General features: G+C 40.3%; 43 non-coding genes across 43 annotated transcripts; all 43 read right to left on the bottom strand.

The window, feature by feature from the left end:
• Positions 1–59,341: 59,341 nt before the first annotated feature.
• LOC149089400 (U4 spliceosomal RNA) lies at positions 59,342–59,485 on the bottom strand. The gene has a single exon (XR_016193701.1). It is a non-coding gene; the product is annotated as a U4 spliceosomal RNA (small nuclear RNA).
• Positions 59,486–60,313: 828 nt separating this feature from the next.
• LOC149089399 (U4 spliceosomal RNA) lies at positions 60,314–60,455 on the bottom strand. Its single transcript, XR_016193823.1, has one exon. It is a non-coding gene; the product is annotated as a U4 spliceosomal RNA (small nuclear RNA).
• Positions 60,456–61,738: 1,283 nt separating this feature from the next.
• LOC149089398 (U4 spliceosomal RNA) lies at positions 61,739–61,880 on the bottom strand. Its single transcript, XR_016193825.1, has one exon. It is a non-coding gene; the product is annotated as a U4 spliceosomal RNA (small nuclear RNA).
• Positions 61,881–63,163: 1,283 nt separating this feature from the next.
• On the bottom strand, positions 63,164–63,305 carry LOC149089397 (U4 spliceosomal RNA). Its single transcript, XR_016193822.1, has one exon. It is a non-coding gene; the product is annotated as a U4 spliceosomal RNA (small nuclear RNA).
• Positions 63,306–64,588: 1,283 nt separating this feature from the next.
• On the bottom strand, positions 64,589–64,730 carry LOC149089396 (U4 spliceosomal RNA). The gene has a single exon (XR_016193821.1). It is a non-coding gene; the product is annotated as a U4 spliceosomal RNA (small nuclear RNA).
• A 1,283-nt stretch (positions 64,731–66,013) lies between these two features.
• On the bottom strand, positions 66,014–66,155 carry LOC149089395 (U4 spliceosomal RNA). Its single transcript, XR_016193820.1, has one exon. It is a non-coding gene; the product is annotated as a U4 spliceosomal RNA (small nuclear RNA).
• A 1,283-nt stretch (positions 66,156–67,438) lies between these two features.
• Positions 67,439–67,580, bottom strand: LOC149089394 (U4 spliceosomal RNA). Its single transcript, XR_016193819.1, has one exon. It is a non-coding gene; the product is annotated as a U4 spliceosomal RNA (small nuclear RNA).
• A 1,283-nt stretch (positions 67,581–68,863) lies between these two features.
• Positions 68,864–69,005, bottom strand: LOC149089393 (U4 spliceosomal RNA). Its single transcript, XR_016193818.1, has one exon. It is a non-coding gene; the product is annotated as a U4 spliceosomal RNA (small nuclear RNA).
• A 1,283-nt stretch (positions 69,006–70,288) lies between these two features.
• Positions 70,289–70,430, bottom strand: LOC149089392 (U4 spliceosomal RNA). Its single transcript, XR_016193824.1, has one exon. It is a non-coding gene; the product is annotated as a U4 spliceosomal RNA (small nuclear RNA).
• A 1,283-nt stretch (positions 70,431–71,713) lies between these two features.
• Positions 71,714–71,855, bottom strand: LOC149089391 (U4 spliceosomal RNA). Its single transcript, XR_016193817.1, has one exon. It is a non-coding gene; the product is annotated as a U4 spliceosomal RNA (small nuclear RNA).
• A 1,283-nt stretch (positions 71,856–73,138) lies between these two features.
• LOC149089390 (U4 spliceosomal RNA) lies at positions 73,139–73,280 on the bottom strand. The gene has a single exon (XR_016193816.1). It is a non-coding gene; the product is annotated as a U4 spliceosomal RNA (small nuclear RNA).
• A 1,283-nt stretch (positions 73,281–74,563) lies between these two features.
• Positions 74,564–74,705, bottom strand: LOC149089389 (U4 spliceosomal RNA). The gene has a single exon (XR_016193815.1). It is a non-coding gene; the product is annotated as a U4 spliceosomal RNA (small nuclear RNA).
• A 1,283-nt stretch (positions 74,706–75,988) lies between these two features.
• On the bottom strand, positions 75,989–76,130 carry LOC149089388 (U4 spliceosomal RNA). The gene has a single exon (XR_016193814.1). It is a non-coding gene; the product is annotated as a U4 spliceosomal RNA (small nuclear RNA).
• A 1,283-nt stretch (positions 76,131–77,413) lies between these two features.
• On the bottom strand, positions 77,414–77,555 carry LOC149089387 (U4 spliceosomal RNA). The gene has a single exon (XR_016193813.1). It is a non-coding gene; the product is annotated as a U4 spliceosomal RNA (small nuclear RNA).
• Positions 77,556–78,838: 1,283 nt separating this feature from the next.
• On the bottom strand, positions 78,839–78,980 carry LOC149089386 (U4 spliceosomal RNA). The gene has a single exon (XR_016193812.1). It is a non-coding gene; the product is annotated as a U4 spliceosomal RNA (small nuclear RNA).
• A 1,283-nt stretch (positions 78,981–80,263) lies between these two features.
• Positions 80,264–80,405, bottom strand: LOC149089385 (U4 spliceosomal RNA). The gene has a single exon (XR_016193811.1). It is a non-coding gene; the product is annotated as a U4 spliceosomal RNA (small nuclear RNA).
• Positions 80,406–81,678: 1,273 nt separating this feature from the next.
• LOC149089384 (U4 spliceosomal RNA) lies at positions 81,679–81,819 on the bottom strand. The gene has a single exon (XR_016193806.1). It is a non-coding gene; the product is annotated as a U4 spliceosomal RNA (small nuclear RNA).
• A 1,282-nt stretch (positions 81,820–83,101) lies between these two features.
• LOC149089383 (U4 spliceosomal RNA) lies at positions 83,102–83,242 on the bottom strand. The gene has a single exon (XR_016193805.1). It is a non-coding gene; the product is annotated as a U4 spliceosomal RNA (small nuclear RNA).
• Positions 83,243–84,515: 1,273 nt separating this feature from the next.
• Positions 84,516–84,656, bottom strand: LOC149089382 (U4 spliceosomal RNA). Its single transcript, XR_016193804.1, has one exon. It is a non-coding gene; the product is annotated as a U4 spliceosomal RNA (small nuclear RNA).
• A 1,273-nt stretch (positions 84,657–85,929) lies between these two features.
• Positions 85,930–86,070, bottom strand: LOC149089381 (U4 spliceosomal RNA). The gene has a single exon (XR_016193803.1). It is a non-coding gene; the product is annotated as a U4 spliceosomal RNA (small nuclear RNA).
• A 1,282-nt stretch (positions 86,071–87,352) lies between these two features.
• On the bottom strand, positions 87,353–87,493 carry LOC149089380 (U4 spliceosomal RNA). Its single transcript, XR_016193802.1, has one exon. It is a non-coding gene; the product is annotated as a U4 spliceosomal RNA (small nuclear RNA).
• Positions 87,494–88,767: 1,274 nt separating this feature from the next.
• Positions 88,768–88,908, bottom strand: LOC149089379 (U4 spliceosomal RNA). Its single transcript, XR_016193801.1, has one exon. It is a non-coding gene; the product is annotated as a U4 spliceosomal RNA (small nuclear RNA).
• A 1,282-nt stretch (positions 88,909–90,190) lies between these two features.
• On the bottom strand, positions 90,191–90,331 carry LOC149089378 (U4 spliceosomal RNA). The gene has a single exon (XR_016193799.1). It is a non-coding gene; the product is annotated as a U4 spliceosomal RNA (small nuclear RNA).
• Positions 90,332–91,604: 1,273 nt separating this feature from the next.
• Positions 91,605–91,745, bottom strand: LOC149089377 (U4 spliceosomal RNA). The gene has a single exon (XR_016193791.1). It is a non-coding gene; the product is annotated as a U4 spliceosomal RNA (small nuclear RNA).
• Positions 91,746–93,018: 1,273 nt separating this feature from the next.
• Positions 93,019–93,159, bottom strand: LOC149089376 (U4 spliceosomal RNA). Its single transcript, XR_016193781.1, has one exon. It is a non-coding gene; the product is annotated as a U4 spliceosomal RNA (small nuclear RNA).
• A 1,282-nt stretch (positions 93,160–94,441) lies between these two features.
• On the bottom strand, positions 94,442–94,582 carry LOC149089375 (U4 spliceosomal RNA). The gene has a single exon (XR_016193771.1). It is a non-coding gene; the product is annotated as a U4 spliceosomal RNA (small nuclear RNA).
• Positions 94,583–95,855: 1,273 nt separating this feature from the next.
• On the bottom strand, positions 95,856–95,996 carry LOC149089374 (U4 spliceosomal RNA). The gene has a single exon (XR_016193760.1). It is a non-coding gene; the product is annotated as a U4 spliceosomal RNA (small nuclear RNA).
• A 1,282-nt stretch (positions 95,997–97,278) lies between these two features.
• LOC149089373 (U4 spliceosomal RNA) lies at positions 97,279–97,419 on the bottom strand. Its single transcript, XR_016193752.1, has one exon. It is a non-coding gene; the product is annotated as a U4 spliceosomal RNA (small nuclear RNA).
• A 1,283-nt stretch (positions 97,420–98,702) lies between these two features.
• On the bottom strand, positions 98,703–98,843 carry LOC149089372 (U4 spliceosomal RNA). Its single transcript, XR_016193742.1, has one exon. It is a non-coding gene; the product is annotated as a U4 spliceosomal RNA (small nuclear RNA).
• Positions 98,844–100,125: 1,282 nt separating this feature from the next.
• LOC149089371 (U4 spliceosomal RNA) lies at positions 100,126–100,266 on the bottom strand. Its single transcript, XR_016193731.1, has one exon. It is a non-coding gene; the product is annotated as a U4 spliceosomal RNA (small nuclear RNA).
• Positions 100,267–101,539: 1,273 nt separating this feature from the next.
• LOC149089370 (U4 spliceosomal RNA) lies at positions 101,540–101,680 on the bottom strand. The gene has a single exon (XR_016193720.1). It is a non-coding gene; the product is annotated as a U4 spliceosomal RNA (small nuclear RNA).
• Positions 101,681–102,962: 1,282 nt separating this feature from the next.
• On the bottom strand, positions 102,963–103,103 carry LOC149089369 (U4 spliceosomal RNA). The gene has a single exon (XR_016193714.1). It is a non-coding gene; the product is annotated as a U4 spliceosomal RNA (small nuclear RNA).
• A 1,273-nt stretch (positions 103,104–104,376) lies between these two features.
• LOC149089368 (U4 spliceosomal RNA) lies at positions 104,377–104,517 on the bottom strand. Its single transcript, XR_016193712.1, has one exon. It is a non-coding gene; the product is annotated as a U4 spliceosomal RNA (small nuclear RNA).
• A 1,274-nt stretch (positions 104,518–105,791) lies between these two features.
• Positions 105,792–105,932, bottom strand: LOC149089367 (U4 spliceosomal RNA). Its single transcript, XR_016193711.1, has one exon. It is a non-coding gene; the product is annotated as a U4 spliceosomal RNA (small nuclear RNA).
• A 1,282-nt stretch (positions 105,933–107,214) lies between these two features.
• Positions 107,215–107,355, bottom strand: LOC149089366 (U4 spliceosomal RNA). The gene has a single exon (XR_016193810.1). It is a non-coding gene; the product is annotated as a U4 spliceosomal RNA (small nuclear RNA).
• A 1,282-nt stretch (positions 107,356–108,637) lies between these two features.
• LOC149089365 (U4 spliceosomal RNA) lies at positions 108,638–108,778 on the bottom strand. Its single transcript, XR_016193809.1, has one exon. It is a non-coding gene; the product is annotated as a U4 spliceosomal RNA (small nuclear RNA).
• A 1,282-nt stretch (positions 108,779–110,060) lies between these two features.
• LOC149089364 (U4 spliceosomal RNA) lies at positions 110,061–110,201 on the bottom strand. The gene has a single exon (XR_016193808.1). It is a non-coding gene; the product is annotated as a U4 spliceosomal RNA (small nuclear RNA).
• A 1,274-nt stretch (positions 110,202–111,475) lies between these two features.
• On the bottom strand, positions 111,476–111,616 carry LOC149089363 (U4 spliceosomal RNA). The gene has a single exon (XR_016193807.1). It is a non-coding gene; the product is annotated as a U4 spliceosomal RNA (small nuclear RNA).
• Positions 111,617–112,890: 1,274 nt separating this feature from the next.
• Positions 112,891–113,031, bottom strand: LOC149089362 (U4 spliceosomal RNA). Its single transcript, XR_016193710.1, has one exon. It is a non-coding gene; the product is annotated as a U4 spliceosomal RNA (small nuclear RNA).
• A 1,282-nt stretch (positions 113,032–114,313) lies between these two features.
• LOC149089361 (U4 spliceosomal RNA) lies at positions 114,314–114,454 on the bottom strand. Its single transcript, XR_016193709.1, has one exon. It is a non-coding gene; the product is annotated as a U4 spliceosomal RNA (small nuclear RNA).
• A 1,273-nt stretch (positions 114,455–115,727) lies between these two features.
• LOC149089360 (U4 spliceosomal RNA) lies at positions 115,728–115,868 on the bottom strand. The gene has a single exon (XR_016193708.1). It is a non-coding gene; the product is annotated as a U4 spliceosomal RNA (small nuclear RNA).
• Positions 115,869–117,141: 1,273 nt separating this feature from the next.
• Positions 117,142–117,282, bottom strand: LOC149089359 (U4 spliceosomal RNA). The gene has a single exon (XR_016193707.1). It is a non-coding gene; the product is annotated as a U4 spliceosomal RNA (small nuclear RNA).
• Positions 117,283–118,563: 1,281 nt separating this feature from the next.
• Positions 118,564–118,704, bottom strand: LOC149089358 (U4 spliceosomal RNA). The gene has a single exon (XR_016193706.1). It is a non-coding gene; the product is annotated as a U4 spliceosomal RNA (small nuclear RNA).
• Positions 118,705–143,389: the final 24,685 nt, after the last annotated feature.

Raw genomic sequence — 143,389 nt, 5'->3', positions numbered from 1 at the left:
CCGGCGACGACGTATCAATTCACCTTGATAAGGTTTCCAAGGTATAAGTATATACTTATATTATATCGTTATTGGTTCCTTATACGCGGTGATTCAGAATTAACCGTTCAAATTTGGTGGCGAGGTAGGGATTAGCATAAGGAACACGATTTAGCATATACAAGTACGGTTTCAAACGTTAGGTAGAGGGTGAAAAATATGCCCAGAACGTGTAGGAGTGGATACAGTGCATACAAGTGGTAAGTCAAATAAAAAAATTCATTAATTCAGCATTAATTACAGATTTACAGCAGGTAGTCTGATCATTTGCAACAATGCTGAACTGATTGCAGGACCGTTGCTTTGACTCCTTCTGCTATAGTCCCCCTGCCACGAGAAGCAGATTACCTACGTCACGTCATCCATTTTTTTTTAACTTTAAGTAAAGCGACTGCGCATCGAGAAAAGCGACACTGCTTTCTATCGTTTGGCGTCGTTGGCGCTATTTACGCCTTCTAAAAGTGTCATCACTGTGTACTCATTTGCATCGACAGCGGAGAGTTTGTTATGCAAACCACTGCGCCCAACAAAGGTTAGGCAGACCAGCTCCTCTTAGAGATAGGGCTCCGCATGGGTTGCCAAGTTCATCTGTAACGTAATTAGGACTGTCTAGCAAGTTTACCACATTTTAAACCACAGCATCCTATTTCGTTTCTTTTATTTGTTGTGGCGTAGATTCTTCCTTGTACATTCTTCCAGCTCACAAATACCGCATGATGATTGGATGTGGGGACATAGAAATCGCCAATTCTGAGCCCGATCCTATCTTTTGCGTACAACGATTATACTGTCACGTGCATCGGGATTTTTTCCTCTGAATGAGGAAAATTCCGTGCTAGCACGTACAGGGGACACTGTGTAGTAACAGTTTTTGGAGGGTATGAGCCACTGCCGTCTTAACGCATGGGCCCACATGGGCACGGCCTGGGGGCCTCAAGAGAAGAGGGGTCCCACAAAAATTATATCTAGTTGAAATTTTCTAGAACTAACCAGGTGGGGCCTCAGAAAATCACATGTCCCGGGGGCCCATGATGCGCTACAGATGTCCTGGTATGAGCTGCTAAAGTATCATCTACGGCAACCTGATATGTGAATGAAGTCTTAAGGAAAAAGTTTTTGAAATTATTAAAAAAAAAGGGAAAAATTAATGAAGTATATAAAATTATCTAAAAGAAAATGATAGATTTGCTGCCTATAAAACCCCATGTAAATAGCAGCAACATGTTTGTGTGCTTGGGAAAGAGGAATCAAAAATTCACCGCTTCCACTACTTTTTCACTAACCTTCGTAATATATTATCTGTGGTCTTTTTCTTAAGGATGAAGATTTCGTCTTCTTCGGAACATCGTGAAGTGTCATAAAAATAAACAAAGGATTTTTTTTTTGTACAATGAACTCGAAGTTGAAAGCGCAAGTTTGCTAAGCCAGGTTTACCCAAGAGCAGGTTTCTACAGCGCGTGCAGCGTGAAAACGCTAATTAGTGAAAAAAAAAAAAGTAACTGAATTTCGAGTTTTTAATCAATCAGCATTTTCACGCTGCACACGGTGCGGAAATTCTACTCCCAGGGAAAACCCGGATTTACTGACGAAACAGCAGAAACCACTGTGCGACGAACACCGATTTGCACCAAGACAGCGTACTGGCAACTCTTTAGAATTTTCTTCTTTAGCCAGGTTTTCCTAGAAGCACGTTTCTACAGCGCGTGTAGCGTGAAAACTCTGATTGGTCAAAAAAAAACCCTGAATCTCAGGTTTTTAACCAATCAGCGTTTTCACGCTGCACATGGCGCAGAAATTCTACTCCTAGGTAAACCCGGCTTTTCCCCTCACCTCCCTCTCCCGCATCGAAATGGACTCTCTTTACAGAGTACTGTTCCGAAAACGCTTCTTGTGGCTGTATCACTATGCTTGACCGTGCTGCGCGGTTAAAGAAATTGATCGAAAACAACACCCTAAAAAAGAATCGATTTCGTGGACAGAAGTTGTGGATACCCAGCACCATCTAATACGTTATGTGTACGGTTGCAATCGTACTTTCCTATGCGAAATCATGTTCTTATGCTATTCATTTTACCTATCTACCAATTTGTACATTGAATTCTGAATCATTCTTTACTTTTGAATGATTTCATACTTTGCGTGGAGCTAATAATAATATAGTATTCATATAAAGTTCCCGAAATATTATATGAAAGAAAAAAACGTGTTCTCTCCTAACTAAAGGTTCTATTATCCCTATGAACCTTTAACGCCAAGTGCATCTAATAAGCCAGGTCTCTCGACCAATCGCCTTGGATTCGTGCATGCCCCCCACTCCATTTGCAGCTGAAGATGCATTTCTCGTCTCAATTTAAACCTGAAGGTATCTTTCTAAGCATGTAAGCTGAAGATGCTTTTACCACTTAATTTGAAGCTGAAGATGTGCGACCCTGCTCCATTTTCAGCTTATAAGTCTGCCAGCCCTTCAGTCTCAGCTGCAGATGCCTGCTTCCGCTTGTCTCAGCTGGAGATGACTGCTTCCGCTTGTCTCAGCTGGAGATGACTGCTTCCGCTTGTATCAGCTGGAGATGTCTGCTTCTGCTTCAATCATAGTTGTGTGTGAAGTCTGGTTTTACTCAATTCGAAGCTGAATATGTCTGCCTTCGGTAAGACGCGTATTAATAAATTAGCGATGACAGCGTTCACCTGAATAGCCGAATAATGGGGAAATATGTCTGTCTTTAAAATACGGTGCTATTCAATGAACCTGCACAATAAGTACCCCTTTCCGATACATTGCTTTAAATACGCGCCTTCCCAGTGGATGGCTGGACCTACTCTCACGGCGATAGATGGGCGTACTACCGTCTGGTGAAACGAATCAAAAATTAATGCATGGGAACAAAATTATAGAAATACTACTAAATGGAACACAACATGACGTAAAAAATTCAATCACATGCTCACTCTATAGCATTTTCGATTTGGGTAAATCTGTGACGAGTGCCGGCAGTGCTCCTGGCTCAGGCGATCCAACCATTACTGTTGTTAGTATGAAGTAGAGATAGTAATAATTGATTCTACTTTGAAATTATGTGGAAATAGTTTTTTGAGTGTATTACATACCTGTACATATTCTGGTTTTACAGATCATGGATTGTATTGAAAAGGAGGCCATACCAGTAAGTATTTTACATGTATTCATGTATAAAGTGCCCATTTTGTGATTTACTGATAATACAGGGCAGGCGAAAAGTTCTGGACATATTTTACAAAATAGTAGAAAATCAATGAATTGACATAAAAAGCTGCGGTTTACACTAAAATACTTAACGGTTACACTAAAATAAATCATGTCGTAGATTTTTTTTTGTAGAATGAAAAATTATCCAGAATTCCACTCTCAGATGGCACAGTATTATTCTGATCTCGTCGTAACAAAAGCTTCTACCGGCGCAGAATCATTTGCCAGAATACGCATAGCTCAAAAAAATTGGTTACTTCCAATGGGTGATACTATTCGCTTTGGCGCCATTTGTTGTGGCGATTAGTAAATGTGTAAAAATTGGTATGCAATATTTGGAGCCCGGAAGTTTAAGTATTAAAAATATCCAAAGTAGGCACTAATAAACGGCATTTGTCATTAATGGGGAGAAAAAAGAAAAAAAAAACAGAATTTTATTATATCAAGTCAAAATTTGCGAAAAATCTGACTGCACTCACCGTTTTAATAACAGATTATAATAACTGCATTATTAGCTAATTTATGGAAAAAGAAGTGTTTGTGATCCCCATGATAAAGTATTCGATCAAACTGAAAAGTTAATATGTAATTAGCTAACATGCGCAAGTAAAATAGTGCTAGCTGAAATTAAAGAATGTATCAAAACCGTAACGGTTTCCTTATGGACATGACATAACATAGACATTGCATATTTCCGTTGCAATACAGCCAGCCTTGATTTGCTCGAATTTTATGAATTTGAAAAAAAAAATGTAAAAATATACAAATTAAAAAAAAAAATCTGATTCAACCTTTTTTAAAGAATATTGTTTTTTATTCAATTGCTAAATCGGAGGTACATTTTACTAACACGTATCGTATAAATATTTCTGCGAAATTTCAGAATTTTCGGTTTAGTTGTGTGTGTGTGTGTATTTCTAAATCTTACGGATAAGCTCAATAAACTGCGATCTGAGGAAATCGTGTTCAGTGTTTTCTCATACATGGTGGATACTATCGACCGCCCAATAATTACTCGCGTAATTTTTTGGTTTGCCTATAAATTATGGAGTTATAAAGCATTAAAACTTGATGTCTCGTCACTTTCGAATCCTGCCGAATTCACTGCACGTACACCAAACGTATAACTTAGCGTTTTTAAGCTGATGGCAATGATATAACCCTGAGCGTAATCAAGGAAGCCAGAGCAGTGCAAAACAGTTTTTCTCTCTCTCTTTTGTTCTTTCCCTCAAAAAATTTCTCTTAACAGTGAAGGAAAAAATATAACGTACCACGTTTTGGCAAAGAAGTGTTGATTTCGGGAAAACAATTTTCCCAATAGATCTCGTTTGGCTAACGTTTTACAAATATGGTGGTAAATTTGCCAAAATATATAGTACGGCAAAAGTAACACGTAATAACAAGTTTAGCATCATTCTACACGAAGAGGAAAAAGCGCCAATCGTGAAAGAAAATAACTGAACTTAGCTTCTAACGGGGGTGAATATTTCAGTTCAGTTTAAGTTAGTGACAACCCACAGCAAGAATTGTTTTTTCGTTGGTGTTTGGCGCGTAACTAACCGTTAGAAAGCTGACACGTCACAAAGTTTGAAAACGTTATAGCTCCCTTAAATATTTGTCTGATCCTAAAACGGAAAAAAAAGCTTTTCTGTATTCAACTTTTCACAAGGAATCACGTGTGTAGTTATTGGGCGGTCAATAGCATCCACCCTGTATGCGTTTACACTATAATTCACTATTTATTTCTTTTATTATGAGAGGATAAGTTAACAGATCGACATGAAATTTTTTGCAATTGATTTTCAATTGAATGGAATATGTTTCAGTCATGTTTGAAAAATCGAATTCAGGGGGTCATGACAAACCTTAAAAAATAATAATTTCTTTCAGGAAATGATAAGTATTTTAAGAAAAATCACACATTTTTTATGTGAATTTGTTGCATTTTTGTTAATTTTTAATGTCTAACACTTTTTTCCAAGCTGTATATTCTGCTCTGATCACCATGTATTTAATAATATTTTCTCTTCATCATATCACTGAAAACTGACGTCTAATTTTGTCATATTATCGTCAAAAACAAGATATATTTCCATGTTATTTGTTACTTTTAGGCGAAAGTTTTCCAATGGGTTGAGAAATTTAATGTAAGTTACACCATTTTATAAAAAAAACAAAAAAAACACAGTGATAGATCTTATAATATTTGACCACTTGGCATGCATAACTTGATGTTTAGTTAAAATTAACTTTTTTCCCTTTAGTTTGCATTATGCAATCAATATATTAATTTGGAGATTTTCCTTCATTATCTAGCCCTGCTTCCAGAAGATGGCGGAAATGTACCAATGCTAACCGCTATAATTGTGGACTTTTGTTCTAAGGTGGGCACGAAGTATGGATACATTACTCCAACATTGCCATTGATAGTATGAGAAGCTATAATAATTGGAAATAATGAATAAATGACCAATTGAAAAATAATTGTTTGCTATGTGTGTGTGTGGGTTTTTTTTATTATCGCAGTACTATGTATGATAGTTTATAATTCAAACTACCAAATGATCAATATCTCACCAGCACTAGCGAGATATTGATTAGAGATTAGATTTTCATAGTAATGTAAATTAATAGTTTAGTGGAAAATAAACTTTACTATTTTTGTATTTTTCTGTAATTTGAAAAAAAGGAGAAAATACCACTGAAAAGGAGTGATTTTATAAAGAGATGATTGATTCTTAGGGGGACAATCGTTTTGTTTAAATCTCTTTTGAACATTCTTCGTGAAATACCTGGTATATATTGGACATGCACTTATATTCAATCAATAAAGATAAACTATCAGTTACTCCTATTCTATCGTTACTCTTGAAAAGTGGCAAAGAAATAGAACTCCTGAAAACGATTTTAGTTTTCAACAAATACGAGAGAAAATGTACAGCAAGTGAGAAACATGAAAATTCATCTGTAACTATTCAGTAACTTACGGCTTCTCTCGCGTGAATTTGGTAATCTGAAAATTACTCGGCCCTATATAATATTTGAAAGCCTCATGACCCACTTTGGGGGCTGAACTCTCAGAAATCCCGCCTTAACGACACTATAAAATTAAATACTGAAAAAAAATTCATATTTATAACTTCAGCAGTTTCACCTCGGCCATGATTGATTCATTAACCTTTTAACCACCTTGGAACTCTCTCAGAGAGGTTGGAATTTCAAAATTTCCTTCTTAGTGAGTTTTTACATCATGAAATATAACTACAGAACAAATTTTATGTTCGTTGCTTTGTTGGTTTTGACTCGGTGTAATTTTTCTATTAACCTTTGAACCTCCCTTATGACTCCTTTAGGGGTCGAATTTCGAAAAAAAACCCTTGTTACTGAGTTTTTACGTCATGAACTAAAACTGCAGGACAAATTTCATTTGAACCCCCGTGATAACCACTTAGAGATCGATTATCGGAAAGCCCCTTCTTTGTTAATCTTTGCGTCATGAAAAGAAACTTCTGACTTCTGACCAAATTTCATGACTGTGGTTTGAAATCAGTGGTTTTGTGGAATGAAACCACTGATTTCATTCAGTTTAATCCTCTTGGCGTGATTTCTCTATGTAACATTTGAACCCATTTATGCCCCCCCCCCAGGTGTCGAGTTTCAAAAAATCCCTTCTTTGTTAGTCTTTACGTCATAAAAAGAAACTTCTGACCGAATTTCATATTTGTAGCTCGAGTGGTTTGGGCTTCCATGGATTCGAATCCAGGCAAAAGGAACATTAGAAACACCTTTTTACCGAGCCGGGTTATCGACCACCGATAGACGGTTCCTTCGTTTCCCACCCAACTCCAATGGTTTACTACTGAACCACACATGTACATCGTCCATATTCCTCTGCGGAACTTCTAACGAATTGGCACATGTTGGAATGCGCTTGTCCGTGTTGTGAACCTAACGGACAGCTTGTTTCTGTGTAATGCTTGTTATAGTGCTCCCATCTACCACATATTTTTTGAACTATGAGTGAAGGGTAATGTTTGAAGATTTTACCGTTGTAGGCCTGTTGCTCACTGCATGCGAGACGTTTTAATGGGGAGATCGGCTTGCATTCGCACTGGTTGGAAACTGCCGAATGGCGGTATATGACCGAAGTTGGTGTGGTTTCGGCTCAGTTGGATTTCTCTGTGTAACTTTGAACCCCCCTCACGGCCCTCCTAGCGATCGAATTTCAAAAAAACATTCTCAGTCTTTACGTCATAAAACAGAACTACTGGCCGAATTTCATAAATATAGCTTCAGGGGTTTTTTCTCGGCGGGATTTCTTTAGTAAACCTTTCAATCCTCTTATCCTACCCCCCGAGTGGTCGAATTTCGAAAAACCCTCTTCTCAGTAAGTCTTTACGTCAGGAAACAAAATTACTCGACAAATTTCATATTTATAGCTTCTGCGATTGTCTATATAACTTTTGAACCTCCTTATTGCCGCTCCTCCCCCTAGGAAGAAATTTTCGAAAACCCGTTCTGAATGAGTTTTTATGTCTTGAAATAAAACTACTGACCAAAACAAGGAAAATTGGAAGAAAACAGTATTAAATGCGGGAAAACCATTTTACCCGCTTTTACTGCTGTTTTTCTCCCAACTTTCCTCCGTTTTTCGAATTTAAATATATCAGTGAATATTGCACTTAGAAATGTGGATTTTTTTAGTTGACATCAGAGGAGACAGAACAACAACTTTCGAATTGGGTTTTGTGGCCAAGGGTGTAAGTATATAAAGTTATTTCTATTATAATAACTATACAACCCCTTGCAACATGAATGACATATCTCAGTACTACACATTTTTGGATACTTTTTTCTAAAATGAAGTATGGCTCTAGGATCAACGGTTTGCCATCGAAATGTCATACGTCCTGTTACCTATGCACCTTGCATATAGATTTTTATAGTTTTGCCTGTTTGTGATTTTTTTTTCTCTTTTTTTTAAATTCAATGATAAAGTGTTCCAAACTCTGCCACGATGATGGGTTGGAAGAGATCGATCAGGATAATGCAGAGTTCTGGAGTTTATTCATTCATTCGTGTGTTGGCATATTCGTCTTGGCTTGAGAAGCTCTAGTTTTTGAAGACTTTATATAAACGAAATTGCCTCTATTATTGGTTATTTTATTTCGATTATTTCATTGTAAATTTAAAAGATCAATGCTTTTTCACCGCTTACTGTGTCGGATACCTTTTACCCCTTTCGGAAAAAAATATAAAATGATGCGAAGTGAAAAATGAAAAACCCCTCACTATAATGGATTTTGAATTTCTCTTCGAAAGATGGAATCAAACGTTGGTGGTTGCTGTTTCGACTCACTGGTCACATGAGGAACGCGAAATCAGTGAAACAAATTGACCACAAAGGCTTTCTTATTAAAAATATTGAAGTGTGAAACTATTTTTTTATATGATGAAAATTACATTTCTTTACAGATTTTTACACTTTGATTCAATTTAAGTTCCCACAATTTATAAACTACACTCCAATGCCTTTTTGCCGGGGGGGCAAAGAACATGTACTCAATGTATTCATAATTTTATATATATATCTGTATATATATATAGTATATGTCATTTCTAGTGCATTTGCAAAAGCCGGAGGTCGGGGGGGGGGGGGGGCGTTGAATGACGGGTCTGCCACACCCTCAATCTATTGAGATAAATGCTGGAAAATTGAAAGTCAAATGTCCATACATATTGCATTCAAAAATATGGAGTTTTTTTTTTTTTTTTGCCCAAGCCAGTTCTGAGTTTCATTAATCGAAAGTTTTAGCACATTTGCAATACATGAAAGGTTATTTTCCATTTTTTTTTACGGCTGTTCAAAAAAACAATTAAATTCTCAGCGTCACAATGCACGAAAATCTTTCTAAAACGTTAGTGCCACGACGGATGACGTCCACGCCCATGAAATACGGTAACAAGTTTGATTCGTTACATGAGAAAATTCCCTGTATCATTCGAATAATTCTTTAATTGTAAAAAAAAACGAAACCGGTACTAGAGCATTCTAAAAAAATATGATTTAAAAAAAATTAAATAATTTTCATTCATATTTCTTAGATTTCGTAATTCCGTATTTTAGTGAAACTGAAGACGCCCGAAAGCTCTGTTTGAGAGTACATAAATATAGTATAACAGAGAAAGAAAAACCGAATTATTCTAGATTAGAAAAAAATAATAATCTAGAAGAAATAGAGAGAAGAAAGTCTATTTGGCAGTAAAGACAGAGCAGAAAAGAAAATAATAATAAAAAAAAAATAGAGAAGTAAGACTAAATTGTGAGAAGATAAACCATTTCAGGCTTGTGCTCAGGTGGTGCTGGAACTCTTGACGTGGAAAGCAAATAACACGTTCACGAAATACGGGAGGTACTTGGGGATTTCGAAATGGATCGACGCAAAATAATAAATAAAAATAAGAAGAAAAATAAAGAACTTATTTTTGCTTATCCCGAACGGGCTTAAAAAATAGATTCCTGACTATCGTTAGATTTCTCACCTGAATCTTGTCTTCGATATGATTATTATCACTTGTATTCGAAGCAGCAATTTCGCGAGTGATGTTAACTTCATCGTATCATCCAGCATTTGGATTCACATACAAATGTACTCGGTGGAAATTATTATATACATATTTTTTTTCAACCTAACTTTCACAATAAATAGATTGGATATTTACTTATTTTTTAAAGATAATTTATGATGTTCTCGAAATATATATTTCTATGGTTACCACTGTTTACGAAATGTTTTTGAATGTACGAAATGTAAACCTTTTAGCTATAAACAAGCAATAAATCAGTGCAAACATTTTTTTTATGAACAAATATATTTACAAATATTTTTAATAAAATATTTGAATTTCTTCAAATCTGAGCTGGGCAATTCCCGGGCATGTAACTTGAAATAATAGATGCCTGAATCCATATTTTACATGCCCAAAAAAGTATTATAACTGGAATTACTTACTTCTAAAAATTAAAAATTAATAAATACCAATTGATTTATTTGCAAAAAAAATATCAGTATATATTTTTCAATTAATTGAAATTTTGGAAGAAAATGTGTTCACCAATTGAAAAACTAGCATTTGTGAAATCGCTAATTATAATTTTTTTTAGCTGGGGCGTCAAAAAAGATGTCACCAAGTTATAATTCACCTCTCTTATAGAATCATAGCCGATACGTGACTGGGCGCGCGGCTAGAATAGGGTGGCCAGACCATGCGACTGAAAAACTGGGACAAATCCTAATAAAAACCGGGACCTAAGGCGAATTCACTGATAAAAACAGGAACATGTTGAAGAAAAATTTTCAAAGGGCAGTTACAGGGTGATCAGCGAATAAGCCCTTATTTCAAAATTAAATATCTCTACAACAAAGATCAATAGAATTATGTGGTAAACGGTACGTTTATGAAAAAAACTGTAAGAATGCTGTACAGAAATTTCGAAAATTTAGTTTTTTCTCTAATTTTTTAAAATTAAAAAAAAAAAAAACTGGAGATTTTGGGGTTCTGAAAAATTGTTCCAAAATTGTAACGTAACGTTCAGTAGTAATCGTTTCTCGCACGAAGAACGGGCCGATAATGCCTCTGGCGCATACCGCAGCCTATGCAGTAACTTTAGGCGAATGCAGTGGTTTCTCTTCACACAAATGATGATTTTCGGAACCCCAAAATCTCCAGTTTTGTTTTGTTTTTTTAATTTTAAGAAATTAAAAAAAAAAAACTAAATTTTCGAAATTTCTGTACAACATTCTTACAGTTTTGTTCATAAACGTGCCGTTTACCGCATAATTCTATTGATCTTTGTTGTAGAGATATTTAATTTTGAAATAAGGGCTTATTCGCTGATCACCCTGTATATAGGGTCGCATTGCACAGCAATGGATAAAATGAGCTATTGTCACAAAAAGCATGGGCCTTGTTTAGTTCAGTGTTCATCAACCTTTTCCCTCATTGCAGATCGCTGAAAGTAAGTGAAAAATTTCACGAACAGGCAAAAATAGAAGAAAAAGAGCGAGCAGGTGAAAATAATATATTGAGAGGGAAATTTTTTCACCATTTCTGTGATTATATTATATTATCTACCTATACTTCGCTATTATCTTATTATTATTTTTTTTTTCTACTGTTGTGCAGCATAAAAATGTGCAAAATGTAGATTAAATTATAATTTATGTATTTATATGCTGCATACTGAAATAAATTTTATGAGCCATTATATCGGTTACTATATTTTCAACTTTCCTGCAAAATCAATCTACAGCAAAACTGCAAACCACATAATAACACACAGCAAAAGATAACACATGCATAACATAATACAACATAATACAAACCAGATGTTGTTCATTTTCATGCTGCACATTGTTTTTCGCAACGAATAACTATTGTATTACAAAAATTACAAAATATAGTTTTGTTTTTTATCCAATATGTAGCAGTAGGCACCCCAGCGATCAAGCAATATCCATGTACATTTCGCTTCCATACAAAAGTTATCGGTAGGCTTATATGCATACCACACCCTGCCCCCCCCCCCGCTCCCAATATTCGCTCCATCTTTATTCTTTTTCTTAAAAATAATTTTATTTTATTTAACTATTAGCTGAGAAAAAAAAGCCGGGACAAACAGCTGTTTCGACAGTGCATTTATTAGTCAAAAACCGGGACGTCTGACCACCTTAGCCTAGGGTCCATCCCATCTTATTTTTTCCTCACAGGGTTAAATCATTTGACCCTTTTTGCCGCACCACGGTCATTTTCTGTACACGAGGGCTAATTAGACCGGGACCTACAATTTATTGCCGATTCGGGACGGTAGGCATGTTTTTTTATACTCATCGAGAGGTTGATGCGCTAACCCCTCGATGGGGGACTCCCTCCGGTAGCAATTTTTTCTGTGGTCATGTTACTGTTTTTGTTGTTCCTATGTGTCAGGAACGTTTTCTGACAAGGTCGAACCGGGTATCGAACTCGTGACACGTCTAAACATCCTTTGGTACTTGAGGAGAGATCGGCTACCGCGCCCCACATAGGGTTAAATATACTAAAATTTAAAACAACCGAAAAATTTTAGAGAAAGCTCTGTAAGAAATCCTGGCCAATTGCAGTATATGAGGGGCCCGATACTAAGAAAACATGAAAATTCAAGCATTTCCATCTTTACTTCAGAAAACGGAACCAGATGGCACCATGAAAACACGAAACAACAAACGCAACTGGACAGCATAAATGCATTAGGGCCAAACATACACTCGGAACACACATTCCGGCATGTGTCGATTCGCTAGAAATTCCATAGAGGAAATTGTACGAGGTGCATGTTCGGTTATACTCCTGTACGCATAGGAAAACAGTTCAATAAATTAGTTTTTATTGGGCATTTGAGATGACTATTTACTTATTAAAATTTATTAATAATACAACGATGAATTTTCAATTTTTTCTCATATATGTAGCTTCATTAAACATATTTACACTAACGATTCAATTTCAGTTCTGGTAATACATAAATTATGTGAAACATTAAGAAAAAGGCAAATAGTACAATTGCGAATCTTGTTATTTCTATAATAATACAGTATAGTTATTGTTTACTTATTTTTGTTATTGTTATCTTAACTGTTCGAAATGGTGATATTTACTTATATTCGACGGTAATTTATGATGGTCTTCTTTTAAACCAAAATATATATTTTTATGTATAGTAACATACGCATATAGTACAATATTATGTGTGTATATATCCCAAATATATATACATATATTTATTTATATATTTAACTGTAAACAATAAATCAATCTTGAACAAGTTTTCATACAAAAATATTTCCAACTTTCTCACAACTCAACTTACAAAAAAATTTAAATTTATTTCCTTACAAACAATAAATATTCAAAATTTTTAATTTACAGCTATTGTTTAATTTCTTCAAGTAATTTTCATCCAGAGATTATGTACTCATATGATAAGAGTAACGTTTAATAAATTATGCTTCAAATTACTCATTCAGCAACTACATATCTATTACAGTTTATGAATAGAGTAATAAAAAGAATTTCCCCATGGGTTTTCCTCGTATTTTGAAGCTTCATTATTCATATTTATATTAATACTAATATAAGTTCTAATAATCCCTAAAACATGTGCAATATTCAAAAATACGTTAGATAATAAGATTGTATACCTTGTTAAAATATAATATAAGTATTTTTCTATTCAGTTTTGTATCTATGAAATCGAAAATAGAAAATATCGCTGGCAACCAGAAATATTTTTATGTGCGTTTTGAATAAACGTATGTTTTCTCACTATAGAATCACGATTTTAAGGTTATGCATATGAATTCAAATTCAGTTTCGTTATTATAAAGTGATGTTCTGAATTTAATAAACTTCCCGGATTATTGTTTCTATAATTGTCACGATGTCAAATTAGATGTTTCTCATACGGATACATGGAAGAATTATGTTCGCTATCTGTTTGTCATCATACATTTTTATTTTACCTCTTAATAATGTATTTCCCTTTCAGTATATTTCGTAGTTATTCGATTACTTTCACGGCTGGTTCATAAGTAACAACAGCCATGCTATTAAGTATTAAGCCCTGGTGAACTTCTCATATTTTGTTTGCCGTAAGTTTAATAGAAAGACTATGCCGTGTATTGTGTGTATGTGCCTGGGATTCGTCTTACTCGGCGAAAAGCGTCTAACGAGGTTGTCAACCGCATTTACTTGATCTCTGTTTACGAGGGAACCGTGGAAATAATAGACAGTGTTGAGCAAAGTATTAAGTTATGTCTTTCCATGGGAAAAATATGTTGCTAATAAAATATTAGAAGACGTGACACGTATTTTACGTGGCAGGTACACTGCGATTTAACAAGACGTTCATTTCTGTCGGGCACTGAGTTCTCTATAGTTTATTGTATAATCGAATTACTCCTTTTATCTAGATAACGTATTCTCCTGCGTATAATCTATGGATTTTTATATATCGAAAAGACATTGTGTGAATTATACAGCGTGCTCAGAAAGTTCTTACCCAGTCTTATTTCTTCTCAAACTTTAGTTACAGAAAAATACTTCTACTTAGAATAAGTAACCGAATTACGGCCCATTTCAGATACGTCATTTCTTTACCATGGGCCGTATACGTACTAAGATACAAAATTTCCCGTTCCTTTTCCACACTACAATTTGCCTTGTTCCTATGTATACATATCTGGGGTGATGAGAAATGTGTTCGTTAAAACGAGATTATTTTCACTATGACGATATTCGTTAAAACAGGATTCGACGGAACTTGAAAGTTAGTGGATAGGAGAGACCGTATAAATATTAAAATTTGTATCTCAGAACATATATGGTCTAGTAAAATAAATAAATAAAAGTGTCAGGGTAAGTGCATTAATTGCCTTCTAGGGTTGCATGTAAATAAAATAATAAATGTCATATCTAAGGCAGCGTACACACTTGGCCGATACGATAAGCTTTAAAACCTTCAACTCGACACGGATTGGTTAACAATCCCGCAACCAATCCGTGCCAAGTTGTAGGTTCCATCGCTTAACGTATCGGTCCAAACATGTGCACGTTATTTAGATATTTTTACTAATTGGAAGTATGTTTCTACAAACAACGGTTGGGATGAAAAAGTACTGTGTAAGGACTATCTGCGCACGCTATGTACTTCTGCGTCTGCAGATTTTTTTCCTGAAAGATTTATGTAGAAATAAGAAATTTTGGAGATTAAGAAATGTTTAATAGGTGAAAATATAAAAAAATCTACTTTTTTTGTTAAACAATAGATGTTACAAAAAATATATATCTTCTATTTTTTATATAAGATTCCATTTACTTTTGAATTTTAATTTCAATCTTTAGATTATACACAGTAAGACACGGTACTCTGGTTAATGATGAGTAGAATATTAATTTATGCATGTCCAACGACTAATATTTTTCCCTCCACCTATTGATAATTCATTTCTCTTACTATCACGCAATGCATTGAAATGTAGTAAATTACGTAAAAAATATACAATATTAGTTATATAAAACATTAATTTACTTTTCTAATACTTCGAGTACGTTGAATCAGAGAGGCTGCTTTTAAATAAAGGGCAGTTCCGAAAAAATATTATTTAAATATTCAAGAAAAATGTAAAAATTAACATTTTTCTGATGCGATTTATAAAAATTTTCAATTAAAAATTTGCGTCTTTTCTATTATACGGAAAAGAAAATTTCCCCGTAACATTAAGATAGGAACTCACAGATATATATCAGGACTTGAAATTTTTGATTTTTGCGTTTTTCAAGTGTTAAAATAGAAGACATTTGAAATAAATGTAAAAATTAGTGGGAAAAGTGGAAAAGAAATCAATAATTTTTTAACCACCTATTATGTCGGTGAATTTTTATCGAACTATTATGATGAAAGTTTCTTTCGGCATATTGGATAAACCAACTGGCATTTTTGAGATTGGAACCCCCAACAAGTTTTATATTTTATTTTCCGCCATAGTTATTTGATGCGCTGTTTTTCCCTTACTGCAGCCATATATCCCTATATCAGTGTTTCTCTACCTTTATGAAAACAAGGACCAGTGAAATGTCTGAAAAAATTCGACGGACCACTTGTGTCCCGTATTACGGGACATTTCGTTGTTCCGATTTTTTTTATGCATTTTTGTCCCGTTTCTTCAACGATACTTATTTACATTTTTAAAATCGCAATATACACACACAGCGTTTTCATAAGATAAATCATATTATGATAATTATGATAAAAATTATTAAAAAAAAGTATTAATCTCACATATTTGTCTTGTTCAACGTTTTCCTCAATTTCATTTACGATCGGTGATTGTGCTTAATTTTGGCAGTGTTATTTTATGGCAATTAGTGATGTCCCGTGTTTTACGGATTATTATTTAAGATCCTAGCTTACCGTGTTTTTCTCAACGAAATATGGCTCGTTCTCAATGAAATAAAGAACGACATTTTAAAAACTTCTCTAAATAACTAAACGGTCTGCCCCACTCATAAGGTATGTCCAGTGAATTTTTACTACATTTTTGGACTTTTTCATTTATTTTTGACTTTTTCATAATCTTTGTAAGATATTCCCTGTATTCCAGTAACTTTGTATGTATGTTTCTCATGCTTTGAGCGTATAATCTGAAGCTCTGTATATATTTTTCAAATATTGTATTTTTAACATTTTTTCATTGTCTTTTTTTCGTCCAACATGTTTTTGAGAAGGCAGGAGTCGGGGAACAAGATTTGGCATTTTTTAATACAATTAGGCATAGACACCCTTCAGAAACACCTACGCTTTTTTGAACCATTCATGGGGTTCCCCCGATGAGGACCCACTGCATAGGTGCTATTTCACTCTCATAAAATTCATTTTTGTTTTAATTTTTCTTAAAATATTTCTTTTTTTTTGCATATATATATATTTTTGAAAGAACAAGTGAGCAGCACTAGCGCTTTTGCCATTCAAAAAGGTACTCTTTCGCTCTACCTCTTCATTTCTCTTGTATTTTATCATATGTATCCTATATGTATACATATATATGTGTGTGTGTGAAGAAACAAAACAAATATCAAAATCGTCTCGGGGACCCGTTCTGAGGCCCTGCGTTTCAGTAAAATCATGAAAAAATGAAGATTCCTTTCGCCGTGCGGAACATAGTACCAGCGAATGCAATGCAGTAAAAACTCAAGTTCATAGAAACGCTAAATTAATTGAATAACTCACGACGACGAGCATTTTTAAAACTGTACATTTCAATGGTATAAAATGGATATTGGAGAAAAGCGAACACCCCGATAGAACACCCTTTCCCCTCAATATTAATGTTCGCATAAGGAGACTGTCCATTTCAGCATGTTTTGAAATCGCTTTAGTTAATGTATCTCTGTAGCGATCACACACAATGACCATTACCGTCGCTCTTGGTAGAACTTCATTTTACCACTTAACTAAGAAACCTAGAGCATTTATATATGATTAATGTATGAACAAGATGAGAAAAGTAATCACAAATTTCATCAACCTGAGATAAACCGTTTGGGTATAATCGCAGTCAAAGTCACTTTGCGGTCAAAACGAGCGCTTCCGTCGTTTCAGTGTTAACTAATTTATTTAGCTGCATATATGGCTCATCGTTTACAAGTTATTTTAGACCGTAAGGACCTTTACCATATATGCATATTTCATTCTTTCTTATACAATTATTCAACATCATATCAAAACAACAAAAAAATTGCTAAATTTCGTTGTTTTTTTTAAATATTTCTTGATTCATAACATTCCACCATCTTCCTTATCCATCATCTACTTCTACGTACATAGAACATCCATCAAGAGGGATATAAATATTTTAAAAAATATATATATAAAAAAAATTAAATTCTCCCCCATCACCGTTGGCTTTGGGAAGGGAAGGTAAGAAGACGTTTATGAAAAATGAATGTGATTTTTATTCATTATTTAAAAATAATGGTAGTTTAGGAAGTCCTGTGCAATGGGGCATCACTTTCGCTGGTTAAAAAGAAATGCTCTTCTTGGTTAAGGGGTTAAAAATAAATCTGAAAAACAAAATACTGTACATAAATAAGAAGTTAATAAGAAAGAAAAGAAAAAGAGTATAGTCAGTCGTTATGCTCAGAGGGATGTTCATCAACTTTCTGATAGGGAAGGAAGGCCTTTTTTGGTAGAGAAGCTTCAGAGAGGAGAGAAATGATTTATTGTCGAGGCTTCGTGCTCAGTTTTGCTGTTGTTATTGTTGTTTCTGTCTGCCGCTATCCCGTTATTTCCGCCCGAAGAAGCTGCTTATGGAACATTAATAGCATCCATAAATTCAACAGCACGACAAAAAAGCAGTTTTATGCCTTAAATAAGTGCGTATGTATGAGTTTGGGTGGGTGAGTACCACCTAATTCTTCATTCGGTTCCCAAGATATTTTTGCAATTTTTTAACTTTTTTTGTGCGAAGTATGTGTTAAACTCCTTTGAGATGTTGTTTTTTTTTTTTTGTTGTTTTCTTTTTTTGTTTTTGCAATTGTTATGAAAATTTTGTTCCGTTCCGACAATTACTCTTCGAATATTATTGAAAAAATTGCTAGGAAGTAGTTACGGAGTTAAAATAATAAATTACACGCGTAATTAGTGGCCGTGCGATGCCCGGTTTTATGCTGTTCCTTTCGTGGAATTTATGGCCTTTAATGAAGTGTGGGACACACTTTCGTTTCCAATTTCGAAAATGGAAATTCAATTTCTTCTTTGTTTTATATTAATTGGGGTTGGGGGATTATAGTTGTTAACAAAGAGAAATTTTGGAAAAAAATTATAAATATTTTTTTTTTATTCTTATAATTGGAATAGACTTTCTCCCCTTATTGTTTCCTCGCTTACCCAGCCAGATTGCCAGCTGGAGTTTTTCCGGAACGAACACGCCCCGCACAGAGCTTATATCATTGGTGGGGGGACAGAGCTTAGTCGTGTTGTGTTCGTTTAGTTTAGTTTATAAGAGAGTTGAATTGTAGCTTGACTACTTCTTCAAACGCCAACACCGCGGGAAATTATAATTAGTTTTGAATAACTTTATATTTTTAATTGGTGACATTTAACTTCGATTGCGTTGTTTTTCCGGCATGTAAAAAAGTTGAGAGTGAGAGAGAGAGAGAGAGAATTGGGCGTCTAATATTTCAACTTATATTCCCGTTCTGGGCATGTAATTTTTTTAAAGATTTTTTTAGACCTGCTATCAAGTCTATTTTGAGTTTCAAAATTAGATACCCTCCATGAAAATGTCCAGTTTCTGAAATTAGAGAAACCAGTCGCGTAAAAGTGTGTATTGTTGGAAGCTCCTGTAGTCCAAGTTGCCACAACACAGTGGAAAATCCGATATAACAATACTCTGCTAACCAAGGAAAAATATTGTTGTCGAGGGGTTATATAGTTATATTGAGAGATAGCATTATCATCAGTGGCCACCAAATTTCTGTGGTGTTTGGTCAGAACATGATATCTCCAAAAAATTGCTTTTTCATCTAGTAGTAAGTCTTGCTATGTATATTAAAACTAATTAGAAGTGAGATGAATACACAAATACGTGCGTACGACTAAACAACATTCTGATGTATGATATTTTCATTTGTATTTGTGTGCATGCTTCATTCTTGATTTTGGAATGACAATGGAAATGCTTGTATCTAAAAAATGTGATTTTGGAGTTATCATGCTCTGACCAAACAGATTTATGCTTTCGTGGGAATTTCTTCTGAATTGCTATTGTTAGTACAACCATAAAATGTATTTATAAATATCTATTCACGGAAAAAAAAATTCAATTTGATTAGTCGATTATTTAAATTCAGTTAATTGTTTCACCGTGTAAATTGGTTTATACTGAGCCGAATTTTTTTGTACTACGTCAAAAGTAGCTTCACGGTAACTTCATTTTCCCTCTCAGAGGGCAGTTAGTGCAAAATACCGATGTCATCAAACACACTCGGAAGAACAAAAACTAGTAAGGAGTTTAAATATAAATTGAAGATGATTTTGAGCGAAAAATACAGTCAACGCTGGTGATAACGAAAAACCCACGTTATAGCAACCATTCCATTACAACCGATCGGTAGGATACAGTAGCGCTCGAAAGTCTTTTGACATGAAATAATGTTTGTAGTGCCAACTCATTTGCACATGAACTGCCCCGACCTTCACACATTTTTGTAAAGCAGATGGTAAGTATTTATCCACAGCTGTAGCTGAAATTTGTTTGTGGTTAGTGAACTTTTATTGTCTAATTTTTGTTTTGGGACGGATCGAAAGTGCTTTGACGGATGTAGTTTAATCAAATACGGAAGTAATTAATTCTCATTTAATATGAATTTACAACAGGATTATGCAGAACAAATAATGAAAACTCTAAAACGCATAAAACATTAAGTCGGCTTAAAATAAGAGGTAATGGCAAGTAATTATTTAATTTCAAGACAGTGCATAGTTTTTAGAAATATGTATAAAAATCTCGGGAACCTGTAAGAAATAATTTTCTTTCAATACGACCAAAGAAGACAACGGATAGGATCGTTAGAACAATCAAAATGCTAGCAGAGAGAGAGAGAGATCCTCGAAATGTCCACCAGATGAATTTAATTCAAAACATGGACTGAATTTGAGTGCATCACTTGTAAAACGTTGGCTGAACATCATGGGTTTCCTTGCTTGTCTTCCAAGTGGAAAAACATTGTTATTACTTAACCCTTTAAGCGGCAATTAGAAATCGGTAAATACCCCTTCAAAATGCATTTTTTTTAAAATGAAGTAGGCTTTCTTTCGATATTCAGCGGGCACAAACTAAGGGGTATAGGGAAAATTTTTCTATTTAGAAATCATTTTCCCAAAATATCTGAGCTTGCCAATGCTAAAATAGATCTTTTATAGAGATGAGATATAATAGTCATTGCCGCTTCAAGCGTTAATTACAGAAGGGCAAGATGGAGTTATGCCATTCCTCCTATTGACAAGAGAAACAATCCAAGGTACAAATAGGTCACATATAATAATTGAGGTATTACAGGTTGTTAAAGATAGTTATAAGATAAATCATAAGGAAATTATTAAAATATTATCTTAATATTAAACACGAAGGTGAAAGCGGGGATGTGTCTGTTTCTAGGCTAAATGTGTCGGTGCTCTTTAACCTTTTGGGAAAAAAAAGAAAAAATGGGCCACTATAAAAATGCAATTCATAACAACATGTCATCTCAACGGCATGAAACATGTAGCTATTACTGATATTCCTGCAAGACAATAGCCGTAACTACTGCTCAAGACATTCAAGACACTCTTGTTAGACATTACTTGAAAGGCAACAAAATGAGAGTTTTATGGGTGGTGAAGTCAGAGCCATAACTTCAATATCACCAACCATTTATGGATTGAGTTCAATAGACGAGTCAGAGACAGGAATTATCCTATCTTTCCAGGAACCAGGAATTATCCAGGAATTTTTTTTTTCAATTGTGTGGAAAAAGAATAACAAAAAATATCCACTGACCATGGGACAGCACACTTTGTCCATGGCAATTGTTTTACAATCCAAAGATTTCTAATGAAGATTTGACTTTATTATGATAATCATAAAAAAGACATATAATGATAAATTGCATAAAGGTCCTTGGCCGCAGACCAAATATGGCCCTGGGGGTTATCTAATGCTGCCTGCCCTCCTCAAACCTAATTTTGTGAAAATGAACTTAAGTGTCCCGTGGTACAATTCCAGAACATTTAAGTGGCCCGTGGCACATTTTCAGATCACTTAAATGACCCGGGACAAAGTTCCAGAACATTTAAGCGATCCGTGACACATTTATAGATCCCTTGAGGGATCTCTCAAGGAAAACGCAGTTTTAGAGCACTTAAGTGGCCCCCAGTGCAGTTCTACATCACTCAAGTTACCCGCGGCACATTCTTAGATTATTTAAGTGATCCGCGGCATATAATTACGGATCATTTGAGTGATGCGTGTGGCAGTTCCAGAGCACTTGAATCCGCGAAACATTTAGAGATCACAAAGGGGCTCTGTAGGGCACTTATCAATAGGGAGGTTAGGTTATAGTTAGGTTGTTACCAGGGCCGTCTCAAGAGCATCATGGGCCCCCGGGCTAAGTGATTTTTTTGAGGCCCTACCAGACAAATTTTCGAAAATTTCTCGCAGGCCCTCTTCCCTTGAGGTGCCCAGATGGGCCCATGCGTTAAGACGGCACTGGTTGTTACTTCAAGTGCCCACAAACTATCGGAAGGTTTTCCCCGTTTTTGGCGCACCGAGTAAGATGTCATTAAGAATATTTCATATTTTCATAAAGGGTGGTTGATGATGTAAGCATTATCCAAAATCCCCCTCCTCTCCCCTTGTCATCAAAAGTCAGCAAATCGGTAACCCCCTCCCCCCCATCGATGATGACGTAATACTTGGACGGTTCTTATGTGTTTTCTTTACGATATAATAACGGCCCGATATAATGTCTGTTTTCTACTGAACGATGGGGTCTTTACAACGAGCGTCGACGGTATATGAATCGTGCTTGTGGTAGCAGTTTTAAAATATCCTCAAAAATATCGTTAGAGAGGGATTTTCGTCGTAATAAAGGATATCGTTTCATCGAGCGGACTACACGCGATTTCAAACAAGATTTGGGAAAGTTTCGTTACACAGGGATTTATCGTTATGTCGAGTGTCGTTGTAGCGAGGTTTCACGGTATTCCCGTGATATCGTGGCGTCCCTTCGTAATTACTGCGGGAAAACTACCGAGTGTAATACCAGATTTTCAAGCACTTACTTTTCGGTGCATAACAATTTTTTCCTTCAGTTTCCACGAATAAAATTAATTGAAAACATTGAAATGAATGAAAATTGATTTTAAAAAAACGTTTGGATCATCTCTCATTTTCATTCATTTCCTATGTAAATTTTTGGTACACCAGGTTATTGCCATACGCAATATTCCTTAATATATTTTCCCATCTATGCTACAATGTTTCGGGAGTAAAAATATAACCATGGAAATTTCATCTTCCAGGATTATTTGCTGAGGGGGAAAAATAACAAGGCTCTTTCTCTGTCTCAGTCTTATTAGATCCTCGTTAGTTTTGTGAATTCTAGCATAAAATATTTAGCTGAACCATAACGACGAATGAGTAGAAGCGAAAAGAAATATGAATTTTTTTCTGAACAATATAAATACGGTTATTATAAGATGATTCTATAAAATGTATTTTTTGGGGCAAAATAAATACAATCATAACGTGAAAACGTGTGAAATTTATTATTTATTTACTTATTCGATTTTTTTGCGAACTTCATTTTCGATATTTTCTGAAATTAATAATTAAATTCATATTTTTTTCGATAACGAAACGTGTATTTTTTGATTAAAATTATTATTTAAGAGAATTGATAGTTATGTATGCAGTCAAATTCGGTTATAACACCGTGCATTAATCAAAATTTGGTCATTATAACCGCAATTTGCCGTTTTCGTTGGTGATTCCTTAGTATAACCAATACTTTCACATTTATTAAGTCGAAGAAGGCTAATGTCTAAATGACATCAATGGAAATTGAATTCCGGAACGTAAAAGGTTCAAACGACGTCAAATTCTTGAAGAGTATCATATTCTGAAGCATTTGGAAACAATGATGATTATTCCGGGAACTTGTTCGAAATTTCACCTCCCATTAATACGCGCACACAAGTTGATGATGTGTAATATCGTGCAGTTCCGTCGAGGGTTTTGCTTGTCTCGCAATGACGCAGATGAATTATTTGCGTGATGTGCAGTAAGTGAGAGTGGCCACCGACAGCCCCGGAGGTGTTCGTTTTCCCTTCTATACCGATATCTACCAACCAACCCCCTATACACACACGTAACCTTCGAGTAATTTCGAGCGCATAACCGACAAATAACAGCACATCCGCATTCCGGATAGCTAAGTTAATATCTCCAAGTTTGTGCGTGTAATCGGACGCTGGTCTTGATTCCGGGAGGTCGGTCCCCCTTGTTTCGGAACGTTTTACCCCGTGGGCACGCACGCACTTGGTTTTAGTTGGGTGCATTTTCGTGCGTTAGGGTTATTTGGAATCGCTGAATGTTGTTACGAATTGCTTGGGTCGTCGTTAAAGTATGTGTAAGAGATCTCTCGTATCAAGTCCTCTCGATAATTCTGCTACATCGGAATGTGTGTCTTTAGTCCTCAAGTTGCTGTAACGCCAATTACCATTCTCTGCATTGGTCTCTGCGAATACCCTTACTTGGATCTTTATTTGTTGTTATGTGGGATGAAACGTTATATGTGTCAATATTCTTTCACGCCCTACATATAATAATAATCGAAATTGTTATTGTGTAACGTGAATTATATTGACGATGCAATTTTATATACTTTTATTAATCATTGCAGAATGATTTTCTTGTATAAATATGATTTAATATTTATATTCAATTTCCTGTTACCATTCTTCTTATAATTATGTATCCATATTCATAAAAAATGGCTGATTTTATATACAGGGTGCATGTCAAACATGGGGTATGGCATTCTACTGGTTGAATTTATTAGAGAAATTTTACTGGAGTCCTAGGTTGGTCCTAGTTGGTCCTAGAGGTATACTTCTAATTAGAAAAAAAGTTTTCAAATAACATGTAGTACCCAGATACGTCATCCACATTTCAAGGAGTTGTATAGGTATTGAAATAAAAAAATAACTTTTTATACAGTCCTCGTATGCCCCAGAACCCAATCGGAAAGCTGTTGCCCTGCCTCTCCTGATACCAACAAAAATATTCCATGCTTCCAAGTGCAATATTCACAGAGATATTTAAATTCAAAAAACGACGTAAAGTGGGAAAAACACCATGAAATACGGAAAAAACCGATTTATCAGCATTTGTTTTATTGCTGTTTTTTTCCCAAATGTTCAGCGTTTTTCGAACTCGAATATCTCAGTGAATATTGCACTTAGAAACATGGAATATTTTTTGGTGGCATCAGGAGAGGCAGAGCAACAGCTTTGGGAAGGCATATGAACACTGTTCCTCCTTCGTATCATCAGATATGTTCGAGTATGTAAGGCTTCCTCTACTAATTTTTCTACATGTGAAGAAGGATATATGACGTGAAAATAATATATTGCTGATTTGAACTTGCGAACCTTTTCCGCTATGTCACACATGGTAAACTTGTGTCTCCCATTTCTTTATCTTGATCTTCTGCACCTGGTACAGCTTCAGTTTTAGGAGCAATCACGTTAGGTTCACAACACGGACACTCACATTCCAGCATGTACCAATTCGTTAGAAGTTCCGCAGGGGAATATGGACGAGATACATGTGTGGTTTAGTAGTAGTAGTAGTAGTAGCCGATAGCCCTGCGCAATTCAATCGGAACCTAATCGTAATTCCCGCAGTAGTGTGCGTGTTAACGGGTGGAGCCTATATTATAGGAACGAGAGTTCCTATATTATAAGAGAATTTTATATATTCTGACATTCAATATATGAATTAAATATGGATTTTCAATTGTGTGTGGTGTGAAAATATTTTTTTTCATGAAATATGAATTTTCATTAATTTTTGAAATATTTCCATTAATTATGAATTTCTATCAATTGCGAAATTATCTTTTCGACCAGTTCTGAAATTAATACTTCCAATAATTACGAAAATATTTCTCCTTAAATCTGAAATTATTTCTCTCATTAATCCCGCAATGTTTTCTTAAAATAATTTCTGGGTCACTTGAAAAAGATTTGAAGGCCGTATGTGGCCCGCAGGGCCATGCGTTGAAGAACTCCGTCGTAACGCGTGGAGCCATTCCACATATATTTTTACTTTATTCAAAATTCCCATTTGGAATATTCTCCTAGTTTCTCTCTGCTAGAGAAACCGATTAGCATTGTGTAACGCGTCCTGACGTATTGTTTGTATAAGTGCAAAAAGGAATATGAAATTACTATATTTTGAATTATAAATAGTTATTGCACTAATTATCAATAATTAAGTTATTATACTACGGGAATTCTCAATAATTATTTCACTCGAAATTCTCGAAAACAAAATTTGCAGTTATAAATAATTGCTACAATTCTCAGAAATTATACATATACACACACACACATGTATAAATTTCGAGTTATCAATAATTATATTTTGAATTCCCCATAGTTGTAGTATTTTGAATTTGCAATAATTATTGCATTTAAAAAACAACAATTTCGTTTTTAATACTGAAAATTTATGTACTAAGAATGCACAGATTTAACCGTGCTTCTATTTCTCGATCATTATTTTGTTTTAAATTATAAATAATTCGTTACATTTTTTAATACTCAGTTATTACTTTTTTAAGGAGTCTCTTACCATATTTAACTTGGTGAGAAACTTTCTTAGAACAACACGTAGAAATGTTATATAAAATATTATTTATATCCATTGATTTATTTCAAACTTTTACCGCATATATTTGATTGTGTATGCTATTCTATTCGAGTACAAAAATTCGTATATATATATATATATATATATATAAATCTATAAAGATAGAATTAGATTCTATAGTTTAAAAATCTATAAAAATCTAAAAGATATATAAAATCTCAATCTTTTTCATAATTTTAAGAGCTGAACAGTTTTATTCTATTTTGAATCATTTTTTAGTCAATTACATTCATTCCATACAATTTTATCATGCGCGCAAGCTGTTTTTAATGCTCATTTTTATTTTGTAAAAAATTAGGTATTAGAGATATGTGAAATTTTGTACTGGAATAGAACAGCATTTGCAATCAAATATACGTGGTAAAAGTTTGAAATAAATAAATTGATAAATAATGCTTTAAATAATATTTATACATAAGAAGGTTTTTTTATTGTTAAAGAGGTAAGAGATTCCCCTAATTTACACATATTGTACACGAATTACTTCAAGTGTGTGTGTACAAACTTATTATTTTTCAAGTTTTCTTAACAATATTTTTTTTCAATTCAAAATGCGTTGTTATTCTCCATGAATTTTTAATTTCATAAATCTCATGTTTCACTTTCTTGACATTGCTTTTTTCAAAAATTGATAATTGCAACTTATTTAATTTCCAACAGCAACATATGCAGGCTGTCCCAAATTCTTCGCACAGCTGATAAATATACAACAGTTGGCTTTAGAAACACAATTGAATTCATTAGGAAAATATTCATTCGGAATCAAATTAATTAACTAATTAACTTTTTGTGCGGTTACTCAAAATAACTTGCATTTCACAAAAGTATACATAAAAACTTCAAGTCGGGAATGCGAGCCGATCTCCCCTTTAAAAAGTCTCGCCACAGAGAGCAACAGACCTACAAACCGTATATGTGTAATTCAATCATAACACATCACTCACTTCATTTCTGAAATATAGATGGCAGCACTCAAAAATCAAACACAACACTACATATACACTGAGACTGTTAGGTATGCACACACACAATTCCAGCACAAATCCCTAGGTAGTACATCGGCCATAGATGGTGATAGACTTAAGTTGTTCTCGGATTGAAAAATAAAAGCTGTATACCACGCACAGCAACGACATCTCTTGATTTCCAGCAGAAACTTATTTTTGAACAAGTGACGAAAGCTATATTGAACATTATTCAATCAAAACACTGATTTCGTAAAAATGTAAGGATGTGAACCTGTTGCACGTTTTTTTTCCGATTCTGTGAATCCCCGCCGTCAAGAATTGGTTGAAAAATCTGAAATTCAATTTTTCTAACCAATTAGTAACGCCGTGGATTAACATAATCGGAAATTAGCGTGCACTATGCACGCACCCTTGCATATACCGCTATTCGGCCGAACGCTTCAATAGACGTTTCAGCACATGCATATAACCTGTATACCTGTATATAAAAAGTTAATTACTTAAGTTTTTATGTATACGATCCCTTGGAAAATCATTCATTCCAAAACTTTTTTTTCTTTCAAATTGAAATTATATTTATAAATTCAACGGTTGTGAAGAGATATCTGCTGTGGAAATAATATTTAGGACAGCCTATTTATATGTATCCGTCACTAAATGCATTTTGGATATTATTCAGTGATTTCATCTTAGTATTATGTGGTAAAAATGGGGAAAAAATACTAATCATTCATCACATTTATAATACAAGGTGATCAGCGAATAAGCCCTTATTTCAAAATTAAATATCTCTACAACAAAGATCAATAGAATTATGCGGTAAACGGTACGTTTATTAACAAAACTGTAAGAATGTTGTACAGAAATTTCGAAAATTTAGTTTTTTTTTTAAATTTTTAAAAATTAAAAAAAAAAACTGGTGATTTTGGGGTTCCGAAAATCCTTATTTGTGTGAAGAGAAACCACTGCATTCGCCTAAAGTTACTGCATGGGCTGCGGTATGCGCCATGTGTGCCGACAAATTGTTCCAAAATTGTAACGTAACGTTCAGTAGTAATCGTTTCTCGCATGAAGGAGGGGCCGATAATGCCTCTGGCGCATACCGCAGCCTATGCAGTAACTTTAGGTGAATGCAGTGGTTTCTCTTCACACAAATGAGGATTTTCGGAACCCCAAAATCTCCAGTTTTGTTTTTGTTTTTTTAATTTTAAAAAAATTTAAAAAAAAAAACTAAATTTTCGAAATTTCTGTACAACATTCTTACAGTTTTGCTAATAAACGTACCGTTTACCGCATAATTCTATTGATCTTTGTTGTAGAGATATTTAATTTTGAAATAAGGGCTTATTAGCTGATCACCCTGTAAATAGCACACTAGAATTTTTATACACCGACAGAGAGAATATGCTCCGTAAAATATGCGTTTATAACCTGGAAACACTTAAAACGTGCATTATATATTTAAAAACACCTAAAATATGCAGTAAAACCCTAAAAATATGCCTTTATAATTAGGCTCACAAAAGTGTTCGTTAAAACGAGATTTTCGCTGTAACGGTATTCGTTAAAACGGGATTCGACTGCATTTAGAATTACACTCAAAAATATGTAAATGCGCCTTAAATTCAGAAAAATGTCAAAATTACTGAAAATATATGAAAAAATTCTCTACCGCGTAAAAATAGCCAAATAGGCAAAATCATGAAGATGTAAATCATATAACTCCGATTCCTAAAAATGAATAACCAAGAAAAATTAAGGGGTTGTCACGATCCCTGAAACTGTTTCTGCAAAGATGGATTCAAAAAATATTTAATTTAATTGCAAATCAAATGCAAAAAAAATTTCATGTCAATCGATTTATTGGCTATTTCACGATGAAATAAATAAAGAGGCAAACCACAGCTTCGACGTGATTTTCTTAGGCCAATATTACACCATAAAACTTTCATAAAAATTATTTTATAAAACTTGAAAATATAATCAATAAGCACATTTGTTACATTCGATCGAGCTTAACTAATCCGCCTATTGGTTGCATTTTTCAAGTTTTATAAACGAACTTTTATCAAACTTTTATAGTGTAATGCCGGCATAAGGCAGCAGTTTTTGAGCTCATCCGTAAGATTAGAAAGAAAAATACTGCACCAAAAATTCTGGAATTTCGCAGAAATGTTTCTTCGACAGGTCTTAGTAAAATGAACCCCCGATTTAGTAATTGACCAATGTTAAAATGTTTAAAAAAAAAGAAGTTATATATTCAGGATTTTTAAATTTAGTTTTCTTTTCAACTTTAGAAATACATAAAATTCTAAAGAATAGTCAGGTATCCAAGTTCGAGATTCACTTGCACTAAAACCTGTCGAAAAGAACATTTCTGCAAAATTTGAGAATTTTCGGTGCAGAAAAGTTATATTTCTTAATCTTACGATGAGCTCACAAGCTGCAATGTGAGAAAATCGCGTTCAAATTGTTCTATCTTGTTATTCATTTCGCATTTTATTACATTACTTCACTCTTATTTTGGAATAACCACTTAACCGATTGACAAGAAATTTTCTGCATTTGATTTGCAATAAAATGAAATATTTTTTGCAGTCATCTTTGAAAATTCTGTTTCAGGGGTCGTAACCTTTTAGCGATTTTTAAAATTGATTGATTTGATTGTTCGATTTACATAATTTAATTACGATGCACTCACTATATGAAATCTTTAACGTATCGATAAATTTTGGTTTTGGCGGAGATGCTCGTGTTCCCCCTTGGGGTCAAAGTGTTACTTCTTGCGACAGAGCCTGGGTATCACGCGGTTTTTCTCAAGTTTCCCCAGATCAGGTTTGACGAAATATTCCGAGATTGCCGCTGAAAAAATTAACTGCAAAACTAATTGAATGAAGGCACACGTAGATATTTAATGAAAATTGCAATTCCTTGTATTGTGTTGCGCATTTTAGTGAAAAATTCCCCGAGGATCCAGACCTTATCTCTTTTCTTACAAGATACCCGTTTCGGCCAACTTGACATAGAGAAGATACTGATCGAGGATTGCGACTCCCTACTAATGCCGACTGATATCTTCCGGATCAATCGAGCAGAGAGAAGAAACAGACGCTAATCCTAATGTTAGGAAAACAAGCGCCATTCTGTGCAAATGGTTTCTTTTCTCTTGTCTGAAGAGCAGAGCCATTAGATTCATGGCGATAATGGAAGAAAAATTTATTTCGCCTAAGACAACTTAAACGCTATGTTTCTTTGAAGAGAGCACCTACACTACATACTGACTTCAATACAATCAGTATTGACGACAATATTTGTTTTAGACAACTAATTTGAATAATATCCGCACAAATTACTTTCGTGTAACAAAAATTCATTGTGAGTAATGTCCATTGACAGATTCTGAACGTTATATCGTATAATTTTACTTTAGACTAAATAGACGACATTAAAGACGTACGAGAAAAATAACAAAGGGTACAGCGCCACTAATCTTTTTTCACTTAATTTCCCCTTAATGGTAGAAGCGATAAATTTTTGAGATGCATCACCATTACTCTAACTACTACTTCTTTTCTGTACATACAGCTCGTACACATTCCTCTGCGGTATTTCTAACGAACTGGTGCATTCAGGAATAGGTTTTCTGAGTGTACGCGTGACCCTTAATAAATTTATGTTGTTAGATTATGGGTTTTCTTTCTTGTTCTTGTTGGTGTTGTCATCTGTCTTTTATATTTTGATAGCAAATGCTTGAATTTCCCATGTTATGAAAGAATCGTGTTGAAGGTCTGAGTTCTCGCTGCCGAGAGACTTTCTTTCAAATGAGAGATCGGCTCACATTCGTCTCGAAGATTTAAAACCACAGAAACCCAACTTCAGCCGACCATCACTGTTCCGCCAACGAGGTCCCGACCTGGATCCTGACCATAAGAGTCCAGCATAAGGGCCTACACGATCGCACAGTGTCTATCACTTCAACTACTACTTCTTAACTGCACATGCACCTCGTACACATTTCATTACGGAGTTTCTAATGAATCGGCATATATGCCAGAATGTGTTATTCGTGTATGTGTGGCCCTAACGTAATTACATTGGCGAGTTGCGCTTGTTTCATGTTCGTACTGCCGTCTGACTTCTATTTCCTGAAGCAAAGAAGGGAAATACAAGAACTTTCGTGTTAAGTCAGTATCGTGTTGCAGGTATGCCTACTGTCTGCGGAGAGACTTTTTCAAATGAGGGACGATTTTCAAAATTCGCCAAGGTTCGCATTCGTGCCTGAAAGCTGAAAAATCGCCTTCACCCGACCACCACTGTTCCATCAACGGGGCTCGTACCTGGAACCTCTGGAACCTCAGGACGACACTCCAGCGCGATGGCGACATGACCGCACTAAGGCCACCACTTCAACTACTTAACCGTACATGCATCTCGTCCATATCCCTCGGGCTGGTACATGTTGGAATTAGCATGTCCGTGTTGCGAACCTAATATGACATGCTGCCATATATATATTGAAGATTTTACCCTTGTAGGATTGTTGCTCTCTGTGCCGAGAATTCTCAACACTCGACCGCATCTGAACAACTTGCAGTTGAAGTGATAAGCCACTTATCTCGCTTCAACTTTCTTCCTTTGAAACCGAGGACAACACAGGTCTACTTTATTGCACATCAACTCCGGTCATATATCGCCATACAGAAATTTCCAACCAGTGGAGCTAGGTGGGAAATGAAGGCTCCATCCATCGGTGATCGCCCCACTCTCCGTAGGTAAAAAACTTGCTTCTGACGTTCTATGCCTGAATTCGAATCCGTGAACCTTAACGGTAACCTTCATAGTGGAAGACGAGCATCTTACCATTGCCGAATCGAACACACAACCTTCGGTACGGGGTCTCGTACTATAACCATTACTTCAACGGTGGATGTTGGACCCAACACAGTTAAAGGTATCTATTTATTATTAAACGTCACCAGCACAAATTTCACCAGGGGTGACGTAATGGTTAATCACTCATTTCAGCCAACTACGATGCGCTAAATTTCTACAATGTAGCTAGAAATGTAGGGATTGTTCATAAGCGTCCTGCGTGTGTGTGTGTGTGTATGTCAGTCTATAGTCTTAACAAATACTCCACTTTACTGACAAGAGAAAAGATGTTATTCCAAGTGTTATGAATCAATCTGTTTGAGACGTAAAAACATATTTCTATAGTATTAACCTGCATTGTGTGATTGTTTTTTTTTCTCGACATCATAAAAAACTACGCTGCACCAGTATTGATAGTGAAAACTTCCCAAGTAGCCCAAAGATATAGATCTATATCGTAAAATTTCAGTTTTCAATATTGATCTATATCGGGCCACGATATCGTTCTGGCTAAAAAAAGCATAGTCAGAGATAAATGGATCTATATCGTAAATGAGATGTATGCAAATACTTCAAGTTTAGGACGATAGATGGTGCCCTTTTAGACGAAATAACGAAAGTGTGTAGTTTTTCAGCAGGTGTGTTTGAACCCATGCACTCGCCCCATCTCTGACTTCATGACTTACCAACCCACCACGATAGCATTGGCTGCAGGATGATATTACAACATTAATTTACAAGTAATAGTTTTTTCTTTTATTTCAAATTGGATCAAATTTAATCATTTTCGTGTATACACAAAAATTACAAAGAAAAAATGTGAGGCATATTTATCATTTGAAGCATATGATTGAAAAATTGTATTATAATTAAGGAAATTATATATAATACAAAAAACAGAACAAAAAGAAAGACAAATCAATGTATTAAAATTTATGTATTGTGTAGTATATTAATATGCCTAATTATTAATTTATACTAATAGAACAAAAAAGACAAGATAAAAAAATACGCAACGTAAAAAAAGTTAAAATTCTCAAGGTATGGTAAAAAAATGAACAAAACATTGAAAATAAATAATAATAACAATAAATAATTTTATAAGGAAAACACACACATATATACAACACAAACAAATGCAAATTTTTCTAAATTAAAAATTATGTGCAATTATAAAGCGGCAATTAACAAGTGGACAAGTTCTTGACCTCCTAAAATACCAACCTCTACGATATAAAACACACACATCAAGTATTGAATTATAATTGATGAAATGATTTTGATATATCCACATAATTTATTCCAATAAAATCAAAATTTCATATGAACAATTGTTCATTCAAACGTTTATACAGGAAAAAATTGCACACTCGACTCTAAATTTTCTCCAAATTTTTATTTGAGGGCACACAATATGGTAATATAATGTATCAACATATTGTATATCTGATATATATCTGTGTCATGTTCAGGATATAGATCTGTGTCATGTTCAGGATATAGATCTGTGTCATGTTCAGGATATAGATCTGTGTCATGTTCAGGATATAGATCTGTGTCATGTTCAGGATATATTGCTATGAGAGATCTATATCAGGTGTATATCGTGAACTTGGCAATGATATATATCAGATTCATGATACAGTAAATCTATGGAAGATCCAGGATATAGATTTATGTCAGATGATATAGATCTATGTCTCGTAAGATAGATCTATATCAGGTCAATATTGTGAATCAGATATAGATCTTTGTCAGGTTCACGATATAGATCTACTTATTTCAATCCATATTGAAATAATTTATTGTCCCAAGTTGTTGTCCTTCAAAGTAAAGATTGTTCATATGGAATCAAAAATACGTATTCGACTGAGAAATTAAAGACTTGATCAATTAATATCATAAATGATTTCCACCGTATAGAAGATCGTTCTATATTGTAGTTATGACATCTGATATTCCTCTGACATTTCGATACATAACGATATGGTCCAAATATTGTACTATGTCGTTGTGCTAATGGGGACGGTGTGTAACAAAATTTAAAAACATCTAAAATTTTATCCGGTTCCCCTGTCTCCCCTAACTTCCAATTACAAAGTTGTTACCCTGCATCAACAGGTAAAAAAAAATCCATGTTTCTAAGTGCAATATTCGCTAAGGTATTTTTGAATTAAAAAAAATCGGAGAAAAGTTGGGAAAGAACAGCATAAACTAACGAACAACGTCCTTCTCTCATATATGCTACTAAACCATACATGCACCTATGCGGAACTTCTAACGAATTGGTATATGTTGGAATGTGCGTGTCCCTGTTGTGAATTTAATGTGAAACTTTATTCTGTGTAATGCTTGTTATAGTGCTGCCATCTGGCTCCTATTTTTCGAACTATGAGTGAAGTGTGATGATTGAAGATTTTACTGTTGTGTACAAATACAAATATACAAATACAAATACAAATACAACGCCACAACAGGCAAAATGCCCAACGAGGTGGCTGATAAAAAGATGCCCATAAAAATATGGTTGTCATATGTTTCAAAAATACAGCAACCCAATTAAAAATGCAATTAACACAAATTACAAACAATATATACACATGATAAAATATTATACAATGCCCATAAAGAATACTTATGGTTGTCTTATTCTAAGAATGGATAGCTTCTCGATTTACCCCAACATGTTTATCGTATTTCTTTTTAAACGTGTCAATTGTGTTACAATGTACTACATCCGGGGGGTAAGCTATTCCATTTATTAACAACCCTATTAGAGAAAAATTCCTTGCGACACCATAACCTTGCATTGTCCCTCACCAATCGATACTGGTGTCCCCTTGTAAAAGCAGTCGATTGGCGGTGTACTAAAAGTTCATAGTCCATCCTATCCATCCCATTGAAAATTTTGCACACTTCGATCATATCTCCTCGACACCTGCGTTCATCCAGTGTAAACATATTCAAAAAATGAAGTCTCTCTTCATACCTCAAGCCCCGTGTGCCAATAAGGACACGCGTAGCTCTTCTCTGCACCCCTTCAACCAAGTCTATGTCCCTCTGTAGGTATGGTCTCCAAAACCTTACAGCATACTCCAGTCCAGGACGAACTAAGCCTCGAAAAAGCGGAAGAATGACTTTAGGAGAACGCGAAGAGACCTTTTTGAAAATGAGACCAAGCATTCTATTCGATTTTTTGACAACCGCTGAACAATGTTCAGAAAACTTAAGTCGCTCGTCAATGAGAATTCCCAAATCGGTGACTCTAGTTGCATCCGGGATAGTGACACCATTCAACTCGTAAGAGAACCGTGGGTTGTTCGAACCAAAATGAGCGACCATGCACTTATCTACGCTAAACGTCATGCTCCATTCATTTGCCCATGCTGCAATCTTGTTTAAGTTGGTCTGGAGCAACTCCCTATCGCTTTCATTTCCGATTACCCCCATTAGCTTCACATCATCTGCGAATTTGCTAGTAATTCCATCGATACCCTGATCGAGTTTGTCGATAAAAAGTGAAAAAAGTATGGGGCCAAGGACACTTCCCTGAGGAACTCCACTTGTGACGTCTGTCCAACCAGAGAATTCCCCGTTCACCATAACTCGTTGCGACCTATCTCTTAACCACGATTCTATCCAATTCAGCAAGTTGCCCCCTATTCCAATCTCGTGTAAACGCTTCAAGAGTTTGCCATGTTGGACCCGATCGAATGCCTTCTGGAAATCAAGGTAAACAACGTCGACATTTTTGCTCTTACCCAAAGCCTTAGTCACGTAATCATAGAAGCAAAGGAGGTTAGTTACACATGACTTCCCCTTCCTGAACCCATGCTGATTATCCGACAATACATTATTCTCGTCTATCCACTTCACAAACTGCCTTTTGATGATAATTTCCAAAATTTTCGAGAGGGAGCTCGTCAAACTCACTGGACGATAATTAGACACCACTTCTCTACTACCCTTCTTAAATATCGGAACAACGTTAGCCAGTTTCCAATCTCTCGGGACGATACCCTCAGCAACACTACTCCTGTATATCTGTGCGACTGGCCCCAACAATTCATTAGCACCTTCCCTGAGAACCCTGGGATAGATATCATCTGGTCCTGGTGCTTTGCTTGCACATACATTTCTTAGAAGATTTAGGACCTCCACGTCTTCAACTTGAATATCGTTGAGCGTTTTATTACCCCATGCAACACCCGTATATCGAATATCATTATCTCCATTAAAAACCGACGCGAAAAAGTCATTGAAAGCACTACACATGCCTACATTGCTCTCTACTTTTGAGCCTCCTATCGAGAGGGGGCCAACTGTCCCCTTACATCCATTATTGACGTATCGAAAAAATGATTTTGGGTCAGAGCCAATGTTATCTGCCAACCTAGATTCAACTTGCTTTTTACTATCCCTTATCGCTTTCTTCAACAGTCTTCTTTTATCAGTAAACAATGATAGGTCACCTCGTCCACTTTTATACTCTCTGAATGCTCTTTTCTTTTCAAGATAAAGGTTCCGCACGCTATCCGTGAACCATAGAGGGTGTGATGTACAAACACGCTTTTTTCGAACAAAGGGTATGACGTCGTGCAAAACAGAGGACAGCTTCGTACTAAATTCTTCCCATTGACTTACCACCCCTACTGATTCCAACCGGTCTTTGAAAACTTCCGCTAACCTTCTTCGCAAAACATCAAAGTTAGTTCTCCGAAAACAAGGAACCAGTCTTTTGTTATCAACCTTACCCGAGGAAAAGTTACAGTGAAATCTGACGATACGATGATCACTGGAAGAAAACTCTTCCCCCACCGAAACATGTTCAACTAGATCCTCAGAACTAGTAAGAACTAAATCCAAAATAGCAGTACCCCTAGTGGCTTCTGATACATGCTGATACAAAAAATTTTCGAGCACCAACTTAAGAAAGTCTCTTTCATACTGATTTCCAGATGAAAGGTTCTCCCAATCAATACCCGGGTAATTGAAATCCCCTAGTATGAGAACCCTCTTTCGCTTACACCTGTAGGAAATTTCATCATGCATTTTGGCGATATAGTTTTGATCCCTATTCGGTGGATTGTAACAAACCCCAACAATAAGCTTATGACGTCTTTTGTTCTCAAGTTCAACCCATATGGTTTCAATATCACTTCTCTGCACGTTACACTCTCTAGCCTTGAAACATGATTTCACGTATATCAACACTCCACCCCCTTTCCTATCAGATCTATTTCTCAAAAAATTATCGTATCCGGAGATGTGTAAGAAAGATTCATCCCCATCGTTTGCCCAAGATTCTGTAATGGCTATAAGATCCAAGTCCTCCACAATTATCATAGTTTCTAAAAAATCTTTCTTATTACCCAAGCTCCTGGCATTTATTAACACACATTTTAATTTGCCCGGTGGTTTGTTGTCAATCGAGAAGCCATCCAAGTCAGAGGTGGGTAATTCCCCGTCAGTACTGTTGTGATTATCATTAACTAACCCGCATTCCCGACTACGTGGTCTGGGAGTAAAAAACCTGACCTAAGACTACCGTAAACCTCCCAGACCCCTCTCTTATTTAGATGGATCCCATCCGAACGAAGCCACCTATCGGTAAATGCGGGAAGCTCCAAGAACGTGACCCCAAGTGAGGAGCAAATGTAGGCCTGTTGCTCTCTGTGACGAGACTTTTTAACGGGGAGATCGGCTTGCTTTCGCACCTCGAAGTTGTTTCATTGATACTGTCCTTTCCCAAGTTTTATCCTATTTTTGTATTCGAATATCGTAGCAAATATTGTACTTAAAAACTTGGAATGCTTTTTGTTGGCCTCAAGAGAGACAAGGCAACAACTTTGTAATTAGATGCTGGAGGGCCGTATAACAAGTGGTATGACAAGTGGTTGATGAGATAAAGGCTGCATTAGCACTTACAGGACACCCTGTATAAGTTTTAAAATCATTTTTAAAAGTGATTTTTTTTAGCTCAACATCCAAAAAAATAAATAAATGAAGTTTAGGTAATACGCAGTGTGCCTATAATTAGAACTAAGAAATTTGAATGTTTGTTTTAGAGTGTAATAAATCGGTTATCGAAGAAGTCAAGTCTGACTATTCTCTAGAAGCAACAGTCACTAAACAGAAACTCTCTTACTTTGGTCATATAATGTGCACAGAAGGCTCACTAGAAAAAATGATAATACTTGGAAGAATGGAATAAAAGAGAGGAGGAGCACCAGATGTGTATAGAGGAGGTGTTGCAAAGCACCGGAATATGAAGCTAGCACAACCGAGGCATGCTGTGTATAGCTAGGAGAGCCATGATTTACTGTCACCAGGAGTCAGAATCGACTGGATGGTTCCTAACAACAACAACCCACAGAATATGCGCAACAATTTACCATCGTTTTTAAATTCACAATTTTATTTATTGTTTCAAAAAAAATAATTCAGTCTCAAAGCATTTTATTATTTCACAAAAAAAATACTTTCTCAACATCAAGATATTGCCTCTGAGATTAAAGCCCTTTTCGTAGTATTTTCTACAATCCTCCGTAACGTGTGCGTAGCTTTTACCGTATTGCTTTGAAAAATTGAATTTTCGATAGATCCAACTCCACCGGGGAATATGTTTACCTACATAATCTTTTTTTTCTACGTCTGTTCCATATATTTCTGGGAATATAAAAATTTCCAGGATAAGCATATCCCATGGATATGATGGAAGGATAAGTTCCCAGACGTTTGAGATTTGATGTTTATCCTCAGAGCATACAATGAAGGTAAAATATTTTGCTGGTCTATAAATATTCAAAAATAATTTTCTTTTTGAAGCTGGAATTTATAAACTTCCATTGTCTTCATGGCTGATATAAAATCGATTGACCTATCGTTTTGCTTACGATATTATTTAGCCCGGTCAACTAATCTGTATTCATAGAGATATCGAAATAGCAAAAGCTATTTCGTACAGATAAAATAAATAGAAAACACTATATTGATCATTTTATTTTTTTTTTTCATTTCTCAACATGGAAACAAATACAAACTATAGTAATAGAGAAATGAAAAAAAAAATGGTTATTTTCTCCGAGAAATGATTAATGAGACTGATCGATCTCCAGAATATCGCGATGATGAATGGGAAATAATTCCAATCGTGTGAGCGCTCGCTGGAGAAGCATTTGGACTCGGAGATAAACAGAATCAGAATTTTCTTCTATCAAACGAAATAGATGACACTATTCTAATTATACGTAATTGATAAGCCGGTTGAATTAAAATTGTTTTAAGTTTTGCACAGGCATTACTCATTTTACTGACGGGTTTTTGGCAACAAATTTGGACGATATGCGGTTAAAGAAATAGCCGCTGCGCGGTAGTTAGGACATCTCATTTTCTATTGCATAAAGCCTCCACGCGAAGCTTGTGGAATCACTGAAGTCGTCCATTTCACCTATAGTCAGTGGATAAACAGAAGAAAAAAAGTAAAGATTTCGCATACGTCGGACTGCTACATACAATGGCTACAGGTGAAATGGACGTGGCGTCAAAACTTTGCGCGGCACCTTTCTGATATAGAAGGACTGGACTCTCGTCTAAAGGATTCAGGTTCGAACCCCGTTGACGGCACAGTGGTGATCGGCTGGTGTTGGTTTTTTGCCACAAATAAAAATAAAAAAAAATTCGAGGCTCGAATGCAAGCCGTTCTCCCATTTGAAAAAGTCTTTACGCAGACAGAAGGCAGACCCACTACATGATATTTACATAACATAAAAATTCGAGCATTTACCATCTTTACTTCAAAATACGCAACACAGATGGCAGCACCAGCGAGAATACGAAACAAGCACACCTCTAACAACATTAATACGTTAGTGCTCTGCATATATATACACTAACATAAAACGTTCCCACATCGACCGATTCGTCAGAAATTCCGAAGAGGAATGTATACGAGGTCCATGCTCTGTCAAGTAGTTCAGTTAAAGTGATATCCTACCGCGTCAAAACAGTTTTGGTGGCTTAGGTTGGTTTTCTGTGGTTCCCAACTTCAAGGTGCTAATTCGAGTGAGAGACGTTCAACGGTAATTATTCAATCATTGCACTTCACTTATAGTTAGAAAAATTGGTGGCAGATGGCATCACTACACATAACCTCGAAGCGTCTGGCCAATCTCATTACATGCCCACAAGGAAAGTGTCTCGAGATGACGTCTTCGAAAATTTTTCAAAAAAATTCCCACTCATTCTACTCATTTAAATGTGCAGAAAAATGTAAAAAAATCTGATGGAATTTATTATGGGTCACTCAAAAAAAATCTAAATATTAATATTTTGGACGCCAATATAGGCCAAGAATGAATTTAAAAATTCCGCAACCCTTAGAGTGACGTCATTTAAGCAACACAAGATTAGGTACAGCCAACACCATCTACGGCAGAAGACCTCCGCGCGAAGCTCGTGACGTCACTGAAAAGGTCATCTCACCAATAGTCGTTGGATATATTAGAAAAATAGGGTAAAGATGGCCCATGCGTCGCCCTGCTATATACAATGGCTATAGGTGAGATGACCTTCTTCAGTGACATCACGAGCTTAGCGTGGGGGTCTTCTGCTATAGATGGTGTTGGTACAGCATATAGAAAAAGAAAGAGGAAGAAAAGAATGAAGAAAAGTAAAACTCTGGAGCTGTAGAGGGAAGAAGAAACTGTATGCATCCGTTCTGGCAGTCCTTCTACGACCTGCATCAGCAAGATAGGATCCCGTTTTGCACGGATTGCGCAACCGCCTGTGGGAAAATAGCTCACCGTACATTCACGTTGCCTCTGTGGTACTTCCGTTTGCAGCTCCGTGAATGAAATGCATGCCTGCTTTTGCATTATTACTAAATTGCGCCATTATACATACGTTACAACTGTTAGAACGGTTGCACGCTGGAATAACTTCACATTGATCGCGTCTCCTCGCCTTATATTCACTGTTAAGCAAATTTGCATACGGTTTCTTCTCATTCTTCTTCCCTAGATTACATTTGCATGCATGGTGTTCTTTTTCTCCCGATAAATTTCAACAGGACTACCGTTTTACGTTTGCGGAGCGGACGTTTCGAAATGCGCTAGTGCGATCGCGTTTCCTGTTAGACCACGCACTCTTTGATGAGAATTGTTTTTACTATCACCTCTTAAAGTTTTCCCATCTATTCTGGTTCACCCTGTATATTAGTCCATATATATCCTTAAATATCGATCCCTATGATTCGCGGTCATCGCCACGTTGGCGTATTTTTTGTAATAATTATGGCCATTTATAATTAGTCATAGATAACCATAATTATTATGGTGAACTATAAGAACAGCCCTAACGATCAAAGGAATTTGAATATCAATATCTTAATGATCCATATATAAGGATCGACATATAAGGGCCGGTCAAAGCACGGAATTGGGACATTGGCCGGATCAACTGGGCCGGCTAGTTCGTGAAGCTGCTAACTTCGGGATTTGACGGTAGCATATTCATAGTGTAAATGTTTGTTTTGTACTGCACTGTACGTTTTACAAATGTATTACGGAAAGTCCAATAATATAAATATTGTTACGAAAAATTGTGCAAATAATTCCTATTCATTATGACATTTTTCGCCTGTTAATAGTCATTATCTTATGTAAAAATGAAAGTTAACACATTCCTCTGTAAATATCGGTAAATTTAGCATAAACCTGGCGCAGTTTGACGACAGCTCCGATGATTTGGTGACGTCTTCGCGCCAAGCGACTAGGCCGGATAGTCGCGACTCGGATAGTCGAGTTTCTACTGCATTGAGGCGAAAATTAACTCGTACCAACTACGGCTTTTTTTTCTTTTTTCTTTTTTTTGCCCCAAGAGAGAGAAGAGGGGAAATCCCATCTCAATTCTGTGGTGTTTGGTAAGAACATGATAAATCCAAAAATCGCATTTTTGAGATATAAGCATTTTCATTGTCATTTAAAAACCATAAATAAATCATACACATAAATACAAATGAAAACATCATACAACAGCATGTTGTTTAGTCGCACACACGTATTTGTGCATTTATCTCACTTCTAATTATTTATAATTAGCAACACACTTTTAAATCAAAAAGCCATTTTTTGGAGATATCATGTTCTGACCAAATACTATACAGAATTATTTTCATCACTTGTATTTTAAATTTCTTATATACTTTTTCCAATTTGATTTATTTATGAATTTAATTTTAAACTTTATACCCTTTGTACGTGCATAACTTTTCTACATATATATTCGCTTTGTTCCATTTTATCCACTGAAATTAATTCTTTAAAATTACTGGATGCGAAAATATTATTTCTTTGATTGATGGTTTATGGGAATTCCTCATACAAAAGCGAGAAAACGCGTTCAATTCGCATTTCTCGCTTACACACAAAGTGAGCGCAATATACTGTTCCCATTGCTACTTTATATTCAAAACGCCAGCTGTCACCGGTAATTATGCCTCAACGCACCATACCTATTGTGTTTGTGAACGACGGATACGAAACGGGTCATTAGAAATACATTAAACTCCAATTATCTACAATAATTAAATAAACAAGTGAGTGAAACACGTTCCCCAGTGTTGCGATTCCTTTTGCTATTGTTATCATTACCGCGTACACCTTATCTAGCGATTGCTTTTTGTTTTGTGGGGGGAAAGTTTTGTATACTGGTATCGCTTTCGGCTATTTAGGGCGTGAAATATTTGTGCGTGCGTGTGACCATTTGTTTTAATTTTAAATGCTGATATTCGAAGATTTAAATCACCTTCAATTGGGTTTTTGTTTCACTTGATTTGCATATTTTATTTTTGAAATATTTTTAGATATTCATTTTCCCATTAGATTCAAATTAGCGAAAAATTTTCTTTTGAGAGAAAATATCCGATATATGAGAGAATATATCTATTGAGATTGATTTAGATATCATATCATTTTAAAATTAATATTCAATTTTAAAATAATTTAGATAATAATGAAAAAAAGGTAAAGATAAATCATTTTTTGATACATAAATTTAGCACATTTTTTGTTTAAAGGGTATGTGTGATTATGGAGAGGAATTCGAAATTTTATGAGAAGGAGCCGATTTCTGAGAGAGACTGACGCTTTTTTTTTTCAACTAATTTTCGTACAAATTTTTGTATGAAACGAACTTTTGTGAGAAATGTAAAGTTCATTGAGTGCCATGTTAATTTTTTTTCACATTTATTTACAAAGTTATTTAATTTTTTGTAAATTTCAAAAAAAAGAAATTTTATCTTGATTAATGTGTTTGGATTTTTTTTCATGACCATGAACAGAATATTTTTTTATTGGAATCATAAACAAAAAAGTTTTTTTTTCACAATTTTTTGTCACATGGTATATGGTTTATTATATAATTATAACTATTAATTATTTTATTTGAATTAGGTATAATTCATTTACATGAATTGCAAACGTAATTCTGTGGTGTTTGGTCAGAACATGGTATCTCCAAAATCACATTTTTGAGATATAAGCATTTTCATTGCCATTTTAAAATCAAAAACGAAAAGCATACACACAAATGAAAATGTCATACATCAGCTTGTTGTTTAGCCATGGGCACATATTAGTGCATTTATCTCACTTCTAATTAGCTATAATCAGCAAGACTTACTTTTAAATTAATAGCCATTTTTTGGAGATATCATGTTCTGACCAAACACTACAGAATTATTTTCAGAAATTCGATTAATCAAAAAGTTAAACATGCTAAACCACACACAACATTCATTTTTTTTTTCTAAAATATGCTATTTAAGTAACCAGTAATTACAGCGTAGGGGAAGAGGCCCTAGAAAGATTTTAAAAATCAATAACAAATCAACCAATTAACATAAAAGGGTGCGGTTTGCAATAAAATACTTTATCATGCCTAGAGCTTTTTTATTTTTAGATAATTTGAAAAAAAACTTTAAAATTTCACTCACAGGTGGTAGTGTAAAACGACAAACTCGACATAACATAAAATACTACGCAAACAGTGCATAATTTAATATCCATGACAATTTTCAGTACCTACAACTGCCACATTTTAACATGAGCGCCCTCTTTAGCTCGAGCTACACCTAAACGGGCGAAATGGTGCTCATGTTGAAATATGTTACTTTTGTGTGAAGTAATAAATTAAGAACTTAAGAACGCAAATTGTCATAAACATTAAATTATGAACTGTTTGTGATGCATTTTTTATGAGTTATGTCGAGATTTTCGTGTTGCAGCGCCATCTGAGAGATAAATTTGAACTTTTCCTAATTTATCAAAGAAAACTCTAGGCATGTTTAAATGTAATCCACACTTTTTTTTATCAATCGACTGATTTGTTAAAAAAAAAAAATTAAATTACTCTAGAACTTCTCGTCCACCTTGTATTTCTTTGCTATTCACGAATTGCTAGATGATAATAAAGTACATAACTGGAACTTCTTGAAAAAAAGTTCTTCAAGTCCATAAAGTGTATTGTCCACCACGATGGAAGCTGAAAATATCTAGATTCTTGGAACACATACTATTATTGCAAAATCCGAGTGGATTTAAATACCCTTCTTTTGTATGGCTGCCAAATCCTATTGAACCTGTCTTCTTTCAATTTATACGGCAAGCTATTAGGGACACTATATCTCCGCTAGACTAGACATGGAAAAAGTGTTTTTTTGTGACTATAAACTAGGAGCAAAAAGTGAAGAAAGCATGTTCAATTTATGCAAAAAAGTAAGAGGTCAAGTAGTGAAACGTGTCGGTTATCTTTAAGATGAGAAAATATAAGAAATGCAAATAAAAAAAAAAAATGCGCTATAAAAATACTGCGGGTGTCAGCGAGGGAAAAAAAAAAAGTTGAAAGAAATACATAGAGTTCTCAAGAAATAAAAACATTGTAAGAAAAGCTTTCTAGAAATTCCTTTCAAAAAATAAGAAAAAAAATAAAAAAATAAAGACGACGGACTTTTCTGTAGAGATGGAAGGCAGTGGAATTTTTAGTTCCTCTTTCTTTCGGAAATGAAAATGAGGATAGAGTTGAAGGAGGAGCAAAAACTAGACGAAAAGAGCAAAAAACGAAAATTGAAGCAAAAAAAGCAAAAAAATAAAAAGTATAGAAAAGAATAAGATAAACTTGGCAAGTAGCTTCGCAATTACTTCAAGGAAAGTTTCTATTACAGTTTCACTAACACGAAGAGACGCCGCTTGGGAGACTCATGAGAATTCGTGCAGAATTTTCTCAAACAAGTACACTTTCTTTTTTTTTTTTGCCTTTGGCAACAAGAAAAAAATTTTCTTTTTTACTTTTACTCCTGTTTTTACTTGTCTATATGTTTTTTTTCTTTTTGTTCTTATCAACTTCTAGACAGAACATTTCTTGTATTCGAAATAGAAAGATTTTTTGAAATCTAAACTGAAAATCCGATTAGAAATGTTCAAATAGGTATTCAAATCAATCCATCAATACGTATGATAAACACTGTTTCTACAACTACATTGTATCGAAAGTGGATTTTCTTTGTGAAACTTATTTTGGTTATAATTAAGTTGCTTAAACTTGAACTTTTAACTGAACTAAATTGATTTGTCTTGTATGATAGAATAAATAGTGAAAAAACATATCTAATAAATATAATAGCTGTTGCTAAAAAATATTCAATAACTAATTCCTTTAGGTCTGCAAAAACGGCTTTACATTCTCTTGAGACCACAAAGTGTTTGTTTGTATCTTTATTATTGTTTTGATCTTTATTATTGTTTTGATCTTTATTATTGTTTTGATCTTTATTATTGTTTTGATCTTTATTATTGTTGTTTGATATTTATTATTGCTGTTTGATCTTTATTATTGTTACTTGATCTTTTGATCTTTATGATTGTTATTTGACCTTTATCACTGTAGTTTGATCCTTTTTATTGTAGTTTGATTCTTTTTATTGTAGTTCAATTCTTTTTATTGTAGTTCGATTCTTTTTATTGTAGTTCGATTCTTTTTATTGTAGTTCGATTCTTTTTATTGTAGTTCGATCTTTTATTACTTTTGTTCGATCCTTCTTATTGTTGTTTGATCTTTTGATATTTACGAATGTCAATGGTACATGGCAGTTTTGTTTGAAAGCTTTTATTATTCGTATCGTCTTGTTTGAAGATTTCTATTTTTAATATAGTTTTTTTTTTAATTTTGTATTGCATGATATGTGTGGAAATGAACCATCTTAAAGAATGTATACTATTATACTTATACATTTTTATTAGACGTATGAAATATAATCTTATTTGATCTTTTGATTTTTGTTACTTGATATTTGCTTTGTTATATTTTTTTTACCTTTTGATTCTTATTATTGCTATTTGATCTTTATTACTGCTATTTGATCTTTATTACTGCTATTTGATCTTTATTACTACTATTTGTCACAGCTTTGTTTGAAATTGTTCGTTATTTTTACCGTTTTGTTTGAAGAGTTTTACTTTTTATATTGTTTTGTATGAAAGTTTGCATTGAATATATGTGGGGGAAGTGTATCATTGTTTAGCATGTATATTTTTTATGATTAGGTGTCTTTTTGTATCGTTGGCTATATGGTACATGAGCACAAGGCACACTGACTTTTAAGGTGGTTTTTTTTGTCACATGTAAATTAATAAAAATATTCTCCTTAGAATAGGAATTAATTTGACGTTAAGGAAACAGGGGATTTCAAATATTTCCATTAATATTGATAGAGGAAAAAGAAACTCATATATAAATTGGCAGTTGTCTTTACAAAATTACAAAACACTGAAAAAAGAAATAGAAAACAGAAGCCAGAATTCAAAAATTGACTGTTATGTATTGTCTTGTACTAAGAAGATGTATTTTTGAATTGTTTGAGTTACTGTGGAACTACGTTTCTGCAGGCTATTCTTAATCCCATTGGGAAATTTAGAATTTAGATTTTTAAATTCGAAATCACTAATTCTTCCCTGGAATTTTTATTGAAAGCACATGGATTAAAAATCTCATTTTATTCGAACACAAAAAGAATTTCTATTAAATGTATTTAAATATCGACCTCTAATCAGAAATTTCATAGTTTGTGGAATTAAACAGAAAAGACTAAAACATCTCGACATACATTGTTGCTAATTAACGTTTTCGAGTAATTCGAACAATAGTTTATCCATTTTATAGAATATAAGAAATGTGACTAAAGATAATTTTTGCAACCTACGCAAGATATTGCAAGTTTTTGAAGGCTTACGGAGGTCGGAATTCTTTTGGATAAATAACAGTAACATTGATCATAACGTCGGAATATTTTAGATGAAAAATATTTGCATAATGTCAATGATTTTGTTTAGTGTCATCTATATACATAGTTGCAGTACTGGAATAATAAGTTGAGGCAAAATGTAAAGATATTTTTAATGCATACAAAAGACGGCCACGAACAGCTATAAGGGGGGTGGTTGAATCGGCCCCCACTTAATCGGATGTCAACGATTCCAGTAAACAATATCCAATTAAGCGGGAAACAATATTCAATTGTCGTTTTACATCGTTAATATGGTTTGCATACTGAAAACTGATGAAGGATAAATATTAATAAAGCTTCTGAAATAAATCAGGCATCAAAAATGAAATGAAAATTATGTTTAATTAAAATGATCATAACCTATGACTTCATTATCTTTTACATTACATTAGGTAATTTAGCGCTCTCTATTGGTTCAACAGAGAACAGAAATAAAACTTGAATACTTCAGGCCACGGTATCTACACTAAAATGTATTTATCTCAACTTAGTAACATATTTTTCATTAATTCCAAATGTTTCATTCAATAAAAACATTGCGTGTATAGTGGTTGATGTGTATTAACAGTTAACGTGTGAAGCGCAACATTGGATTAAGCGGGGAAATGTTGAAATTATAATATTAAGCGAGAAACTAAGATATTATCTCTGTGAGAGAAATTTTGGTGCCGGAGGATTTTAACCGTTTAAGCGAGGTATTCTCTTATCTGTTATCCGATTAAGCGGAGCCGTTTATAGCATACAAAAGACGACTACGAACAGCTATAAATGGGGGTTTGATTCAGACATTCTTTCCCATTTTTAGTTTCTCTCGAGGGTAAATTTCCAAAATTATTTCAGTATTCAGAGTAGATTTGAGTCTTGTATATGAACTAGTAGCATGAAAATGTATTTCGAAATACGACTAGATAAATAGATCTGGGTGAACATTGACCGAGACTTTAATAGCTATGTGTAACTGAAGTGCTATTTTAGAAGTCTTCTTGAAGAAACAAGAAAGACAAACACATTGATATAGTAGTTAGCAGTGGCAAATACAGTGAAATCCCTCTTTTCCGGACACTTGCGAGACAAACAAATATGTCCGTAAAAGAGGGGTGACCATATATCAGAGGGTTTTTTTCTTGAAGCATAAAATACAGTATTAACAATAAGTAAAATGGTTTTTTATTTGAAAATAAACAAAATTCTGACAATATATAAGATGCGTTTAAAGTCATGAAAGTACATAATTATTGCACAGTTCCACAATTGAAATTACAAAAGTTTTACAAAGTTTACGTACTGAATTTAAATCTTTTTTGGGGGAAAAAAACACTGATCGATAGATGTTCGGGGGGGATTTACAGAGTATTCAAACTCCTTCAAAATATATTTTAAGCCGAGGGACTAAATCCAACGCCTTTCCATCATTGTGTTCACAGGGAATTTTTCAATTCGTTTAAATGTTTTAATTTCCAATATTTCAAAAATGTCGAATAGTTTTCGACGTTGCTTCTTTGCTCCTCGCACTCCACTTCCCCCATAAAATCTTCTTCATCAGATAACACTGACGTTATACTAATTTCTTGACCAATATTTAAGTGTTACGATCTTCTACGCTCACATTATTATGGGCATATTTTTCTCAGCCACCTCGTTGAGCATTTTGCCTGTTGTGACGTTGTACTTGTATTACCATCTCATATCATCATTACCATATAAGAGCACAATCTTTCACCGATACCGTCATAAATCCAGCGTCTTCTATCAATCCCACCTAAATGTTGGGTTCTTCATCTACGTCTGAATCGATTTCAGGTATTGATTGAACCATCTAACATACATCTACGAAAACGATCCAATCAAAAATTTTAAGCCTTGAAGTTGGTGTGTCCTCCTTAACCAGGACATAGCCCACCGCTCTGTCACGACAAAGATATATATAAGCAGGTGATCAAAGATTTGGGTCATGCTGGAAACAGTTAGTGAGTCCCAATTCTTCTGCAGCTTCTCGATGTTTTTCTTGTAGTATCAGGCGAAAATGGAAATTGATGCTTGCTGTGTCTACAGCAAAGTCTTTCTCTTTGTGTGTGTCTTAGAAAATTTATTTTTCCTTTCTTTATTTTTATTTTCCAGCCATTCATATTGCCAATTTTCTTTTTGCTCCAAAATGCAACATATCTGTGTCTGGACGACACTGAATTCATTTGCAAGAGTGCAAACTCACATTTAACGTTTATCACTTTATTTTCGATGGCAGATTTTTTTTTCTCTTAGTGATAGAGGGAGTCACGATTATACTACAGCTAGCTATACTAAACAGCGTGGAATCATGTAAAGTATACGAGCACAACCAGCAGTGCGTGATTTAAGATTCTAAATTGGCATCATAGTTGCCAAATTTAAGGAACTTCAAGCCCAAATTTTTTATTAAAAAGTAGTCAAAAAAGTCCGTGCTGCCATCTGCTGAGAAATATTTGAACAAAAATTTAAACACTTGGTGTCCGTACACGGGGGTTTTAGTCCAACGGAGAGCGAATGATGAAAATTCTGACTACATCTGAGGAGTGACCATTAAGAGGGGTTTTACCGTATTCAAATAAAAAGTGCGTTTCACACCGAATAGGAAAATTGACAGCGAATTTTTTTTATGAATGCATATTTCCCTGCAGTACACTCTTATTTTGCGGCCGTCATAGCATATCAGGATCCCTTTATGTGAAAAAATTACATACAAGTGACAAAGAACTCCCTTTACCGTTAGGGAAAATAAATTCCGAGAACAACTGTGCTTAAAATTTTCCAATTAAAATGTTTGAGTTATAAGAAATACCATCAAATAATCGTACTTTACTCTGAAATAAAGATACGGCTTTTATATCTAAAAAATTAATTTTACTGGGCTTGCAGCTAATTCAAAGATATGGAATATCAAGAAAATATTTTATTTCTGTAACTTTTTTTCCTCTCGAATGTTCTTACTTTAAAGAATTGTAATGAATATTTATGTGTGAGCATTTTTTCTGCGTGTGTGTTTTTGAACCAGTATAGAAACTTAATTTTTCAGAATAATGTTCACAATGTGTGCAATATTATAAATTTCTGAAAAAAAATTTTCAAAGGTGAGGAGAGAACGTGTACAATACTTAATTTCATTGATAGTCTTTTTTTTATAGTTTTCGAATTGAAATTACGTGCTTATTTTACTGGAAATTACAGCACTGCATGTAGAAATCGCCACACAGTTGATTAATCGGGGTGTACTATGTATTTCCGGAACTTTAAAAATACCTTCATTCCCCGACTTACAATACCCCGATTTACGCGTTCTAGGAGTTACGCGGTTTTATACGAAAAATATTTAGTTCTTAAATTCGTCATATTCCGCAAGCTTTCTGGGATTACAGCTGAGATGGAAACAATATTTTGATTATGATCAAGCAAAAATATATTGTCTATTTTCAATCAGAACACCACGTGTAATCAGGCTCCTCTGATATTTAAGGCGCTAAAAGTAAAAAACCAAGGAAACAGCTCAAGAGCTAAACTTGCTAGAGATTTTGAAAATTAATCAGAACCGCAGAACCATAGGCGGAGAGACGTGGAAGTCTGGGGGGGGGGGGCACGATGATGATGATGTCAATTCATCTATACATATATGTATTAGATCAGTCGACTTCACCTTTGATGCTGGGGGTAATGCTTCCCTATGCCCCCCCCCGTATTTCCGCCCATGCTCAGAACCATGTTGAAACATACCTTCCATTTTTAAAGTATGGTTTGAGAATTTTCTTTTATTAAATGCGAATTTTTTTATTAATTCTGTGAAATTATTTTTTCATTAGTTCTTAAATTATTTCGTAATCAAGTATGAGTTTTTATTCGTTCTAGAATTATTTTCCCACTGCATATGCATTTTTCAGTAATTCAAAGAAATTATATTTTCAGTAAATATGAATTTTCATGAATCTTGACCGCTCTCACTGAAAAATCAAATTGCCTCCCTGTGGGGCGTGGTCCCACGTTTTGAAACAGAGTGCTAAACAATATTATGAAAGAAAAATGGAAAAATAAATTTTTCCTATCATTTTTTGAATTGATGATTTACTATTTATAGCACATTTTAGATCTTTCTTTCACATTATGAACTATATTGTTCATGGAAAAGTCCAGGTCATTATCTACGAGAGGTTTTTGTTTCTCAAATTCTACTAAAAACATTATGAAAATAGATCATTAGTTTTGTTTCCTTTGTTATTGAAATTGGGGATTGAAAATTGGTTACTTTGACATGCGTTTAGCATATATAATTAGTGTTCGTCATTACGCAGACATTAGAGAAAAAAATATCAATCTGTTTTTTATTTTTTATTTAAAAATATTGAAACCAAAGTAATTACGTGCAATAAACTCACTGGAGGGGGAAAAACGAACAAAATAAGATTTACAATTGTATCTAAAAAGAGAAATTCTTCAATTTTCTATTATTAATTGGGGGAAAAAAAAAACATGCTCAGGATCATTAAAAAGTAACAAACATGACCCTGGAGAATTTCTTTTTTTTTCCCTTCAATATTACAAAAAAATGTCATTTCAAAAACAAATTAGGAAAATTTGTATACTTATGAGAGAAGTAAAAATATGGAAAAAAAATTCTTGTATTTGATTGGCGAAAGGGGAAAAAAATTCAAAGAAAAGTGTATAGAAGAATCGAGTGCAATAATATGATTGGCAAATTCAACGAGAATTGCCGGAAGCTCTTTGCTTGGACACATTCGCTATTCAAATACTGCCATTTTGGAACTGATTTTTCTTCCTGTATTATCGAATATTTAATAAATTATTCCTTGAAACATGATCGTTTTTACTTGAAAAAGAAAAAAAAATAATGAATTTTTTTTCTCAGGTAGAATATTTTAACTCAATTTTAATAAGTTTTCAATTCATTGGAAATATTTTTTTGAGTAATTTTTTTGGAAATGGGCCTAATTCTTGCTTATAAAAAAGTTATATCTTTACTTTATAATACAATTAGATTTTTAATTAATATCTCTTTTATTGATGGAAAATTTTAATGTACTTTACATAAATATTTATTTAATCAAATTCATATTTTTTTTTTTTTTTGTTGCTTACTTTGCTTATAAAAGTCATATTATATTGTTTCATTAAGCAATTCTTTAGTAAGTAATGGGATATACCAGAAATTGTTGTTTTAGTCTGATAGTGTCGGTGTATGTTTACGGCCAAGCCTGTGTTGAGCGATCCGTGTTGTCATCTATACCCCTGAGTGGATGCGAGAATTAGAATTTGGCTATCACTATTATTTTGCATGTAATTTTTGTTTTGGAATCCACAAAAAATTCTCTTGTAAAGGAAGCATCCTCGCATTCGTGTTAATAATGGAGGCTATGAGGAGAAGGCGCTCAACCTACTACCCATGGGCCAGATGGGGCCCGTCAAAGTGTTCCATCCGGTCCACGAATTTCTTCATTTAAAAACGTATAATACGATAAATGCCTATGCTAACCATATGGCCTTCATAAAAATACGGACATTGCCAAAAAGAAATTTCAAAGTCAAGGAAAGTTGCAATTTACAGCCAAAAAAATTGTCAAAGGCAAATGAAATTATCAAATATCGTTAAGGTTGCTGAAAAATCGCAGATTGTGGAAAATAATGGGCAATAATGTTTGACAAATATGTGATATGAATATATTTATATAATCAGGAAAGCACAATTGTCATAATCAGCATAATGTAATTTATAAGTCATGAAAATATTGTGAATTCTTGATTTCAAAAATGCAAGAGCGCCTCGTTAAAAATGAGTGAAAAAAAGGGAAATTTCTTTAAAAAATTGGGACGGATAAATTTTGTGGAATGTGATGTAAAATACAGGTCTCATGGTCACTCTTTACATAAACGTTTCTGACCCGCGAGCGGCAGAAATACCGCATATCTAGCCCGCTGACTGCAAAGGTTGTGCTCCCTTGCTCCACATATGTTACGGTAAATCGGTTATTATACATAACTGGTTATTATGCATATTTACCAGTCATCTCGGTAAATATGATAAATTTATCACTTTACTGGAGAATACACATAATACCCAAGCATCGTTGGTAAATTTGATAAATAATTGAAATGTATCGCCTTTATCTGTGTTTATGCATAATACCCCAGTCTAGTGTAATTGGTGAATTTGATTATCATTAAAAGAAAATAATTCCGAATGAATCACAAATGTGTGATGAATATAGTCGTACCCCCGAAATAATGATAAAATACATGAATGGATTATCATTTTTAGTGTATCATATAGTACGATTTATCATGTTTATCAACGACGTGACACTAGGGTATTATGCATAATCGGCGGAAAAAGTGATAACTTTTAGTAGTTATTAAGAGGTCTCACGGCCCTAAAAGTTGAATTTTCAAAAATGACTTCCAAAAAATATTGCATCCAATTTCAAATAAAATACTAAAAATTTCGTGTCAGTCGGTTAATTGGTTCGTTCGTAAGAAAGAAATAATGAATTATATAATGTAAATGCATAGAAGAAAAATACTTTGAATGCGATGTTCTCAGTTTCCTCATCCGTTGGATTGAAAAAAAAGTTACTCTCTGAAAAATACCGAAATTTTTCAGAAATGTTTATTTGACATGTGTTAGTAAAATAAACCTCGAACTGAGATATCTCACCATTCATTAGAATTTTATGAATTTTTAAAATGTGAAAGAGTATGTAAATTTCAAAAATCTAAATTCAAATTTTTTTAAATACTTACCAATACTGAATTTGAAGTCTGTTTTGCTAACACATGTTGAATAAATTTTTTTGCAAAATTTGGTATTTTTGGGATAGGAGTTTTTTCTTTATCTTAGGAATGAGCTCAAAAAAACTGGAATATGAAAAAATCGCGTTTAAAGTGTTTTTTCTTGTATACGTTTACACTATAATTCCTTATTTACGGAATTTTTAGTATTTTATTCGCTATTGAATGAAATATTTTTTGAAGCCATTTTTGAAAATTCTCCTTTAAGGATCGTGATACCACTTAAGTTTACCAACGACGCTTGGGTATCATTCATTATCACCGGTAAATGTAATAAATTTAAGGAAATTTATCTAACTTACCAAAACAATTCGTGAGTATACATAATAACTGGTGATTATGTCTAATAACCATGCTCATCACATTTACCGTAACATATATTATGAGATATCGTTGGCTTACATTTTCGTCCCTTAGCATAAAAAAATTCGCATTACTCTGTAGATTTTTTACACATATTTCCGAGAAAAGGAAAAACTTGATTTAGGATAATCATTATGATTCCAGATCATTACAAAAAAAAAAAAAAAAACGGGATTTATTTATGTTGTAACCCTTTTATGGTAATTTAAATTGAATCTAGAGTCACTTGTCGTTAGAACATCTGGAGTTGACAATTTCAGAGGATGATGTCATCAATCAGTGGGATTACGTCACGCCCACCGGTGACGGTCGCACGTGTTGCTGAGTGCCGCCCATTTGGTCTGTTTGTCATTGCACAACGGTCCGTACCATAAAGAGAGAGGAAGGATCGTCATCTTCGTTCTCCTTTCAACATGCCATAACCCCAATGTTCTTCTCTCTTCACTCTCCGCCAACCACAGGACAGTATGTCACTCCATTCTAGTGTCCTCCACACATTCTGTGCCGCTTACAAGTGAAAGGATTAAACTCTACGAGAATCGATTCCAGCGGATGTTTTCCCAGGAACAACGCATTCTATCCTCTATTCCGGATGGTTCAATGATAATGAAGGTTTCAGAAATTCCTGTAGAGATGATTTTGAAGAATATGTTTGTGATGCGTTTGAACAAAGACACCATTTATACAGAGTCCTTTTCCATTGTGAATGAAATTGGATTTGTTAATAAAATCTATATGTATAAAATTGATTTTCTGTATGTCTGTGTGTATGTTCTCTATACAAATCTACAATTTTAGATCGATCGTCACCAAATGTTGCATATATACTAAATGGGACCCGACTTGAACGATAACTTACTTTAAAATTTCGTCAGAGCAGGGCAAATGGGCAAAAAACGATCGGGCAACAATGGTTTTTGAGCCTCAACAATCACTTTCCGAACGTTTACTTTGGTTACCGTGGTTCCCTAGCAATGCGTTTCAGACGTGTATATGCCTTTACAATGGTTTGTCACTTCTCTAATCCTGTTACTATATATATAATAGCTTATGCCACTTTTTCAATCCTCCCAGTAATGAGACTTTTTGAATAGATGCCATAATAATTATCAGCATCACTTTCAGGGTCAGGCAAAGGATGATCCCAATCGAAACTAGTGTTAAAATTGCCAATTTTACTTAGAAATGCGAGAATTCGGTGGTGTTTTCCGCCACATGAGTAACTTTAAAAATTTTATAGAATTCTGGATTTTTAAAATATTAAGTTCGCTTAGAGGTATACGAAGGCCATGAGATTAAATATGAAGTAATTAGCAGGACCTACTTTTGAGTTGGAAATTCATACAAAAATAACATTGATTTCAACTTTTTATTTACTTCTTCTTAAGCATGAAAATTAATATCTCTGTATTGTCTTTTGATATTCAACTGCATAAATTCATGTGGGTTAAGATATTTTAAAATTTATTATGGACCCGTAAAAAGTACATCGAAAAAATTCCACAGCTTTAACTAAGCATTTTTGAAAGCTGAAATAGGCAGATGGGTAACTTGAGGTTCAGGGGCGGGGAACGAAATACTTGGCGCCCCTTAAAAAAGGGAAAAAAAATATATTCATTTCTACGTTTATTTAAATTTAGATTTGTTTATTTCATGAGTCGCCATATCGGTTAACTTAGACACGGTTTGCATGTACAAAGAAAGAACTAGATATCACGTGATCCAAAAAGCCGTATTGAAGAATACCCGGGCAGCGCCGGGTATTATAGTTAGTCCACATATACATAAAATTGATTTTCTGTCTGTGTGTATATGTTCTCTATACAAATCTACAAGCTTAGGTCGATCGTCGCCAAATTTTGCATATACGCTATACCAAATGGGACTCGATTTGAACGATAGGCTACTTTAAAAGTTCGTCAGAGCAGGGCAAATGCCCCAAATGGACAAAAAACTGTCGGGAACAATGTTTTTTTTTTACCTCAACAATCACTTTTGGAACTTTTACTTTGGTTACCGTGGTTCCCTAGCAATGTGTATATAATTTTACAATGGTCTGTCACTTCTTTAACGCTGCCAGTGTGTGTGTGCATAATAGCTTATGCCTTTGTAATGGTTTGCCATTTTTTCAATCATCCCAGCAATGAGAGCTTTTTGAATAGACGTGAGAATCATCATCAGCACCACTTTGAGAGACAGGCAAAGGATGATCGCCATAAAAATCAGTGTTAAAATTGCCGACTTTACTGTAGAAATGCGGAAATTTTGTGGGGTTTTCCGGCACATCAATAATTTTAAAAATTGTATTGAATTCTCGATTTTTGAATATTGAGTTCGCTTAGAGATACGAAGCCCAGAAATGAAATACGAAGTAATAAAAAAAAAATTTAATTTATGAAACGTTTCTTTAAATCTAGATTTGTTTATTTCACGATTCGCGCAGGATGTCGCCATATTGGTTAACTTTACGGTTTGTATGTCCCTCAAAGTAAGAGGGAGATATATCACGTGATCCAAAGAGCCTCATTGAAGAAATCCCGGGCAGTGCCGAGTATTATAGCTAGTGTACCATGAAAATGTTAGACATGTCAATATCGTCCCATTGTTATTTTTAGTTAAACTGCAACAAAAGCTGTCTTGTTGATTTTGAGTATAATCCAGATTAAATTTAAAAAATTGAATTATTTTTAATACGTTAGTACAATTATTTCAATACATTTATTAAATATTTCAAAACAAATTCAATTTTCATTCAAAAATTTTAATTTTTTTTAGAAATAACGCAATCGATGCCGTTTATTAGAATTGCAGATAATGTGATCATTCGTGTACTGTTATCACTTTTGCAATGAACGGAACGGACCAATATCATAACATAGGAAACATTACTTTATACTAATCTCCTCCTTTGTTGACAAACATGTCCGTATTTATTGTCATACTGGGGACGCAGTATTCGCTGCGATCAATATACGTGTGATGCTGCTTTTGCAATGGCCGTCCGTGTAGGCAAATGTATGACAAAAAAAAAGCCGTTTCCTTCAGTTATTGATCAGTTTCAGTTCATCAGACTCAAATTTCTTTATTCGGGAGACTTTCTTAAGGGATCTATGAAACATATTGCAGATTAAAAATATTGTAATTCGTGATATACATTAGACAGTTCCGTTCGAACGCTTCACAATGTCTGAATAAACAAATTCAGAGAATTTTAGCTCAAAGAAAAAAGTCCTGTTTTAGAAAAGAATTAAATGTGATCACATGATTGAACATTTTGCAACAGTTATGTCGGACAGAAGAGCAAGAGTTGTCCTGTTTCACCAATGCCAAGTTCACCAAAAGTCCTGTTCAATCAAACAAGATATATGGTCATCATATTTACAAACAGGACATTTTCGGGTGTAGTTACCATTCGGTTATTGTTGTCAGAAACCTCAAGTGCTGATGTGATCACATTAAGTGGCGTGGAATGTGTAACCATGTTGATGTTTATTATGAAAATAGAACCGTACAGTGTCTCCCAACCGGTGTGTACCTGCACTCTAAGGAGCCGCAATATCGGCTAAGGGGTGCCGTGCGATGTTATGGAGATGAATAAAAACGATGTCAGAGTCATGTTTTTTATAATTATATTCTTAAGCCCTTAAAATTATTTTTTACTCGAATTAATTAACTTTCATGCATGACAGACGCATCGGATAAGTCGCCATCTGGTGGCAGTGTCAGCACTGTGAGTTTTGGCCTGACTTACGACTGACTGTTCACATGTACGGCCCGTTCAGCCAACACCATCTACAGCAGAAAGTCTCCGCGCGAAGCTCGTGACCTCACTGAAGAAGTCCATTTCCCCTATAGTCATTGCACATACTGGAAAAAAATGGTAAAGATATCACATGCGTCGGACTGCTATATCCGATGGCTACAGGTGGAATGGACTTCTGGATTTCTTTAGTGACATCAAAGATGTCACGTGGAGTCTTCCTGCTATAGATTGTGAAATTGGTTCAGTGCACACGAACTTAAAGAAAGAGCTTTATAGATTTTAGAGCTTATAGGCTTTATAGTTTAATGGCCTAGGCTTGCCCACCCGGAAAGTGAGGTGGGTCCGAATCCCCGCAAGGCCAGTTGAATTTTCTTTCTTGGATTTATATTCTCATCAGCCAGCTGTCGAAAACTTCATAGCAATAGCGGAGAGTGACATCACCTTCGGATAAGACGAAAATCCTCATTTGTCAACACGTATCAAGATTGCAAGATGCGCAATAGATATGCACTTTTCATCTCTTTCCACTAAGAATCTTGACTGGGTTGTCGCACCATTTGATTTCGCAGACAGTGCGGAGGAAATAAATTTCACTGCTTCGGAACGAGATGAATTTATTGATCTTTGCACCGATTCCACACTCGAAGGTAAGTTCACTAAGAATGAGGCGTCGGCGCTGCTTTTTGGCTTGGACTGAGAGAGGAGTATCTTAATCTAACAAAGAAAGCAAAATAACGCACTTTTATGCTATTCAACATCATATCTATGCGAGCAAGCCTTCTCTGCTATGGCAACAATAAAATATAAAGCAAGAAATAGAATCCTACTCAAACCTGCATGCATCGATCACTCTTCCGGTACAATCATAGACCCCGAAAGTGGCCCCCAAAAATTGCCGAAGCCAACATTTTCTCACGTCGCCCTGGCAGGAAATAGGGAAAAGTTTTCAACTAGCAATAGTAACGCCTAGGAAGGGCCTAATTGGCTATGACAATTATGACCGTATTATTGGCTATGACCGTTATGAAGAAAAAATCCCCCAGCGTATTCGTGATCAACGGTTGGTCGTGTGATCCCACCTTGTTGATCGCGGCATCTCCAACACCAGGTAAGTACGCATAGTTAGCTCCAGCTCAGATACACGAAAGCTTTTACCCTAGTCGACAAATTATTTCATCCGATTTTCGTCTTACGAAGGAAACGAGGACAGTTGCATTCTCCCTAACGTTCAAGGTTTCCCGACGATTGCATAGGCCTCGGTGGCGGAAAAGCGCTGTTCACTTCGCCTTTCACCGATAGATGGCGCTGTTACGCAGTCAGGCACCATTTATCACACAATAGAATAGGAGCACACGCTGGAAAACCGAGCTTTCGTTTACTTCAGTGGTCGGGATCAAAGGCAATGGAAGTTTACACACACACACGATGTGATTTTTCTCCACCCCTCAGCGTGATTAGCAAAGCTGTTTTAAAGTGAAGCGTTTCCTCTCCTACGAAGAAACCGAACAATTCGAAGGTGAAAAGTCACTGACTTCGAAGTGACGCGACACTTACAAGGGCGAAACTACTGAAACTGCAGGGTGAAGAGGTAATAGGAGCTGGACCGTTATTTCTTGCGTCCAATGCAGTACATAGAGCGAAGCTGTGTAGCAAAATAGAGGGGGGCAAATCTCTCTTTTCCGGAGTCACCTGTCGATTTCGATGAACAAACCAGCTTCACTTTCGGATACATCGTAAGAACGATTCCGAAAAAAACAAAAGACGACGAAAGTCGAAAAAAAGAGCGCGCAATGTTCGGTACAAAACACACCGGCGCGATCATTCTTCTGGTACAGTGATAGACCCCGAAAGGGGGCTCCCAAAAATTGCCGAAGCCGACGATATCTCACGTCGCCCTGGCGGGGTATTGGGAAAAGTTTTCAACTAGCAATAGTCACGCCTCGGTAGGACCTCATTGGCTATGACACTGCCTCTGCGCAAAGCTGACCACACTCTCTCAGCGAAAAAGTTCCATGTCTTATTGCCTTATACGACGGGTGACCGTTATGTAAAAAAATCCCCCAGCGTGTTCGTGAGCAGCGGTTGGTCGTGTGATTCAAGAGCAGGGGAAATTTCGATCATGCGGTCGAACGAAGAAATCTAATGCTGGTTTGCCGCTGAGAGAGGATTCATACGCGTGCCAGTAATCTTCGACCGCTAGATGGCGTTGCCATCTACGAGATGCAAGCTATAGAAGTTGATGTGCTCGAGCCAAAAATCAGATTCACCGTGAGAACGCTTCTTAAAATCAGACGATAAAGGTTCAGTCGAAAACACGAGCGCCCAGTGTTTATTACCAGAAACGATGGATATGACATTGCGTCCGTCGTAGTTCCAGTTCGACCGCGCAACGGAATAGGTTGTCAGACAGAGAATTTTATTGTTGACGGGATCAGGGCGAACGCTAACCCGGCTACCAAATATTGCGTGCTCCGAGAGACCGCAGTTAGCGGATGTGACCCACCTTGTTGATCGCGGCATCTCCAACACCAGGTAAGTACGCATAGTTAGCTCCAGCTCAGATACACGAAAGCTTTTACCCTAGTCGACAAATTATTTCATTCCGATTTTCGTCTTACGAAGGAAACGAGGACAGTTGCATTCTCCCTAACGTTCAAGGTTTCCCGACGATTGCATAGGCCTCGGTGGCGGAAATGCGCTGTTCACTTCGCCTTTCACCGATAGATGGCGCTGTTACGCAGTCAGGCACCATTTATCACACAATAGAATAGGAGCACACGCTGGAAAACCGAGCTTTCGTTTACTTCAGTGGTCGGGATCAAAGGCAATGGAAGTTTACACACACACACGATGTGATTTTTTTCCACCCCTCAGCGTGATTAGCAAAGCTGTTTTAAAGTGAAGCGTTTCCTCTCCTACGAAGAAACCGAACAATTCGAAGGTGAAAAGTCACTGACTTCGAAGTGACGCGACACTTACAAGGGCGAAACTACTGAAACTGCAGGGTGAAGAGGTAATAGGAGCTGGACCGTTATTTCTTGCGTCCAATGCAGTACATAGAGCGAAGCTGTGTAGCAAAATAGAGGGGGGCAAATCTCTCTTTTCCGGAGTCACCTGTCGATTTCGATGAACAAACCAGCTTCACTTTCGGATACATCGTAAGAACGATTCCGAAAAAAACAAAAGACGACGAAAGTCGAAAAAAAGAGCGCGCAATGTTCGGTACAAAACACACCGGCGCGATCATTCTTCTGGTACAGTGATAGACCCCGAAAGGGGGCTCCCAAAAATTGCCGAAGCCGACGATATCTCACGTCGCCCTAGCGGGGTATTGGGAAAAGTTTTCAACTAGCAATAGTCACGCCTCGGTAGGACCTCATTGGCTATGACACTGCCTCTGCGCAAAGCTGACCACACTCTCTCAGCGAAAAAGTTCCATGTCTTATTGCCTTATACGACGGGTGACCGTTATGTAAAAAAATCCCCCAGCGTGTTCGTGAGCAGCGGTTGGTCGTGTGATTCAAGAGCAGGGGAAATTTCGATCATGCGGTCGAACGAAGAAATCTAATGCTGGTTTGCCGCTGAGAGAGGATTCATACGCGTGCCAGTAATCTTCGACCGCTAGATGGCGTTGCCATCTACGAGATGCAAGCTATAGAAGTTGATGTGCTCGAGCCAAAAATCAGATTCACCGTGAGAACGCTTCTTAAAATCAGACGATAAAGGTTCAGTCGAAAACACGAGCGCCCAGTGTTTATTACCAGAAACGATGGACATGACATTGCGTCCGTCGTAGTTCCAGTTCGACCGCGCAACGGAATAGGTTGTCAGACAGAGAATTTTATTGTTGACGGGATCAGGGCGAACGCTAACCCGGCTACCAAATATTGCGTGCTCCGAGAGACCGCAGTTAGCGGATGTGACCCACCTTGTTGATCGCGGCATCTCCAACACCAGGTAAGTACGCATAGTTAGCTCCAGCTCAGATACACGAAAGCTTTTACCCTAGTCGACAAATTATTTCATTCCGATTTTCGTCTTACGAAGGAAACGAGGACAGTTGCATTCTCCCTAACGTTCAAGGTTTCCCGACGATTGCATAGGCCTCGGTGGCGGAAATGCGCTGTTCACTTCGCCTTTCACCGATAGATGGCGCTGTTACGCAGTCAGGCACCATTTATCACACAATAGAATAGGAGCACACGCTGGAAAACCGAGCTTTCGTTTACTTCAGTGGTCGGGATCAAAGGCAATGGAAGTTTACACACACACACGATGTGATTTTTTTCCACCCCTCAGCGTGATTAGCAAAGCTGTTTTAAAGTGAAGCGTTTCCTCTCCTACGAAGAAACCGAACAATTCGAAGGTGAAAAGTCACTGACTTCGAAGTGACGCGACACTTACAAGGGCGAAACTACTGAAACTGCAGGGTGAAGAGGTAATAGGAGCTGGACCGTTATTTCTTGCGTCCAATGCAGTACATAGAGCGAAGCTGTGTAGCAAAATAGAGGGGGGCAAATCTCTCTTTTCCGGAGTCACCTGTCGATTTCGATGAACAAACCAGCTTCACTTTCGGATACATCGTAAGAACGATTCCGAAAAAAACAAAAGACGACGAAAGTCGAAAAAAAGAGCGCGCAATGTTCGGTACAAAACACACCGGCGCGATCATTCTTCTGGTACAGTGATAGACCCCGAAAGGGGGCTCCCAAAAATTGCCGAAGCCGACGATATCTCACGTCGCCCTGGCGGGGTATTGGGAAAAGTTTTCAACTAGCAATAGTCACGCCTCGGTAGGACCTCATTGGCTATGACACTGCCTCTGCGCAAAGCTGACCACACTCTCTCAGCGAAAAAGTTCCATGTCTTATTGCCTTATACGACGGGTGACCGTTATGTAAAAAAATCCCCCAGCGTGTTCGTGAGCAGCGGTTGGTCGTGTGATTCAAGAGCAGGGGAAATTTCGATCATGCGGTCGAACGAAGAAATCTAATGCTGGTTTGCCGCTGAGAGAGGATTCATACGCGTGCCAGTAATCTTCGACCGCTAGATGGCGTTGCCATCTACGAGATGCAAGCTATAGAAGTTGATGTGCTCGAGCCAAAAATCAGATTCACCGTGAGAACGCTTCTTAAAATCAGACGATAAAGGTTCAGTCGAAAACACGAGCGCCCAGTGTTTATTACCAGAAACGATGGACATGACATTGCGTCCGTCGTAGTTCCAGTTCGACCGCGCAACGGAATAGGTTGTCAGACAGAGAATTTTATTGTTGACGGGATCAGGGCGAACGCTAACCCGGCTACCAAATATTGCGTGCTCCGAGAGACCGCAGTTAGCGGATGTGACCCACCTTGTTGATCGCGGCATCTCCAACACCAGGTAAGTACGCATAGTTAGCTCCAGCTCAGATACACGAAAGCTTTTACCCTAGTCGACAAATTATTTCATTCCGATTTTCGTCTTACGAAGGAAACGAGGACAGTTGCATTCTCCCTAACGTTCAAGGTTTCCCGACGATTGCATAGGCCTCGGTGGCGGAAATGCGCTGTTCACTTCGCCTTTCACCGATAGATGGCGCTGTTACGCAGTCAGGCACCATTTATCACACAATAGAATAGGAGCACACGCTGGAAAACCGAGCTTTCGTTTACTTCAGTGGTCGGGATCAAAGGCAATGGAAGTTTACACACACACACGATGTGATTTTTTTCCACCCCTCAGCGTGATTAGCAAAGCTGTTTTAAAGTGAAGCGTTTCCTCTCCTACGAAGAAACCGAACAATTCGAAGGTGAAAAGTCACTGACTTCGAAGTGACGCGACACTTACAAGGGCGAAACTACTGAAACTGCAGGGTGAAGAGGTAATAGGAGCTGGACCGTTATTTCTTGCGTCCAATGCAGTACATAGAGCGAAGCTGTGTAGCAAAATAGAGGGGGGCAAATCTCTCTTTTCCGGAGTCACCTGTCGATTTCGATGAACAAACCAGCTTCACTTTCGGATACATCGTAAGAACGATTCCGAAAAAAACAAAAGACGACGAAAGTCGAAAAAAAGAGCGCGCAATGTTCGGTACAAAACACACCGGCGCGATCATTCTTCTGGTACAGTGATAGACCCCGAAAGGGGGCTCCCAAAAATTGCCGAAGCCGACGATATCTCACGTCGCCCTGGCGGGGTATTGGGAAAAGTTTTCAACTAGCAATAGTCACGCCTCGGTAGGACCTCATTGGCTATGACACTGCCTCTGCGCAAAGCTGACCACACTCTCTCAGCGAAAAAGTTCCATGTCTTATTGCCTTATACGACGGGTGACCGTTATGTAAAAAAATCCCCCAGCGTGTTCGTGAGCAGCGGTTGGTCGTGTGATTCAAGAGCAGGGGAAATTTCGATCATGCGGTCGAACGAAGAAATCTAATGCTGGTTTGCCGCTGAGAGAGGATTCATACGCGTGCCAGTAATCTTCGACCGCTAGATGGCGTTGCCATCTACGAGATGCAAGCTATAGAAGTTGATGTGCTCGAGCCAAAAATCAGATTCACCGTGAGAACGCTTCTTAAAATCAGACGATAAAGGTTCAGTCGAAAACACGAGCGCCCAGTGTTTATTACCAGAAACGATGGACATGACATTGCGTCCGTCGTAGTTCCAGTTCGACCGCGCAACGGAATAGGTTGTCAGACAGAGAATTTTATTGTTGACGGGATCAGGGCGAACGCTAACCCGGCTACCAAATATTGCGTGCTCCGAGAGACCGCAGTTAGCGGATGTGACCCACCTTGTTGATCGCGGCATCTCCAACACCAGGTAAGTACGCATAGTTAGCTCCAGCTCAGATACACGAAAGCTTTTACCCTAGTCGACAAATTATTTCATTCCGATTTTCGTCTTACGAAGGAAACGAGGACAGTTGCATTCTCCCTAACGTTCAAGGTTTCCCGACGATTGCATAGGCCTCGGTGGCGGAAATGCGCTGTTCACTTCGCCTTTCACCGATAGATGGCGCTGTTACGCAGTCAGGCACCATTTATCACACAATAGAATAGGAGCACACGCTGGAAAACCGAGCTTTCGTTTACTTCAGTGGTCGGGATCAAAGGCAATGGAAGTTTACACACACACACGATGTGATTTTTTTCCACCCCTCAGCGTGATTAGCAAAGCTGTTTTAAAGTGAAGCGTTTCCTCTCCTACGAAGAAACCGAACAATTCGAAGGTGAAAAGTCACTGACTTCGAAGTGACGCGACACTTACAAGGGCGAAACTACTGAAACTGCAGGGTGAAGAGGTAATAGGAGCTGGACCGTTATTTCTTGCGTCCAATGCAGTACATAGAGCGAAGCTGTGTAGCAAAATAGAGGGGGGCAAATCTCTCTTTTCCGGAGTCACCTGTCGATTTCGATGAACAAACCAGCTTCACTTTCGGATACATCGTAAGAACGATTCCGAAAAAAACAAAAGACGACGAAAGTCGAAAAAAAGAGCGCGCAATGTTCGGTACAAAACACACCGGCGCGATCATTCTTCTGGTACAGTGATAGACCCCGAAAGGGGGCTCCCAAAAATTGCCGAAGCCGACGATATCTCACGTCGCCCTGGCGGGGTATTGGGAAAAGTTTTCAACTAGCAATAGTCACGCCTCGGTAGGACCTCATTGGCTATGACACTGCCTCTGCGCAAAGCTGACCACACTCTCTCAGCGAAAAAGTTCCATGTCTTATTGCCTTATACGACGGGTGACCGTTATGTAAAAAAATCCCCCAGCGTGTTCGTGAGCAGCGGTTGGTCGTGTGATTCAAGAGCAGGGGAAATTTCGATCATGCGGTCGAACGAAGAAATCTAATGCTGGTTTGCCGCTGAGAGAGGATTCATACGCGTGCCAGTAATCTTCGACCGCTAGATGGCGTTGCCATCTACGAGATGCAAGCTATAGAAGTTGATGTGCTCGAGCCAAAAATCAGATTCACCGTGAGAACGCTTCTTAAAATCAGACGATAAAGGTTCAGTCGAAAACACGAGCGCCCAGTGTTTATTACCAGAAACGATGGACATGACATTGCGTCCGTCGTAGTTCCAGTTCGACCGCGCAACGGAATAGGTTGTCAGACAGAGAATTTTATTGTTGACGGGATCAGGGCGAACGCTAACCCGGCTACCAAATATTGCGTGCTCCGAGAGACCGCAGTTAGCGGATGTGACCCACCTTGTTGATCGCGGCATCTCCAACACCAGGTAAGTACGCATAGTTAGCTCCAGCTCAGATACACGAAAGCTTTTACCCTAGTCGACAAATTATTTCATTCCGATTTTCGTCTTACGAAGGAAACGAGGACAGTTGCATTCTCCCTAACGTTCAAGGTTTCCCGACGATTGCATAGGCCTCGGTGGCGGAAATGCGCTGTTCACTTCGCCTTTCACCGATAGATGGCGCTGTTACGCAGTCAGGCACCATTTATCACACAATAGAATAGGAGCACACGCTGGAAAACCGAGCTTTCGTTTACTTCAGTGGTCGGGATCAAAGGCAATGGAAGTTTACACACACACACGATGTGATTTTTTTCCACCCCTCAGCGTGATTAGCAAAGCTGTTTTAAAGTGAAGCGTTTCCTCTCCTACGAAGAAACCGAACAATTCGAAGGTGAAAAGTCACTGACTTCGAAGTGACGCGACACTTACAAGGGCGAAACTACTGAAACTGCAGGGTGAAGAGGTAATAGGAGCTGGACCGTTATTTCTTGCGTCCAATGCAGTACATAGAGCGAAGCTGTGTAGCAAAATAGAGGGGGGCAAATCTCTCTTTTCCGGAGTCACCTGTCGATTTCGATGAACAAACCAGCTTCACTTTCGGATACATCGTAAGAACGATTCCGAAAAAAACAAAAGACGACGAAAGTCGAAAAAAAGAGCGCGCAATGTTCGGTACAAAACACACCGGCGCGATCATTCTTCTGGTACAGTGATAGACCCCGAAAGGGGGCTCCCAAAAATTGCCGAAGCCGACGATATCTCACGTCGCCCTGGCGGGGTATTGGGAAAAGTTTTCAACTAGCAATAGTCACGCCTCGGTAGGACCTCATTGGCTATGACACTGCCTCTGCGCAAAGCTGACCACACTCTCTCAGCGAAAAAGTTCCATGTCTTATTGCCTTATACGACGGGTGACCGTTATGTAAAAAAATCCCCCAGCGTGTTCGTGAGCAGCGGTTGGTCGTGTGATTCAAGAGCAGGGGAAATTTCGATCATGCGGTCGAACGAAGAAATCTAATGCTGGTTTGCCGCTGAGAGAGGATTCATACGCGTGCCAGTAATCTTCGACCGCTAGATGGCGTTGCCATCTACGAGATGCAAGCTATAGAAGTTGATGTGCTCGAGCCAAAAATCAGATTCACCGTGAGAACGCTTCTTAAAATCAGACGATAAAGGTTCAGTCGAAAACACGAGCGCCCAGTGTTTATTACCAGAAACGATGGACATGACATTGCGTCCGTCGTAGTTCCAGTTCGACCGCGCAACGGAATAGGTTGTCAGACAGAGAATTTTATTGTTGACGGGATCAGGGCGAACGCTAACCCGGCTACCAAATATTGCGTGCTCCGAGAGACCGCAGTTAGCGGATGTGACCCACCTTGTTGATCGCGGCATCTCCAACACCAGGTAAGTACGCATAGTTAGCTCCAGCTCAGATACACGAAAGCTTTTACCCTAGTCGACAAATTATTTCATTCCGATTTTCGTCTTACGAAGGAAACGAGGACAGTTGCATTCTCCCTAACGTTCAAGGTTTCCCGACGATTGCATAGGCCTCGGTGGCGGAAATGCGCTGTTCACTTCGCCTTTCACCGATAGATGGCGCTGTTACGCAGTCAGGCACCATTTATCACACAATAGAATAGGAGCACACGCTGGAAAACCGAGCTTTCGTTTACTTCAGTGGTCGGGATCAAAGGCAATGGAAGTTTACACACACACACGATGTGATTTTTTTCCACCCCTCAGCGTGATTAGCAAAGCTGTTTTAAAGTGAAGCGTTTCCTCTCCTACGAAGAAACCGAACAATTCGAAGGTGAAAAGTCACTGACTTCGAAGTGACGCGACACTTACAAGGGCGAAACTACTGAAACTGCAGGGTGAAGAGGTAATAGGAGCTGGACCGTTATTTCTTGCGTCCAATGCAGTACATAGAGCGAAGCTGTGTAGCAAAATAGAGGGGGGCAAATCTCTCTTTTCCGGAGTCACCTGTCGATTTCGATGAACAAACCAGCTTCACTTTCGGATACATCGTAAGAACGATTCCGAAAAAAACAAAAGACGACGAAAGTCGAAAAAAAGAGCGCGCAATGTTCGGTACAAAACACACCGGCGCGATCATTCTTCTGGTACAGTGATAGACCCCGAAAGGGGGCTCCCAAAAATTGCCGAAGCCGACGATATCTCACGTCGCCCTGGCGGGGTATTGGGAAAAGTTTTCAACTAGCAATAGTCACGCCTCGGTAGGACCTCATTGGCTATGACACTGCCTCTGCGCAAAGCTGACCACACTCTCTCAGCGAAAAAGTTCCATGTCTTATTGCCTTATACGACGGGTGACCGTTATGTAAAAAAATCCCCCAGCGTGTTCGTGAGCAGCGGTTGGTCGTGTGATTCAAGAGCAGGGGAAATTTCGATCATGCGGTCGAACGAAGAAATCTAATGCTGGTTTGCCGCTGAGAGAGGATTCATACGCGTGCCAGTAATCTTCGACCGCTAGATGGCGTTGCCATCTACGAGATGCAAGCTATAGAAGTTGATGTGCTCGAGCCAAAAATCAGATTCACCGTGAGAACGCTTCTTAAAATCAGACGATAAAGGTTCAGTCGAAAACACGAGCGCCCAGTGTTTATTACCAGAAACGATGGATATGACATTGCGTCCGTCGTAGTTCCAGTTCGACCGCGCAACGGAATAGGTTGTCAGACAGAGAATTTTATTGTTGACGGGATCAGGGCGAACGCTAACCCGGCTACCAAATATTGCGTGCTCCGAGAGACCGCAGTTAGCGGATGTGACCCACCTTGTTGATCGCGGCATCTCCAACACCAGGTAAGTACGCATAGTTAGCTCCAGCTCAGATACACGAAAGCTTTTACCCTAGTCGACAAATTATTTCATTCCGATTTTCGTCTTACGAAGGAAACGAGGACAGTTGCATTCTCCCTAACGTTCAAGGTTTCCCGACGATTGCATAGGCCTCGGTGGCGGAAATGCGCTGTTCACTTCGCCTTTCACCGATAGATGGCGCTGTTACGCAGTCAGGCACCATTTATCACACAATAGAATAGGAGCACACGCTGGAAAACCGAGCTTTCGTTTACTTCAGTGGTCGGGATCAAAGGCAATGGAAGTTTACACACACACACGATGTGATTTTTTTCCACCCCTCAGCGTGATTAGCAAAGCTGTTTTAAAGTGAAGCGTTTCCTCTCCTACGAAGAAACCGAACAATTCGAAGGTGAAAAGTCACTGACTTCGAAGTGACGCGACACTTACAAGGGCGAAACTACTGAAACTGCAGGGTGAAGAGGTAATAGGAGCTGGACCGTTATTTCTTGCGTCCAATGCAGTACATAGAGCGAAGCTGTGTAGCAAAATAGAGGGGGGCAAATCTCTCTTTTCCGGAGTCACCTGTCGATTTCGATGAACAAACCAGCTTCACTTTCGGATACATCGTAAGAACGATTCCGAAAAAAACAAAAGACGACGAAAGTCGAAAAAAAGAGCGCGCAATGTTCGGTACAAAACACACCGGCGCGATCATTCTTCTGGTACAGTGATAGACCCCGAAAGGGGGCTCCCAAAAATTGCCGAAGCCGACGATATCTCACGTCGCCCTAGCGGGGTATTGGGAAAAGTTTTCAACTAGCAATAGTCACGCCTCGGTAGGACCTCATTGGCTATGACACTGCCTCTGCGCAAAGCTGACCACACTCTCTCAGCGAAAAAGTTCCATGTCTTATTGCCTTATACGACGGGTGACCGTTATGTAAAAAAATCCCCCAGCGTGTTCGTGAGCAGCGGTTGGTCGTGTGATTCAAGAGCAGGGGAAATTTCGATCATGCGGTCGAACGAAGAAATCTAATGCTGGTTTGCCGCTGAGAGAGGATTCATACGCGTGCCAGTAATCTTCGACCGCTAGATGGCGTTGCCATCTACGAGATGCAAGCTATAGAAGTTGATGTGCTCGAGCCAAAAATCAGATTCACCGTGAGAACGCTTCTTAAAATCAGACGATAAAGGTTCAGTCGAAAACACGAGCGCCCAGTGTTTATTACCAGAAACGATGGACATGACATTGCGTCCGTCGTAGTTCCAGTTCGACCGCGCAACGGAATAGGTTGTCAGACAGAGAATTTTATTGTTGACGGGATCAGGGCGAACGCTAACCCGGCTACCAAATATTGCGTGCTCCGAGAGACCGCAGTTAGCGGATGTGACCCACCTTGTTGATCGCGGCATCTCCAACACCAGGTAAGTACGCATAGTTAGCTCCAGCTCAGATACACGAAAGCTTTTACCCTAGTCGACAAATTATTTCATTCCGATTTTCGTCTTACGAAGGAAACGAGGACAGTTGCATTCTCCCTAACGTTCAAGGTTTCCCGACGATTGCATAGGCCTCGGTGGCGGAAATGCGCTGTTCACTTCGCCTTTCACCGATAGATGGCGCTGTTACGCAGTCAGGCACCATTTATCACACAATAGAATAGGAGCACACGCTGGAAAACCGAGCTTTCGTTTACTTCAGTGGTCGGGATCAAAGGCAATGGAAGTTTACACACACACACGATGTGATTTTTTTCCACCCCTCAGCGTGATTAGCAAAGCTGTTTTAAAGTGAAGCGTTTCCTCTCCTACGAAGAAACCGAACAATTCGAAGGTGAAAAGTCACTGACTTCGAAGTGACGCGACACTTACAAGGGCGAAACTACTGAAACTGCAGGGTGAAGAGGTAATAGGAGCTGGACCGTTATTTCTTGCGTCCAATGCAGTACATAGAGCGAAGCTGTGTAGCAAAATAGAGGGGGGCAAATCTCTCTTTTCCGGAGTCACCTGTCGATTTCGATGAACAAACCAGCTTCACTTTCGGATACATCGTAAGAACGATTCCGAAAAAAACAAAAGACGACGAAAGTCGAAAAAAAGAGCGCGCAATGTTCGGTACAAAACACACCGGCGCGATCATTCTTCTGGTACAGTGATAGACCCCGAAAGGGGGCTCCCAAAAATTGCCGAAGCCGACGATATCTCACGTCGCCCTGGCGGGGTATTGGGAAAAGTTTTCAACTAGCAATAGTCACGCCTCGGTAGGACCTCATTGGCTATGACACTGCCTCTGCGCAAAGCTGACCACACTCTCTCAGCGAAAAAGTTCCATGTCTTATTGCCTTATACGACGGGTGACCGTTATGTAAAAAAATCCCCCAGCGTGTTCGTGAGCAGCGGTTGGTCGTGTGATTCAAGAGCAGGGGAAATTTCGATCATGCGGTCGAACGAAGAAATCTAATGCTGGTTTGCCGCTGAGAGAGGATTCATACGCGTGCCAGTAATCTTCGACCGCTAGATGGCGTTGCCATCTACGAGATGCAAGCTATAGAAGTTGATGTGCTCGAGCCAAAAATCAGATTCACCGTGAGAACGCTTCTTAAAATCAGACGATAAAGGTTCAGTCGAAAACACGAGCGCCCAGTGTTTATTACCAGAAACGATGGACATGACATTGCGTCCGTCGTAGTTCCAGTTCGACCGCGCAACGGAATAGGTTGTCAGACAGAGAATTTTATTGTTGACGGGATCAGGGCGAACGCTAACCCGGCTACCAAATATTGCGTGCTCCGAGAGACCGCAGTTAGCGGATGTGACCCACCTTGTTGATCGCGGCATCTCCAACACCAGGTAAGTACGCATAGTTAGCTCCAGCTCAGATACACGAAAGCTTTTACCCTAGTCGACAAATTATTTCATTCCGATTTTCGTCTTACGAAGGAAACGAGGACAGTTGCATTCTCCCTAACGTTCAAGGTTTCCCGACGATTGCATAGGCCTCGGTGGCGGAAATGCGCTGTTCACTTCGCCTTTCACCGATAGATGGCGCTGTTACGCAGTCAGGCACCATTTATCACACAATAGAATAGGAGCACACGCTGGAAAACCGAGCTTTCGTTTACTTCAGTGGTCGGGATCAAAGGCAATGGAAGTTTACACACACACACGATGTGATTTTTTTCCACCCCTCAGCGTGATTAGCAAAGCTGTTTTAAAGTGAAGCGTTTCCTCTCCTACGAAGAAACCGAACAATTCGAAGGTGAAAAGTCACTGACTTCGAAGTGACGCGACACTTACAAGGGCGAAACTACTGAAACTGCAGGGTGAAGAGGTAATAGGAGCTGGACCGTTATTTCTTGCGTCCAATGCAGTACATAGAGCGAAGCTGTGTAGCAAAATAGAGGGGGGCAAATCTCTCTTTTCCGGAGTCACCTGTCGATTTCGATGAACAAACCAGCTTCACTTTCGGATACATCGTAAGAACGATTCCGAAAAAAACAAAAGACGACGAAAGTCGAAAAAAAGAGCGCGCAATGTTCGGTACAAAACACACCGGCGCGATCATTCTTCTGGTACAGTGATAGACCCCGAAAGGGGGCTCCCAAAAATTGCCGAAGCCGACGATATCTCACGTCGCCCTGGCGGGGTATTGGGAAAAGTTTTCAACTAGCAATAGTCACGCCTCGGTAGGACCTCATTGGCTATGACACTGCCTCTGCGCAAAGCTGACCACACTCTCTCAGCGAAAAAGTTCCATGTCTTATTGCCTTATACGACGGGTGACCGTTATGTAAAAAAATCCCCCAGCGTGTTCGTGAGCAGCGGTTGGTCGTGTGATTCAAGAGCAGGGGAAATTTCGATCATGCGGTCGAACGAAGAAATCTAATGCTGGTTTGCCGCTGAGAGAGGATTCATACGCGTGCCAGTAATCTTCGACCGCTAGATGGCGTTGCCATCTACGAGATGCAAGCTATAGAAGTTGATGTGCTCGAGCCAAAAATCAGATTCACCGTGAGAACGCTTCTTAAAATCAGACGATAAAGGTTCAGTCGAAAACACGAGCGCCCAGTGTTTATTACCAGAAACGATGGACATGACATTGCGTCCGTCGTAGTTCCAGTTCGACCGCGCAACGGAATAGGTTGTCAGACAGAGAATTTTATTGTTGACGGGATCAGGGCGAACGCTAACCCGGCTACCAAATATTGCGTGCTCCGAGAGACCGCAGTTAGCGGATGTGACCCACCTTGTTGATCGCGGCATCTCCAACACCAGGTAAGTACGCATAGTTAGCTCCAGCTCAGATACACGAAAGCTTTTACCCTAGTCGACAAATTATTTCATTCCGATTTTCGTCTTACGAAGGAAACGAGGACAGTTGCATTCTCCCTAACGTTCAAGGTTTCCCGACGATTGCATAGGCCTCGGTGGCGGAAATGCGCTGTTCACTTCGCCTTTCACCGATAGATGGCGCTGTTACGCAGTCAGGCACCATTTATCACACAATAGAATAGGAGCACACGCTGGAAAACCGAGCTTTCGTTTACTTCAGTGGTCGGGATCAAAGGCAATGGAAGTTTACACACACACACGATGTGATTTTTTTCCACCCCTCAGCGTGATTAGCAAAGCTGTTTTAAAGTGAAGCGTTTCCTCTCCTACGAAGAAACCGAACAATTCGAAGGTGAAAAGTCACTGACTTCGAAGTGACGCGACACTTACAAGGGCGAAACTACTGAAACTGCAGGGTGAAGAGGTAATAGGAGCTGGACCGTTATTTCTTGCGTCCAATGCAGTACATAGAGCGAAGCTGTGTAGCAAAATAGAGGGGGGCAAATCTCTCTTTTCCGGAGTCACCTGTCGATTTCGATGAACAAACCAGCTTCACTTTCGGATACATCGTAAGAACGATTCCGAAAAAAACAAAAGACGACGAAAGTCGAAAAAAAGAGCGCGCAATGTTCGGTACAAAACACACCGGCGCGATCATTCTTCTGGTACAGTGATAGACCCCGAAAGGGGGCTCCCAAAAATTGCCGAAGCCGACGATATCTCACGTCGCCCTGGCGGGGTATTGGGAAAAGTTTTCAACTAGCAATAGTCACGCCTCGGTAGGACCTCATTGGCTATGACACTGCCTCTGCGCAAAGCTGACCACACTCTCTCAGCGAAAAAGTTCCATGTCTTATTGCCTTATACGACGGGTGACCGTTATGTAAAAAAATCCCCCAGCGTGTTCGTGAGCAGCGGTTGGTCGTGTGATTCAAGAGCAGGGGAAATTTCGATCATGCGGTCGAACGAAGAAATCTAATGCTGGTTTGCCGCTGAGAGAGGATTCATACGCGTGCCAGTAATCTTCGACCGCTAGATGGCGTTGCCATCTACGAGATGCAAGCTATAGAAGTTGATGTGCTCGAGCCAAAAATCAGATTCACCGTGAGAACGCTTCTTAAAATCAGACGATAAAGGTTCAGTCGAAAACACGAGCGCCCAGTGTTTATTACCAGAAACGATGGACATGACATTGCGTCCGTCGTAGTTCCAGTTCGACCGCGCAACGGAATAGGTTGTCAGACAGAGAATTTTATTGTTGACGGGATCAGGGCGAACGCTAACCCGGCTACCAAATATTGCGTGCTCCGAGAGACCGCAGTTAGCGGATGTGACCCACCTTGTTGATCGCGGCATCTCCAACACCAGGTAAGTACGCATAGTTAGCTCCAGCTCAGATACACGAAAGCTTTTACCCTAGTCGACAAATTATTTCATTCCGATTTTCGTCTTACGAAGGAAACGAGGACAGTTGCATTCTCCCTAACGTTCAAGGTTTCCCGACGATTGCATAGGCCTCGGTGGCGGAAATGCGCTGTTCACTTCGCCTTTCACCGATAGATGGCGCTGTTACGCAGTCAGGCACCATTTATCACACAATAGAATAGGAGCACACGCTGGAAAACCGAGCTTTCGTTTACTTCAGTGGTCGGGATCAAAGGCAATGGAAGTTTACACACACACACGATGTGATTTTTTTCCACCCCTCAGCGTGATTAGCAAAGCTGTTTTAAAGTGAAGCGTTTCCTCTCCTACGAAGAAACCGAACAATTCGAAGGTGAAAAGTCACTGACTTCGAAGTGACGCGACACTTACAAGGGCGAAACTACTGAAACTGCAGGGTGAAGAGGTAATAGGAGCTGGACCGTTATTTCTTGCGTCCAATGCAGTACATAGAGCGAAGCTGTGTAGCAAAATAGAGGGGGGCAAATCTCTCTTTTCCGGAGTCACCTGTCGATTTCGATGAACAAACCAGCTTCACTTTCGGATACATCGTAAGAACGATTCCGAAAAAAACAAAAGACGACGAAAGTCGAAAAAAAGAGCGCGCAATGTTCGGTACAAAACACACCGGCGCGATCATTCTTCTGGTACAGTGATAGACCCCGAAAGGGGGCTCCCAAAAATTGCCGAAGCCGACGATATCTCACGTCGCCCTGGCGGGGTATTGGGAAAAGTTTTCAACTAGCAATAGTCACGCCTCGGTAGGACCTCATTGGCTATGACACTGCCTCTGCGCAAAGCTGACCACACTCTCTCAGCGAAAAAGTTCCATGTCTTATTGCCTTATACGACGGGTGACCGTTATGTAAAAAAATCCCCCAGCGTGTTCGTGAGCAGCGGTTGGTCGTGTGATTCAAGAGCAGGGGAAATTTCGATCATGCGGTCGAACGAAGAAATCTAATGCTGGTTTGCCGCTGAGAGAGGATTCATACGCGTGCCAGTAATCTTCGACCGCTAGATGGCGTTGCCATCTACGAGATGCAAGCTATAGAAGTTGATGTGCTCGAGCCAAAAATCAGATTCACCGTGAGAACGCTTCTTAAAATCAGACGATAAAGGTTCAGTCGAAAACACGAGCGCCCAGTGTTTATTACCAGAAACGATGGACATGACATTGCGTCCGTCGTAGTTCCAGTTCGACCGCGCAACGGAATAGGTTGTCAGACAGAGAATTTTATTGTTGACGGGATCAGGGCGAACGCTAACCCGGCTACCAAATATTGCGTGCTCCGAGAGACCGCAGTTAGCGGATGTGACCCACCTTGTTGATCGCGGCATCTCCAACACCAGGTAAGTACGCATAGTTAGCTCCAGCTCAGATACACGAAAGCTTTTACCCTAGTCGACAAATTATTTCATTCCGATTTTCGTCTTACGAAGGAAACGAGGACAGTTGCATTCTCCCTAACGTTCAAGGTTTCCCGACGATTGCATAGGCCTCGGTGGCGGAAATGCGCTGTTCACTTCGCCTTTCACCGATAGATGGCGCTGTTACGCAGTCAGGCACCATTTATCACACAATAGAATAGGAGCACACGCTGGAAAACCGAGCTTTCGTTTACTTCAGTGGTCGGGATCAAAGGCAATGGAAGTTTACACACACACACGATGTGATTTTTTTCCACCCCTCAGCGTGATTAGCAAAGCTGTTTTAAAGTGAAGCGTTTCCTCTCCTACGAAGAAACCGAACAATTCGAAGGTGAAAAGTCACTGACTTCGAAGTGACGCGACACTTACAAGGGCGAAACTACTGAAACTGCAGGGTGAAGAGGTAATAGGAGCTGGACCGTTATTTCTTGCGTCCAATGCAGTACATAGAGCGAAGCTGTGTAGCAAAATAGAGGGGGGCAAATCTCTCTTTTCCGGAGTCACCTGTCGATTTCGATGAACAAACCAGCTTCACTTTCGGATACATCGTAAGAACGATTCCGAAAAAAACAAAAGACGACGAAAGTCGAAAAAAAGAGCGCGCAATGTTCGGTACAAAACACACCGGCGCGATCATTCTTCTGGTACAGTGATAGACCCCGAAAGGGGGCTCCCAAAAATTGCCGAAGCCGACGATATCTCACGTCGCCCTGGCGGGGTATTGGGAAAAGTTTTCAACTAGCAATAGTCACGCCTCGGTAGGACCTCATTGGCTATGACACTGCCTCTGCGCAAAGCTGACCACACTCTCTCAGCGAAAAAGTTCCATGTCTTATTGCCTTATACGACGGGTGACCGTTATGTAAAAAAATCCCCCAGCGTGTTCGTGAGCAGCGGTTGGTCGTGTGATTCAAGAGCAGGGGAAATTTCGATCATGCGGTCGAACGAAGAAATCTAATGCTGGTTTGCCGCTGAGAGAGGATTCATACGCGTGCCAGTAATCTTCGACCGCTAGATGGCGTTGCCATCTACGAGATGCAAGCTATAGAAGTTGATGTGCTCGAGCCAAAAATCAGATTCACCGTGAGAACGCTTCTTAAAATCAGACGATAAAGGTTCAGTCGAAAACACGAGCGCCCAGTGTTTATTACCAGAAACGATGGACATGACATTGCGTCCGTCGTAGTTCCAGTTCGACCGCGCAACGGAATAGGTTGTCAGACAGAGAATTTTATTGTTGACGGGATCAGGGCGAACGCTAACCCGGCTACCAAATATTGCGTGCTCCGAGAGACCGCAGTTAGCGGATGTGACCCACCTTGTTGATCGCGGCATCTCCAACACCAGGTAAGTACGCATAGTTAGCTCCAGCTCAGATACACGAAAGCTTTTACCCTAGTCGACAAATTATTTCATTCCGATTTTCGTCTTACGAAGGAAACGAGGACAGTTGCATTCTCCCTAACGTTCAAGGTTTCCCGACGATTGCATAGGCCTCGGTGGCGGAAATGCGCTGTTCACTTCGCCTTTCACCGATAGATGGCGCTGTTACGCAGTCAGGCACCATTTATCACACAATAGAATAGGAGCACACGCTGGAAAACCGAGCTTTCGTTTACTTCAGTGGTCGGGATCAAAGGCAATGGAAGTTTACACACACACACGATGTGATTTTTTTCCACCCCTCAGCGTGATTAGCAAAGCTGTTTTAAAGTGAAGCGTTTCCTCTCCTACGAAGAAACCGAACAATTCGAAGGTGAAAAGTCACTGACTTCGAAGTGACGCGACACTTACAAGGGCGAAACTACTGAAACTGCAGGGTGAAGAGGTAATAGGAGCTGGACCGTTATTTCTTGCGTCCAATGCAGTACATAGAGCGAAGCTGTGTAGCAAAATAGAGGGGGGCAAATCTCTCTTTTCCGGAGTCACCTGTCGATTTCGATGAACAAACCAGCTTCACTTTCGGATACATCGTAAGAACGATTCCGAAAAAAACAAAAGACGACGAAAGTCGAAAAAAAGAGCGCGCAATGTTCGGTACAAAACACACCGGCGCGATCATTCTTCTGGTACAGTGATAGACCCCGAAAGGGGGCTCCCAAAAATTGCCGAAGCCGACGATATCTCACGTCGCCCTGGCGGGGTATTGGGAAAAGTTTTCAACTAGCAATAGTCACGCCTCGGTAGGACCTCATTGGCTATGACACTGCCTCTGCGCAAAGCTGACCACACTCTCTCAGCGAAAAAGTTCCATGTCTTATTGCCTTATACGACGGGTGACCGTTATGTAAAAAAATCCCCCAGCGTGTTCGTGAGCAGCGGTTGGTCGTGTGATTCAAGAGCAGGGGAAATTTCGATCATGCGGTCGAACGAAGAAATCTAATGCTGGTTTGCCGCTGAGAGAGGATTCATACGCGTGCCAGTAATCTTCGACCGCTAGATGGCGTTGCCATCTACGAGATGCAAGCTATAGAAGTTGATGTGCTCGAGCCAAAAATCAGATTCACCGTGAGAACGCTTCTTAAAATCAGACGATAAAGGTTCAGTCGAAAACACGAGCGCCCAGTGTTTATTACCAGAAACGATGGACATGACATTGCGTCCGTCGTAGTTCCAGTTCGACCGCGCAACGGAATAGGTTGTCAGACAGAGAATTTTATTGTTGACGGGATCAGGGCGAACGCTAACCCGGCTACCAAATATTGCGTGCTCCGAGAGACCGCAGTTAGCGGATGTGACCCACCTTGTTGATCGCGGCATCTCCAACACCAGGTAAGTACGCATAGTTAGCTCCAGCTCAGATACACGAAAGCTTTTACCCTAGTCGACAAATTATTTCATTCCGATTTTCGTCTTACGAAGGAAACGAGGACAGTTGCATTCTCCCTAACGTTCAAGGTTTCCCGACGATTGCATAGGCCTCGGTGGCGGAAATGCGCTGTTCACTTCGCCTTTCACCGATAGATGGCGCTGTTACGCAGTCAGGCACCATTTATCACACAATAGAATAGGAGCACACGCTGGAAAACCGAGCTTTCGTTTACTTCAGTGGTCGGGATCAAAGGCAATGGAAGTTTACACACACACACGATGTGATTTTTTTCCACCCCTCAGCGTGATTAGCAAAGCTGTTTTAAAGTGAAGCGTTTCCTCTCCTACGAAGAAACCGAACAATTCGAAGGTGAAAAGTCACTGACTTCGAAGTGACGCGACACTTACAAGGGCGAAACTACTGAAACTGCAGGGTGAAGAGGTAATAGGAGCTGGACCGTTATTTCTTGCGTCCAATGCAGTACATAGAGCGAAGCTGTGTAGCAAAATAGAGGGGGGCAAATCTCTCTTTTCCGGAGTCACCTGTCGATTTCGATGAACAAACCAGCTTCACTTTCGGATACATCGTAAGAACGATTCCGAAAAAAACAAAAGACGACGAAAGTCGAAAAAAAGAGCGCGCAATGTTCGGTACAAAACACACCGGCGCGATCATTCTTCTGGTACAGTGATAGACCCCGAAAGGGGGCTCCCAAAAATTGCCGAAGCCGACGATATCTCACGTCGCCCTGGCGGGGTATTGGGAAAAGTTTTCAACTAGCAATAGTCACGCCTCGGTAGGACCTCATTGGCTATGACACTGCCTCTGCGCAAAGCTGACCACACTCTCTCAGCGAAAAAGTTCCATGTCTTATTGCCTTATACGACGGGTGACCGTTATGTAAAAAAATCCCCCAGCGTGTTCGCGAGCAGCGGTTGGTCGTGTGATTCAAGAGCAGGGGAAATTTCGATCATGCGGTCGAACGAAGAAATCTAATGCTGGTTTGCCGCTGAGAGAGGATTCATACGCGTGCCAGTAATCTTCGACCGCTAGATGGCGTTGCCATCTACGAGATGCAAGCTATAGAAGTTGATGTGCTCGAGCCAAAAATCAGATTCACCGTGAGAACGCTTCTTAAAATCAGACGATAAAGGTTCAGTCGAAAACACGAGCGCCCAGTGTTTATTACCAGAAACGATGGACATGACATTGCGTCCGTCGTAGTTCCAGTTCGACCGCGCAACGGAATAGGTTGTCAGACAGAGAATTTTATTGTTGACGGGATCAGGGCGAACGCTAACCAGGCTACCAAATATTGCGTGCTCCGAGAGACCGCAGTTAGCGGATGTGACCCACCTTGTTGATCGCGGCATCTCCAACACCAGGTAAGTATGCATAGTTAGCTCCAGCTCAGATACACGAAAGCTTTTACCCTAGTCGACAAATTATTTCATCCGATTTTCGTCTTACGACGGAAACGAGGACATTTGCATTCTCCCTAACGTTCAAGGTTTCCCGACGATTGCATAGGCCTCGGTGGCGGAAATGCGCTGTTCACTTCGCCTTTCACCGATAGATGGCGCTGTTACGCACCATTTATCACACAATAGAATAGGAGCACACGCTGGAAAACCGAGCTTTCGTTTACTTCAGTGGTCGGGATCAAAGGCAATGGAAGTTTACACACACACACGATGTGATTTTTTTCCACCCCTCAGCGAGATTAGCAAAGCTGTTTTAAAGTGAAGCGTTTCCTCTCCTACGAAGAAACCGAACAATTCGAAGGTGAAAAGTCACTGACTTCGAAGTGACGCGACACTTACAAGGGCGAAACTACTGAAACTGCAGGGTGAAGAGGTAATAGGAGCTGGACCGTTATTTCTTGCGTCCAATGCAGTACATAGAGCGAAGCTGTGTAGCAAAATAGAGGGGGGCAAATCTCTCTTTCCGGAGTCCCCTGTCGATTTCGATGAACAAACCAGCTTCACTTTCGGATACATCGTAAGAACGATTCCGAAAAAAACAAAAGACGACGAAAGTCGAAAAAAAGAGCGCGCAATGTTCGGTACAAAACACACCGGCGCGATCATTCTTCTGGTACAGTGATAGACCCCGAAAGGGGCTCCCAAAAATTGCCGAAGCCGACGATATCTCACGTCGCCCTGGCGGGGTATTGGGAAAAGTTTTCAACTAGCAATAGTCACGCCTCGGTAGGACCTCATTGGCTATGACACTGCCTCTGCGCAAAGCTGACCACACTCTCTCAGCGAAAAAGTTCCATGTCTTATTGCCTTATACGACGGGTGACCGTTATGTAAAAAAATCCCCCAGCGTGTTCGCGAGCAGCGGTTGGTCGTGTGATTCAAGAGCAGGGGAAATTTCGATCATGCGGTCGAACGAAGAAATCTAATGCTGGTTTGCCGCTGAGAGAGGATTCATACGCGTGCCAGTAATCTTCGACCGCTAGATGGCGTTGCCATCTACGAGATGCAAGCTATAGAAGTTGATGTGCTCGAGCCAAAAATCAGATTCACCGTGAGAACGCTTCTTAAAATCAGACGATAAAGGTTCAGTCGAAAACACGAGCGCCCAGTGTTTATTACCAGAAACGATGGACATGACATTGCGTCCGTCGTAGTTCCAGTTCGACCGCGCAACGGAATAGGTTGTCAGACAGAGAATTTTATTGTTGACGGGATCAGGGCGAACGCTAACCCGGCTACCAAATATTGCGTGCTCCGAGAGACCGCAGTTAGCGGATGTGACCCACCTTGTTGATCGCGGCATCTCCAACACCAGGTAAGTACGCATAGTTAGCTCCAGCTCAGATACACGAAAGCTTTTACCCTAGTCGACAAATTATTTCATCCGATTTTCGTCTTACGAAGGAAACGAGGACAGTTGCATTCTCCCTAACGTTCAAGGTTTCCCGACGATTGCATAGGCCTCGGTGGCGGAAATGCGCTGTTCACTTCGCCTTTCACCGATAGATGGCGCTGTTACGCAGTCAGGCACCATTTATCACACAATAGAATAGGAGCACACGCTGGAAAACCGAGCTTTCGTTTACTTCAGTGGTCGGGATCAAAGGCAATGGAAGTTTACACACACACACGATGTGATTTTTTTCCACCCCTCAGCGAGATTAGCAAAGCTGTTTTAAAGTGAAGCGTTTCCTCTCCTACGAAGAAACCGAACAATTCGAAGGTGAAAAGTCACTGACTTCGAAGTGACGCGACACTTACAAGGGCGAAACTACTGAAACTGCAGGGTGAAGAGGTAATAGGAGCTGGACCGTTATTTCTTGCGTCCAATGCAGTACATAGAGCGAAGCTGTGTAGCAAAATAGAGGGGGGCAAATCTCTCTTTTCCGGAGTCACCTGTCGATTTCGATGAACAAACCAGCTTCACTTTCGGATACATCGTAAGAACGATTCCGAAAAAAACAAAAGACGACGAAAGTCGAAAAAAAGAGCGCGCAATGTTCGGTACAAAACACACCGGCGCGATCATTCTTCTGGTACAGTGATAGACCCCGAAAGGGGCTCCCAAAAATTGCCGAAGCCGACGATATCTCACGTCGCCCTGGCGGGGTATTGGGAAAAGTTTTCAACTAGCAATAGTCACGCCTCGGTAGGACCTCATTGGCTATGACACTGCCTCTGCGCAAAGCTGACCACACTCTCTCAGCGAAAAAGTTCCATGTCTTATTGCCTTATACGACGGGTGACCGTTATGTAAAAAAATCCCCCAGCGTGTTCGCGAGCAGCGGTTGGTCGTGTGATTCAAGAGCAGGGGAAATTTCGATCATGCGGTCGAACGAAGAAATCTAATGCTGGTTTGCCGCTGAGAGAGGATTCATACGCGTGCCAGTAATCTTCGACCGCTAGATGGCGTTGCCATCTACGAGATGCAAGCTATAGAAGTTGATGTGCTCGAGCCAAAAATCAGATTCACCGTGAGAACGCTTCTTAAAATCAGACGATAAAGGTTCAGTCGAAAACACGAGCGCCCAGTGTTTATTACCAGAAACGATGGACATGACATTGCGTCCGTCGTAGTTCCAGTTCGACCGCGCAACGGAATAGGTTGTCAGACAGAGAATTTTATTGTTGACGGGATCAGGGCGAACGCTAACCAGGCTACCAAATATTGCGTGCTCCGAGAGACCGCAGTTAGCGGATGTGACCCACCTTGTTGATCGCGGCATCTCCAACACCAGGTAAGTATGCATAGTTAGCTCCAGCTCAGATACACGAAAGCTTTTACCCTAGTCGACAAATTATTTCATCCGATTTTCGTCTTACGACGGAAACGAGGACATTTGCATTCTCCCTAACGTTCAAGGTTTCCCGACGATTGCATAGGCCTCGGTGGCGGAAATGCGCTGTTCACTTCGCCTTTCACCGATAGATGGCGCTGTTACGCACCATTTATCACACAATAGAATAGGAGCACACGCTGGAAAACCGAGCTTTCGTTTACTTCAGTGGTCGGGATCAAAGGCAATGGAAGTTTACACACACACACGATGTGATTTTTTTCCACCCCTCAGCGAGATTAGCAAAGCTGTTTTAAAGTGAAGCGTTTCCTCTCCTACGAAGAAACCGAACAATTCGAAGGTGAAAAGTCACTGACTTCGAAGTGACGCGACACTTACAAGGGCGAAACTACTGAAACTGCAGGGTGAAGAGGTAATAGGAGCTGGACCGTTATTTCTTGCGTCCAATGCAGTACATAGAGCGAAGCTGTGTAGCAAAATAGAGGGGGGCAAATCTCTCTTTCCGGAGTCCCCTGTCGATTTCGATGAACAAACCAGCTTCACTTTCGGATACATCGTAAGAACGATTCCGAAAAAAACAAAAGACGACGAAAGTCGAAAAAAAGAGCGCGCAATGTTCGGTACAAAACACACCGGCGCGATCATTCTTCTGGTACAGTGATAGACCCCGAAAGGGGCTCCCAAAAATTGCCGAAGCCGACGATATCTCACGTCGCCCTGGCGGGGTATTGGGAAAAGTTTTCAACTAGCAATAGTCACGCCTCGGTAGGACCTCATTGGCTATGACACTGCCTCTGCGCAAAGCTGACCACACTCTCTCAGCGAAAAAGTTCCATGTCTTATTGCCTTATACGACGGGTGACCGTTATGTAAAAAAATCCCCCAGCGTGTTCGCGAGCAGCGGTTGGTCGTGTGATTCAAGAGCAGGGGAAATTTCGATCATGCGGTCGAACGAAGAAATCTAATGCTGGTTTGCCGCTGAGAGAGGATTCATACGCGTGCCAGTAATCTTCGACCGCTAGATGGCGTTGCCATCTACGAGATGCAAGCTATAGAAGTTGATGTGCTCGAGCCAAAAATCAGATTCACCGTGAGAACGCTTCTTAAAATCAGACGATAAAGGTTCAGTCGAAAACACGAGCGCCCAGTGTTTATTACCAGAAACGATGGACATGACATTGCGTCCGTCGTAGTTCCAGTTCGACCGCGCAACGGAATAGGTTGTCAGACAGAGAATTTTATTGTTGACGGGATCAGGGCGAACGCTAACCCGGCTACCAAATATTGCGTGCTCCGAGAGACCGCAGTTAGCGGATGTGACCCACCTTGTTGATCGCGGCATCTCCAACACCAGGTAAGTATGCATTGTTAGCTCCAGCTCAGATACACGAAAGCTTTTACCCTAGTCGACAAATTATTTCATCCGATTTTCGTCTTACGACGGAAACGAGGACATTTGCATTCTCCCTAACGTTCAAGGTTTCCCGACGATTGCATAGGCCTCGGTGGCGGAAATGCGCTGTTCACTTCGCCTTTCACCGATAGATGGCGCTGTTACGCACCATTTATCACACAATAGAATAGGAGCACACGCTGGAAAACCGAGCTTTCGTTTACTTCAGTGGTCGGGATCAAAGGCAATGGAAGTTTACACACACACACGATGTGATTTTTTTCCACCCCTCAGCGAGATTAGCAAAGCTGTTTTAAAGTGAAGCGTTTCCTCTCCTACGAAGAAACCGAACAATTCGAAGGTGAAAAGTCACTGACTTCGAAGTGACGCGACACTTACAAGGGCGAAACTACTGAAACTGCAGGGTGAAGAGGTAATAGGAGCTGGACCGTTATTTCTTGCGTCCAATGCAGTACATAGAGCGAAGCTGTGTAGCAAAATAGAGGGGGGCAAATCTCTCTTTCCGGAGTCCCCTGTCGATTTCGATGAACAAACCAGCTTCACTTTCGGATACATCGTAAGAACGATTCCGAAAAAAACAAAAGACGACGAAAGTCGAAAAAAAGAGCGCGCAATGTTCGGTACAAAACACACCGGCGCGATCATTCTTCTGGTACAGTGATAGACCCCGAAAGGGGCTCCCAAAAATTGCCGAAGCCGACGATATCTCACGTCGCCCTGGCGGGGTATTGGGAAAAGTTTTCAACTAGCAATAGTCACGCCTCGGTAGGACCTCATTGGCTATGACACTGCCTCTGCGCAAAGCTGACCACACTCTCTCAGCGAAAAAGTTCCATGTCTTATTGCCTTATACGACGGGTGACCGTTATGTAAAAAAATCCCCCAGCGTGTTCGCGAGCAGCGGTTGGTCGTGTGATTCAAGAGCAGGGGAAATTTCGATCATGCGGTCGAACGAAGAAATCTAATGCTGGTTTGCCGCTGAGAGAGGATTCATACGCGTGCCAGTAATCTTCGACCGCTAGATGGCGTTGCCATCTACGAGATGCAAGCTATAGAAGTTGATGTGCTCGAGCCAAAAATCAGATTCACCGTGAGAACGCTTCTTAAAATCAGACGATAAAGGTTCAGTCGAAAACACGAGCGCCCAGTGTTTATTACCAGAAACGATGGACATGACATTGCGTCCGTCGTAGTTCCAGTTCGACCGCGCAACGGAATAGGTTGTCAGACAGAGAATTTTATTGTTGACGGGATCAGGGCGAACGCTAACCCGGCTACCAAATATTGCGTGCTCCGAGAGACCGCAGTTAGCGGATGTGACCCACCTTGTTGATCGCGGCATCTCCAACACCAGGTAAGTACGCATAGTTAGCTCCAGCTCAGATACACGAAAGCTTTTACCCTAGTCGACAAATTATTTCATCCGATTTTCGTCTTACGAAGGAAACGAGGACAGTTGCATTCTCCCTAACGTTCAAGGTTTCCCGACGATTGCATAGGCCTCGGTGGCGGAAATGCGCTGTTCACTTCGCCTTTCACCGATAGATGGCGCTGTTACGCAGTCAGGCACCATTTATCACACAATAGAATAGGAGCACACGCTGGAAAACCGAGCTTTCGTTTACTTCAGTGGTCGGGATCAAAGGCAATGGAAGTTTACACACACACACGATGTGATTTTTTTCCACCCCTCAGCGAGATTAGCAAAGCTGTTTTAAAGTGAAGCGTTTCCTCTCCTACGAAGAAACCGAACAATTCGAAGGTGAAAAGTCACTGACTTCGAAGTGACGCGACACTTACAAGGGCGAAACTACTGAAACTGCAGGGTGAAGAGGTAATAGGAGCTGGACCGTTATTTCTTGCGTCCAATGCAGTACATAGAGCGAAGCTGTGTAGCAAAATAGAGGGGGGCAAATCTCTCTTTTCCGGAGTCACCTGTCGATTTCGATGAACAAACCAGCTTCACTTTCGGATACATCGTAAGAACGATTCCGAAAAAAACAAAAGACGACGAAAGTCGAAAAAAAGAGCGCGCAATGTTCGGTACAAAACACACCGGCGCGATCATTCTTCTGGTACAGTGATAGACCCCGAAAGGGGCTCCCAAAAATTGCCGAAGCCGACGATATCTCACGTCGCCCTGGCGGGGTATTGGGAAAAGTTTTCAACTAGCAATAGTCACGCCTCGGTAGGACCTCATTGGCTATGACACTGCCTCTGCGCAAAGCTGACCACACTCTCTCAGCGAAAAAGTTCCATGTCTTATTGCCTTATACGACGGGTGACCGTTATGTAAAAAAATCCCCCAGCGTGTTCGCGAGCAGCGGTTGGTCGTGTGATTCAAGAGCAGGGGAAATTTCGATCATGCGGTCGAACGAAGAAATCTAATGCTGGTTTGCCGCTGAGAGAGGATTCATACGCGTGCCAGTAATCTTCGACCGCTAGATGGCGTTGCCATCTACGAGATGCAAGCTATAGAAGTTGATGTGCTCGAGCCAAAAATCAGATTCACCGTGAGAACGCTTCTTAAAATCAGACGATAAAGGTTCAGTCGAAAACACGAGCGCCCAGTGTTTATTACCAGAAACGATGGACATGACATTGCGTCCGTCGTAGTTCCAGTTCGACCGCGCAACGGAATAGGTTGTCAGACAGAGAATTTTATTGTTGACGGGATCAGGGCGAACGCTAACCCGGCTACCAAATATTGCGTGCTCCGAGAGACCGCAGTTAGCGGATGTGACCCACCTTGTTGATCGCGGCATCTCCAACACCAGGTAAGTACGCATAGTTAGCTCCAGCTCAGATACACGAAAGCTTTTACCCTAGTCGACAAATTATTTCATCCGATTTTCGTCTTACGAAGGAAACGAGGACAGTTGCATTCTCCCTAACGTTCAAGGTTTCCCGACGATTGCATAGGCCTCGGTGGCGGAAATGCGCTGTTCACTTCGCCTTTCACCGATAGATGGCGCTGTTACGCACCATTTATCACACAATAGAATAGGAGCACACGCTGGAAAACCGAGCTTTCGTTTACTTCAGTGGTCGGGATCAAAGGCAATGGAAGTTTACACACACACACGATGTGATTTTTTTCCACCCCTCAGCGTGATTAGCAAAGCTGTTTTAAAGTGAAGCGTTTCCTCTCCTACGAAGAAACCGAACAATTCGAAGGTGAAAAGTCACTGACTTCGAAGTGACGCGACACTTACAAGGGCGAAACTACTGAAACTGCAGGGTGAAGAGGTAATAGGAGCTGGACCGTTATTTCTTGCGTCCAATGCAGTACATAGAGCGAAGCTGTGTAGCAAAATAGAGGGGGGCAAATCTCTCTTTTCCGGAGTCACCTGTCGATTTCGATGAACAAACCAGCTTCACTTTCGGATACATCGTAAGAACGATTCCGAAAAAAACAAAAGACGACGAAAGTCGAAAAAAAGAGCGCGCAATGTTCGGTACAAAACACACCGGCGCGATCATTCTTCTGGTACAGTGATAGACCCCGAAAGGGGCTCCCAAAAATTGCCGAAGCCGACGATATCTCACGTCGCCCTGGCGGGGTATTGGGAAAAGTTTTCAACTAGCAATAGTCACGCCTCGGTAGGACCTCATTGGCTATGACACTGCCTCTGCGCAAAGCTGACCACACTCTCTCAGCGAAAAAGTTCCATGTCTTATTGCCTTATACGACGGGTGACCGTTATGTAAAAAAATCCCCCAGCGTGTTCGCGAGCAGCGGTTGGTCGTGTGATTCAAGAGCAGGGGAAATTTCGATCATGCGGTCGAACGAAGAAATCTAATGCTGGTTTGCCGCTGAGAGAGGATTCATACGCGTGCCAGTAATCTTCGACCGCTAGATGGCGTTGCCATCTACGAGATGCAAGCTATAGAAGTTGATGTGCTCGAGCCAAAAATCAGATTCACCGTGAGAACGCTTCTTAAAATCAGACGATAAAGGTTCAGTCGAAAACACGAGCGCCCAGTGTTTATTACCAGAAACGATGGACATGACATTGCGTCCGTCGTAGTTCCAGTTCGACCGCGCAACGGAATAGGTTGTCAGACAGAGAATTTTATTGTTGACGGGATCAGGGCGAACGCTAACCCGGCTACCAAATATTGCGTGCTCCGAGAGACCGCAGTTAGCGGATGTGACCCACCTTGTTGATCGCGGCATCTCCAACACCAGGTAAGTACGCATAGTTAGCTCCAGCTCAGATACACGAAAGCTTTTACCCTAGTCGACAAATTATTTCATCCGATTTTCGTCTTACGAAGGAAACGAGGACAGTTGCATTCTCCCTAACGTTCAAGGTTTCCCGACGATTGCATAGGCCTCGGTGGCGGAAATGCGCTGTTCACTTCGCCTTTCACCGATAGATGGCGCTGTTACGCAGTCAGGCACCATTTATCACACAATAGAATAGGAGCACACGCTGGAAAACCGAGCTTTCGTTTACTTCAGTGGTCGGGATCAAAGGCAATGGAAGTTTACACACACACACGATGTGATTTTTTTCCACCCCTCAGCGAGATTAGCAAAGCTGTTTTAAAGTGAAGCGTTTCCTCTCCTACGAAGAAACCGAACAATTCGAAGGTGAAAAGTCACTGACTTCGAAGTGACGCGACACTTACAAGGGCGAAACTACTGAAACTGCAGGGTGAAGAGGTAATAGGAGCTGGACCGTTATTTCTTGCGTCCAATGCAGTACATAGAGCGAAGCTGTGTAGCAAAATAGAGGGGGGCAAATCTCTCTTTTCCGGAGTCACCTGTCGATTTCGATGAACAAACCAGCTTCACTTTCGGATACATCGTAAGAACGATTCCGAAAAAAACAAAAGACGACGAAAGTCGAAAAAAAGAGCGCGCAATGTTCGGTACAAAACACACCGGCGCGATCATTCTTCTGGTACAGTGATAGACCCCGAAAGGGGCTCCCAAAAATTGCCGAAGCCGACGATATCTCACGTCGCCCTGGCGGGGTATTGGGAAAAGTTTTCAACTAGCAATAGTCACGCCTCGGTAGGACCTCATTGGCTATGACACTGCCTCTGCGCAAAGCTGACCACACTCTCTCAGCGAAAAAGTTCCATGTCTTATTGCCTTATACGACGGGTGACCGTTATGTAAAAAAATCCCCCAGCGTGTTCGCGAGCAGCGGTTGGTCGTGTGATTCAAGAGCAGGGGAAATTTCGATCATGCGGTCGAACGAAGAAATCTAATGCTGGTTTGCCGCTGAGAGAGGATTCATACGCGTGCCAGTAATCTTCGACCGCTAGATGGCGTTGCCATCTACGAGATGCAAGCTATAGAAGTTGATGTGCTCGAGCCAAAAATCAGATTCACCGTGAGAACGCTTCTTAAAATCAGACGATAAAGGTTCAGTCGAAAACACGAGCGCCCAGTGTTTATTACCAGAAACGATGGACATGACATTGCGTCCGTCGTAGTTCCAGTTCGACCGCGCAACGGAATAGGTTGTCAGACAGAGAATTTTATTGTTGACGGGATCAGGGCGAACGCTAACCAGGCTACCAAATATTGCGTGCTCCGAGAGACCGCAGTTAGCGGATGTGACCCACCTTGTTGATCGCGGCATCTCCAACACCAGGTAAGTATGCATAGTTAGCTCCAGCTCAGATACACGAAAGCTTTTACCCTAGTCGACAAATTATTTCATCCGATTTTCGTCTTACGACGGAAACGAGGACATTTGCATTCTCCCTAACGTTCAAGGTTTCCCGACGATTGCATAGGCCTCGGTGGCGGAAATGCGCTGTTCACTTCGCCTTTCACCGATAGATGGCGCTGTTACGCACCATTTATCACACAATAGAATAGGAGCACACGCTGGAAAACCGAGCTTTCGTTTACTTCAGTGGTCGGGATCAAAGGCAATGGAAGTTTACACACACACACGATGTGATTTTTTTCCACCCCTCAGCGAGATTAGCAAAGCTGTTTTAAAGTGAAGCGTTTCCTCTCCTACGAAGAAACCGAACAATTCGAAGGTGAAAAGTCACTGACTTCGAAGTGACGCGACACTTACAAGGGCGAAACTACTGAAACTGCAGGGTGAAGAGGTAATAGGAGCTGGACCGTTATTTCTTGCGTCCAATGCAGTACATAGAGCGAAGCTGTGTAGCAAAATAGAGGGGGGCAAATCTCTCTTTCCGGAGTCCCCTGTCGATTTCGATGAACAAACCAGCTTCACTTTCGGATACATCGTAAGAACGATTCCGAAAAAAACAAAAGACGACGAAAGTCGAAAAAAAGAGCGCGCAATGTTCGGTACAAAACACACCGGCGCGATCATTCTTCTGGTACAGTGATAGACCCCGAAAGGGGCTCCCAAAAATTGCCGAAGCCGACGATATCTCACGTCGCCCTGGCGGGGTATTGGGAAAAGTTTTCAACTAGCAATAGTCACGCCTCGGTAGGACCTCATTGGCTATGACACTGCCTCTGCGCAAAGCTGACCACACTCTCTCAGCGAAAAAGTTCCATGTCTTATTGCCTTATACGACGGGTGACCGTTATGTAAAAAAATCCCCCAGCGTGTTCGCGAGCAGCGGTTGGTCGTGTGATTCAAGAGCAGGGGAAATTTCGATCATGCGGTCGAACGAAGAAATCTAATGCTGGTTTGCCGCTGAGAGAGGATTCATACGCGTGCCAGTAATCTTCGACCGCTAGATGGCGTTGCCATCTACGAGATGCAAGCTATAGAAGTTGATGTGCTCGAGCCAAAAATCAGATTCACCGTGAGAACGCTTCTTAAAATCAGACGATAAAGGTTCAGTCGAAAACACGAGCGCCCAGTGTTTATTACCAGAAACGATGGACATGACATTGCGTCCGTCGTAGTTCCAGTTCGACCGCGCAACGGAATAGGTTGTCAGACAGAGAATTTTATTGTTGACGGGATCAGGGCGAACGCTAACCCGGCTACCAAATATTGCGTGCTCCGAGAGACCGCAGTTAGCGGATGTGACCCACCTTGTTGATCGCGGCATCTCCAACACCAGGTAAGTACGCATAGTTAGCTCCAGCTCAGATACACGAAAGCTTTTACCCTAGTCGACAAATTATTTCATCCGATTTTCGTCTTACGAAGGAAACGAGGACAGTTGCATTCTCCCTAACGTTCAAGGTTTCCCGACGATTGCATAGGCCTCGGTGGCGGAAATGCGCTGTTCACTTCGCCTTTCACCGATAGATGGCGCTGTTACGCACCATTTATCACACAATAGAATAGGAGCACACGCTGGAAAACCGAGCTTTCGTTTACTTCAGTGGTCGGGATCAAAGGCAATGGAAGTTTACACACACACACGATGTGATTTTTTTCCACCCCTCAGCGAGATTAGCAAAGCTGTTTTAAAGTGAAGCGTTTCCTCTCCTACGAAGAAACCGAACAATTCGAAGGTGAAAAGTCACTGACTTCGAAGTGACGCGACACTTACAAGGGCGAAACTACTGAAACTGCAGGGTGAAGAGGTAATAGGAGCTGGACCGTTATTTCTTGCGTCCAATGCAGTACATAGAGCGAAGCTGTGTAGCAAAATAGAGGGGGGCAAATCTCTCTTTCCGGAGTCCCCTGTCGATTTCGATGAACAAACCAGCTTCACTTTCGGATACATCGTAAGAACGATTCCGAAAAAAACAAAAGACGACGAAAGTCGAAAAAAAGAGCGCGCAATGTTCGGTACAAAACACACCGGCGCGATCATTCTTCTGGTACAGTGATAGACCCCGAAAGGGGCTCCCAAAAATTGCCGAAGCCGACGATATCTCACGTCGCCCTGGCGGGGTATTGGGAAAAGTTTTCAACTAGCAATAGTCACGCCTCGGTAGGACCTCATTGGCTATGACACTGCCTCTGCGCAAAGCTGACCACACTCTCTCAGCGAAAAAGTTCCATGTCTTATTGCCTTATACGACGGGTGACCGTTATGTAAAAAAATCCCCCAGCGTGTTCGCGAGCAGCGGTTGGTCGTGTGATTCAAGAGCAGGGGAAATTTCGATCATGCGGTCGAACGAAGAAATCTAATGCTGGTTTGCCGCTGAGAGAGGATTCATACGCGTGCCAGTAATCTTCGACCGCTAGATGGCGTTGCCATCTACGAGATGCAAGCTATAGAAGTTGATGTGCTCGAGCCAAAAATCAGATTCACCGTGAGAACGCTTCTTAAAATCAGACGATAAAGGTTCAGTCGAAAACACGAGCGCCCAGTGTTTATTACCAGAAACGATGGACATGACATTGCGTCCGTCGTAGTTCCAGTTCGACCGCGCAACGGAATAGGTTGTCAGACAGAGAATTTTATTGTTGACGGGATCAGGGCGAACGCTAACCCGGCTACCAAATATTGCGTGCTCCGAGAGACCGCAGTTAGCGGATGTGACCCACCTTGTTGATCGCGGCATCTCCAACACCAGGTAAGTACGCATAGTTAGCTCCAGCTCAGATACACGAAAGCTTTTACCCTAGTCGACAAATTATTTCATCCGATTTTCGTCTTACGAAGGAAACGAGGACAGTTGCATTCTCCCTAACGTTCAAGGTTTCCCGACGATTGCATAGGCCTCGGTGGCGGAAATGCGCTGTTCACTTCGCCTTTCACCGATAGATGGCGCTGTTACGCAGTCAGGCACCATTTATCACACAATAGAATAGGAGCACACGCTGGAAAACCGAGCTTTCGTTTACTTCAGTGGTCGGGATCAAAGGCAATGGAAGTTTACACACACACACGATGTGATTTTTTTCCACCCCTCAGCGAGATTAGCAAAGCTGTTTTAAAGTGAAGCGTTTCCTCTCCTACGAAGAAACCGAACAATTCGAAGGTGAAAAGTCACTGACTTCGAAGTGACGCGACACTTACAAGGGCGAAACTACTGAAACTGCAGGGTGAAGAGGTAATAGGAGCTGGACCGTTATTTCTTGCGTCCAATGCAGTACATAGAGCGAAGCTGTGTAGCAAAATAGAGGGGGGCAAATCTCTCTTTTCCGGAGTCACCTGTCGATTTCGATGAACAAACCAGCTTCACTTTCGGATACATCGTAAGAACGATTCCGAAAAAAACAAAAGACGACGAAAGTCGAAAAAAAGAGCGCGCAATGTTCGGTACAAAACACACCGGCGCGATCATTCTTCTGGTACAGTGATAGACCCCGAAAGGGGCTCCCAAAAATTGCCGAAGCCGACGATATCTCACGTCGCCCTGGCGGGGTATTGGGAAAAGTTTTCAACTAGCAATAGTCACGCCTCGGTAGGACCTCATTGGCTATGACACTGCCTCTGCGCAAAGCTGACCACACTCTCTCAGCGAAAAAGTTCCATGTCTTATTGCCTTATACGACGGGTGACCGTTATGTAAAAAAATCCCCCAGCGTGTTCGCGAGCAGCGGTTGGTCGTGTGATTCAAGAGCAGGGGAAATTTCGATCATGCGGTCGAACGAAGAAATCTAATGCTGGTTTGCCGCTGAGAGAGGATTCATACGCGTGCCAGTAATCTTCGACCGCTAGATGGCGTTGCCATCTACGAGATGCAAGCTATAGAAGTTGATGTGCTCGAGCCAAAAATCAGATTCACCGTGAGAACGCTTCTTAAAATCAGACGATAAAGGTTCAGTCGAAAACACGAGCGCCCAGTGTTTATTACCAGAAACGATGGACATGACATTGCGTCCGTCGTAGTTCCAGTTCGACCGCGCAACGGAATAGGTTGTCAGACAGAGAATTTTATTGTTGACGGGATCAGGGCGAACGCTAACCAGGCTACCAAATATTGCGTGCTCCGAGAGACCGCAGTTAGCGGATGTGACCCACCTTGTTGATCGCGGCATCTCCAACACCAGGTAAGTATGCATAGTTAGCTCCAGCTCAGATACACGAAAGCTTTTACCCTAGTCGACAAATTATTTCATCCGATTTTCGTCTTACGACGGAAACGAGGACATTTGCATTCTCCCTAACGTTCAAGGTTTCCCGACGATTGCATAGGCCTCGGTGGCGGAAATGCGCTGTTCACTTCGCCTTTCACCGATAGATGGCGCTGTTACGCACCATTTATCACACAATAGAATAGGAGCACACGCTGGAAAACCGAGCTTTCGTTTACTTCAGTGGTCGGGATCAAAGGCAATGGAAGTTTACACACACACACGATGTGATTTTTTTCCACCCCTCAGCGAGATTAGCAAAGCTGTTTTAAAGTGAAGCGTTTCCTCTCCTACGAAGAAACCGAACAATTCGAAGGTGAAAAGTCACTGACTTCGAAGTGACGCGACACTTACAAGGGCGAAACTACTGAAACTGCAGGGTGAAGAGGTAATAGGAGCTGGACCGTTATTTCTTGCGTCCAATGCAGTACATAGAGCGAAGCTGTGTAGCAAAATAGAGGGGGGCAAATCTCTCTTTCCGGAGTCCCCTGTCGATTTCGATGAACAAACCAGCTTCACTTTCGGATACATCGTAAGAACGATTCCGAAAAAAACAAAAGACGACGAAAGTCGAAAAAAAGAGCGCGCAATGTTCGGTACAAAACACACCGGCGCGATCATTCTTCTGGTACAGTGATAGACCCCGAAAGGGGCTCCCAAAAATTGCCGAAGCCGACGATATCTCACGTCGCCCTGGCGGGGTATTGGGAAAAGTTTTCAACTAGCAATAGTCACGCCTCGGTAGGACCTCATTGGCTATGACACTGCCTCTGCGCAAAGCTGACCACACTCTCTCAGCGAAAAAGTTCCATGTCTTATTGCCTTATACGACGGGTGACCGTTATGTAAAAAAATCCCCCAGCGTGTTCGCGAGCAGCGGTTGGTCGTGTGATTCAAGAGCAGGGGAAATTTCGATCATGCGGTCGAACGAAGAAATCTAATGCTGGTTTGCCGCTGAGAGAGGATTCATACGCGTGCCAGTAATCTTCGACCGCTAGATGGCGTTGCCATCTACGAGATGCAAGCTATAGAAGTTGATGTGCTCGAGCCAAAAATCAGATTCACCGTGAGAACGCTTCTTAAAATCAGACGATAAAGGTTCAGTCGAAAACACGAGCGCCCAGTGTTTATTACCAGAAACGATGGACATGACATTGCGTCCGTCGTAGTTCCAGTTCGACCGCGCAACGGAATAGGTTGTCAGACAGAGAATTTTATTGTTGACGGGATCAGGGCGAACGCTAACCCGGCTACCAAATATTGCGTGCTCCGAGAGACCGCAGTTAGCGGATGTGACCCACCTTGTTGATCGCGGCATCTCCAACACCAGGTAAGTACGCATAGTTAGCTCCAGCTCAGATACACGAAAGCTTTTACCCTAGTCGACAAATTATTTCATCCGATTTTCGTCTTACGAAGGAAACGAGGACAGTTGCATTCTCCCTAACGTTCAAGGTTTCCCGACGATTGCATAGGCCTCGGTGGCGGAAATGCGCTGTTCACTTCGCCTTTCACCGATAGATGGCGCTGTTACGCAGTCAGGCACCATTTATCACACAATAGAATAGGAGCACACGCTGGAAAACCGAGCTTTCGTTTACTTCAGTGGTCGGGATCAAAGGCAATGGAAGTTTACACACACACACGATGTGATTTTTTTCCACCCCTCAGCGTGATTAGCAAAGCTGTTTTAAAGTGAAGCGTTTCCTCTCCTACGAAGAAACCGAACAATTCGAAGGTGAAAAGTCACTGACTTCGAAGTGACGCGACACTTACAAGGGCGAAACTACTGAAACTGCAGGGTGAAGAGGTAATAGGAGCTGGACCGTTATTTCTTGCGTCCAATGCAGTACATAGAGCGAAGCTGTGTAGCAAAATAGAGGGGGGCAAATCTCTCTTTTCCGGAGTCACCTGTCGATTTCGATGAACAAACCAGCTTCACTTTCGGATACATCGTAAGAACGATTCCGAAAAAAACAAAAGACGACGAAAGTCGAAAAAAAGAGCGCGCAATGTTCGGTACAAAACACACCGGCGCGATCATTCTTCTGGTACAGTGATAGACCCCGAAAGGGGCTCCCAAAAATTGCCGAAGCCGACGATATCTCACGTCGCCCTGGCGGGGTATTGGGAAAAGTTTTCAACTAGCAATAGTCACGCCTCGGTAGGACCTCATTGGCTATGACACTGCCTCTGCGCAAAGCTGACCACACTCTCTCAGCGAAAAAGTTCCATGTCTTATTGCCTTATACGACGGGTGACCGTTATGTAAAAAAATCCCCCAGCGTGTTCGCGAGCAGCGGTTGGTCGTGTGATTCAAGAGCAGGGGAAATTTCGATCATGCGGTCGAACGAAGAAATCTAATGCTGGTTTGCCGCTGAGAGAGGATTCATACGCGTGCCAGTAATCTTCGACCGCTAGATGGCGTTGCCATCTACGAGATGCAAGCTATAGAAGTTGATGTGCTCGAGCCAAAAATCAGATTCACCGTGAGAACGCTTCTTAAAATCAGACGATAAAGGTTCAGTCGAAAACACGAGCGCCCAGTGTTTATTACCAGAAACGATGGACATGACATTGCGTCCGTCGTAGTTCCAGTTCGACCGCGCAACGGAATAGGTTGTCAGACAGAGAATTTTATTGTTGACGGGATCAGGGCGAACGCTAACCAGGCTACCAAATATTGCGTGCTCCGAGAGACCGCAGTTAGCGGATGTGACCCACCTTGTTGATCGCGGCATCTCCAACACCAGGTAAGTACGCATAGTTAGCTCCAGCTCAGATACACGAAAGCTTTTACCCTAGTCGACAAATTATTTCATTCCGATTTTCGTCTTACGAAGGAAACGAGGACAGTTGCATTCTCCCTAACGTTCAAGGTTTCCCGACGATTGCATAGGCCTCGGTGGCGGAAATGCGCTGTTCACTTCGCCTTTCACCGATAGATGGCGCTGTTACGCAGTCAGGCACCATTTATCACACAATAGAATAGGAGCACACGCTGGAAAACCGAGCTTTCGTTTACTTCAGTGGTCGGGATCAAAGGCAATGGAAGTTTACACACACACACGATGTGATTTTTTTCCACCCCTCAGCGTGATTAGCAAAGCTGTTTTAAAGTGAAGCGTTTCCTCTCCTACGAAGAAACCGAACAATTCGAAGGTGAAAAGTCACTGACTTCGAAGTGACGCGACACTTACAAGGGCGAAACTACTGAAACTGCAGGGTGAAGAGGTAATAGGAGCTGGACCGTTATTTCTTGCGTCCAATGCAGTACATAGAGCGAAGCTGTGTAGCAAAATAGAGGGGGGCAAATCTCTCTTTTCCGGAGTCACCTGTCGATTTCGATGAACAAACCAGCTTCACTTTCGGATACATCGTAAGAACGATTCCGAAAAAAACAAAAGACGACGAAAGTCGAAAAAAAGAGCGCGCAATGTTCGGTACAAAACACACCGGCGCGATCATTCTTCTGGTACAGTGATAGACCCCGAAAGGGGCTCCCAAAAATTGCCGAAGCCGACGATATCTCACGTCGCCCTGGCGGGGTATTGGGAAAAGTTTTCAACTAGCAATAGTCACGCCTCGGTAGGACCTCATTGGCTATGACACTGCCTCTGCGCAAAGCTGACCACACTCTCTCAGCGAAAAAGTTCCATGTCTTATTGCCTTATACGACGGGTGACCGTTATGTAAAAAAATCCCCCAGCGTGTTCGCGAGCAGCGGTTGGTCGTGTGATTCAAGAGCAGGGGAAATTTCGATCATGCGGTCGAACGAAGAAATCTAATGCTGGTTTGCCGCTGAGAGAGGATTCATACGCGTGCCAGTAATCTTCGACCGCTAGATGGCGTTGCCATCTACGAGATGCAAGCTATAGAAGTTGATGTGCTCGAGCCAAAAATCAGATTCACCGTGAGAACGCTTCTTAAAATCAGACGATAAAGGTTCAGTCGAAAACACGAGCGCCCAGTGTTTATTACCAGAAACGATGGACATGACATTGCGTCCGTCGTAGTTCCAGTTCGACCGCGCAACGGAATAGGTTGTCAGACAGAGAATTTTATTGTTGACGGGATCAGGGCGAACGCTAACCCGGCTACCAAATATTGCGTGCTCCGAGAGACCGCAGTTAGCGGATGTGACCCACCTTGTTGATCGCGGCATCTCCAACACCAGGTAAGTATGCATAGTTAGCTCCAGCTCAGATACACGAAAGCTTTTACCCTAGTCGACAAATTATTTCATCCGATTTTCGTCTTACGACGGAAACGAGGACATTTGCATTCTCCCTAACGTTCAAGGTTTCCCGACGATTGCATAGGCCTCGGTGGCGGAAATGCGCTGTTCACTTCGCCTTTCACCGATAGATGGCGCTGTTACGCAGTCAGGCACCATTTATCACACAATAGAATAGGAGCACACGCTGGAAAACCGAGCTTTCGTTTACTTCAGTGGTCGGGATCAAAGGCAATGGAAGTTTACACACACACACGATGTGATTTTTTTCCACCCCTCAGCGTGATTAGCAAAGCTGTTTTAAAGTGAAGCGTTTCCTCTCCTACGAAGAAACCGAACAATTCGAAGGTGAAAAGTCACTGACTTCGAAGTGACGCGACACTTACAAGGGCGAAACTACTGAAACTGCAGGGTGAAGAGGTAATAGGAGCTGGACCGTTATTTCTTGCGTCCAATGCAGTACATAGAGCGAAGCTGTGTAGCAAAATGGAGGGGGGCAAATCTCTCTTTTCCGGAGTCACCTGTCGATTTCGATGAACAAACCAGCTTCACTTTCGGATACATCGTAAGAACGATTCCGAAAAAAACAAAAGACGACGAAAGTCGAAAAAAAGAGCGCGCAATGTTCGGTACAAAACACACCGGCGCGATCATTCTTCTGGTACAGTGATAGACCCCGAAAGGGGCTCCCAAAAATTGCCGAAGCCGACGATATCTCACGTCGCCCTGGCGGGGTATTGGGAAAAGTTTTCAACTAGCAATAGTCACGCCTCGGTAGGACCTCATTGGCTATGACACTGCCTCTGCGCAAAGCTGACCACACTCTCTCAGCGAAAAAGTTCCATGTCTTATTGCCTTATACGACGGGTGACCGTTATGTAAAAAAATCCCCCAGCGTGTTCGCGAGCAGCGGTTGGTCGTGTGATTCAAGAGCAGGGGAAATTTCGATCATGCGGTCGAACGAAGAAATCTAATGCTGGTTTGCCGCTGAGAGAGGATTCATACGCGTGCCAGTAATCTTCGACCGCTAGATGGCGTTGCCATCTACGAGATGCAAGCTATAGAAGTTGATGTGCTCGAGCCAAAAATCAGATTCACCGTGAGAACGCTTCTTAAAATCAGACGATAAAGGTTCAGTCGAAAACACGAGCGCCCAGTGTTTATTACCAGAAACGATGGACATGACATTGCGTCCGTCGTAGTTCCAGTTCGACCGCGCAACGGAATAGGTTGTCAGACAGAGAATTTTATTGTTGACGGGATCAGGGCGAACGCTAACCAGGCTACCAAATATTGCGTGCTCCGAGAGACCGCAGTTAGCGGATGTGACCCACCTTGTTGATCGCGGCATCTCCAACACCAGGTAAGTATGCATAGTTAGCTCCAGCTCAGATACACGAAAGCTTTTACCCTAGTCGACAAATTATTTCATCCGATTTTCGTCTTACGACGGAAACGAGGACATTTGCATTCTCCCTAACGTTCAAGGTTTCCCGACGATTGCATAGGCCTCGGTGGCGGAAATGCGCTGTTCACTTCGCCTTTCACCGATAGATGGCGCTGTTACGCACCATTTATCACACAATAGAATAGGAGCACACGCTGGAAAACCGAGCTTTCGTTTACTTCAGTGGTCGGGATCAAAGGCAATGGAAGTTTACACACACACACGATGTGATTTTTTTCCACCCCTCAGCGAGATTAGCAAAGCTGTTTTAAAGTGAAGCGTTTCCTCTCCTACGAAGAAACCGAACAATTCGAAGGTGAAAAGTCACTGACTTCGAAGTGACGCGACACTTACAAGGGCGAAACTACTGAAACTGCAGGGTGAAGAGGTAATAGGAGCTGGACCGTTATTTCTTGCGTCCAATGCAGTACATAGAGCGAAGCTGTGTAGCAAAATAGAGGGGGGCAAATCTCTCTTTCCGGAGTCCCCTGTCGATTTCGATGAACAAACCAGCTTCACTTTCGGATACATCGTAAGAACGATTCCGAAAAAAACAAAAGACGACGAAAGTCGAAAAAAAGAGCGCGCAATGTTCGGTACAAAACACACCGGCGCGATCATTCTTCTGGTACAGTGATAGACCCCGAAAGGGGCTCCCAAAAATTGCCGAAGCCGACGATATCTCACGTCGCCCTGGCGGGGTATTGGGAAAAGTTTTCAACTAGCAATAGTCACGCCTCGGTAGGACCTCATTGGCTATGACACTGCCTCTGCGCAAAGCTGACCACACTCTCTCAGCGAAAAAGTTCCATGTCTTATTGCCTTATACGACGGGTGACCGTTATGTAAAAAAATCCCCCAGCGTGTTCGCGAGCAGCGGTTGGTCGTGTGATTCAAGAGCAGGGGAAATTTCGATCATGCGGTCGAACGAAGAAATCTAATGCTGGTTTGCCGCTGAGAGAGGATTCATACGCGTGCCAGTAATCTTCGACCGCTAGATGGCGTTGCCATCTACGAGATGCAAGCTATAGAAGTTGATGTGCTCGAGCCAAAAATCAGATTCACCGTGAGAACGCTTCTTAAAATCAGACGATAAAGGTTCAGTCGAAAACACGAGCGCCCAGTGTTTATTACCAGAAACGATGGACATGACATTGCGTCCGTCGTAGTTCCAGTTCGACCGCGCAACGGAATAGGTTGTCAGACAGAGAATTTTATTGTTGACGGGATCAGGGCGAACGCTAACCCGGCTACCAAATATTGCGTGCTCCGAGAGACCGCAGTTAGCGGATGTGACCCACCTTGTTGATCGCGGCATCTCCAACACCAGGTAAGTACGCATAGTTAGCTCCAGCTCAGATACACGAAAGCTTTTACCCTAGTCGACAAATTATTTCATCCGATTTTCGTCTTACGAAGGAAACGAGGACAGTTGCATTCTCCCTAACGTTCAAGGTTTCCCGACGATTGCATAGGCCTCGGTGGCGGAAATGCGCTGTTCACTTCGCCTTTCACCGATAGATGGCGCTGTTACGCAGTCAGGCACCATTTATCACACAATAGAATAGGAGCACACGCTGGAAAACCGAGCTTTCGTTTACTTCAGTGGTCGGGATCAAAGGCAATGGAAGTTTACACACACACACGATGTGATTTTTTTCCACCCCTCAGCGAGATTAGCAAAGCTGTTTTAAAGTGAAGCGTTTCCTCTCCTACGAAGAAACCGAACAATTCGAAGGTGAAAAGTCACTGACTTCGAAGTGACGCGACACTTACAAGGGCGAAACTACTGAAACTGCAGGGTGAAGAGGTAATAGGAGCTGGACCGTTATTTCTTGCGTCCAATGCAGTACATAGAGCGAAGCTGTGTAGCAAAATAGAGGGGGGCAAATCTCTCTTTTCCGGAGTCACCTGTCGATTTCGATGAACAAACCAGCTTCACTTTCGGATACATCGTAAGAACGATTCCGAAAAAAACAAAAGACGACGAAAGTCGAAAAAAAGAGCGCGCAATGTTCGGTACAAAACACACCGGCGCGATCATTCTTCTGGTACAGTGATAGACCCCGAAAGGGGCTCCCAAAAATTGCCGAAGCCGACGATATCTCACGTCGCCCTGGCGGGGTATTGGGAAAAGTTTTCAACTAGCAATAGTCACGCCTCGGTAGGACCTCATTGGCTATGACACTGCCTCTGCGCAAAGCTGACCACACTCTCTCAGCGAAAAAGTTCCATGTCTTATTGCCTTATACGACGGGTGACCGTTATGTAAAAAAATCCCCCAGCGTGTTCGCGAGCAGCGGTTGGTCGTGTGATTCAAGAGCAGGGGAAATTTCGATCATGCGGTCGAACGAAGAAATCTAATGCTGGTTTGCCGCTGAGAGAGGATTCATACGCGTGCCAGTAATCTTCGACCGCTAGATGGCGTTGCCATCTACGAGATGCAAGCTATAGAAGTTGATGTGCTCGAGCCAAAAATCAGATTCACCGTGAGAACGCTTCTTAAAATCAGACGATAAAGGTTCAGTCGAAAACACGAGCGCCCAGTGTTTATTACCAGAAACGATGGACATGACATTGCGTCCGTCGTAGTTCCAGTTCGACCGCGCAACGGAATAGGTTGTCAGACAGAGAATTTTATTGTTGACGGGATCAGGGCGAACGCTAACCAGGCTACCAAATATTGCGTGCTCCGAGAGACCGCAGTTAGCGGATGTGACCCACCTTGTTGATCGCGGCATCTCCAACACCAGGTAAGTATGCATAGTTAGCTCCAGCTCAGATACACGAAAGCTTTTACCCTAGTCGACAAATTATTTCATCCGATTTTCGTCTTACGACGGAAACGAGGACATTTGCATTCTCCCTAACGTTCAAGGTTTCCCGACGATTGCATAGGCCTCGGTGGCGGAAATGCGCTGTTCACTTCGCCTTTCACCGATAGATGGCGCTATTACGCACCATTTATCACACAATAGAATAGGAGCACACGCTGGAAAACCGAGCTTTCGTTTACTTCAGTGGTCGGGATCAAAGGCAATGGAAGTTTACACACACACACGATGTGATTTTTTTCCACCCCTCAGCGAGATTAGCAAAGCTGTTTTAAAGTGAAGCGTTTCCTCTCCTACGAAGAAACCGAACAATTCGAAGGTGAAAAGTCACTGACTTCGAAGTGACGCGACACTTACAAGGGCGAAACTACTGAAACTGCAGGGTGAAGAGGTAATAGGAGCTGGACCGTTATTTCTTGCGTCCAATGCAGTACATAGAGCGAAGCTGTGTAGCAAAATAGAGGGGGGCAAATCTCTCTTTCCGGAGTCCCCTGTCGATTTCGATGAACAAACCAGCTTCACTTTCGGATACATCGTAAGAACGATTCCGAAAAAAACAAAAGACGACGAAAGTCGAAAAAAAGAGCGCGCAATGTTCGGTACAAAACACACCGGCGCGATCATTCTTCTGGTACAGTGATAGACCCCGAAAGGGGCTCCCAAAAATTGCCGAAGCCGACGATATCTCACGTCGCCCTGGCGGGGTATTGGGAAAAGTTTTCAACTAGCAATAGTCACGCCTCGGTAGGACCTCATTGGCTATGACACTGCCTCTGCGCAAAGCTGACCACACTCTCTCAGCGAAAAAGTTCCATGTCTTATTGCCTTATACGACGGGTGACCGTTATGTAAAAAAATCCCCCAGCGTGTTCGCGAGCAGCGGTTGGTCGTGTGATTCAAGAGCAGGGGAAATTTCGATCATGCGGTCGAACGAAGAAATCTAATGCTGGTTTGCCGCTGAGAGAGGATTCATACGCGTGCCAGTAATCTTCGACCGCTAGATGGCGTTGCCATCTACGAGATGCAAGCTATAGAAGTTGATGTGCTCGAGCCAAAAATCAGATTCACCGTGAGAACGCTTCTTAAAATCAGACGATAAAGGTTCAGTCGAAAACACGAGCGCCCAGTGTTTATTACCAGAAACGATGGACATGACATTGCGTCCGTCGTAGTTCCAGTTCGACCGCGCAACGGAATAGGTTGTCAGACAGAGAATTTTATTGTTGACGGGATCAGGGCGAACGCTAACCCGGCTACCAAATATTGCGTGCTCCGAGAGACCGCAGTTAGCGGATGTGACCCACCTTGTTGATCGCGGCATCTCCAACACCAGGTAAGTACGCATAGTTAGCTCCAGCTCAGATACACGAAAGCTTTTACCCTAGTCGACAAATTATTTCATCCGATTTTCGTCTTACGAAGGAAACGAGGACAGTTGCATTCTCCCTAACGTTCAAGGTTTCCCGACGATTGCATAGGCCTCGGTGGCGGAAATGCGCTGTTCACTTCGCCTTTCACCGATAGATGGCGCTGTTACGCACCATTTATCACACAATAGAATAGGAGCACACGCTGGAAAACCGAGCTTTCGTTTACTTCAGTGGTCGGGATCAAAGGCAATGGAAGTTTACACACACACACGATGTGATTTTTTTCCACCCCTCAGCGTGATTAGCAAAGCTGTTTTAAAGTGAAGCGTTTCCTCTCCTACGAAGAAACCGAACAATTCGAAGGTGAAAAGTCACTGACTTCGAAGTGACGCGACACTTACAAGGGCGAAACTACTGAAACTGCAGGGTGAAGAGGTAATAGGAGCTGGACCGTTATTTCTTGCGTCCAATGCAGTACATAGAGCGAAGCTGTGTAGCAAAATAGAGGGGGGCAAATCTCTCTTTTCCGGAGTCACCTGTCGATTTCGATGAACAAACCAGCTTCACTTTCGGATACATCGTAAGAACGATTCCGAAAAAAACAAAAGACGACGAAAGTCGAAAAAAAGAGCGCGCAATGTTCGGTACAAAACACACCGGCGCGATCATTCTTCTGGTACAGTGATAGACCCCGAAAGGGGCTCCCAAAAATTGCCGAAGCCGACGATATCTCACGTCGCCCTGGCGGGGTATTGGGAAAAGTTTTCAACTAGCAATAGTCACGCCTCGGTAGGACCTCATTGGCTATGACACTGCCTCTGCGCAAAGCTGACCACACTCTCTCAGCGAAAAAGTTCCATGTCTTATTGCCTTATACGACGGGTGACCGTTATGTAAAAAAATCCCCCAGCGTGTTCGCGAGCAGCGGTTGGTCGTGTGATTCAAGAGCAGGGGAAATTTCGATCATGCGGTCGAACGAAGAAATCTAATGCTGGTTTGCCGCTGAGAGAGGATTCATACGCGTGCCAGTAATCTTCGACCGCTAGATGGCGTTGCCATCTACGAGATGCAAGCTATAGAAGTTGATGTGCTCGAGCCAAAAATCAGATTCACCGTGAGAACGCTTCTTAAAATCAGACGATAAAGGTTCAGTCGAAAACACGAGCGCCCAGTGTTTATTACCAGAAACGATGGACATGACATTGCGTCCGTCGTAGTTCCAGTTCGACCGCGCAACGGAATAGGTTGTCAGACAGAGAATTTTATTGTTGACGGGATCAGGGCGAACGCTAACCCGGCTACCAAATATTGCGTGCTCCGAGAGACCGCAGTTAGCGGATGTGACCCACCTTGTTGATCGCGGCATCTCCAACACCAGGTAAGTACGCATAGTTAGCTCCAGCTCAGATACACGAAAGCTTTTACCCTAGTCGACAAATTATTTCATCCGATTTTCGTCTTACGAAGGAAACGAGGACAGTTGCATTCTCCCTAACGTTCAAGGTTTCCCGACGATTGCATAGGCCTCGGTGGCGGAAATGCGCTGTTCACTTCGCCTTTCACCGATAGATGGCGCTGTTACGCAGTCAGGCACCATTTATCACACAATAGAATAGGAGCACACGCTGGAAAACCGAGCTTTCGTTTACTTCAGTGGTCGGGATCAAAGGCAATGGAAGTTTACACACACACACGATGTGATTTTTTTCCACCCCTCAGCGTGATTAGCAAAGCTGTTTTAAAGTGAAGCGTTTCCTCTCCTACGAAGAAACCGAACAATTCGAAGGTGAAAAGTCACTGACTTCGAAGTGACGCGACACTTACAAGGGCGAAACTACTGAAACTGCAGGGTGAAGAGGTAATAGGAGCTGGACCGTTATTTCTTGCGTCCAATGCAGTACATAGAGCGAAGCTGTGTAGCAAAATAGAGGGGGGCAAATCTCTCTTTTCCGGAGTCACCTGTCGATTTCGATGAACAAACCAGCTTCACTTTCGGATACATCGTAAGAACGATTCCGAAAAAAACAAAAGACGACGAAAGTCGAAAAAAAGAGCGCGCAATGTTCGGTACAAAACACACCGGCGCGATCATTCTTCTGGTACAGTGATAGACCCCGAAAGGGGCTCCCAAAAATTGCCGAAGCCGACGATATCTCACGTCGCCCTGGCGAGGTATTGGGAAAAGTTTTCAACTAGCAATAGTCACGCCTCGGTAGGACCTCATTGGCTATGACACTGCCTCTGCGCAAAGCTGACCACACTCTCTCAGCGAAAAAGTTCCATGTCTTATTGCCTTATACGACGGGTGACCGTTATGTAAAAAAATCCCCCAGCGTGTTCGCGAGCAGCGGTTGGTCGTGTGATTCAAGAGCAGGGGAAATTTCGATCATGCGGTCGAACGAAGAAATCTAATGCTGGTTTGCCGCTGAGAGAGGATTCATACGCGTGCCAGTAATCTTCGACCGCTAGATGGCGTTGCCATCTACGAGATGCAAGCTATAGAAGTTGATGTGCTCGAGCCAAAAATCAGATTCACCGTGAGAACGCTTCTTAAAATCAGACGATAAAGGTTCAGTCGAAAACACGAGCGCCCAGTGTTTATTACCAGAAACGATGGACATGACATTGCGTCCGTCGTAGTTCCAGTTCGACCGCGCAACGGAATAGGTTGTCAGACAGAGAATTTTATTGTTGACGGGATCAGGGCGAACGCTAACCCGGCTACCAAATATTGCGTGCTCCGAGAGACCGCAGTTAGCGGATGTGACCCACCTTGTTGATCGCGGCATCTCCAACACCAGGTAAGTACGCATAGTTAGCTCCAGCTCAGATACACGAAAGCTTTTACCCTAGTCGACAAATTATTTCATCCGATTTTCGTCTTACGAAGGAAACGAGGACAGTTGCATTCTCCCTAACGTTCAAGGTTTCCCGACGATTGCATAGGCCTCGGTGGCGGAAATGCGCTGTTCACTTCGCCTTTCACCGATAGATGGCGCTGTTACGCAGTCAGGCACCATTTATCACACAATAGAATAGGAGCACACGCTGGAAAACCGAGCTTTCGTTTACTTCAGTGGTCGGGATCAAAGGCAATGGAAGTTTACACACACACACGATGTGATTTTTTTCCACCCCTCAGCGTGATTAGCAAAGCTGTTTTAAAGTGAAGCGTTTCCTCTCCTACGAAGAAACCGAACAATTCGAAGGTGAAAAGTCACTGACTTCGAAGTGACGCGACACTTACAAGGGCGAAACTACTGAAACTGCAGGGTGAAGAGGTAATAGGAGCTGGACCGTTATTTCTTGCGTCCAATGCAGTACATAGAGCGAAGCTGTGTAGCAAAATAGAGGGGGGCAAATCTCTCTTTTCCGGAGTCACCTGTCGATTTCGATGAACAAACCAGCTTCACTTTCGGATACATCGTAAGAACGATTCCGAAAAAAACAAAAGACGACGAAAGTCGAAAAAAAGAGCGCGCAATGTTCGGTACAAAACACACCGGCGCGATCATTCTTCTGGTACAGTGATAGACCCCGAAAGGGGCTCCCAAAAATTGCCGAAGCCGACGATATCTCACGTCGCCCTGGCGAGGTATTGGGAAAAGTTTTCAACTAGCAATAGTCACGCCTCGGTAGGACCTCATTGGCTATGACACTGCCTCTGCGCAAAGCTGACCACACTCTCTCAGCGAAAAAGTTCCATGTCTTATTGCCTTATACGACGGGTGACCGTTATGTAAAAAAATCCCCCAGCGTGTTCGCGAGCAGCGGTTGGTCGTGTGATTCAAGAGCAGGGGAAATTTCGATCATGCGGTCGAACGAAGAAATCTAATGCTGGTTTGCCGCTGAGAGAGGATTCATACGCGTGCCAGTAATCTTCGACCGCTAGATGGCGTTGCCATCTACGAGATGCAAGCTATAGAAGTTGATGTGCTCGAGCCAAAAATCAGATTCACCGTGAGAACGCTTCTTAAAATCAGACGATAAAGGTTCAGTCGAAAACACGAGCGCCCAGTGTTTATTACCAGAAACGATGGACATGACATTGCGTCCGTCGTAGTTCCAGTTCGACCGCGCAACGGAATAGGTTGTCAGACAGAGAATTTTATTGTTGACGGGATCAGGGCGAACGCTAACCCGGCTACCAAATATTGCGTGCTCCGAGAGACCGCAGTTAGCGGATGTGACCCACCTTGTTGATCGCGGCATCTCCAACACCAGGTAAGTACGCATAGTTAGCTCCAGCTCAGATACACGAAAGCTTTTACCCTAGTCGACAAATTATTTCATCCGATTTTCGTCTTACGAAGGAAACGAGGACAGTTGCATTCTCCCTAACGTTCAAGGTTTCCCGACGATTGCATAGGCCTCGGTGGCGGAAATGCGCTGTTCACTTCGCCTTTCACCGATAGATGGCGCTGTTACGCAGTCAGGCACCATTTATCACACAATAGAATAGGAGCACACGCTGGAAAACCGAGCTTTCGTTTACTTCAGTGGTCGGGATCAAAGGCAATGGAAGTTTACACACACACACGATGTGATTTTTTTCCACCCCTCAGCGTGATTAGCAAAGCTGTTTTAAAGTGAAGCGTTTCCTCTCCTACGAAGAAACCGAACAATTCGAAGGTGAAAAGTCACTGACTTCGAAGTGACGCGACACTTACAAGGGCGAAACTACTGAAACTGCAGGGTGAAGAGGTAATAGGAGCTGGACCGTTATTTCTTGCGTCCAATGCAGTACATAGAGCGAAGCTGTGTAGCAAAATAGAGGGGGGCAAATCTCTCTTTTCCGGAGTCACCTGTCGATTTCGATGAACAAACCAGCTTCACTTTCGGATACATCGTAAGAACGATTCCGAAAAAAACAAAAGACGACGAAAGTCGAAAAAAAGAGCGCGCAATGTTCGGTACAAAACACACCGGCGCGATCATTCTTCTGGTACAGTGATAGACCCCGAAAGGGGCTCCCAAAAATTGCCGAAGCCGACGATATCTCACGTCGCCCTGGCGAGGTATTGGGAAAAGTTTTCAACTAGCAATAGTCACGCCTCGGTAGGACCTCATTGGCTATGACACTGCCTCTGCGCAAAGCTGACCACACTCTCTCAGCGAAAAAGTTCCATGTCTTATTGCCTTATACGACGGGTGACCGTTATGTAAAAAAATCCCCCAGCGTGTTCGCGAGCAGCGGTTGGTCGTGTGATTCAAGAGCAGGGGAAATTTCGATCATGCGGTCGAACGAAGAAATCTAATGCTGGTTTGCCGCTGAGAGAGGATTCATACGCGTGCCAGTAATCTTCGACCGCTAGATGGCGTTGCCATCTACGAGATGCAAGCTATAGAAGTTGATGTGCTCGAGCCAAAAATCAGATTCACCGTGAGAACGCTTCTTAAAATCAGACGATAAAGGTTCAGTCGAAAACACGAGCGCCCAGTGTTTATTACCAGAAACGATGGACATGACATTGCGTCCGTCGTAGTTCCAGTTCGACCGCGCAACGGAATAGGTTGTCAGACAGAGAATTTTATTGTTGACGGGATCAGGGCGAACGCTAACCCGGCTACCAAATATTGCGTGCTCCGAGAGACCGCAGTTAGCGGATGTGACCCACCTTGTTGATCGCGGCATCTCCAACACCAGGTAAGTACGCATAGTTAGCTCCAGCTCAGATACACGAAAGCTTTTACCCTAGTCGACAAATTATTTCATCCGATTTTCGTCTTACGAAGGAAACGAGGACAGTTGCATTCTCCCTAACGTTCAAGGTTTCCCGACGATTGCATAGGCCTCGGTGGCGGAAATGCGCTGTTCACTTCGCCTTTCACCGATAGATGGCGCTGTTACGCACCATTTATCACACAATAGAATAGGAGCACACGCTGGAAAACCGAGCTTTCGTTTACTTCAGTGGTCGGGATCAAAGGCAATGGAAGTTTACACACACACACGATGTGATTTTTTTCCACCCCTCAGCGTGATTAGCAAAGCTGTTTTAAAGTGAAGCGTTTCCTCTCCTACGAAGAAACCGAACAATTCGAAGGTGAAAAGTCACTGACTTCGAAGTGACGCGACACTTACAAGGGCGAAACTACTGAAACTGCAGGGTGAAGAGGTAATAGGAGCTGGACCGTTATTTCTTGCGTCCAATGCAGTACATAGAGCGAAGCTGTGTAGCAAAATAGAGGGGGGCAAATCTCTCTTTTCCGGAGTCACCTGTCGATTTCGATGAACAAACCAGCTTCACTTTCGGATACATCGTAAGAACGATTCCGAAAAAAACAAAAGACGACGAAAGTCGAAAAAAAGAGCGCGCAATGTTCGGTACAAAACACACCGGCGCGATCATTCTTCTGGTACAGTGATAGACCCCGAAAGGGGCTCCCAAAAATTGCCGAAGCCGACGATATCTCACGTCGCCCTGGCGAGGTATTGGGAAAAGTTTTCAACTAGCAATAGTCACGCCTCGGTAGGACCTCATTGGCTATGACACTGCCTCTGCGCAAAGCTGACCACACTCTCTCAGCGAAAAAGTTCCATGTCTTATTGCCTTATACGACGGGTGACCGTTATGTAAAAAAATCCCCCAGCGTGTTCGCGAGCAGCGGTTGGTCGTGTGATTCAAGAGCAGGGGAAATTTCGATCATGCGGTCGAACGAAGAAATCTAATGCTGGTTTGCCGCTGAGAGAGGATTCATACGCGTGCCAGTAATCTTCGACCGCTAGATGGCGTTGCCATCTACGAGATGCAAGCTATAGAAGTTGATGTGCTCGAGCCAAAAATCAGATTCACCGTGAGAACGCTTCTTAAAATCAGACGATAAAGGTTCAGTCGAAAACACGAGCGCCCAGTGTTTATTACCAGAAACGATGGACATGACATTGCGTCCGTCGTAGTTCCAGTTCGACCGCGCAACGGAATAGGTTGTCAGACAGAGAATTTTATTGTTGACGGGATCAGGGCGAACGCTAACCCGGCTACCAAATATTGCGTGCTCCGAGAGACCGCAGTTAGCGGATGTGACCCACCTTGTTGATCGCGGCATCTCCAACACCAGGTAAGTACGCATAGTTAGCTCCAGCTCAGATACACGAAAGCTTTTACCCTAGTCGACAAATTATTTCATCCGATTTTCGTCTTACGAAGGAAACGAGGACAGTTGCATTCTCCCTAACGTTCAAGGTTTCCCGACGATTGCATAGGCCTCGGTGGCGGAAATGCGCTGTTCACTTCGCCTTTCACCGATAGATGGCGCTGTTACGCACCATTTATCACACAATAGAATAGGAGCACACGCTGGAAAACCGAGCTTTCGTTTACTTCAGTGGTCGGGATCAAAGGCAATGGAAGTTTACACACACACACGATGTGATTTTTTTCCACCCCTCAGCGTGATTAGCAAAGCTGTTTTAAAGTGAAGCGTTTCCTCTCCTACGAAGAAACCGAACAATTCGAAGGTGAAAAGTCACTGACTTCGAAGTGACGCGACACTTACAAGGGCGAAACTACTGAAACTGCAGGGTGAAGAGGTAATAGGAGCTGGACCGTTATTTCTTGCGTCCAATGCAGTACATAGAGCGAAGCTGTGTAGCAAAATAGAGGGGGGCAAATCTCTCTTTTCCGGAGTCACCTGTCGATTTCGATGAACAAACCAGCTTCACTTTCGGATACATCGTAAGAACGATTCCGAAAAAAACAAAAGACGACGAAAGTCGAAAAAAAGAGCGCGCAATGTTCGGTACAAAACACACCGGCGCGATCATTCTTCTGGTACAGTGATAGACCCCGAAAGGGGCTCCCAAAAATTGCCGAAGCCGACGATATCTCACGTCGCCCTGGCGGGGTATTGGGAAAAGTTTTCAACTAGCAATAGTCACGCCTCGGTAGGACCTCATTGGCTATGACACTGCCTCTGCGCAAAGCTGACCACACTCTCTCAGCGAAAAAGTTCCATGTCTTATTGCCTTATACGACGGGTGACCGTTATGTAAAAAAATCCCCCAGCGTGTTCGCGAGCAGCGGTTGGTCGTGTGATTCAAGAGCAGGGGAAATTTCGATCATGCGGTCGAACGAAGAAATCTAATGCTGGTTTGCCGCTGAGAGAGGATTCATACGCGTGCCAGTAATCTTCGACCGCTAGATGGCGTTGCCATCTACGAGATGCAAGCTATAGAAGTTGATGTGCTCGAGCCAAAAATCAGATTCACCGTGAGAACGCTTCTTAAAATCAGACGATAAAGGTTCAGTCGAAAACACGAGCGCCCAGTGTTTATTACCAGAAACGATGGACATGACATTGCGTCCGTCGTAGTTCCAGTTCGACCGCGCAACGGAATAGGTTGTCAGACAGAGAATTTTATTGTTGACGGGATCAGGGCGAACGCTAACCCGGCTACCAAATATTGCGTGCTCCGAGAGACCGCAGTTAGCGGATGTGACCCACCTTGTTGATCGCGGCATCTCCAACACCAGGTAAGTACGCATAGTTAGCTCCAGCTCAGATACACGAAAGCTTTTACCCTAGTCGACAAATTATTTCATCCGATTTTCGTCTTACGAAGGAAACGAGGACAGTTGCATTCTCCCTAACGTTCAAGGTTTCCCGACGATTGCATAGGCCTCGGTGGCGGAAATGCGCTGTTCACTTCGCCTTTCACCGATAGATGGCGCTGTTACGCAGTCAGGCACCATTTATCACACAATAGAATAGGAGCACACGCTGGAAAACCGAGCTTTCGTTTACTTCAGTGGTCGGGATCAAAGGCAATGGAAGTTTACACACACACACGATGTGATTTTTTTCCACCCCTCAGCGTGATTAGCAAAGCTGTTTTAAAGTGAAGCGTTTCCTCTCCTACGAAGAAACCGAACAATTCGAAGGTGAAAAGTCACTGACTTCGAAGTGACGCGACACTTACAAGGGCGAAACTACTGAAACTGCAGGGTGAAGAGGTAATAGGAGCTGGACCGTTATTTCTTGCGTCCAATGCAGTACATAGAGCGAAGCTGTGTAGCAAAATAGAGGGGGGCAAATCTCTCTTTTCCGGAGTCACCTGTCGATTTCGATGAACAAACCAGCTTCACTTTCGGATACATCGTAAGAACGATTCCGAAAAAAACAAAAGACGACGAAAGTCGAAAAAAAGAGCGCGCAATGTTCGGTACAAAACACACCGGCGCGATCATTCTTCTGGTACAGTGATAGACCCCGAAAGGGGCTCCCAAAAATTGCCGAAGCCGACGATATCTCACGTCGCCCTGGCGGGGTATTGGGAAAAGTTTTCAACTAGCAATAGTCACGCCTCGGTAGGACCTCATTGGCTATGACACTGCCTCTGCGCAAAGCTGACCACACTCTCTCAGCGAAAAAGTTCCATGTCTTATTGCCTTATACGACGGGTGACCGTTATGTAAAAAAATCCCCCAGCGTGTTCGCGAGCAGCGGTTGGTCGTGTGATTCAAGAGCAGGGGAAATTTCGATCATGCGGTCGAACGAAGAAATCTAATGCTGGTTTGCCGCTGAGAGAGGATTCATACGCGTGCCAGTAATCTTCGACCGCTAGATGGCGTTGCCATCTACGAGATGCAAGCTATAGAAGTTGATGTGCTCGAGCCAAAAATCAGATTCACCGTGAGAACGCTTCTTAAAATCAGACGATAAAGGTTCAGTCGAAAACACGAGCGCCCAGTGTTTATTACCAGAAACGATGGACATGACATTGCGTCCGTCGTAGTTCCAGTTCGACCGCGCAACGGAATAGGTTGTCAGACAGAGAATTTTATTGTTGACGGGATCAGGGCGAACGCTAACCAGGCTACCAAATATTGCGTGCTCCGAGAGACCGCAGTTAGCGGATGTGACCCACCTTGTTGATCGCGGCATCTCCAACACCAGGTAAGTATGCATAGTTAGCTCCAGCTCAGATACACGAAAGCTTTTACCCTAGTCGACAAATTATTTCATCCGATTTTCGTCTTACGACGGAAACGAGGACATTTGCATTCTCCCTAACGTTCAAGGTTTCCCGACGATTGCATAGGCCTCGGTGGCGGAAATGCGCTGTTCACTTCGCCTTTCACCGATAGATGGCGCTGTTACGCACCATTTATCACACAATAGAATAGGAGCACACGCTGGAAAACCGAGCTTTCGTTTACTTCAGTGGTCGGGATCAAAGGCAATGGAAGTTTACACACACACACGATGTGATTTTTTTCCACCCCTCAGCGAGATTAGCAAAGCTGTTTTAAAGTGAAGCGTTTCCTCTCCTACGAAGAAACCGAACAATTCGAAGGTGAAAAGTCACTGACTTCGAAGTGACGCGACACTTACAAGGGCGAAACTACTGAAACTGCAGGGTGAAGAGGTAATAGGAGCTGGACCGTTATTTCTTGCGTCCAATGCAGTACATAGAGCGAAGCTGTGTAGCAAAATAGAGGGGGGCAAATCTCTCTTTCCGGAGTCCCCTGTCGATTTCGATGAACAAACCAGCTTCACTTTCGGATACATCGTAAGAACGATTCCGAAAAAAACAAAAGACGACGAAAGTCGAAAAAAAGAGCGCGCAATGTTCGGTACAAAACACACCGGCGCGATCATTCTTCTGGTACAGTGATAGACCCCGAAAGGGGCTCCCAAAAATTGCCGAAGCCGACGATATCTCACGTCGCCCTGGCGGGGTATTGGGAAAAGTTTTCAACTAGCAATAGTCACGCCTCGGTAGGACCTCATTGGCTATGACACTGCCTCTGCGCAAAGCTGACCACACTCTCTCAGCGAAAAAGTTCCATGTCTTATTGCCTTATACGACGGGTGACCGTTATGTAAAAAAATCCCCCAGCGTGTTCGCGAGCAGCGGTTGGTCGTGTGATTCAAGAGCAGGGGAAATTTCGATCATGCGGTCGAACGAAGAAATCTAATGCTGGTTTGCCGCTGAGAGAGGATTCATACGCGTGCCAGTAATCTTCGACCGCTAGATGGCGTTGCCATCTACGAGATGCAAGCTATAGAAGTTGATGTGCTCGAGCCAAAAATCAGATTCACCGTGAGAACGCTTCTTAAAATCAGACGATAAAGGTTCAGTCGAAAACACGAGCGCCCAGTGTTTATTACCAGAAACGATGGACATGACATTGCGTCCGTCGTAGTTCCAGTTCGACCGCGCAACGGAATAGGTTGTCAGAAAGAGAATTTTATTGTTGACGGGATCAGGGCGAACGCTAACCAGGCTACCAAATATTGCGTGCTCCGAGAGACCGCAGTTAGCGGATGTGACCCACCTTGTTGATCGCGGCATCTCCAACACCAGGTAAGTATGCATAGTTAGCTCCAGCTCAGATACACGAAAGCTTTTACCCTAGTCGACAAATTATTTCATCCGATTTTCGTCTTACGACGGAAACGAGGACATTTGCATTCTCCCTAACGTTCAAGGTTTCCCGACGATTGCATAGGCCTCGGTGGCGGAAATGCGCTGTTCACTTCGCCTTTCACCGATAGATGGCGCTGTTACGCACCATTTATCACACAATAGAATAGGAGCACACGCTGGAAAACCGAGCTTTCGTTTACTTCAGTGGTCGGGATCAAAGGCAATGGAAGTTTACACACACACACGATGTGATTTTTTTCCACCCCTCAGCGAGATTAGCAAAGCTGTTTTAAAGTGAAGCGTTTCCTCTCCTACGAAGAAACCGAACAATTCGAAGGTGAAAAGTCACTGACTTCGAAGTGACGCGACACTTACAAGGGCGAAACTACTGAAACTGCAGGGTGAAGAGGTAATAGGAGCTGGACCGTTATTTCTTGCGTCCAATGCAGTACATAGAGCGAAGCTGTGTAGCAAAATAGAGGGGGGCAAATCTCTCTTTCCGGAGTCCCCTGTCGATTTCGATGAACAAACCAGCTTCACTTTCGGATACATCGTAAGAACGATTCCGAAAAAAACAAAAGACGACGAAAGTCGAAAAAAAGAGCGCGCAATGTTCGGTACAAAACACACCGGCGCGATCATTCTTCTGGTACAGTGATAGACCCCGAAAGGGGCTCCCAAAAATTGCCGAAGCCGACGATATCTCACGTCGCCCTGGCGGGGTATTGGGAAAAGTTTTCAACTAGCAATAGTCACGCCTCGGTAGGACCTCATTGGCTATGACACTGCCTCTGCGCAAAGCTGACCACACTCTCTCAGCGAAAAAGTTCCATGTCTTATTGCCTTATACGACGGGTGACCGTTATGTAAAAAAATCCCCCAGCGTGTTCGCGAGCAGCGGTTGGTCGTGTGATTCAAGAGCAGGGGAAATTTCGATCATGCGGTCGAACGAAGAAATCTAATGCTGGTTTGCCGCTGAGAGAGGATTCATACGCGTGCCAGTAATCTTCGACCGCTAGATGGCGTTGCCATCTACGAGATGCAAGCTATAGAAGTTGATGTGCTCGAGCCAAAAATCAGATTCACCGTGAGAACGCTTCTTAAAATCAGACGATAAAGGTTCAGTCGAAAACACGAGCGCCCAGTGTTTATTACCAGAAACGATGGACATGACATTGCGTCCGTCGTAGTTCCAGTTCGACCGCGCAACGGAATAGGTTGTCAGACAGAGAATTTTATTGTTGACGGGATCAGGGCGAACGCTAACCAGGCTACCAAATATTGCGTGCTCCGAGAGACCGCAGTTAGCGGATGTGACCCACCTTGTTGATCGCGGCATCTCCAACACCAGGTAAGTATGCATAGTTAGCTCCAGCTCAGATACACGAAAGCTTTTACCCTAGTCGACAAATTATTTCATCCGATTTTCGTCTTACGAAGGAAACGAGGACAGTTGCATTCTCCCTAACGTTCAAGGTTTCCCGACGATTGCATAGGCCTCGGTGGCGGAAATGCGCTGTTCACTTCGCCTTTCACCGATAGATGGCGCTGTTACGCAGTCAGGCACCATTTATCACACAATAGAATAGGAGCACACGCTGGAAAACCGAGCTTTCGTTTACTTCAGTGGTCGGGATCAAAGGCAATGGAAGTTTACACACACACACGATGTGATTTTTTTCCACCCCTCAGCGTGATTAGCAAAGCTGTTTTAAAGTGAAGCGTTTCCTCTCCTACGAAGAAACCGAACAATTCGAAGGTGAAAAGTCACTGACTTCGAAGTGACGCGACACTTACAAGGGCGAAACTACTGAAACTGCAGGGTGAAGAGGTAATAGGAGCTGGACCGTTATTTCTTGCGTCCAATGCAGTACATAGAGCGAAGCTGTGTAGCAAAATAGAGGGGGGCAAATCTCTCTTTCCGGAGTCCCCTGTCGATTTCGATGAACAAACCAGCTTCACTTTCGGATACATCGTAAGAACGATTCCGAAAAAAACAAAAGACGACGAAAGTCGAAAAAAAGAGCGCGCAATGTTCGGTACAAAACACACCGGCGCGATCATTCTTCTGGTACAGTGATAGACCCCGAAAGGGGCTCCCAAAAATTGCCGAAGCCGACGATATCTCACGTCGCCCTGGCGGGGTATTGGGAAAAGTTTTCAACTAGCAATAGTCACGCCTCGGTAGGACCTCATTGGCTATGACACTGCCTCTGCGCAAAGCTGACCACACTCTCTCAGCGAAAAAGTTCCATGTCTTATTGCCTTATACGACGGGTGACCGTTATGTAAAAAAATCCCCCAGCGTGTTCGCGAGCAGCGGTTGGTCGTGTGATTCAAGAGCAGGGGAAATTTCGATCATGCGGTCGAACGAAGAAATCTAATGCTGGTTTGCCGCTGAGAGAGGATTCATACGCGTGCCAGTAATCTTCGACCGCTAGATGGCGTTGCCATCTATGAGATGCAAGCTATAGAAGTTGATGTGCTCGAGCCAAAAATCAGATTCACCGTGAGAACGCTTCTTAAAATCAGACGATAAAGGTTCAGTCGAAAACACGAGCGCCCAGTGTTTATTACCAGAAACGATGGACATGACATTGCGTCCGTCGTAGTTCCAGTTCGACCGCGCAACGGAATAGGTTGTCAGACAGAGAATTTTATTGTTGACGGGATCAGGGCGAACGCTAACCCGGCTACCAAATATTGCGTGCTCCGAGAGACCGCAGTTAGCGGATGTGACCCACCTTGTTGATCGCGGCATCTCCAACACCAGGTAAGTACGCATAGTTAGCTCCAGCTCAGATACACGAAAGCTTTTACCCTAGTCGACAAATTATTTCATCCGATTTTCGTCTTACGAAGGAAACGAGGACAGTTGCATTCTCCCTAACGTTCAAGGTTTCCCGACGATTGCATAGGCCTCGGTGGCGGAAATGCGCTGTTCACTTCGCCTTTCACCGATAGATGGCGCTGTTACGCAGTCAGGCACCATTTATCACACAATAGAATAGGAGCACACGCTGGAAAACCGAGCTTTCGTTTACTTCAGTGGTCGGGATCAAAGGCAATGGAAGTTTACACACACACACGATGTGATTTTTTTCCACCCCTCAGCGTGATTAGCAAAGCTGTTTTAAAGTGAAGCGTTTCCTCTCCTACGAAGAAACCGAACAATTCGAAGGTGAAAAGTCACTGACTTCGAAGTGACGCGACACTTACAAGGGCGAAACTACTGAAACTGCAGGGTGAAGAGGTAATTGGAGCTGGACCAAAAATTACGTTCTCCAAGCAACCCCATTCTGTTGATGAGGAATAGAATTGCTTTTTCATTCTGGTGGCTGACTTAATCTACAGCCGATTACGCTGGATTTGTCCAGTATTGAACTTTATTGTGACAGTTCTACTTGTCTCTTTCGATCGTAAGCTCCACCACACTATTGCTTTCAGGTTTTCCAGTTCCATAGTCTTGCACATCCTTGCCAAGGTGACGGTTCACTTGGTACGTTGACGTTACGTGTGACCATCCTTTTGCCAAGACTTGACTAAATGTGCTCGTGCTTGTGTATAGTGTGAACGATCCAAGGTGCATCGTCATATTCGATCTCCAGTTGGAATATATCCTCTAGAAAAGTGTCGATTTGCTCATATGTATATCGACATTGTTAGTCCTCATACGCCATCTTGTGAATGTACCTACTACTTCATGTGCGTTGATAGGTATGCCAGATGGGTAGAAGTTTTTTCCATGAAAAATCAGACAGCCGAGACAGTCATCGGAACCTTTTATTCTGGCTGGGTAGCCAAGTATGATGGTGTTGCTGAACTGGCCTCTACGGACCAGGAAAGGCAGTGTGAGGAGATCTTTTCCACAAGTTCACTCGCATGCTTAGCATTTAAATGACTGGTACTACTGCCTACTGTTCGGCATCGAATGGTATGGTGGAGCGGTTCGCACGACAGTTGAAAATTGCCATTCTTTGTGAGGCCACAGAACACTGGACAGAAGTCTTGCCCACAATCCTTCTGGGCATTCGGGCGAGTTTAAAGCCGGATATCCAGGCATCTTCTGCCGAACTTGTCTACGGTACACCAATACGTCTTCCAGGTGATTTCTTTCATCGTTCCAGCACCATGGTGCACACTATGAATTTCTGCGTATGATTCGTGAGCAGCTGGATTCGTTGCGTCTATTTCCAGCATCACGTCATGGACAACAAGATGTGTTTTTCATAAACACTTGGCTTCTTCTATCCATATGTTTTTGCGGTAAGATTGCGTGCGTAAACCGCTACAGCAGCCTTATCTAGGACTGTTTGAGGTGCTTCAACGAACGGATAAAGTTTAGACCTTGAACATTAAGGGTATATCAGTAGCCGTTTCTGTGGATTGTTTCAAACCAGCGTTCATCATAGACTGTCAAGAAACTCCAAACAAATGAGAACCACCGAATAAAAGTTAAGTTACAAGATCTGTCCGCATCGTAAGATTTCGTCTGTAAAATATTAATTTTGCATACACGTTATATTTTTCTGTGATGTGCAGTGTTTTACTGTTGAATTTTTTGTATTGATGCATTGGCTATAACTGATTTTTTCTTTGCATTTTTTTTAACGAAGTTTTATTGACCATGCTAAGAATGTAACTATTTTTTTTTGTGTATCGTCTTTCAGGCTGATAGGGGAGTGATGTGTGATGTGGCACTGCTTATTTACGCCGAACCGATATTATAATTTTAGAGAAGTTTATTTTTGGTGGCAACAGAGTATTGGTTTCAAATGTGTATAAATACTTGTGCTGTGATCGCACGATTGTCCTTTTACTTTTGTTTGCCGTATCTGTTATCTAGTCGGTCGCGCTGCAATGTTAATTTCTGTTTTTAATTGAATAATTTGTTATATGATTTTTTAACTGAGCAATAAATATTAAGTTTGCAGGAATTTTGAATAGGCCTTCTATAGCAGTCCAGTTTATATTTTGACAAGCTCAGTTAAAGTACCAGTTATGCAAAATAAATATACCTTCTGATTTACAAAAATATTTGGGAACAGTATACCGGTTGGAGGAGTCTCCCAAAATCTCATCATCTCCCACATTACTCATCAGTTCAAATATGCTACATATTTTAAATACATAATTTCTATTGATATAAAATTGCTATCCAACAATTTTAAATATCAACCAACATAATACAGTATAATACAAACCAGTACGAACTTTAAATATCCCGATTTCTCTCCCGAATACAGATTTCCATGTATACATCATAAATTTATGGCAAAAGTTCAACACAAACGACATTCGGAAATACCATTCCATTCAAGAGAATATATTTTAACTCTACCCCAACCATTTTTCCTAGATTTATCATTCACGGGTACAAAAATAAAACCCAAAGAATACACTCGAGTATGCACATAATATTGAAATTTAACTACGGGTTTCTATATTTGATATCCCTTATAAAAAAAAGGAAACGAAAATTGTTAAAAATTTCGAATACATTTTCAAGAAACGCTCTCAACAATTTTTACTGGGAAAAAAATTGAGAAAAAAAAATTCTTAACTGAAAATAAAATTCTGTATTTTTCTAAGCCGTGAGTTTAGGAGTAAAGAAACTTTAACATGACGAAGCTTTCGTTTAAGGATTTCCTTATATTTTTATTTCATTTTTTAACATGATATGATACAGAAGAAGAATTCCTTCCGATACGTTTCCTGTATCTCATTTTCTTTCTTCAACATAAAAAAAAAAAAAATAGAACTTGAAGTTTTTCTAACGATATTTCGTCTTTTCTACTGCTTTCTTATGAAAATTTCAAATACAATGGTAAAAAAGGATATCGACAGCGAAGACGGAGAAATGCTATTGATCGCAACACACAACAATGCATTCAGAAAAAAATTTCTTCCAGCTGATCTACTTTTTTTAGGGAATTCTTAAATTTTCTATATAAAATTTCTTTTTCAGTGCCTTATTTAAAAGAAACAAAACTTTTATTTTTGTATAAATGGACTTGTATTGTCTAAATTAAAAATCGTATGCTCACCAGTGTGTAATAATTTCCCCAATTCGGAAGCACTAGATTGGTTTAATTTTTCGTGAGAGCGTTTTCCGAAAAATATATTCCCTATTCCGCGATGCTTATAGGCAAAATGCTATCACATAGGGGTGCTTTTTGGAATTCGACTAGGCGAAAAACAACGCGTTGTGTGGTTGCAGTCAAAACTCAAGAAAACACTTGGCCACCTCTTGTAGAATGTTTCTGTTTTCTGTAGCAGTATACAGGTTTATTATCAAACTATTAGCAAAGGTATTTTACTAGCAAACCGTTGATCCTAGAGCCATACGTCCAATTAGAAAAAAGTCTCCAAATCACGAGTACAATTCATATATGCCATTCACCTTGCAAGGGGTTATACAGATATTAAGATAAAAATAATAACTTTTGATACGGACACACACCCTGTCCTCAAAACCAAATTACAAAGTTGTTCCCCTGTCTTTTCTGAGGCCAACAAAAAAAATATATTATGCTTCTCAGTACAATATTCGCTGACATATTTGAAGTTAAATATTGGAGGAAAATTGGGGGAAAAAAACAAACTAACCCCGACAACGCTTCTTTCCCTTATTTATGCCATTATTTCTCAACTTTCTTTCGATTTTTTGAATTCAAATATATCAGCGAATATTACTGTTAGAAATGTGGAATTTTCTTTTTTGGCTTCAGGCGAGACAGGGCAACAACGTTCTAATTGGATGTTTGAGGACAGGTTATCCGTATAAAATATATTTTTTATTTTTTTATTTCAATAACTATACAACCCTTAGCCACATGAATGACGTATATGAGTTGTACACGTCATTTGGATACTTAATTGGAAGTATGCGTCTAGGATCATCGGTTCACCAGTAAAATGGTGCAAGAGAATTAATTAATCACCCTGTGATAGTTTATGACTGATCCTGACACATAAAAAGTTAATCTTCTAGAAGGTCACCAAAAGATATTTTCTATTCGGGGTGATCATTGGCTAATGGTGATCACAAGGTGATTCTTTTCAAAATTTGACTAGGCATCATAAGGAAATTATTAGTTGTAACTGCAGTCAAACCCGGGGAAACAAAGTTTGATATAGAGGACTTCAAAAAGCTTTCGCCTAAGATAAGATGTCAAGATAAGACACTGATCGGAAAAAAAAGAGCAGAGAAAAAAGAAGTCCTCGGTTATATAAGATTTATTAAAAAGGAATAGCATTAGAAAAACGCTATCACGACAAATTTAATCCTAAAGCTTCTGTATCTTTTCTTACATGTAAAAAATTTGATTGGGAAAATACGTTTCTACATTTTCCTCCCCTTTAATCTTCCCGTGGCTTTTACATAATTCTTAAACTTTTGTATTGATATTTGCGGTGAATAGCTGTCAAGGTAGGTTTTCTGAATAACGATTTGTTGTTAGGATTATTCCGAATCACATAGATCTGGATTGTGATTCCTGTATAAGCATTTTGCATTGTTCTTTTGAATGTGGATTTTAGGTCTAATTAGCCCATCACGTGAAAAATATTTTTGTTTTGTTGGACGAAATCAAGTTACATACTAAGATCCCATGGAATTGTGAATGGCCTTCATCTGTGTACTGAAACGTAAAAATGTATCTCCGTATCCTTCCGGGTAGGTCATTTCTACATTCCTCTGATTCCCTTCAGCACGACCCATCTGATAAACACGCATCATAGAACCACATAAGGGTTGGAAAATCTGTTTTGGAACTGATAAGTACCAACATCCTATCACAAACTGTCACAGACCGTTAAATGCTGCAATTATATGGTACGTAAAGGGACTCACATACTTGAAAATTCCATATGCAATAACAAGAGAGGTGCGCTCTATAAGTATGTCACCTTAATCTCTATCCACATTGTTTAACCTCAAATTTATTTTTTCCCCATTCTGAATGATATAAAATTTTATTGTCTGAGCGTGACGCATATTTTTCATTAAATTTTCGAATTACCAACAAAATAATTTTAATATAAAAGCGCCACAATAGCATATCAAATCGCTTATTCACCGTCTAGCCACACAATACTAATATTGGTAACCACTGTGCTGTAAATAGATTTTTCCTGAATGTTATAAGCTTCCTCGACATCTTGATATTTTTCATTCATCTATTACCGATTTCAGAAGTTTATTTTGTCGTAATTGCATTGTACATGCAGGGTGCTTCCTTCATTCCACTTGCCACATTTTACTGTCAAACCGTTGATTTTTCAGGCGTACGTCTAATTAGAAAAATTATCCAAATAACGTGTATATAGAACTAAGATACGCCATTCATATTGCAAGGGGTTTTATTGTTACCAAATTAAAAAATATACATAAGGACACCGTTTTCAAAAACTCAATTAGAAAGTTACTGCCCTGTCTCTACTGAGAACAAATTAAAAAAAAAAATCTATTTTATCTAGCACGCAAATAATTAATAGCTTTTTTTTCTTAATGTTTGAAAATTTGTAAGAAAAACAATAACTATTAGAAATATGGGGAGCAGCGTTCTGGTATAGAGCATATCATATAACAATTGAAAACGTGTACCAAATCTGAAATAAATCAATGATTATAAATAATATTTTTAATGATATTTCTACTAGATTATAGTTTTTGAGGCTTTACGACTATGTCAAAATGTATGACCCTTAACGGACGTCCTCGAGACACATTTTGTGGACCATAAATCACATTCAAACAGCTTCCATTGGCTTACGTTGTTTGCCATGGATTTTTTCGTTTCAATTGATTTGGAAACAAATGTGAATAATTTTCAATCTTAGATCAGCAACATTGCATGAAATTAACGGTACTGAGATGCATTTCTTTTTCAGAAAAATCAAAATATTCAATTTCATTTGATCCTCACTGGTAGGTGGTTTTTTTTATGAACATATACAGGATGTCCTATGAATTTGTAAATGGTTTGAAAATTCATAAAAATTGAAGGAATTGATATATTTGAATTCGGTTTGGGAAAGGTTATTTACACGAAGAGGATTTTTTTGGAAAAAAAATTAGATCAAATTTTTGTCAATGGAGGACACTGCACGAAAGGAAATCCTTGAAAATATGCAAGTCAAAGTCCTATACTAAAGTGTACGATTAGCAGCTCATTTCAGAGTTATCCAGTTACTGACGTTTAAATAAGGTTTTCATTATGATGATCATATTGTTGGATGGAATACTATAGGTGAAGTGGTTTGATCTCAGCCACAAATCACCGAATGCAGCTTAACGAACGTTTCGAACACAGAAAAGATTGGAAAAAGGTTCGGGTCCATTCATTCCCGCTGAACTGCCGTGAAATGCCTCCTACATCGACAAAAATTAAAACTATTTCTTTTCCCGTACCTAAAAATCCCTTTTCTTTAAAATAATTTTTCGCAAAAAAAAAAAAAAATCGCATTCAAATATACGTTTTTCCAATTTTTACAAAATTTGAAACTATTTACGAATTTTATGGGACACCCTATCTATTGAACATAAATTTGTCTCAACTTAGCCTAGAAATAGTGGCTATAAATTATCAAGTCCATAGTATATAGCTTAAAAATATTTAAACATCCATTTTTCCAGAAATAGTTTGTAATATAAATTGGAAACCCTACTCCCCTAATGATGCCATGACGTGACTAATTATTGATGATCACGAGTTTGTAAAAGTTATATATTCCATAAGTGAACATAGTATGTATATATACATATAAAATTATTCACGATCATAGGTTGAAATATAAAATATTAAATGAGATACTCTCGACTCCAATTAATCTCATTATTCTCACAGAAGAGACGGTCTACAAATATAGAAAAAAGATGAACTTAGAGGTTAACTTTGTTAAAAGCGTAATTTATTATGACCATCACGTACTTCAGGTTTTGCACGGAAACTATTCAAATTGTGTTTGAGGTACAAGGAGCTCTCGACTGTTTGAACAGAGGAAAGAGTGAGACTTTTTAAATTTAGTTTCCCTTCGAGTAAATTTCCATTCCATCACTCTCCTGTGAAAATTAGGAAAAGGTCCGAAATTCTCTCTCGGAATACAGATTAAGCAAGTTTCTCCTAAAATAGTCTTAACAAGACGGGGTCGGTCTTTTTCTCATCGAAGATGCCGTATTTGATCTGGAATTAATTTTCAGTGACACGAGATGTCTATTTGCCATGATGTGTGAATTATTACAAATTTCTTTCCGATGTTATTCCAATTTTTCATTGAGCAGATATTTTTGAACTTGGGGGAAATTTACTGTTGTCACATTGATTGAAATTTGAGAGATGAAAAATCTGGGAAAATGTATCGGAAAAATTAGAAAGTATTTGTGAAATTTTCATTTTTAGGAAAATTTGATTGGGCAAAAATTGTTTGTTCGGGTTCGAAGACCGTCGTCTATATTTGAGTTAGTTCTCAACGTTTCCCCAACACCAGAGAACTGAGAAAACTGGATCAAAACTTTTGATCCGGTTTTATCGATTCTCCTGATGATGCCAACCACTGGTGTTGGGGAAACGTTGAGAACTAACTCAAATGGACGACATTCATCGAACCTGAACAAACAATTTTCATCAAATGATGGCCGCGAAAACCTTATTAACTATTTGTTTGGACAGTTTTTTTCCTTCTTTATGAAAAATCCTTTACAACGAATACAGCTTTTTCGCAAGAATCTCGTTATAATGAGTGATTTTCAAATACCTAATGTTAAAGGTGCAAAAAAATTTCGGTTATAGCGAGTTCAAAATAATGAAGCTTTCGTTATAATGTCAACAAAGTTCTCGAAAAAGTTCAATTCTCTTGAAGTTTCACTCAAAAGAATTAAATTGAAAGAATGTATTATTATCATTTATCGTCGCAGATGCAGCTTATAAACATTGCTCTGATTTACTTCTGACAATGAATGATTGCAAGGCAAATTTTTAACCCCCCCCCCATCATTTCTTGTCTTTCCCACTACTCACAAGGGATATGTGACGATTTTATTCAAATTTTGTTTATTGGCAAGGAAATGGTCCCAAGGTGTCGCTCTCAAAAAATCATGAACAAAAATTTTAGTGATTCATCTAACTCAGAAACACATAAAAACAAAAAAAAATTAGCGGCAGAGTGCAATTATTGAAGTCGTAGAAAATTATTGAAAATGCTAACAGTCGGCAACTCATCGCCTCTCGTTCCTCTTGGCGATATTATAAAAAAAAAACTTCTTTCACTCCCTTTTCCTTTGTTTCCTCCAGCTTCTCTGTTCTCGAAAAACTAGTTACTTCTCCTGTTTTCCTCTTCCTTTGTTTATGCTTTACTTAATCATTCACTCTAAGACTGTAGGGTTGCACGATTTTTTAATTTATTCTTGGCCTCTATTGGCGTTTATATTAAATTTTTTTTTAAAGTGACCCATACTAATTACGTTGGATTTTTTAATATGTTTGTGCATACTGTGCATGAGTAGAACCAGTGGTAATTTTTTCAAAACTTTTGCAAGATGTCACATTGGGATCTTTTCCTTTTGGATGAATTTTCCTTTCGAATTCATTTCTGAATCGTTCTAAAAACTTTCGATTAGCAAAAAAAAATTAAGAAGACATACAGCACGGAATTGAACAGTGATGTAATAATCGATCATTTTAATAGTTATGCCCCTCAGTCTGCCGAATTGCTTTGAGAATACTAAATTCTATGCAAAAACGTCTCAGAATATCAACTGGTCTGAGAACAAAATAACAATTTCACGAAAGGACCTCACTTCATTCGCTAATATGAAAATGAAATGATACATAAGACGTTTCAATTTATAACCTAACGAAACAAAAATTGAAATTCGCTTATGACGAGAAGTCATTTGTAACAACAGTTCCCCCCGTGATTGTGAGCTCTCATTATAATGTATTTTTTACTGTATTTACAGTATCTTTCCCGATGCTTCTCAAGATTTTTATAAACTTTGACTCAGAATTACTCACAAATATATAAGAGTAGAAAAATAAAAGCTCTTATGTCTATGATTTTTATAGTTATTTTAGAAAACATTGTGAGCAATGTGTAATAAATCAGGATCTTCTTTTTTTTTGAGCAGGTATTCTTTAACTTGGGGGAATTGATTGTTGTTACTTCTATTGAAACTTGAGAGATGTAAAATATGTTAAAATGTCTCAAATAATAAAGTATTTCTGAATGAAATTTTTAAAAGCTCAATTTTTAAAATTTTCATTTCGGTCAATTTGTGCTTTTTTTTTCTAACTGCATTTACGTTTTTCACTGTTTAATTAAGCTTTTTACTGAGAAATTCCTCATAACTACTCCCGAATATAGGAACAAAAATTCAAAATAATAAAAATAAAATATTTTTTGTTATTTATTTTGGTAAGGTTCTTCTGGTTTCCTTTAGAAAAAAGAATCAAATGAACAATAAAATACAAATATTTCATTTACAAAACATAATATGGAAAAAGTTAATGCCTTTGTGCATGTTGATCAGGGTTTTCCAACGTGAAAGCTCGTGTGGAACGTTTGATGATTACGAGGCTATTTCGCGGAACACTTAACAAGTTTTGAATATTTCTTCAATATGCAAGGTGTCCAAAAGTCCGCATTTCCTCTGCGGAACAAGAATCGAAACTTGTAGTACATAAAAAGTGTCTAGTGTGACCATATGACCCATATTTTATGGAACAGAATTATTTTATCATAATTTTTGGCTATTTCAGTGTTTTAATAAAAATGTTAATTTTGTCAAGCTTGCTGAAAAAACTCACTTTGAAATTTTGAAATCGGGAATTTTCGTTATTTTAACATGAGTTAGGCCCTTCATCAATAAAAATGCTCGTTTTTTTTTCATTAGGTCATCCTAGTTTTACATATATAGCTTCAGAATAACAAAAAAAAACATGCTCATTTAATCATTTTTATCAGCCACCACTTTCATTTTCTGCACAATAGCACTAATTAGACCGTTCCTTGTACAGTTCACAGTCGATTCCGAGCGGCTTTTTTTATGCATCTCACCGAGAGGTTCTTACGCCAAACGTTTGATGTGTAGACTTTCCTCAATATCAATGTGCTGTTTGATCATCATGGTGCTATTTTTGTAATAGTTCTCGAAGCAGAAAAGACACCGGCAAGGACACAAGAGAGTATCGAATACATGACATCTCTGAGCATCTTGTGGCACGATTCGCGTATATCTTATTGACTTGGCCACCATATTCCACTGCTATGCAAGTAGTATTCCACAAATACCCACGGTTTTTCAATCACGACAACTAATACAAAGTTTCAATGATTTCTCGTTTAAGTATATTCCCATTATAATATTATAATTTAGGAAATACAAGAAGTTGTCAAAAGAACAAGAAAGTAGTCAAAAAATGTTTGATGAAATAATCTTTAGGGATAAATGAATAATATTAATAACAAACCAAATTATTCAGATTTCAGCAAAAACTGAAATCGTGTTCTCAGAGGAGCGAAGAATTCCAGCTTGAGCAAAAACAGAAAACATGAAGGAAAGGACGGTCAGTTTTTAGCAATTGATTCCATGTAATTTTTTTCTGGCAGGTCTGGAACATGGTAAATGTTTGCTTGTCAGCACTGATAGGACATTGAGAGCCATTATGTGTTACTGGGGTGCGGAATCTTGAAATTTTCGGTCAACTCGCCCACATACAATGACGGTCACTCGTCGAAAATTACCCTTACGATTTTCATCCAGCATTAAATAGGAGAATAATTGGAAGGAAAACAAATGCGGTTCAGCGTCAATGCCTTTTTCGAATTCTTCTCATGTTGTTCAAATGACCAGAGTCTCTCACAGAGTAGGGCGGGAGCAAAAAAAGGAGACAACAGGACATTTATGAGTGGTAAAAACTTCAGTTTTTCACTCGAAATTTTCACTACTACTAAACCATACATGCACCCTGTTCATATTCCTCTGCGGAACTACTAATGAATTGGTACATGTAGGAATGTACGTGTGCGTGTAATGAACCTGAAGTGAAGTTTATTTCTGTAAGTCCGTCATTATGACCATGCGCCCACCACAGCGGCCTAGACGTTTCCGCTTCAACTTGAACTCCAAATGTTTGGAAAATTATCATTTCGATACATTGAAACTATGTAATTAATGTGGATTGCAAAAATTTGTCGCTTAGTTTTTCGTTGTATATCGTCAACTCATAAGCCCTAAACTTTGATGATTGACTAATTGACTGATTGTTGACAGAGATACGGTATGAATGCCGCTACTCGATGCTGAGTCAGCCGGGGCAAGCATGCATTTTGACACCCTTTATAATTTTGAAGAGTGAAACTTGCTCTCTTTCTGATCCACGCCCGGGTCCCCAGACACCCTTCCAGTTGCATCCGTGCCCAGAATAGTCTAAAAAAATTACTCCCTTCAAAGCACTAAACAGGCAGTCAAGCAATGTAAACAGCTAGCCGCGACGCCCTTGACAAAGGCTGGTGATTCCCCCGAGAGCCGCGACGCATGGTTTAAGGAAACACTAATGTGTGTTTGTCCAGTATTTCGGTACTTTTAAATAACTTTTAAAGAGCTAGGTTTGATTCATTGTCTGATTTTCTTAGACAACAAAACAAAGAAAATCTTTCTTGAAAAAATTAAAAATTAGTTTTCTTTTCAAATTTTCAGGATAGCAATTTAAGAATACACAAGACTTGAGCAACGGTGATGTAATGCGAATTACAGTTATTTAAGTAATTTATAATGGGATTTTGAAAAATTTAATGTAATTTTTCTCAAGAATGATTATTATATAACAAACAAAATGTCATTAAAAATATTGAAATTTTGTGATATTTTCTTTAAGGTCTATGGTGGGAGGGGGCTCATTTTCAGTGAAGTTTCAGTTGTACGATTTTCACCCTTAAACAACGTTTTGACATGGCCTCTTGTACGTCGTATAGACGAGGCTCCAATTGTGGTAAAGAATATGTAGAATGGGGAAATATATAATCTCAAACAAGTTAGAAAGTGAAGCTTTTTCTTTTCCCTGTCTTATTATACTATTCAGAAAAGCGATAAGATTCGTACATCATGAAGTTCGATTGTCCATCCGAAGGAAGAGAGGCAAGGGGCCGCAGAATGGAAAGAAAAAAAGCAAGGTTTCTAGAATATATCAATAATTTTCTTTGGTGAAAGACCCTCATAAAATCCCCATGTAGGTTTCGAGTTTAGGGAATATGAGATTTTTCGGGAATTCCAGGAAGTCTTCTTATAAAAAATTGCTTCAGGTGAAACAGTGACACGAAAAATTTTGAAGCTATCAGGGTTCCGAGATTTTTGAGGTTCCGTCACTTTTGGTTCTACAGAACCCTAGTTGGAAAACCCTGATATAGATGCATATTACATTTTTTTTCTTACTCCTATTATACAAAAATAATCTAAATTTAGCAAACAATCAAAAATAAGAATATATCAGTTGTTTTGAATTCTATTCGAATTAAATAACAAAAATTGCATGAAAAGTTTAAATTTGTGCACATCGATGCTTGATTACGCATGCAATGGTAAAAATAAATAAATAAATAGAACAGTTAACAATACCATAAACGCGAAGTCATTTGACCCCTTTTTTAAGAATTTCAAATGTCCTTTCCAATGTACACAATCTTACACTACTCCTTTTAAGTTCTACTAAACTTTTTTATACCAAAGTGTGTCAAAGTTACCCATGCATAACATGGTAACATTGACCCAAAATGCTTCTATATTTTAATTAGTTCAACTTAAGACAAAAATTAAATCCATTGAGACATTTGATTTTGAAAATCTTTTCACTATCATTCCACATAATGAGGTTCTTAACATCTGTGAATTTCTCTACAACAACTTTGAACAATGCATAAAAATGAAAAAAACACGAATGGTTGAATATTACAAAATTTTGTATTTTTGAGAACTATCTTTTTAATGGTATTTGTTTGTATAAACAAATAAACAAATACACAGGGATTTCTATGGGGACTTGTTTTTCAAGTGCTTTTGCAAATATTTTCTTGCATTACTTTGAAAACAAAAATTTAATTTCTCATAATATTTCTGGTTTCAGATACATTGATGATTTAATAATCTTCAACTACAACAACTTTCACGAAATCAGCCAGCAAGTCTATATCATATCCTAGATCTTTAAAAACTAATCACAACAATAACCAAGCTGATTTCCTTCACTTAAAAATAAGCATTACTAACAATATGGTCTTTACTGGTTTCCACGACAAAAGAAAAGACAATTTCAAGTCAATTTTCCAACCAATCACAATTCAAATATCAGCAAAAAGGTTTTCGAAGATATTGTACTTTCTGAGTTTCTGGCATCATAAATATTTGTAATAATGCCAACGATTTTCAAAAATGCATTAAATAATCTAAAAAAAAATCTCAATATGCAACGAGTTCCTCCTTACACCTTGGACTTGCACCTTCTGCATCTATTTTATATATTTTTATATTGCATGCTTCTTTGCTTTTTTCCTACTTGACAAAAAACATTTGTTCTGGCTTCCACTGAATTCAAATGTACTTTAGCCGAACGTCGGGGGATCGAGCATCTATTTAGGCTATGAATGCCAAGGTATGCTCTCAGAAACGTTCTGTGTTAAGCCAAAGTCAGGGTCTTCCCTCCTGATGAGAGCCCTAGACATTGGCTATAACTTTTTTCATTTTTGAATTCTTCTATTTTTTCTTTTTGAAATTTTCATTGTTCTTTTTTGATTTCCAGTTCAACATAATTAATTTGTTTTCTGTTTTCATATAAAAAAATCATATATTTAAAGAATGTTTTTTCACTACATTGCGTATTACAGCTGCCTATGGTGCTGGTATTGGTGAGTTTCGACAAATTTTTAACGTTCATAATGTTCATTTTGTACATTTTTCTATGTACAACATATACATATATATATATATATATATATAGTATTATATATTTTTTCCTTTCATTTTTTCTCCATAGAATATGCCATTTCCGGATTCTTACTCAAAAAAGTTCTGTTTATGAATGCTAATCAAATAACAAATTAATTTATACGATATACTAATTCTATAATGTGTAATAATAATTGTTAACAATTATTGTTACAACTTTTCCTCGTAAAATATTGGAATATCTAATAAAAAATTTTATTATATATATTCTCGCTATTATTTTACAAATAAAGAATAAGAAATATTTAAATAACTCTTGATATGAATAAGCAACTACATTCAGTAGTTGCAACGCGTTGGTGGATGAAATATTCTTAAACAGTTATATATATCAAACAGCTTATAAAACCACACTTTTCAATAAACAGTTATACAAATAGGAGGAATATAATGTTTCCGTTAACATTAAAAAGAGAAATATATTTGAATAACATGTGTCACACTTTACAAAATGAGAAGATATTCATACCGAAACAAAATTAGAATCACATTACACGTACAAGTACAAATTTACTAAATTTATACTGCATATATCGGGTATAAAGTAACATGAATAAAAGAATAATTCTATCTATAATATTTTCATGAGCAATTCACGCGACAATATTTACATTCATGCGAGAAGAATCATAAAATTTTAAAGGACAAAGACAAATGATAATATATTTTCAGCAACACATCATAAATTCTCGAAATATATTCGACGGTATTTAAATTTCAAATTCATCGAAAAATTCTATCGAGAGGAATATACATTTTTAGAGGCAAGTAAATATGTATATACAGAGAGCATCGTACGCATTTATTCTCTCTCAGAAGAGAAATAACATAAAATATTTAAATTTCTCTTCTGTTTTTTTCGGTAGGGGAGTATCTTAAAGCGGATAATCAAGTGTAAATATGATAATGTAAACGTTCTCATTCTTAGAAAAAATCTCTTTCTTATTCCACACGATGGCCTTATTTTCATTTTCGAGTTTAGCAACGAAATAATGACGAGTAAAGCACGATTACGCTCTAATGAGAAAATTTTATGACATCTCCTTTGTGGTCCATTAGATTTTATTATTATTATTCTGAGTATAAGAAGCGAAAATTCTTCAAGAAGAAATATTGTTTTATCCTATTTTTAATTTTCTTGGATATGTTTTTTTTAGATGTGAATATTTAGGAACAAAAAAAAGAAGATATTAAGAGAGACAAGGAAGGGGAAAAAAATTTGGAACTCCTTAAAATTGTTTTTTTTTTCTCCTCTTTTAGTTTCCGCAAAAGCGATTTAAACGGAGGGAATTCGGTTATCCACATTCCCCTTAGTGTTTATGAGCTTGATGATTTTTCTTCTGTGTACAATGGAATTTTCTTCTAAAAATCCCGTTAATAAAAATTGAAATTATGCGCTTTTTTAGTACGCGTTTTTTCTAGTTGATCTTAAACATTTGACTAGATTTTAACCATTTTTTAGAATTTTTTTATTGTCTGTTAATCGTATTTAATGTCCCGCTAAGTTCTAGGAATGACCGAAATCGTCAAAGATCGTCTGGAAGTACATGTAAGCAAATATAGTATGTTATATTTACCAATTTCTGTTTATTTAAATGCTAATATTTAACAACCCGTATGGTCTTGGACGTTCATATACTGTAACTGGGCTCATAGGCTGGAATCTCTGGCCCCTTGGCTTGCTTGGCTTTCGTGATAACTTCAGAGCAGCGATTGTGCGAACGGAAGATGTCCGTTAAAGATTACATTATTACGGAACATTTGCGTGTGGGACAGAAAGATAAATTATTCTGCCTTGAACATCGATGAATGAGTTCGAATTCTATCAGCATTACCGTACCGATAAGTTTCATGTAGAATAGAAATGCGTATGAAACAGAAAAGTTTTGCGTAAGGATTTCTATTCCCATCTATCAAATAATATCAAAACTATACCTGTTACGATTCTTGAAATAATAAAGCAGTTATTGATTTTAAACCAGTTTTCAGCATAAAAGGGAAAAACATTTAGTATGGAAACTATACATTTTTTTTTATTTTTATGCCAATTATCCGAAAAAAAACCAAGCAATAATGAGTTACTGATATTATATAGGATAGTGTACATGAAATATGATTATAAACGGATTATATCTTTTTATTCTCGATTTTTATTGCACCAGAAAATGAAAAATTCTAATATTAAATATGTACATAACAAATATGGAATCACTCATTAGTGAGCTAAAGAAAAAATTAAAAAAAAAAAAAGAAAAATTGAAGAAAGAAGGAAAATAAACATAATGCAAAATAAAATATTAAAAAAAAAATTAAAACAAATGAAAACTAAAAGAAAGGCAGGGAGATAAAGTATGGGAGAAAGTTAAAAATCGGTGAAATCGGGGGAAACAAGTAATGGAAATAACATAGCTTGAAGTAAAATGAAAACAAAAAATTGGTTTGGAGAAACTCGGTGTAAAACAAACTTCGAAGAAAAGAAACAACCAAATTTTGGATCAAAAATAAATTTTAAAAAAATGCAAAAAATAGGGGGAAAAGAAGAAAAGAAAGAATGCGTGTGTGTGCGTGCGTGCGAATAATTTTTTTGTAGCTTATTTTCGTATATTTTAGAATACTTTAATCAGAAATGCATTTCAAAATATGAGAAACATCATGGAATATATTTCGCTTGCATTGCCTGTCTTGATGCGTCTTCCACTGTCTGGAAATGGCATTTTGTGACATTCACAATTGTTGACAATGATCCCAACATCCCAATGATTATCCTCTTGGGAAGCATGCCACATTATGGCATGTGACATGCATCCCGAGCTATACATCGGCAAAATCACTGCCCTACAAATTGACGAAATACTTGGAAAAAGTTGCAAATATTTCAAATACTGTCGAAATAGTTTAATTCGAATCTCAAGGGGGCTGCAAAAAAGTTCGAACTTCCAAAACTCAAATCATTCAATTCATCAATATAGGATCACTATATTTTCAATAAAAAAGCAAAAACTCTTTTTATAACGGAAAATGTATTGAATGCTATTCACTTACAGTGGAACTTTGGCTAACGAGCGAATCGGTTAACGAGCAATTCGCATAACGAGGATTAATTTTGAACAAATTTTGACCGGGTTAACGAGCGATGATTTTGCATTTCGAGCAAACATTTTTAGCTTTGTTTATCTATTTTCACGCTATCACAACTGGAGCAAATGGTTTTTTTCTCTCGTCCACACAGGCACTGTGAAATTATGGGTAATATTCTCGTCTACAGTCCATTTGTCGAAGAGATTGTGGAAACATTGTGGTCTTCCACATGTGTGGAAATACCACATGAGAATGTATGTGCATGAGGATGACATTCAAGAAAAATAGGTAGAGCATGGCTAGGAGTTGATCGTAAGTGAACTGATGAATCTCCTTTGCACACAACATCAAAAGTTTATAGAGGGTATCTTGTCTGAGGAAGAGAGAAGTGAGGAGGAGTCTCTCACTTTTCACATGAATTTATAGAGGTGTTTAGAAGGAGGATTTGTGCAAAATTTTGTAAAAAACCCAATCAAATAAAGCTGTAGCATTTAAATAAGTCGTACATTATGAAAAATTGACTTTTGTCGAAACTCACCAATACCAGCGATATAGGCAGCTGTAATATGCAGTGGGTGTCATATGCAGTGCACCTTGGACGTGCTGTCATAAAGCATGGGCCCACCCGGGCACGGCTCGGGAGCCTCAGGAGAAGAGGGGTCTCACAAAAATGAGAATTAGTTGAAATTTTGGAGAATTTGCCGATAGGGACTCAGAAAAATCACTTGGCCCGGAGGCCCATGATGCTCTTAAGACGGCTCTGCTTACTTCATCCTCACACCAATACCTATAACTGTTCAATTTAAATTTGAACGGCATTGCTAGGCCTTGCACATGATATGTACTTGCAATGTATATTTTTATACATTGACTGCAACTTTTCTTTTTTTCAACTTGACAAAAAAACTTCGTTTTGGCTATTTATTTTGATTCTTCTATATTTTTGAATTCAATGGTACTACAGCAGAATGTCGGGGGATCTAGCATCTATTTAGGCTTTGTAGGCCAAGGGATGCTCTCAGAAACGTTCTGTGTTAAGCCGATGCCAGGGTGTTCCCCCTGATGAGAGCCCTAGACACATTGGCTGCGACTTTTTTCTTTTTTGAAATTCTTCGATTTTTTCATTCTAAAGTTTTGAAATTTTAAATTTCTAATTTGCAATATATATATACCAGCTTACCTGCCACCCGGGTATAAAGTTTCATATGCTGCTCCTAAAGACGACTCTTGCGGGGTCTGTCAGGGCTAAGGGACCGTGGGATATAAGTGATATACCTGATTTTTTTTCAGTGCAATGCCTCACAATTGTTTATTAAGTGAAATATGCATGAGCATACGTCCCGCTTTTGAAAAACGGAACTGTCTCACTCTTGGCCTTCAATTATTTTATTGTCCTTAATTATACCAGATTACTGAATCCCCCCATTACAGCTCTTATTGATGAGTCATCATAACCACATTGCCACATTACCAAGCGCGGCTCGAGGAAAAAAAAATTCCCTATCCGTGCGGGACCTATTTTTGGCGCCCTCTCCCATCTTTTTTTTCACCGACAAAGCTTTTTTTTACCCATTCAACTAGGATTAGTCGCCCCTCCAAGAGCGGTGCCCCGTTTGGCCACATGGTTCGCCCTGCTTTAGAGCCACCCTTGATCATTACTTACACTTGTCTTGGGAAGAGCAAGTGTAACGAGACGGCTTTTATTGAGCAACTTATTTCAAAGGCGTTTCTGGTGCTCCAGAGACTGGACAAGTGGGATCAGAGGCGGATTTATGGCTTTGGCATCTTCGGGATATTCAAATTTTGTTGCTCTTCTTCAGTTCTAATATCATATATTCTTGACCATCAATCACTAAAACTTTCCGGAGAAATTACTGGGTAGGGGGCAACAAAATGCATACTTGACCCGTGTGACAGAGAGCATTCTGATTTCTGTTACTATTTAAGTTTTCTCAACATCTCTGTCGTCAAGGTGTCTCAAAAGAGTAATGTCACGTGAGTTTTTAGATGGAAATTTTTAAAACTTTTGATGACTAACTAGTGCCTAAGCTGCCACCCTTATAACTTACCACCCGGTTGCACTTCACCCTTGGCATCCTCGCTTAAGCCGCCCTGGAATACCGTCAACGAGAAACTATTATTATCGATGGTCCGAAGAGAATTACAGCCAAAGAATTTACAGGTTTCTCTTCAAGCCAGTCGATTCGAATTAATTTTCGGTTGTTTCCTGAAATATTTCCTACCCACAATGCTACGAGTTTCCTGATCGCGGGTTAAAGGTAATCCCCTAACGGTTTTCCCGAAAAGATGACACGCACTTTGCGAGAAAGAGAGGGGAGCATAGATTACTCACCGTAAATGATCATTAATTACGGGAGTGGATATCCCATTGAAACTTATATCAACGAAATAAAGCACTGGTGTCTAGGATAATAACCCGTGAAGGATTATTTTTCCAGCCTTTTGAGGCCTCCTTAAAAGTTGTTTTGTCTCATGCATTCAGATATTTTCTGTTTTAAAATTTGCTGGGTTTTCCTGATTTTGGATTATTATTTGGCATATATAGGCAATGAATTGTGAGTCCCGGTCTAATTTTCCCTCGTGTGAAGAAAACGACCATGGCAGGACAGAAACAATCAAACAAGATGATCAAACTGACTTCACGCGAGTTCGAAACAACCCCGCTCAGTTTCTGTCAAAATTACCCTGGTACCTTCCATTTGTTGAATAGAGCCCCCCCCCCCAGCAATAACAATACCAGAAGTAGTAGTTACCACATAAAACTTTAGATAGAAATGATCGCTCAGAATTATGTGTGGTTAAACCGCATTGTGTTTTCTCAACAGACCAAGGATGGGTTCAAGATTCGAGATTATGTGTAGACCTGTGTGGTTCCCATGTGATTTTCGGTGGAGCCTTAGGGATACATGAAATGTTTTCTGTGGTTCTTCAGCTGCTGTCATGTATTTTGGTGCATAAAACTTTTCCCACTATGCAGCATAAAACAAATAACATATGACATCATGACACATTTTATTCGTTTTCATGCTATATACCGGTTTGAAATCAACGGTAACTTAAAAAAGTCATAAGATGTTGTACCTTCTATTCCATAGATGGCAGCAGGAGTCACAAATTTTTTTATAGAAGAGAAATGTGCATAATGTTGCGCTCATAAACATTTTCCATAATTTTAGAAAAAATCACAGAATTTTATCCCTTTCGGACAATTTATATACTGTATAAAGGACCATACAGTGTATATATTTTTTGGGAAAATATATTTTCACGTTTTTATGTAAACTAAGGAGTCTTTTCTCTTCTGTGGATTCCGTTAAGGTAAACTACAGTATTTAGCTGGAAGTGAGGTTTTACGTTGTTCAGAAAAGTCCAGTTGCAGTATGCAATTCCATTTCGAGCCAACTTAAGTGTATGGGAGCCCATGACCACAGCAAGATGCTAAATATTAGGATTGTGTAAATATATCGGAATACTTTGAGACTAAACAAATACATCATGGCTACCAAAAAAAAAAAATTCTGGGGAATTTTATGAATGTGTATTGGAACGATTGTATTATCCTCGTCAATGAAAAAAATTAATAAGAACGAAAACTCTTATAACTTTTTTTTTTAAATATTTTTTATACGCCTGTGTTGGGTACGTGGCCGAAAAAAATACATGCCCGAGCATGTCGGGCAATAGATTTGTCCAGCCCTGATCGCTTTACGGAAAATTCACCGACCAGCAATTCACCGCTTGGAAAACTCACCGACTAGGAAAATTCACCGCCAGGAAAATTCACCGACAACAATTCGTCATGAAGCTACAGAGTCCGTGAGCGAGTGAGTGGGCAAGTGAGCGAGAGAGTGAACGGGCGAGTTTTGTGAGAGAATAAGTGGGAGAGAGCGAGCTACACACTGAGTCCGTGAGCGAGTGAGCGAGGAGGCGAATGGGTGGGTGGGTGAGTGAACGAACGAGCTACCGAGTCCATGTGCAGGAAAGTGAACTAGCGGGTAAATGAGCAAGTGAGTGGGCGAGTGAACATGAGAGTTTGTGGGTGAATGAGGGGGCGAGCTATTGAGTCCATGAGTGGGTGAGTGAGTGGGCGAATTAAATAGTGAGTCAGGGAGGGAGCGAGTGGGTAAGTGGTCGAGCGAGCGAAAAATAGTGAGGGAGTGAGTGAACAAAGAACCCTTTAATTATAAATATGTAAGTAATGAAAATTACGTCGAAAATTATCAATTAAGTGCTGCATGTTTTAAATGAAAATTACCAATTAAACAATGTAATGAACAAGTTTGTCGAAAATTATATCTCTAACATTTCCCGAAAAGGAGTGCTGTTTTTTAAAGCTTTAGTTTAATGAACCAGTTTTCGAAAATGTTTTTTGTCACCCAAGAGGTTTTATGTACAACAACTAGATGTTTAAAACGAGATAATTTCACACAGTTTTTGAACTCAAGCATGAATTTAAAAAATAAGAAGCTGAGGCTCTCTTTTACCAATTTTGCTGATGGAGAAAAATTAAACTTACATTTATCTTATTAAAATTTTCAATTCGACCCTGTCGGGAATGACCCTGACCCATGTCCTACTACTGATGCTGGAAAAGAAAATTAATGGAATAAAGGGAGTATAAAGATAAGTTTAATTTTTTCCCCCATCAGCAAAACTGGTAACAGAGAGCCTCAGCTTCTTATTGTTTAAATTCATGCTGGAGTTCAAAAACTGCGTGAAGTTATCTCGTTTTAAACAGCTAATTGCTACATATCAAACCTCATGGGTGACAAAAATCATTTTCGAGAGCTGGCTCATGAAAGTAGAGCTTCAAAAAACGAAATAAAAAAAATGTCACTCCTTTTTGATAAATGTTAGAGGAGATATAATTTTCTACAAACTTTTTCATAACATGTTTAATTGGCACACACACAACTTTCATTCAAAACATACAATACTTAATTAATATATAATTTCCGACATAATTCTCATTACTTACATATTTATAATTAAAGGATTCCTAGCTCACTCACGCATTCAGTAGCTCGCTCTCCCACTCATTCGTATACGAACTTACCCGTTCCCTCGATCACTCACTCGCCCAACCAATCAACCAACCAATCGCCCACTCGATTACTCACTCTCCCACCCGCCCACTCACTTGCTCCCTCACTCACTATGTCACTCGCTCCCTCACTCACCAACTCGCTCACGGACTCAGTAACTCGCTCGATCACTCCCTTACTCGCCCACTAACGGACTCAGTAGCTCTCTCGCCGTGTTCACTCGCTCGCCCACTCACTCACAAACTCGCTCAGTCATTCGCTCACTCACTTATCCACTCTCCTACTCACCCTATACCTCATTTACCCTCTTCCTCACTCACTCACTCAATATTTCCGTAGTAGACGTTGAGTGACGTAGCTCCGTCACTCAATATTTCGCTCTCTCACTCGCTCACGGACTCGGTAGCTTCATAACGAACTGTTGTCGGTGAATTTTCCTAGCGGTGTGAATTGCATGGCGGTGAATTTCTGGTCGGTGAACTTTTCTAGCGGCGAATTGCATGGTGGTTTACTGCTAGTCAGTGAATTTCCCTGGCGGTGAATTGCATGGTGGTTTACTGCTAGTCAGTGAATTTCCCTGGCGGTGAATTTCTGGTCGGTGAACTTTCCTAGCAGTGAATTGCATGGCGATGAATTGCTGGCCGGTGAATTTTCCTAGCGATGAATTGCATGGTGGTTAACTGCTGGTCAGTGGATTTCCCTGGCGGTGAATTTTCCTAGCTGTGAATTGCATGGCGGTGAATTGTTGTCGGTGAATTTTCCGGGCACGGTCCACACACATTTTCAACTTTTGTAAAAAAAAAAAAAATTATCAATCAAACGCTAAATCGAATTGATAATAAGAACATAAAATATTGAAGTCAGGGGCAAAACTAATCACTGCTTGAATCGAAATCTTTAATGGCTCAGGGATATTTGACTACTATTGACACTGAAATTCGGTGTTCAAACCTGTTTTCCTTCCCTCACCAACCTGTCAGATTGACTGCCAGTGGGCGGCAACAACTTTTTATTCAAAGTTTTATAACAGAATAATAGACACAGTGTTTTTTCCCTTCGGGGTAATGTAGGAATATGCGGTCAGTGTAACAGAAAAAGCCAAAATATTTTTTTGCCTTAGCTGTTTTTTTATTATTCCCGGATATCCCCACCAAATCGGAAAAAATATTCTTCAAAAAAATTTATGTCATTTTACAGAGGGTTTATTGATATCTACCATGACAGTTTCATTACTGATCAGTGATAATTTATGAACCGCTAAAAGGGTTAACGAAAAGGTCCCAGTGTCCCTTGCTTCCCGAGGAACCCAATGAAGAAATTTAATTGCAATTGACATCAATTGTGACAATCTCGCCTGTTGCTACAATGGTCCAAGATAAGTATCAACATGGGTATCCTTTCTTCAATTACTTTTCGTGCATTTTCCATTGCTGTCCGAATCAATGGAGTTGGAATGCCAATGTAATATACATTTCCAGTGCAGTACAAACATCTGTAACACAACTTTTCGGGGAAGAGTAGACACCTGGCTTCTGTGATTAATGTTTGGCAAACCTTCGTAAGAACATTAGACTATATAGAGATTTACAAAAACCAAAATAAAGTAAGAAATATGCAGATTGACGGAGGAATCTTTCAATAATTGGTCATTGTACCAGTATTCGTATTAAAATACCGGGTCGATTTTATCCTGAAGACAAATTTAAAGCTTCGTCCTAGGGATATATATCGGATCAAAAGATCTTCCAGCGTATATTATTAAAAAAA

This window comes from Pholcus phalangioides, unplaced genomic scaffold, assembly GCF_987345545.1.
Source record: "Pholcus phalangioides strain wild (caught in Gottingen) unplaced genomic scaffold, Ppha-v1.0 ptg000002l_1, whole genome shotgun sequence".
Taxonomy (NCBI): Eukaryota; Metazoa; Arthropoda; class Arachnida; order Araneae; family Pholcidae; genus Pholcus; species Pholcus phalangioides.
This window is presented reverse-complemented; position numbering and strand designations above follow the sequence as displayed.